Source organism: Oryctolagus cuniculus, chromosome 2 (assembly GCF_964237555.1).
Source record: "Oryctolagus cuniculus chromosome 2, mOryCun1.1, whole genome shotgun sequence".
In the NCBI taxonomy this organism is placed as follows: domain Eukaryota; kingdom Metazoa; phylum Chordata; class Mammalia; order Lagomorpha; family Leporidae; genus Oryctolagus; species Oryctolagus cuniculus.
In genome coordinates this window covers 132,082,096-132,225,251 of record NC_091433.1, presented here as the reverse complement: position 1 = coordinate 132,225,251, position 143,156 = coordinate 132,082,096, and the positions used below count along the sequence as shown (strand labels likewise).

Sequence of the window (143,156 nt, the reverse complement as noted above, 5' to 3'; positions counted from 1 at the left end):
ACCAGAGCAGGCCTGGTACTAGGTATCAAGTTTAAGGTCTTGACTTCCTCTCTGTCCCCAAAGCAGGAGACACAGTGTCTCTCTGTATGATGTACTACCTTGGAGTTGGAGGAAGGGTGTTGAGGGCAACTCTTTCCTTCTTGCCATTTTCAGTACATTTTTTCTTATTGCACTAAAACCAGACACCATGTTCTTATCCAGCTTCCTTAGCTCTTGGGCAGTTAACAGCTACTTAATTTGTTGTCTCAGTGGGGAGATGATTATTGGAGTGTTTTACCCGGCCAAAAACTTTGCCTCCTTTTTGTGCTTTTTAGCCATTACGAACATTCACATGCAAGTTTTTGGGTAGAAATGTTTTCATTACTCTTGTGTATATACCTAGGAGTAGAATTTATAAGTGTATAGTAACTATGGTTAATCATTTGAGGAACTGTTTTACTATTTTCTTTATTGTTATTTCTTTAGATTTCTGTTTATTTGAGAGATAGGGTTATAGACAGAGGGAAAGACAGAAAGGACATCCATCTGCTGGTTCACTCCTCAAATGGCTGCAATGGCCGGAGCTGAGCTGATCTGAAGCCAGGAGCTTCTTCCAGGTCTCTTCCTTGGGTGCAGGGGCCTAAGGACTTGGGCCATCTTCCAGTACCTTCCCAGGCCATTGGCAGGGATCTGGATTGGACAAGCAGCCAGGACATAAACCGGCGCCCATTTAGGATGCCGGTGCTGCAGGCAGAGGCTTAGCCTACTATGCTACAGCACTGGTCCTGTGTTGTACTATTTTCAAAGTATCTGCCACTTACAGAAATGAGTGAGGGTTCCAGTTCCTCCATATCTGACATTCGTTATTACCCAACTTTTTGATTTTAGCCATTCCAGTGGGTATGACATATCATACTGGAGTTTGGATTTGCCTCTCTGACTGCTGATGTTAAGCATCTTTTCATATGCTTGTTGACAGTTGGTTTGTTTTTAGAAAGATGCTTGTTCAAATCCTTTGCCTATTTTAAATTGCATTATCTTTTTATTATGCATTATTTATATTTTAGATGATTATCTCTTATTGCTATGATTTGAAAATATTTGGATTTTCTCACTTTATTAAAAATATACTATATATTTTTATTTGAGAGGGAGAGCGACGTGTGCGTAGAAGTAGAGAGAGTGCGAGTGAATGAATGTAAGTGCTCCCAACCACTGACTCGCTTCCCAGAGGCCCACACAGCTGACGCTGGGAACTGAGCACTCAATCCAGGTTTCCCAAGTGGGTAGCAAATTCCTGGAGCCATCCTCTCTGCCTCTCGGGTCTGCACTGGCAGGAAGCTGGAATCAGGAGACAGAGCTAGGAATCGAACTCAGGTGCTCTGATGTGAGATGTGGGCGTCTTTACCCCTTAGGCTACATGTCCAGCCTCTTTTCTCTTTCTTGGTGGTATTCTTTGGAGCACAAAGTATTTTTGCCCAAATACGATGCATCTTTTTTTTTTTTTGGTGTTGTATTTAAGAACCATTGCCTCATCCAAAGTCACAAAAATTTTTTTTTTATGTTCTAAGAGGTTTATAGCTTCAGCTTTCTAGTGAGGTGTAGATCTATTTTGAGTTATATTTGTTATGAGATAGTGATCCAGCTTCATTCTTTCACATGTGACTATTCAGTGGTCCCAGCACCATTTGTTGAAAAAGATTGTTCTTTCCCCCATTTGATTATCTTGGCACCTTTGTTAAAGATCAGTGAGCTGTAGGTGAATTTCTGGACTTTCGATTTTGAACTTTATTTCTGGACTTTCCATTCATACCATCGATCTATTCTTTAGATACATTTTGTCCATCCTTGTGCCAATGCCACACTGCCTGTATTATCATTGCTTTGTAGTAAGTCAAAATCAGGAACTGTGGATTCTCCTACTTCTTTTTCAAGATTATTTTGCTTATTTTGTCCCTCGTAATTTCAAATTAATTTTAGAATCAGCTTGCTAGTTTCTACAAAGAAATAAAAAAATGAGCTGAGATTCAGATGGGAATTGCTTGAGTCTGAGATGAATTTAGGTTGTATCGCCATGTTAGCAATGCTGTCCTCCAGTACATGAACATGGAATGCCTTTCTATTTATTTAGATCTTCTTTTGGTTATTTCAACATCTTTATTTCTAAATTTTGTATTTTTTTTGTTTGAATTTACTCATAAGCATTTTAATGGTACTATCATGGAATTTAAAATTTTTTCAATTATGCAAATATATAAAAATGCAACTGGATTTTAAAACATTAATCTTGTTTCTGGGAACCTTGTGATTTCATTTATTAGTTTTAATTTATTTTATAGTAGAGTCCTTAGGATTTTCTATGCATGGGACCACATAACCTATGAATAGAAATCCTTCCTAACCTAAATAGCTTTTGATTCTTTTCCTTGCCTAGTTGCCCTGGCTAGGACCTCTGGTTCACTTGGATAGAAGTGGTGAGGGTGGACAGCCTTGTTCCGAAGCACCTGGGCTTTCATCATGAAGTAGGGTGGTGGGTGTGGGTTTTTAATAGATGCTCTTTACCAGGTTGAGGAAGATGCTTTCTGTTCCTAGTTTGTTGATTATTTTGATAGTGAAAAGGTGTTAGACCTTATTTAATGCCTCCTGAGTCATTTTTTAGAATTCTTTTGATGGGATGTTTTACATTAATTGATTTTTGGATGTTAAAACAACTCTGCAGGGCTGGCGCTATGGCATGGCAGGTGAAGCTACTGCCTGCAGAAGCAGCATCCCAAATAGGCGTCGGTTCAAGTCCCAACTGCTCCACTTCCAGGCTGGCCTCCTGCTGGTGTGTCTGGGAAAGCAACTGAGGATACCCGGAGTGCTTGGGCCCTGCACCCACATGGGAGATACAGAGGAGGCTCCTGGCTCCTGGCTTTGAACCAGCCCAGCTCTGACCATTGCAGCCATTTGGGGAGTGGACTGGCAGATGGAAGACCTCTGTCTCTCTCTGTCTCTGTCTCTGTTTCTCTCTCTCTCTGTGTCTCTGTTTCTCCCTCACTGTCTCTGTAACTCCACATTTCAAATAAATAATCATTAAAAAAACCTCTGCACCTATGGGATAAATTTCACTAGATTAAGGTTATGTGCATCTATGTTCATATTTTCTTTCATCGTTTTTCTTCTGAGGGAACATTATTGTACAAATTTATGGTGTACAATGTGATTTTTTTAAAAAGATTTTATTTGAAAGGTAGAGTTACAGACAGTGAGAGAGAGAGAGACAAAGGTCTTCCATCTGCTCATCCACTCCCCCAGATGGCTGCAATGGCCAGAGCTGCGCCCATCTGAAGCCAGGAGCCAGGAGCTTCTTCCAGGTCTCTTACGGCATGTGCAGGGGCTCAAGCACTTAAGCCATCTTCCACTGCTTTCCCAGGGTCATAGCAGAGAGCTGTTGGAAGTGGAGTGCCGGGACTAGAACTGGCACCTATGTGGAATGCCGGCACTGCCGACGGAGGATTAGCCTACTGTGCCACAGTGCCGGCCCCCATGGTGTGATGTTTTGGTACGTGTGTACAATGTGTAATGATCAGGTCCAGGTAACTGGTGTATCCAGTACTTTAAACATTTATTATCTGTTGGTGTGGTGAACGAACATTCAAGATCCTCTCTATCAGCTATTTTGAAATGTGCAATAAATTGTCACCTACGTTAACCCAGCTGTGCTGTAAGACATTAGAATTGCTCCCCTGTCCCCGCTAACCATCCTCTCTCCATCCCCTCTTTCCCATCCTTCCCAGCCTCTGGTATAACCATTATTCTGCTCTCTCTCTCTCTCTGAGATTGATTATTGTAGCCTCTACGAACGAAGAGAGAGACATGTGATATCTGTCTTATTTCACTTAGCAGTGTCCTGGAGGCCATTCCTTGTTGTTGCAAGTGACAGTATGTCATTCTTTCCCATAGCTGAATGATGTTCCATATTGCATAAACACACTACTGCTTTACCCGTTTATCCAGCAGTAGACATCTAGGCTGATTCTATATATTGGCTGTTGAAAACAGTGCTGCAAGAAGCATAGGAATGTAGACACTTTTTCCACATAAAAAGGAAAAAAATCAGTATCCTAGAATTGCTGGATCATATGACAGACCTATTTCTGTGTTTTTTTTGTGTTTTTTTTTTTTTTTTTTTGAGATGCTTCTACACTGTTCTCCATAATGGTTGTATTAATTTATATTTGCACTGAAAATATGAGAATTTCTCCTTTCTCTGTTCTTCACCAACACTAGCTATTTTATCTTTTTGATAATAGCCATTCTAACTGGGGTGAGATGATCTCTCATTATGGTTTTGATTGGTGTTTTTCTAATGATTAGTGATGTTGAGCATTTTTCACATATTGGTTGGCCATCTATACAAATGTCTATTCAGATCCTTTGCCCGTTTTTAAATCAAATTATTATTTTATTATTGAGTTTTTTGAGTTACTTATATATGAAGATATTAGCCATTTAGATGAAGAGCTTGAAAATGTTTTCTCCTATTATGTGGTTGTCTCCTACCTATTTTAATTATTTCTTTTACTGTACAGAAGCATTTTACTTTGATATGGTCCTGTTTGTAACTTTTTTTGTTGCCTGTGCACTTGGGTCATATCCAAGCAATATTTGCCCATACCGATGTCCTGGAGAATTTCATCCATGCTTCTTTTAGTAGTTTTATACACACACACACACACACACACACACATATATATGTATTATTTGAGAGAGTTACAGACAGTGAGAGGGAGAAACAGAGAAAGGTCTTCCTTCTGCTGGTTCACTCCCCAAATGGCAGCAACGACTGTAACTGGGCCAATCCAAAGCCAGGAGCCAGGAGCTTCTTCTGGGTCTCCCATGTGGGTGCAGCAGCCCAAGCACTTGGGCCATCTTCCACTGCTTTCCCAGGCCAGAGCAGAGAGCTGGATCAGAAGAGGAGCAGCTGGATCAGAAGAGGAGAAGCTGGGGTACTCATACGGGATGCTGGCACTGCAGGCGGAGGATTAACCTACTGTGCCACAAGCACTGGCACCTCAGATTTTATATTTAGACCTTTAATCCATCTTAAGTTGATTTTTGAATATGATGAAATATAATATTTTGATTTCCTTCTTCAGCATATGGATGCACAGTTCACCCAGCACCATTTATTGAAGAGATTGTCCTTTCTCCAGTTAAATATTAGTTGGCTGTAGATACAGGAATTTATTTCTGGGCTCTCTATCCTGTTCCATCAGTCTACTCTACTAACGTGTTATTTTGGTTACTCTAGGTTTTTAGTATATTTTGAAGTCAGGTATTGTGTGCCTCTAGCTTTGTTCTTTTTGCTCAGATTGTTTTGGATATTTAGGATCTTTTATGGTTCCAGGTCAATTTTAATTTTTTCTATGAAAAATATCATTGGCATTTTGATAGGTATTGCATTAAGTCTATAGATTACTTTGGGTGCTATGAACATTTTAACAATGTTAATTCTTCCAGTCTATGAACATGGACTGGCTTTACATTTTTTGTGTCCTCTTTATTAGTGTTTCATAGTTTTTATCATAGAATATTTTTATAGCTATTGTAAATGGGATTAATTTCTTGATTTTTTTCACTGTGTATAAAAACATTTCTGATCTTTGTATACTGATATCCCACAAGTTCACTAAATACACTTATTAGTTCTAATGATTTTTAATGGAAAAATCAGGTTCTTCCATATTCATATTCATGTTTTCTGAAAACAGGGCTAATTTGACTTCATCCTTTCTGATTTGGATGCACTTTCTCTCATCCAGTGGCTCTGGCTGAGACTTCCAATGCTAAGCTGAGTAAGAGTGGTGAAAATGAGCATCCTTGTCTTGTTCTGGATCCTAGAGAGAATACTTTGGCTTTCTCCCAAGTGGTATGATATTGGCTATTGGTTTGTCATATATGGCTTTAATTGTGTTGAGTACCTTACTTTTGTACTTAATTTATTGAGAATTTTTATCATGAAGGGATGCTGATAACTTTTATTGGGTGTTTTCCTGCACCTACTGAGGGAATTAAATGATTTTTGCTCTTTTGTTGGTGTGATATATACTGTTTTTTTATTTGTGTATGTCAAACCGTTCTTGCATCCCTGGGATAAATCTCACTTGGTCATGGCGTATGTTTTTTACTTGCTGTTAATTTTTGTTTGCTTAGTATTCTGTTGAGAATTTTGTGTATAAGTTAATCAGGAATATTGGCCTATAATTTTCTTATTCTCGTTGTGTGTCCTGGTCTAGTTTTTGTGTAAGGGTACTAATGGTCTCATAGAAAATGTTTGGAAGAATTCACTCCCTCTCAATTTGTCGGAATAGTTGAAGAGTCACTGGTGTTCTTCTTTCAAAGTTGGTGAAATTCAGTAATGAAGCCATCTGTTCTTAGACTTTCCTTTTGGAGACTTTTTGTTACTGGTTCAATTTTATTGCTCATTATTGGCCTATGTTTTCTATTTCTTCTTGGTTCAATCTTGGTAGATGATGTGTGTAGGAATTTATCCATTTCTTCTAAGTTTTACAATTTGTTATTATATAGTTGTTCATAATTGTCCCTAATTTTTTTTAAAAAATAATTTTTAAGACTTATTTATTTGAAAGAGTTACAGAAAAAGTGGGGTTTGGGGCTGGTGCTGTGGCATAGAGGGTAAAGCTGCTGCCTGCAGTGCTGGCATCCCATATGGGCACTGGTTCGAGTCCTGGCTTCTCCACTTACCATCAAGCTCTCTGCTATGGCCTGGGAAAGCAGTAGAAGATGGCCCAAGTCCTCGGGTCCCTGCACCCATGTGGGAGACCTGGAAGAAGCTCCTGGCTTCAGATAAGCACAGTTCTGGCCGTTGCAGCCAACTGGGGAGTGAGCCAGCAGATGGAGGACCTCTCTCTCTGCCTCTCCTTCTCTTTCTGTGTAAGTCTAACTTTCAAATCTTAAAAAAAAAGATGAGAAGGGGGAGAGACAGAGAGATATATATCTTCCATCTGCTGATTCAATCCCCCAAATAACCAGGAGCTTGGAACTCCATTCAGGTCTCCCATGTGGGTTCAGGGGCCAAAACACTTGGGCCTTCTTCCACCGTTTTCATAGATGCATTAGCAGAGAGCTGGATTGGAAGTTTAGCAGTCGGGAGTCAAACTGGTGCTCTTGAGGGATGCCAGCCATGCAGGCAGAGGATTAACCCACTGTGACCCAACACTAGGCCACTTAATGATCTATTTATGTCATATCAGTTGTTAATGTCTTCTTTTTTTATTTTTATTTATTTGGATGTTCTCTTTTTTAAAAGATTTATTTATTTGAAAGAGTTACACAGAGAGAGGAGAGGCAGAGGCAGAGAGAGAGAGAGAGAGAGAGAGAGAGGGAGGTCGGTCCTCCATCCACTGGTTCATTCCCCAACTGGCTGCAACGGCCTGAGCTACGGCAGTCTGAAGCCAGGAGCCAGGAGCTTCTTCCTGGTCTCCTACACGAGTGCAGGGGCCCAAGGACTTGGGCCATCTTCTACTGCTTTCCCAGGCCATATCAGAGAGCTGGATCGGAAGAGGAGCAGCAGGGACTAGAACTGGTGCCCATAAGGGATTTCAGTGCTTCAGGCCAGGGAGTTAATCCTCTTCACCACAGCGCCGGCCCCTGGATGTTTCTCTTTTTTTTTTCTCAGTATAGCATGCGGTTGTCAGTTTTGTTTACCTTTAAAAAAAAACTTTTTTCTTTATTGTTCTTACATACACAGTTATATAAAAATGGAGACTCTTGTGTCTACATTTGCTCTGATACTTCTTTCATTCAATTAACTTTGGATTTGACTTGTTCTTGCTTTCTAATTCCTTGAGTTGCATTTTTAGTTGTTGATTTGAAATCTTTCTACCTGTTTGATGTAGGCATTTATTGCTCCACGTTTGTCTGTGGGTACCGCTTTTGCTGTAGGCATAGATTTCATTAGACTGTGTCTCCAGTTTTATTTGTTCCAAGAAAGCTTATTAACAGTTTTGACTAGCAGTAATTGCATGTATGTGTGGGGTACATGGTGATATGTTATCACAGGTACACAGTGTGTACTGATGAAATCAGCCATCAGCATTTCTATCTCCTTTTTGGCAGCTTTGAGCTTCTCTCTTCTAGTTCTTCATAAAATACATATTACTGTGAAGTGTAGTTGCCACACTGTGCTATGGAACGCTAGAATGTACTTTTTTTTTCTTTTAAAGATTTGAGAGGCAGTTGTAGAGAGAGAGGTCTTCCATCTGCTGGTTCACTCCCTAATGGCCACAATGGCTGGAGCTGTACTGCTCTGAAGCCAGGAACCTGGAGCTTCTTCCGGGTCTCCCATGTGGTTGCAGGCGCCCAAGGACTTGATCTTCTATTGCTTTCCCAGGCCATAGTAGAGAGCTGGATGGGAAGAGGGGAGCAGCTAGGACACGGACCAGTGCCCACATGGGATGCCAGCGCCACAGGCAGAGGATTAACCTACTATACCACAGTGCCGGCCCCAACGTACTACTTTTATCTAACTCTATTTTGGTACCCATTATCCAACCTCCTTACACCCCCAAAAATTCTCATCCTTCCCAGGCTCTAGCAGCAACAAATCTAACATTCAGACTGATTTTTTTTTTTTTACAGGCAGAGTGGACAGTGAGAGAGAGAGAGAGACAGAGATAAAGGTCTTCCTTTGCTGTTGGTTCACCCTCCAATGGCCGCTGCGGCCGGCGCGCTGTGCTGATCCGATGGCAGGAGCCAGGAGCCAGGTGCTTCTCCTGGTCTCCCATGGGGTGCAGGGCCCAAGCACTTGGGCCATCCTCCACTGCACTCCCTGGCCACAGCAGAGAGCTGGCCTGGAAGAGGGGCAACCGGGACAGAATCCAGCACCCCGACCGGGACTGGAACCTGGTGTGCCAGCGCCGCTAGGTGGAGGATTAGCCTATTGAGCTGTGGCGCCGGCCCAGACGGAATTTTTCATAGGCTTCCACATATGACAGAGAATGTGCTGTATTTGTCTTTCTGTTTCTGACCTATTTTATTGAACACGGTATCTTCCAGTTCCATCCCTTTTCCGGCAAATGACAAGATTTCCTTCTTTTTAGTGGCTGAATGATATCCCATTTTGTATAAGTGCTCTTCAAAAAGTTCATGAAAGTAAGGATTATTAAAATGTGTGGATAGGTTGCAGAACTTTTTGCACCCAAATCCATTTATCTTTTAGTTCCATACTTGCAGAAACTTCTTGGAGTACCCTCATGTGTGTTCCACAGCTTCTTTATACATTCATCCTTCGGTAGGTGCACTGGGCGATTCCATATCTTGGCTATTGTGAAAAATGCGGCAGTAAATGTGAGAACAGGTCTCATTTGTTGTGTTGATTTCACTTCCTTTGGATATCCCCAGAAACACGATTCTAAATATCAGCACCTTATCATAGGAGTAGTTTGTGGACACTTTCTCTCATTCTATAAACTGTCTCTTCATGCTGTTGGCTGTTTACTGTATTGATTGTCCCTGTGTTTCCTGTATGAAAGCCCCATAGATTGAGGTAATTCCATTTGTCTGCTGTTGCCTGTGTTCTGGAGGCCACATGCAAAGAAATCGTGACCTGTCCTGATGTCTTTGTGTGTTGCCTCTGTTTATAGCAGTTCCAGAGTTGCAGGTCTTACGTTTTGGACTTTGATGCACCTTCACACACGAATCTTTCACAGTTGAATATCCAGCATTCTGACATCAGTTACTAATGGGGCTTCCCCTTCTACAGTGCATGTTTTTGGTGCTGTTTGTCGAGAGTTTGTTGGCAGTAGATGTGTGGGATTTTTTTCTGGGATCTTTGTTCTATTGGTCTGCATGTCTGTTTTTATGCTGCTATCCTGTTTTGGTCACTGTAGCTGTACAGTATGGCTTGAAATTGGGTATTGTGATGCCTCTAGCTTTGTTGTTTTGGTGATTTTTGTGTATTTTTTTTGGTTCTATTTCTGTGAAAAGTGTCATTGGTATTTTGATGGAGGTTGCATTGAATCTGTAAAGAACTTTGGGCAGTATGGATATTTTAATCAAATTAATTTTTCCAATCCACGAGAAATGGACATCTTTCTGATTTTTTTTTTGGTGTCATTTTCAATTTCATCAGTGTTGCAGCATTTTCCTGATAGAGGTCTTTGACTTCCTTTGTTACATTTATTCCTAAGTATTTAATTTGTTTAGTAGCTATTGTGAATAGAGTTACTGTCATGATTTTTTTTCTTGGCACATCATTATTGGTGTGTAAAAGTGCTGCTAATTTTTGTGCATTGACTTTGTTTCTTGCAAATTTACTGATTCCATTTTTCAGGTTAAAGGATTTTGGTGGAGTCTTCACATTTTTCTATAGAAGTAGAGTATCTTGTTATCTGAAAATGGATAATTTAACTTTATCCCTTCCTATTTGTATGCTTTTTATTTAATTCTATTTTTAAAATTTTACTTAAGGTATACAAATCTCATGTATTTCCTGTATACAGGAACATAGTGATACTTCCTACCCTACCCTCCCTTCTTCCTCCTCCCTCTGCGATTCCCATGCTTCTTATTATTACTTTTCTTTTTACAAAGATCTATTTTCAGTTAACTTTATGCCCATAAGATTAATGCTATACTAATTAAAGAGTTCAACAAATAGTATGAAGAAAAAAAAACTGTTCCTCAACAGTTGAGACAAGGGCTATAAAGAATCATTGAATCTCAAAGTGTCGATTTCACGCCTATAGATTACCTTTTAGGTTCTCTTAGTTACCATAGATCAGGGAAAACATTTGTCTCTTTGGGACTGTCTTATTGCACTAAATACATTGGTTTCCACTTGTATCCATTTTGTTGCTGTACAGTATTCCATAGGGTATATGTAACTTGATTTCCTTATCCAGTCTTCAGTTGACAGACATCTGGGTGGATTCCATGTCTTAACTATTATGAATTGAGCTGCAGTAAATATGGGGGCACAGATCACTCTTTCATATGCTGATTTCCTTTCGTTTGGGTAAATTCCCAGGAGTGGGATGGCTGGGTCGTATGGTAGGTCTATATTCAGATTTCTGAGGTATCTCCATGCTATCTTCCACAGTGGCTTCACCAGTTTACATTCCCACCAACAGTGGATTAGGGTACCTTTCCCCCCACATCCTCACCAGCATTTGCTGTTTGTTAATTTCTGTATGAAAGCTGTTCTAACTGAAGTGAGGTGAAACCTCACTGTGGTTTTGAATTGCATTTCCCTGATGACTAGTGATCCTGAGCATGTTTTCATGTATCTGTTGGCCACTTAGATTTCCTCTTTTGAAAAATGTCTGTTCAAGTCTTTTGCCCAGTTCTTAACTGGATTGTTTGTTTTATTGTTGTTGTTGAATTTTTTGAGCTTTTATAGATTGTGGATATTAATCCTTTATCAATGTCATAGTTTGGAATTATTTTCTCCCATTCTGTCAGTTGCCTCTTCACTTCGCTTTTTTTTTTTTTTTTTTAGATTTATTTTACTTGAGAGGCAGAGAGAGAGAGACAGAATCTTCCCTCTGCTGGTTTACTCCCCAAATGGTTGGAGCTGTGTTGATCCAAAGCCAGCAGCTTCTTCTGGGTCTCCTATAAGGATGCAGGGCCCCAAGCACTTGGGCCATCTTCCACTGCTTTCCCAGGCCACAGCAGAGAGCTGGATCAGAAGTGGAGCAGCCAGGACTTGAACTGGTGCCCACATGGGATGTTGGCACTGCAGTTGGTGGCTTTGCTTGCTACACCCACAGTGCTGGCCCCGCAGAGTGTTTCCTTTGCTTTGCAGAAGCTTCTCAGCTTGATGTAATCCCATTTGTCAATTTTAGCTTTTTTTTAAAAGGAGGATTTTTTAAAAATTTATTTATTTGATAGAGTTACAGAGAGGCAGAGGCAGAAAAAGGGAGAGAGGTCTTCTATCCACCAGTTTTCTTCGTAAATGGCTGCAACTGCCAGAGCTATTCCAATCCGAAGCCAGGAGCTTCCTCCAGGTCTCCCACATGGGTGCAGGGACCCAAGAGCCTGGGCCATCTTCTACTGCCTTCCCAGGCCATAGCGGAGAACTGGATTGGAAGAGGAGCAGCTGGGACTTGAACCGGTGCCCACATGGAATGCCAGCACTGTAGGCAGCAGCTTTACCCTCTATGCCACAGCACCGGCACTGGCCCCAATTTGGCTTTTTTTTTTTTTTTTTTTTTTTTTTTTGACAGGCAGAGTGGACAGTGAGAGAGAGATACAGAGATAAAGGTCTTCCTTTTGCTGTTGGTGCACCCTCCAATGGCCGCCGCGGCCAGCGCGCTGTGGCTGGCGCACCACACTGATCCGATGGCAGGAGCCAGGTACTTATCCTGGTCTCCCATGGGGTGCAGGGCCCAAGCACTTGGGCCATCCTCCACTGCCTTCCCAGGCCACAGCAGAGAGCTGGCCTGGAAGAGGGGCAACCGGGACAGAATCCGGCGCCCCGACCGGGACTAGAACCCGGTGTGCAGGCGCTGCAAGGCGGAGGATTAGCTTAGTGAGCCGCGGCGCTGGCCCCCAATTTGGTTTTGATTGCCTGTCCTTCTGAGGTCTTTTTTGAGAAGTCTTGGCCTATGCCAATGTCTTGGAGAGTTTCCCCAATGTCTTCTAGTTAATTTGATGGTACTGGGTTGTAGATTTAGGTCTTTGATCTGTGCTGAGTGGATTTTTGTGTAAGGTGTAAGGTAGGGGTCTAGCTTTGTACTTGCTCATGTGGAGTTCCAGCTTTCCCAGCACCATTTGTTGAGGAGACTGTCCTTGATTTTAGCTCTTTTGTCAAAGACAAGTTGGTTGTAGATGCATAGATTGATTTCTGGAGTGTCTACTCTGTTCCGTTGGTCTACATGACTGTTTTTGTTCTATTTGCAGGCTGTTTCGATATTAACTGCCCTGTAGTACATCTTGAAATTTAGTATTGTGATGCCTCTGGCTTTGTTTTTGCTTATATGAGATTCCTTTTGCTATTTGGGGTTTCTTGTGTTTTCATATGAATTTTAGCATCATTTCTTTCTAGATCCATAAAGAATGTTGTTGGGATTTTGGTTGTTATCACATTGAATCTGTAAATTGTGTTTTGGTAGTATGGACATTTTGATGATGTTGATTCTTCCAATCTATGAATGTGGAAGATTTTTCCATTTTCAAGTCTTTTTTTTAATTTAATTTTTTAGTGTCTTATAATTTTCATTGTAGAGATCTTTGACATCCTTGGTTAAATTATTCCAAGGTATTTCATTCTTTTTGGAACTATTGTGAATGGGACTTTCTTGGGGCTGTTGCTGTGGCATAGTGTGCTAAGCCTCTGCCTGTGGCAACAGCATCCCATGTGAGTGCCAGTTTGAGTCCCAGCTGCCCCACCTCCAACTCATCTCTCTGCTAATGGCCTGGGAAAGCAGTGAAGATGGCCCCTGCACCCATGTGGGAGACCTGGAAGAAGCTCCTGGCTTTGGATAGGCCCAGTTCTGGCTGTTGCGGCCATTTGGGGAGTGAATCAGTGGATTCAAGACCTCTTTCTCTGTCTTTCCCTCTCTCTGTAACTCTCTCAAATAAATCATGAAGTTCTTTCTCTTTCTCAGCCATGACATTGTCTGTGTACACAAAGGCTATTGATTTTTGTGTGTTGACTTTATATCCTTCCACTTCATCAAACTCTTCTATGAGTTCCAATAGTCTTAGTGTGGAGTCTTTTGGAACCCCCATATATAGAATCATGTCATCTGCAAATAGGGATAATTTGATTTGGTCCTTTCCAATTTGTATCCATTTGATTTCTTTTTCTTGCCTTATGGCTCTGGCTAGAACTTCGAGGACTGTGTCGAATAGCAATGTGAGAGTGGGCATCTTTGTCTGGTTTTGGATCTCAGTGGGAATACTTCCAGCTTTTCTGCATTCTGTAGGCTGCTGGCTGTGCGTTGGTCATAAATTGTCTTGATTGTGTTGAGGAATGTTCTGTACCCAACTTGCTTAAGGTTTTCATCATGAAAGGATGTTGTATTTTGTCAAATGCTTTTTCTGCATCTGTTGAGATACTGTGTGGTTTTTGTTCTTTAGTTTGTTAATGTGGTCAGAGAATATGCATGGTATGATTTTGATTTTTTTTTTAAATTTTCTGAGGCTTGCTTCATGGCCTAGCACGTGGTCAGTCCTACAGAAAGTTCCATGCATTGTTGAGAAGGATGTGTATTCTGCAACTATGGGATGAAACGTTCTGTAGATAAGTTAGGTCCTTTTGGTCCATATTGTCAATTAGCTCTGTTATTTATTTGTTGATTTTTCTGTCTGGTTGATCTGTCTATTGATGAAAATGGGGTGTTGAAGTCCCCCATTACTATTGTATTGGAGTCTGTGTCTCCCTTCAGATCCATTAACATTTCTTTTAAATAGCCAGGTGTCCTATGATTGGGTGTGTATCCATTTATTGTAGTCACATCTTCCTGTTGAATTCACCCCTTAATCATTATATAGTGTCCTTCTTCAACTCATAACAGTTTTTGTGTTGAAGTCTATTGTCTGACATTAGGGTGGCAACACCTCTCCTTTCTTACATGAAATTAGCATGAAATATCTTTCTCCATCCTTTCACCTTCAATCTGTATCTTTGTTGGTGAGATGTGTTTCTTATAGGCAGCAAATAGATGGGTCTTTTGTTTTTTAAAGATTTGTTTGTTTATTTGACAGACAGAGTTACAGAGAGGCAGAGAGAGAGAGAGAGCGAGAGAGAGGTCTTCTATCTGCTGGTTCACTCCCCAAATGTCCACAATGGCCACAGCTGGGCCGATCAGAAGCCAGGAGCCAGGAGCTTCTTCTGGGTTTCCCATGCAGGTTCATGCAAGTCCTTGGGCCATCTTCTACTGCTTTCTCAGGCCATAACAGAGAGCTGGATTGGAAGCGGAGCGTCCAGGACTCAAACCAGTGCCCATTTGGGATGCCAGCACTGCAGGCTGTGGCTTTACTTGCTATGCCTCAGTGTCGGCCCCAGATGGGTCTTGTTTTTTAATGCATTCAGCCAGTCTGTATCTTTTAACTGGGGAATTTAGGCCATTTACATTCAAGTTGACTATTGATAAGTAATAACTTGGGCCTGTAATTTTTCCATAAATATTCCCATTGTTTACTTTGGATTTTTTTTCATACTTCCACTGGATGATTTTCTGCCTTCACATTCTTTCATATAGATGAATAACTTTTTGTGTTTCTGTGTTTAGCACATCCTTAAGCATCTTTTGAAAGGCTAGCCTGCTTGTTATGGAAGGTCTTTATTTCACTTTCATTCATAAATGAGAGCTTTGCTGGGTTCAGTATTCTAGGTTGACAGTTTTTTCTTCTTTTCTTTAAAAAAAAAGATTTTGTTTATTTGAGAGGTAGAGTTACAGTGAGAGGAAGAGACAGAAGAAAGGCCTTCCTTCTGTTGGTTCATTCCTCAAGTGGCTGCAATGGCTGGAGCTGCTCCGACCTGAAGCCAGGAGCCAGGAGCCTCTCCCTGGTCTCCCATGCAGGTGCAGGGACCCAAGCACTCTGGCCATCCTCGACTGCTTTCCCAGGCTATAGCAGAGAGCCGGCTTGGAAGAGGAGCAGCCGGGACTAGAACCAGTGCCCACATGGGATGCTGGCACCACAGGTGGAGGATTAACCTACTGTGCCACAGCGCCAGCCCCTACAGTTTTTTCCTTTTAAGACTTGGGCTATACCTCTTCATTATCTCCTAGCCTGTAGGATTTCTGATGAAGAAATCAGCTGTCAGTAAGTGGAGATCCTCTGAAAGTAATCTGATGTTTCTCTCATGCACATTTTAGAATCTCTTCTTTATGCCTTACCTTGGAAAGTTTGACTACAGGGTGTTAAGATCTTTCCTGGTCGAGTCTGTTAGGAGTTCTACACACTTCACCTACTTGGGTGTCCTTTTCTTTCTACAGACTGGGGAAGCATTCTGTAATTATTTCACTAAAGAGGTCTTCTGAGGTCTTCTAGCCCATTCACACACCTTTAGGAATTCCTAGGATCCATATTTTGGGTCGTTTGATAGTATCTCATAAATCTCCAACATTGTTTTTAAGTTTTATATTTTCTTTTTTTTTTTTTTTTGGTCTGATTGTAAGGTTTCCAAAGATTTGTCTTCTAGTTCAGATATTCTTTCTTCTGCCTCACCAAATCAGCTGTTAAGAGCTTTCCACTGCATTTTTATTTGATCTATTGAATTCTTCATTTCTAGTATTTCATTTTGATTTCTCTTTAAAATCCCCATTTCATGGGCAAAATTTTCATTCATGTCATGGATGGTTTTCTTTGGTTTGTGGATCTGCTTCTGATTGCTTTTGAGTAATCCTATGATTAATTTTTTTGAATTCTGTTTCCAATATTTCCTCAATCTCTTCATCTTCACATTCAAATACTGAAATGTAATGTTCCTTTGGCAGGGTCATAGTGTCTTCCTTATTCTTTTTTGTTGAATTTTTGCATGTGTTTTTAGACATTTGTGGAGTTGACTTTATTTTTTTTTTCCAATGACTTTTCTCTTTGAGCCATGCCTCTGTGGCTTAGTGGAATGTCTGCACTTTCTGTAACTACCAAGAGGTGTATGGTGGGTGTGGCCAGGGGGCTCTGATCAGTGTTCAGGGGTGGAGTGAATATCCAGGGTAACACCCGAGTTGGGCGTGGTAGGTCTCAATGCCCAGGTGTCAGCCCCCAGTGTGTTTTGCACCACCGTATGAACCACACACATGATCTGGGCAGTTCTCACTGTGAGCACAATTCCTGCTGCAATGCCCTGCTCTGGGCAACCAAGGAGCTCAGAGCATGTGGAGCCACACCCAGTGATTGTCCAGAGACCCAGCTACGCCCTGCATCTCTCATGTAACCACCGAGTCCCCACAGTCTCCGCACACTAGGCTCCCACAGTCACTGGGTGCAGAGGTTTCTGTCTGCCCTGCCAGCTTGCCCAGTCAACAGAGAGACAGATGTTGCCCCAGGCAACTTCACCTAGGCGTCTTGATCCTGGGAGACTGTGGGCACCTCACCAACTTATGTGGTTGTCCAGCCATCTCCTAGCCAGGCTCAAAGTCAGTAGCAGGGACTTCGGATTGTTCCCTCCACTAGAATCTCTGGATCACATGCGTACACGAGAGCCACTGGCCGAATGTTGCTCTCTGCCACCGCCGTCAGAACTGCCGAGGAGATGACGTCCTTTCTCAGCCAGTTGCTGCATGCATGCACAGAGTCTTCCACGGCTCCTGCCCAAATTAAAAATGGCGCCGCCCTTTCTCAGCTAGCAACTGCTAGCCCCCAGGGCTCCCGTGCAGACTCAAGCCATGCTCCTCCTCTGGCTCTACAGCCAGGGGTTGCTGCAGTCTGGTCTTACTTCCGTCTCCACGCCGCCGCCCACTCCGGCTCTTGGCTGCCACAGCTGTGCTTGTGTTGAGTTCATGCTGCACGTTCACCCCCGCCACGTAGGTCCACAGCATTCCTCTCCCTCTTGTAGGGTTTCCAGTGTGGTTTTCTCTCCAGTTCTACCTGGAGAGTGCATTTCCTATACTTTTTTTTATGTTCATCCCTAGTCTAGCACAGTATGTTCCCTAATCTGCCATATTGGTGTCTCCTATTTTTTTTAAATATTTATTTGAAAGGCAGAGTTACAGAGAGGGAGAGACAGAGCGATCTTCCATTCACTGGTCCACTCTCCAAATGGCAGCAACAGTTTAGTTGGGCCAGGCTGAAGCCAGGAGCTTCAACTGGGCCTCCCATGTGGGTGCAGGGGCTCAAGGACTTGGGCCATCTTCTGCTTTCTCAGGTGCATTAAAAGGGAGCTGGATTGGAAGTGGGGCAACTGGAACTTGAACGGGTGCTCATATGGGATGCTGGCATAGCAGGTGGCCACAACACTGGCCCCAGATGTGGGATTTGAACCCCAGATAATGAAGATTTTCTTAGATGTGCACCCAGATAGGCAGTTATGACAAATGCAATCTGGCCTTAGCCATACGGTGTCCAGTGACTGGAACAATCATACTTCAAAGAGCCAGTGATTGTGTATGTTGGAAACTTGGTCCTAGTTTCTATAAGTACAGGAAAGCAAAATATAATCATCACCACTGAAGAAGAGAAACAAATACATATACAAAAATTGTTAGAAAATGTGTCACCTGTAGCTTTCGCCATACACAAAATCAACTCCACATGGATTAAGGACCTAAATTTAAGACCTGAATACTATAAAGTTATTAGAAGAAAATATAAGGGAAGCACTCTAAGACATTGGTGTAGGGGTTGACTTCTTGGATAAGACCCCAAGGTACAGGCAACACAAGCAAAACTAAACAAATGAGACTATGTCAAACTCAGAAGCTTTTGCACAGCAAAGGAAATGATCAACAGAATGGGAAAAAATGGCAGCAAAATGGGAAAAAATATTTGCAAATCACCTGACAAAGGATTAATGTCATGTATCAGCAGCTCAAAAAAACTCAAAACTGAAAACCACCAGTCCAGTTGAGAAGTGGGCAAAAGACTTCAACATACAGTTCTCAAAAGAAATACAGATGGCCTACATGAAAAAACGCTCAACATCACTAGCCATCAGGGAAATGCAAATCGAAACCAAGATGAGATATCACCTCGTGCTTGTCAGAACAGCTAAGATCCAAAACACAGAGAGTAACAGATGCTGGTGAGGATGTGGACAAAGGGGACGCTTATACACTGTTGGTGGGAATGTGAATGATTTCAGTCATGGTGGAAAACAGTGTGGAGATTTCTTTAAGAAATGGAAATAGACTTGCTGTGTGATCCAGCAATCCCACTCCTGGGTGGATACACAAAAGACATGAACGCATGGTATTAAAGAGATACTTGCATCACCATGTCTATAGCAGCACCGTTGACAATAGTCAAAATTTGGAACCAACCGAGGCATCCATCATCAGATGAGTGGATAAAGAAAATATGGTGTACATACACAATGGAATGTTATTCATCTATACAGAAGAATGAAATTCTACCATTTTAGCGAAATGAATGGAACTGGAGGACATCATGTTGAGTGAAATAAGCCAGACCCAGAAAGACAAATACTGCATGTTCTCTTATATGTAAGAGCTAAAAGTAAAAAAAAAAAAGAAAGAAAAAAGAAATGTCTGTATATCAATATTGCTGCAAATATAGGTTGGTAAAACTTTGCTTTATACCTTTGTGGAACCAATGGTTAAGAATGCTGTACTACTATAATTTTTAATGACCTGTGATTACTTTAAAATTTCCCATTTATTGGTGAAGTCATTTTTCCATTCAATTACTCATAGCTGTTGTCTATATTCCCACTAAACTAGGGTCTTTTTACTTTTTACTTGTTAAGCTTCTTATTTGAAGTATTAAGCCTTTTTACTGCAATGTAAATTTAAAATATGCCATCTTAAACTAAAAAAGAGAAGGAAGGAGGGTGGGAGGGAGGACTATCATTACATTCTTAGAACTGTCATCTACAAAGCACAACACATCGATTAAAAGCTAATTAAGAGTTAAAAGGAGAAATACTTGTCAGCCAGAGGCACAGTGATGTTTTCCGTCAGTAGGAGAGCTGTGGCTGATCGTTTGTCAAGTGCCCTCGCCCTCCAACTCGTGGCAGCAGAATCTCTGCGTGGCCTCGGAGAACAAAGTGATCCGGGGAGAGCGCTGAAGAACTTGACAATGGGTGAAGTGAGAATATTGGTTGCTGCTGATTTAGCATCACATGGATTGGATGTCATGGGTCGCACATGTCCATGGTTATGATCTTCCACAGAACACTGAAGCATATGTGCACAGTAGGATGCACAGGACGAGCAGGGAGAACTGGGCTGTCGGTTACCCTCTAGCTAGAGATGACTGGAGGAGTACTGCTGAACCTACTAATATTCTGGAAAGGGCAAACTGGAGTATCTCAGAGGAGCTTGTAGCAGTGGCTGAGAGATACAAGGCAAGCAAACTTGAAAGAGAAGTGGGGAAAAAATGGGAAGACCTCAAGGAAAGCCCAAAAAGTTTTATTAATGGTGTCTTACTGAAAGCTGGCATCAGTGCAACAGAGGTAAAAACCTACCTACAAGGCTTGGTTAGTGTTCATCACAATCAGTATTATCTAAGTACTTAATAATCAAGTGTTAACTCTGACCAATTGCCCAAAGCCTAATGAATGTCTAGAATTGGAAGTATTAATTCAGAGCTGAGAAAATATTAAAAATACCAAGTTGTACAGGAAGGTCATTATAGCACAAAAGTTGGTAGAGGTAAAAATTGGTAAAATGCTTCTGAGAAGCTGGGTAATGTGTCAGTGGTGAATAAATACACCTGACAGAGCAGTTCTTCTAGAAATGTGTGTTATTAATAGGCCTGCTTGTGGGAGATTTAAAGCAATGTTTACACTAGCAGAGGAATGGAAGAAGTGTCTGGCAGGGTGCCAGGTAAATACAGGTATACTGGGTGTGTCATGCATCTGTTGGCCACCATGTAGACTGTCCTTGAAGAGATCTGCTAAAAGCGGAAAAGTGAACTGCATTAGGATGCAGTTAACATAAGCTAACATAAGAAACCCTTCCACTTCAAACTCATTTCTAGAAATGCTAGATGTAATATTTTTTAACATATTCCCAAAGCTGCATGATGAGTTTGTGATTCTATGTTATGAAACATATTCATAATAAAACTAAATTGGCTAACTAAGGAACATAATTCACCAGTCTGTATCTTTCAAATAAGTAGTTTAGTCTGTTTACATTCAAGATTTTTTAATAAAAGACTTGAGAGGCAGAGTTACAGACAGACAGAAGGAGACACAAAGAGATCTTCCATCTGCTGGGTCACTCCTAGAGGGCTGCAACTGCTGGAGCTGCACCAGGCCAAAGTCAGGAGCTTCTTCTGGGTCTCCTACATGGATGAAAGCACTTGGACCATCTTCTGCCAGCTTTCCCAGGCCATCGGCAGGGTGCTGGATTGGAAGTGGAGCATCCAGGACTTGAACTGGCACCCATGTGGGACACTAGTGCCACAGGAAGAGGCTTAATCTATACCAGAGCACCAGCCCCTCAAGATTATTATTGATAGGTAAAAGTTTACTTTTGTCATTTTGTGGATTTGCTTCTTTTTGTGTTGAGAATCTTTTGTTCTGTTCTTCCTCTGTAGCTGTTCAACTTTGTGGCTGTTGTTTTGCCATACTGATAAGTTACTCTTCCTGCTTTTCTGTCTCTTGTTCTAGTGGGTTTTATCCTTGGCATCTTTTCACGATGGCAGTTACCTCTTTCACTCCTGGATAAAGGACTCCCTTGAGCCTCTGTGTGAGGCCAGTCTGGTGGGGGCGAATTCCCTCAGGTTTTGCTTGTCTTGGAAAATATTTTTTCTCTTTCATGCATGAAGGATAGATTTGCTGAGTATGGTGTTCTTGGTTGACAGCATTTTAATTTCAGAATGTCAGATTTGTTTCTTTACCTATTGGTCTGTAAGAAGAGATGTTAGTCAAATGGGGGTTCTCTTAAGTGTGACAGTACTTCTCTCTTGAAATTTTTAGAATTCCATCTCTTTCTTATGATTTTGACAGTTTTAAATCAATATGCCATGGGGGAGGTTCTCTTCTGGTTGTTTTTATTTGGAATCCTTTGGGCCTGTACCTGGATGTTCATATAATTCTCAATATTGGGGAAGTTTTCAGCTATTGTTTAATTGGGTTCTCTTCACCTTTTGGGATTTCCAAAATTTGAATATTTTTTCACTTAATGATGTTCCAAAGGTCTCGAAGGCTAACTTCATTCTCTAACTTTTTTCTTTTTGGTTTGTCTGACTGGATTATTTCATAAGTCCTGTCTTCAGGTTCATATATACTTTCTTCTGCTTGATGTCATCTGCTGAGACTTTCAGTGCTTGTTACAATTTGATTTGTGGAGTTTCTCATTGCCAGCGTTTCTAGTTGATTCCTTTTCTTCATCTCTCTTTGCTCAATTTCCCGTTCATGTCCTGAGTCATTTCCTAATTTAGTTGTCTTTCTGCATTCTCCTGAATTTCATTGTTTCCTTATAATCATTCTTTTGAATTCTTTCAGCAGTTTTGTCAGTATATATTTTTGGAGCCTTTGGCTGGAGAATTACGGGGTCCCTTTGGAACCATGGCATTACCTTGCTTTTTCATACTTACTGTGTCCCCACACTGAGACTTGTGAATCTGGTGGACCACTTGCCTCTACTACTCTATATGGTGGCTTTCTTAGGAGATGGCTTTATCTTGAAGCTGTGTCTTTTTAAAAATTTATTTATTTATTTGAAAGGCAGAGAGAAAGAGAAGTCTTCCATCTGCTGGCTCATTCCCCAAATGGCTGCAATGGCTGGAGCTGGGCCGATCTGGAGCCAGGAACTTCTTCTGGGTCTCCCACATGGGTGCAGGGGCCCAAGGACTGGGCCTTCTGCTTTCCCAGGCCACAGCAGAGAGCTGGATTGGAAGTGGTGCGTCTGGGACTCGAACCGGTGACCATATGGGATACCAGCACTGCAGGCAGTGGCTTTACCTGCTACACTACAGCACCAGTGCTGAAGATGGGTCTTAAGGTGTCAGTTTGGTAGTCTAGACAGGCTTTGGTTCTAGTTTGACACTGTAATATACTCTTATAGCTTCTTTAATCTGTGACTTTGAGTATGGTGTATAGAGCACCAGGGTCAGAAAGCCTGCCTCCACTGGCCATCTGAGGCTGGAGCAGTCTGATGGCCCAGGTGGGTGTGGTTTACACGGTAGTAGGCATGGGATGCTCATTGTGTGGCCAGTTCAGTGGCCTTGGGCCGGTGTGGTGTAGTGTGCATATATGGCAACAGGAAGGTGCCTGTGGGGCTGCATGGGCCAGGCAGGGGTGGGGTCACCCTAATGTCTCTGGCTAGGTGTGCTGCAGTGCCCAGATCAGCAGTAGTACAGTGCTAGTAACTGCCGGTGGGTTGTGCAAGGGCTGGGCTACTCCAGTCAGCCCCACTCCCACTGCAGGGGAGGCGTCGTGTGCCAGTGTGGAGCAGACCTCTCGGCTCTGCTGATTTCCAAGGGGTGCGATCTCTCTAACGTGCTCAGAAGTGTCAAGCACAGCTCCTGTGGAACGTACCTGTCAGTCTCTGGGGACCGGATGGGGCTAGGGTCCTTCCACCGTTGTCAGGCAGGTAAGTTGCAGCTCATGTAGCATATATGAGTCAGACTGCTGGGGCCACATGAGGCTTGGGTCACCCCTGCTCGCTGGGGTGTATGAGGTACAGCTTGTGTGGTGCGCGCCTGTCAGTCCCTGTGGACTGTGTGCAAGCGGGGTCACTCTGGCTTGTCCCCGTGGTGCAGCCCAGCTAGTGCAATGGAGGCCTGTTATTCTGGTGAGCTGGAGCTACTCCACAAGCCTGGGGGGGAGGGGCATGAGTCAAACCTGTCAGCAGGTCTGGCTGGGCATGGTTGGATTTGGTTTCAAAATGGCAGCAGGTTGGTTTGGGGAGGGCATGACTGAGTTAGGTTCCCCCTCTGGAGCAGGGTAATGGTGTGTACTCACTGACAGCTCTGCATGGGGGCTCAGGGCTCCTGAGGGTTGCAAGATCCTTCAGCAGCGAAAACTTGAGGTGTCCTTGGTGCCATGTGTTTGTGGTTGTTGCACATCACCTGTTCACCTTTTCCCCATGGTGGGAGGGTTTGCCCAGTTTCAAGCTGTTCCAAACTGTGGCAATAGGACAGTTCCACAAGTTCCCTGTTTTACCCATACTGTATTCTAGCACGCTCCACCAGATATTCTAGCTAGAGAGTAGCTGTTTGTTTCCGATCCTTCTTTGTGGGAAGAGAGCATGTCTAGTGCCTCTAGTTGGCCATCTTGCTGGAACCAATCAGAAAACTGAAAAATTTCCTTTTTAATGTCTTCAGTGACCCAGTGTTCCCTTGGGAGCATGTCATTTGACTTCCAGGCATTTGTACAAATTGGGCAGTTCTCCTTGTTGATTGCTACTTTAATTCTATTGTGATCAGAAAAGATACATGTTATGATTTCAATTTTTAAAACTTTGTTGCAACTTAATGAAAGATTTGTCCTGGAGAATGTTCCATGTGTTACTGAGAAGAATGTGTACTCTGAAGCTGTTGGATGAAATAGTCTATCCATGTCTGCGAGGTCCATTTGGTCTGTGTGCAGTTTAACTGCATTGTTTCTTTGTTGATCTTGGGTGATACGTGTATTGATTTAAGTACTCAACCGCTACTATAATGGAGTCTGTCTCTCCATTTAGTTCTAATAGTATTGCTTTACATATCTCTGTGGCTCAGTGTTGGGTGCATATGTGTTTGTGATTATTACATCTTTATATAATAACCTTCTTTGTCTCTTTTTATTGTTTTTGACATAAAGTCTCTTTTATCTGATGTGAGCAAAGCTACTCCTGATTGCTTTTGGTTTCCATGTGTGTGGAATTCAAGTCAAGTACTTGGGCTATCATCTGTCGCCTCCCATGTAGATTGACAGGGAGTTAAATTGGAGGAGCCAATTCAAACTAGCACTCCAATATGGGATAAGAGCACCCTAAATGGTGGCTTAACTCACTGCACCACATTGCCTACTCCAAGTCTGTCTTTTAATTGAGGAATTTAATTGATTCACAATCAAGGGTATTAATGATAGGCAATAACCCACTCCTGTAATTTTGTTAATTTTCCATATCCTTTGTTCTTCTCTTCCTCTCGTTGTGGTTTGTTAGGTTTCTGTAGTTCTAAGGTTTGATTCTTTTATCTTTTCATTTGTATATGCCAGTGAATTTTATACATTGTGCTTTTATGTTTCTTGGCCCTTTCACGTCTATGAGGCTTCCTTAAGCAGTTCCTTTATTAAAGATTTACTTGAAAGGGTGACAGAAAGAAGGAGAGATAGAGATTTTCCGTTAACTAGTTCACTCCACCAATGCCTGAAATAGCCAGGCTGAAGCCAGGAGCCTGGAGCCTGAATTCTAACCAGGTCTCTCCTGTGGGTGGCAGGGTCTCAAGTACTTGGGCCATCATCCACTACTTTCCTAGGTGTAGTAGCAGGAAGCTGGATTGGAAGTGAAGTATCCAGGACTCAAACTGGCACTCTGATACAGGATACCAGCATCACCAACAGTGGCTTAACATGCTGTGTCACCGTGCTGGCCCTTGTAAGGCTAGTTTGGTGGTGATGAATTTCTGGTTTTCGCTTCTTAAAAAGGCTTTATTTCACCTTCATTTCAGAAGGAAATCTTTGCTAGATATAGTATTCTTGATTGGCAGATCTTTTTTTTTTTCACTTAGCATTCTGAATATATCACTCCATTCCAAAATAACATGAACAATTTCTGCTGTGAAATCTGCTTAGAATAATAGAGATTTCCTTATGTGTAAGTTGACGTTTTCTCCATATTTCTCTTTGAAATCTTCTTTTGTTTTTGACTTTTGACAGCTTGATCATAATGTATCTTGGAGAATACTTCTTTGGGTTGAATCTAATTGAGATCAGATCTGGGTGTTTCTCTCTCCCAAGACTAAGTTTCCAGCACTTGTTTTGTTAAATATGCTTTCTGTGACTTTCTCCACTGAGAATCCCCACAGTGTATTTATCCACTTTATGGTATCCCATGGGTCTTATATGCTTTCTCTACTCTTTTTCATTGTTTGCTTTTTTTTTTTCTTTGTGACTGGGTTAATTCAATAGACTTGTCTTCAAGTTTAGAAATTCTTCTATTTGACTAGCCTGTTGTGGCTCTCAATTGTATTTAAAAATTTTGTTCATTGAATTCTTCAGCTTCAAGACTTCTGCTAGGTTCCTTTTTTATGTTCTCTATTTCTTTGTTGAATTTCTCATTCAGTCATGAATTGTTTTCCTTATGTCATGGAGTTTCAATGTATCTTTTGTATCTTGCTGAGCTTCCTTAAGATGATTGTTTCATAAATTCCCTTTTCTCTGGGGTCTGTTGGTGGAGAATTACTCCATGCATTTGGAGGTCTCATGTTTCTTTGTCTTTTGTTTGCTGTGTCCCCACATTTATATCTGCACATCCAGTTGCCCTCTCTAATTTTATGGAGTTTTTTCCATAGAGAGGAGCATTTTCCTGTGGGTGGGTGCTAGATTGTCAGTTGCTTTGATTCTGGATGGACTCATTAGTTTGGCCCTGCAAAACTTCTTCAGCTGTAATCTTCATCAGAGATGTCTGTGGGTGCATAGTGTCCGAGGCTGTGGGTTTCTGTGACTGTTGTGGCATGGTTTTTCTGGGGATGGGACTGCTGCCTGGTTGGCTGCTGGACTGAGTGCAGGCACCTGCAGGCATTGTGGTTTGGCCGGCTGCAGGCTGTCTGGTGGGTGGGGCTGCTGCTTGGCTGGCTGTTGGGCTATACTAGGGTGCATGTGGGAGTTGCAGGCTGGCTGGCTGGCTGGCTGTGTAGGGGGCTCACTGCCATCTGGATGTCTACAAGGGCCAAACTTTGGTGTGTGCAGGTGCCATGGGCTTACTGGCTGTGTAGCATGCTCTCTGGGATGGGGGCAGGACTGATACCTGCTGGTTGTGGGCTCAGGTGTAGGAACCCACAGGTGTTTCAGGCTGGCTGACACGCAATTCTACATGTTCGGGATGTTGGGGTGCCACAAGGATATAGAAACTGGTGGCCGGCGCCACGGCTCAATAGGCTAATCCTCCACCTGGCGGCGCCGGCACACCGGGTTCTAGTCCCGGTAAAGGGGGCCGGATTCTGTCCCGGTTGCCCCTCTTCCAGGCCAGCTCTCTGCTATGGCCAGGGAGTGCAGTGGAGGATGGCCCAAGTGCTTGGGCCCTGCACCCCATGGGAGACCAGGAGAAGCACCTGGCTCCTGCCTTCGGATCAGCGCGGTGCACCGGCCGCGGCGGCCATTGGAGGGTGAACCAACAGCAAAGGAAGACCTTTCTCTCGTCTCTCTCTCTCATTGTCCACTCTGCCTGTAAAAAAAAAAAGTGGTGTCTCAGCTGTTCTGGGCCCAGCTGGGGTCCTGGCGTTATAGTCACCTGTATGAGCATGGTGGAATAATGGTGGCACCTCAGGAATGAGGATACAATGGGACTGCTAGTTCCCAGGGTGGACACACACTATCATTGGGTCTGGTTTCATTATGGTGCCAAGTCATGGCAGCTTAGGTCATAGTAAGTGGGGTATGTGCAACATGGGCTCCTACCCTGGGGTAATACAGGGTAATACAGAACTCTGGCAACTTTTCAAGCTATGGGAGGGATATGGGAGTCCTCTGTAAGATTCTGCAACTGCAATGGGGACTTTTGGGTATTTCCAACTTAGCTTTTCTCCATCAGGAGACATCTGTCTTGTCTCTAAGTAGATCCAGGTAGGGGACCGAGTGGAGGTGGCTTGCTCTGCTCTCTCTGGTGCTATCCTGGATCTCAGTGCCATAGTGGAATCTCACTGTGTCCCTACTACTCTTTGGTGTGCTGTGTGTGTCACACCAATTATAATATAGCTGTTTACCCCCCCAAAAAAACCTTTATGAGATGTATGAGGTTTGTATTCCTTAAATAACTACAACTTTAGGAACATGGTGATTCTTCCTACCATACCCGCTGTCCCACCTACTCTTCAACCCCTCTTCCTCCTCCCTCTCCTAGTGCCATTCTTACTTTTTACTAAGATCTATTTTCAGTTAATGTTGTATATTCTTTGCCGTGGAAACTTTTTGTGAGGGGTTTGAGTGAAGGCCACTCTACTTGGCCATCTTGCTCTGGAAACACTCTTACATGGTCATGACTTTTTAAATAAGTGAGTTGGGGAAGGAGAAGAGGAAAGGAAAGAAAAATAAGCAGGGAGCTCATTTGGGCTTGAAGTCTTCCAAGCAAGGCACTGGGGCTACTTTAAATATTACTTTAAAAAATTATTTATTTACTTGAAAGGCAGAATTACAGAAAGGCAGAGTCAGAGAAAGACTTCCATCAGCTGGTTCACTCCACCAGATGACTGCAATGGCCAGAGCTGCACCGATCCAAAGCCAGGCGCTTCTTCTGAGTCTCCCATAAGGGTGCAGGGGCCCAAGGACTTCGGCCATCTTCCACTGCTTTCCCAGGCCATAGCAGAGAACTGGATCAGAAGTGGAGCAGACAGGACTTGAACTAGCACCCACATGGGATGCCGACACTGCGGGCGGTGGCTTTATCTGCTAGGCCACAGTACCGGCCCCTAAATGTATTTTTTAAACTTTTTCCTAGATACAGTGGCTCCCTACTTACCTGAATTTCCTACTTGTTACTGGGTTACTTTGGGTAATTCATTTTTTTTAAGCAATAAATCAGTCATTTCATTGAGATTGAAAAGCTATTAACATAATTGATAAACTAAATGTATGCTTCATAATTTTTAATCTTGATTTTTTGATTCTGCACCTCTTTTTTTGTTTGGATTTGCCTGAAGATTTTTAAATAAAGTATTGTTGAATTTGCTTATTGATCTCAGTGTTCTTCCATTTTTGATTTATTCCTTCTTTAATTTTTATTCTCTACTTTCATTAGACATTTTGTTGATTTGTTTTGTAAATTATTGAATTGATCATTTAATTTTGTTTTCTTTCAGGTTAGTTTTTTTTTTTTAAATTACTCTTTTTTTAAAAAATTTATTTGACAGGCAGAGTTACAGACAGTGAGAGAGAGAGAGACAGAGAGAAAGGTCTTCCTTCCATTGGTTCACTCCCCAAATGGCCACTACAGCCAGCACTGTGCCCATCCGAAGCCAGGAGCCAGGTGCTTCCTCCTGGTCTCCCATATGGGTGCAGGGCCCAAGCACTTGGGCCATCCTCCACTGCCTTCCTGGGCCACAGCAGAGAGCTGGCCTGGAAGAGGAGCAACCGGGACTAGAACCTGGCACCCATATGGAATGCTGGCGCCACAGGCGGAGGATTAACCAAGTGAGCCACGGTGCTGACCCTCTGTCAGGTTAATTTAATTAATAAATTATTTTACTTTTGAGCATCAAATTGGCTAGGGTGTAAATTTTCATATACAGTTTTTTATTTTGTAAATCATTTATATTTATATTTCTTCTTCTTTCTTTTGACCGGGCTGCACGGGCTAGAACCTCTAGTACAATATTGAATAGAACTGGTGAGGGTGGGCTTTCACTGTTTACCTCTTCTGGTCAAAATTATTCATTTCTTAATAAAAACATTAAGTTGTAGCTGATTTAAATTCATATGATTAACTTCTAGTTTTAGAATGCTGTATTTAGAGTATGTGAATTATACATTTTTCAGGGGCCAACTTTCAAGTTTTCTCTGCTTCAGGATGTGGTTTTGTGGGAAAAACAGATTGCATCCAAAATTTGAGATATGCCCTTGATCCTATGTCAATATTTTAAATTGTCATTCAGGGAACTATCTCAGTTACAGATTAAATGCTTTTGAGGTTGTTTATGACTTCTCAAAGCTCAATTCAAAAACCATAGCATTGCAATTGGGTATTAAAATGCTTTCACCAGAGTTACATCAATTACACTTTCTTTCCTAGAATGGAGTAACCTGGTGTACACCTGAACGTACAAAATTGCGGGAGTAAGGCTCATTTGTGGCCATAATTAAGCCCTGAATAGAGCAGCCAGTCATATTCAAGTGAGATTTTTAAGTCCTCAGATCCGTAAGTAGGTAGACACATAAGTAAAGTCACAGAAGGTTTGTATCTTTCTGTTTGGCTGAAGATCACAGTACATCAACGTGTAGAGGATGACGATGAACATAACAGCCTATATTGTGTGCCAGACTGTTTAACCTTACAGAATTTGCAGCTTTAATATCTATAACCACGCATTAATGGCCACACCATTTTACAGTGAAGACTCACCAAAGGTCTCAGAGTTAATAAGTTATAGAGCTGGCATTTGAACCTACGTAGACTTATGTCTGAGTTGTGTTCTCACCGTGAAACCATCCTGCCACTAAATCCGTGGCAGAAGCATGGTGCTGCAGGTGCAGGTTTACCCAGTATGCCACAGTGCTGGCCCCAAGTGTTTTTCTGCTTTCTAAACAGTACCTTATGTGTTGGGAAGGCTTCATACTCTTGTGTGCATTCTTTATCTTTTCGAAAATGGACTATTAGCTACACACAAATGTTTATGTTTACATCTTTATGGTAAATTATTTTTCAATATGAAGTGACTTGAAGTCTATGAGTATAGCTACATGAGCTTTCTTTTGACATTCTTACAGACTTTTTTTTTTTTAAACAACTGTACTTGTTTACTTGAAGGCAGTTAGAGAAAGAAGGGAGGAAGGGGCATCCTTGCATCTGCTGGTTCACTCCCCAATGGCTGTGATGGCTGGGGCTGGGCTATGCCAAGGCCAGGAGCCAGGAGCTTCACTGTGGTCTTCCACGTGGGTGTACTTGGGCTGTCTTCTGCTGCTTTTCCAGGTACCTCCCACCAGAGAGGTAGATTGGAAGTGCAGCAGCTGGGACTTGAATAGGCATCCATATGGGATGTCGGCATCATAGGCAGTGACTTTACCCACTGTGCCACAATACTGAGCCCTAGTCTATTTTTTTCTATTAAAGAAAAAATAGGGATGGAGGAAGGGGGAGAAGAGAGAGGAGGAGGAAGAGGGAGGGAGAAGGAGGGAGGGGGGAGGGGGAGGAGCAGAGAGAAGAGAGGGAGGAGAGAGAGAGAAACTGCCCCCCCCCCCCCATGTCTGGGAGCCCAAAACACAATCCAGATTTCTCACATTGGTGTCAGAAACCTGATTATTTGAGCCAGCACCACTGCCTCCCAGAGTCTGCAGTAGCAGGAAGCTGGAGTCAGGAGCTGGAGCAGGGCATTGAACCCAGGCACTCTGATGTGGGATGCAGGTTAAGCACCTGGCCCTATTTTTTCTTTTTACTTTCAGTTTTCTGTATCCTTACTCTAGGGTGCATTTCTTACAAGCAATACATAGTTACAGGTTCTAAAAAATCCGGTATTTTAATCTTAAGAATTTTTAGTTTATTTACATTTAATTCAGTTACCAGTTGGGGTTTAAATCATCTGCTCCAGTTTTTAGTGTCTTCTCTCTCCTATATTGTTTTATTTTTGGATCAATTATTTTTTAAATTCCCAGCTTATTCACTCTGTTAGCTTATTAGTTACACATTGTTTTACTTTAACAGTTGTCCTAATGATTACCGAATGCATACTTGAGCATGAGCTGTTGAGGTCTAATGTAAATTAATAGTCTGACCACTTTCTGTGTAGTGCAAGAGGACTTTGAACAGCTCACCCCTCCCTTCCCTAGCGCATGTGTTAGTGCTGTTGGATCTTTGAGCTCTTCAGACGTCTTATACCCCTGACTTTGTTTCTGTTGCTTTGTGTAATCGTATGGATGTATCATTTTTCTTTCTGGCACTTCCATTCCTTTCTGCATCTCGCGTGATGTCATGCTCCTGCCAGAAGAGTGCCCTTTAATGTATTCACTGTGTGAAACTGCTGGCGAATTATCTCACCTTTGCTTCCGCAGCAAAATGTCTTTATTTTCTTTTATGGTAGCATATCTTCAGTGGATTTACAATTTGGATGCAAAAGTTCTTAAACTACCGGTGAACACGATCCCATAATACTTCAATGTTTCCAACTAACAATTCATGATTTAGTGGCTTTATCCAAGTGCAGGAGTTTTTCCATCCATCAGCCCACCCAACACATTTGGATACCTCCTACTTACCAGGTAGTGGGTTTGATGCTAAATGTTTAGGGCTGAGAAAAACATATAATGTATGCCTTTGGGGAGCTTATCTAGTGGGGGAGACAAGATATTAACCTAGTAAGCTAATGTGTATACTTACAAATTGTGTTGTTCAGTGTAGAAAGTGTGTGAAGAGTACTTGGACTGTGGCAGGTAGTCGGGAGAGAGTGGATTGTTAAGGGTCTCTTTGTTGAGGGGCCATTTAACTGAGTCCTGAAGGATAAAAAGGAACTAGTCTGGATTAGGAGCAGTAAGAAGTTTCCAAGAAAGCAAGGAGAGTTGCATGTGAAGAGCTACTAATATGATTTGTTGTCTTATAAATAAAATGGAAAAGCCCATGTAGTAGCCCTCGGAGATGCTGGAGAGGCTGGTGTGGGGTTTTTTGGTTTACAGAAATAAAAATGCACTCAAGATGGCTCAAGTGGAAAGAGGATTATTGTCAAAGGTCAGGGGCTCAAGAGGGCAGAAACTGTTGCACAACCGGCTATTGTGGGAGCCAGCACTGGACAGAGCTTGGGAAGGTGGGGGCCTTTCTCTCTTCTGCTAGGCAGGACATGTTCTTTCCTCCAGGAACCTACTCCACGGTTGCTCTTTTTGCAAAAGTGGTTTTCTCTGTTGAATCATCTGTCCAGAATCTATTACAGCTGGTCTCATTCCTCCGTCCCATTTTTTAATTTTATTTTTTTATTTTTGACAGGCAGAATGGACAGTGAGAGAGACAGACAGAGAGAAAGGTCTTCCTTTGCCATTGGTTCACCCTCCAATGGCCGCCGTGGCCGGCGCACCGCGCTGATCCAAAGGCAGGAGCCAGGTGCTTCTCCTGGTCTCCCATGGGGTGCAGGGCCCAAGTACTTGGGCCATCCTCCACTGCACTTCCTGGCCACAGCAGAGAGCTGGCCTGGAAGAGGGGCAACCGGGACAGAATGGTGCTCCGACCAGGACTAGAACCTGGTATGCTGGCACCGCAAGGTGGAGGGTTAGCCTATTGAGCTGCGGCGCTGGCCCTCCATCCCATATTTTAAAAAAGATTTATTTATTTATTTATTTGCAAGTCAGAATTACAGAGAGAGAGGAAAGGCAGAGAGAGAGAGAGAGAGAGAGAGAGAGAGAGGTCTTCTATCCACTGGTTCATTCCCCGATTGGCCCCAATGGCAGGAGCTGGGCTGATCTGAAGCCAGGAACCAGGAGCTTCTTCCATGTGGGTTCAGGGGTCAAAGGACTTGGGCCATCTTCCACTGCTTTCCCAGGCCACAGCACAGAGCTGGGTTGGAAGTGGAGCAGCCGGGACATGAACCGGTGCCCATGTGGGATGTTGGCACTGCAGGTGGCGGCTTTAACTGCTGGCCCCTCCAGTCCCATTTTTTTTCACTCTGACATTGATTTTCTCCTTTAAGAAAAATCTTTGGAGGAATCAGAAAGCTGTGACTTCTGTGACCAGCAAATTGATTCCCAAGGCTCCTATGGGTCCATCACGGTCCATTCACCAAGACAGGCTCTCCTGTAGGAAGGGCAGCTCTTCAGCCAGGCAAAGGGAATGCATTAGAGGGATCTAGGAGCCTCATGGGCAGAATGCTGAGTGGCCATTGCTTGGGTCAGTACTCCAGGGCACCAGAATATCTCCATGTGGAAAAGAATTTCTGCTTTCAAGGGAAACGATATGAATATTATGAAAAAGCTGATTATCACAATTTTACTGAATTATAATCTCATAGTTGGATGCTTTTCTCTTGCAGTATCATCTGTCCTCGGACATCCAATTTCAGTCGTAGCTTTGGAGAACCTTTCTGTGCTATTGCTGTCACCCATGAGGCCTCTTTTTCCTTTTCAAAGACATTTTAAGTTTATTTGAAAGGAAAAGAGACCCAGAGAGCGCTTCCATCCTCTGGTTCACTCATGGGACAGCCAGAACTATTCCAGGTCAAAGCCAGGAGCCTGGGATTCAATCTGGTTTTCCCTGCGGGTGGCAGGGACCCACCTCCTTGAGCTGTCACCTGCTGCCCAGGGTGTGCATTAGCAGGAAGCTGGAATCAGAAGCAGAATAGCTGGGACTCAAACCAGGCACTCTGATACGGGATGTGGGTGTAGCAAGCAGCAGATTAACCACTGTGCTAAACGGCTACCCCATCAGGCCTCGTAAATCAGTATGTGTATGCTGGTGGGGAGTTTATGATTCTGTTGCGACTCCCAGCCACTGAGTGATGGCAGACAGTGGCTAACCCCCAGCCTTCTGATCTTCAGAGGCTCAGTTTGAAGTTGGCATTCTGCACATTTCTTCCGCAGGGAACCAGTAGGCTTGAGCCCCTATTTTGCACAGTGAGGCTCTGTAAGACACCCGTCTTTGGCTTTTCCTCGTTCTCTAATTCTTCTAGACCCCTCATTCCAGCTTCCTATGACCTCTGAAATAAATCATCCAAGTTCTGATCTCAGACCTTACCTTTGGGGGAACCCACATTTTAAAGTAGAAAAATTTCAAAGGCTGGCTTTACGGAGAAGGGACCCGATTTTGTAGCAAAGTCAGCAGCTGGATTGCTCCAACACACATGCACTGTGTATTTCTGACTAATGTTGTGTTTCAATTGATACAGGGTTGTAATTCGCATCATTGACTGTTGTGATCTGAGTGCTTCCGAAAAACAGACGGGAATCTGTAGGAAGCAACCCCAAGAAAGAAATCATGCTAATGGCTCAGGAGAAAACCCCTCCTGTCTCCGTGTACAGTCTTCTCATCTTCAGCCATGAGCAACTCGCGGGGCTCAGAGCCTGGCGCTCTCCTGAAGGAAGGCTGCTGGGTGGGGACCATTAGTCAGCAGATAAACAGAGCCAGGAAAACAATGAACGAAACTCTTGTACTGGACTAACAGAGTCGAATGGTGAAGGGGTTGAAGATGCCCATCAAAGCACCTGTGGCGGAATTCCTGCTAAGCTACTGGCCGGAACATACGGTGTATTATACCCAGAAGCAAAGCTATTCCTGGCAGACAGGGAACTGGGGAGGGTGGAAAAGATCTATTGGACCTCCAAGGTGTCTGACTAGAGTGACCCCCACCAAGTCCCAGTAATGTGGCCCTACAAACCCAGGGGCTCTGTATGACGTTGCTCCTCTGCCTCCAGACACACGTTGGTCCAAACAAAACTCAATATATCTGATGACTTTTTCAATAAATTGTTACTGCATTACCCATCATGCCCCAGGTATTAGGGTAAATGCTCGGGCTGGACTACAAAGGTGCACAGCACAGAGGTTCTTGACCTTGAAGAGCTACCACTTGGGGAATGGGATGGCTTAGGGCACAGACAGCTCCTGGAGGAACAAATGGTTCAGCAGAATGAGTTGGATTCCATCGGAAGTGTGCATACAGTGCTTTGGGTTCCTTGGGGAGTGTAGTAGTTTTGTGCTCTTAAAATATCTGATAGGTGACTATTTTTTTTAAAGACTTATTTTATTTGAAAGGCAGAGTTACACAGAGAGAAGGACACACACACACACACACACACAGAGAGAGAGAGAGAGAGAGAGAGAGAGAGACCTTCTCTGATTCATTCCCCAAATGGCTGCAATAACCAAGGCTGGGCCAGGCCAAAGCCTGGAGTTTCTTCCTGGTCTCCCACGTGGGTGCAGGGGCCGAGCACTTGGGCCATCCTTCACTGCTTTCCCAGGCATGTTAGCAGGGAGCTGGGGCAGAAGTGGAGCAGCTGAGACTTAAACTAGTGCCCACGTGGGGTGTCAACATTGCAGGTGGTGCCTTGACCTGATGCACCACAGCGCCAGCCCCAGGTATGGGTAATTTTATGAAGAAGAGATTTATTGGGGCTCCCAGTTCTGGGGGTCCAAGGTCAAGGGGCTGCAAAAGATGATGGCCTTCTTGCTGGCAGAGTCCTGAGGCAGGGCAGGGCAACACAGGGTGAGAGATGGGGAGTCTACGTATCTCCTTGTCTTTCTCTTCTTCTTCTTTTTTTTTTTTTTTGACAGGCAGAGTGGACAGTGAGAGAGACAGACAGAAAGGTCTTCCTTTTTCCATTGGTTCACCCCCTAAATGGCTGCTACGGCTGGTGCGCTGAGCCGATCTGAAGCCAGGAGCCAGGTGCTTATCCTGGTCTTCCATGCTGGTGCAGGGCCCAGGGACCTGGGCCATCCTCCACTGCACTCCCTGGCCACAGCAGAGAGCTGGACTGGAAGAGGAGTAACCGGGACAGAATCTGGCGCCCCGACTGGGACTAGAACCCGGTGTGCCGGTGCTGCAGGCAGAGGATTAGCCTGGTGATTGTCTTTCTCTTCTTAGAGCTACTAGGATCTCATCACAGCAGCCCTCCCCGATGACCTTAGGTAACCCTAACCCCTCCCAAAGGCCCCATCTCTGAATCCCACAGTTGGATTAAGCCTCTACCCTTTTAATGCCTCAGGATGGAGCTGAAATGGCAACACATGAGTCCCTTGGGGACAACCAACTGATAGCACACCAGCACACAGAGGGAGGGGCTGTCTTCTCATGGAGGCTCTGGAGGGCTTCAGGGAGGAAGCAAGGGGTGAACCCATTGTCAGCCTTTGGTTAAGCATCATTGGAAGATAAAGGGTGAGGAATGGAAGGTTGACAGCCAAGCTGGCAACTGTGGGAAGCCATCGGCACTCCTGAGACTGAGGGGGGCATGTGGTAGGGGCTGGTGCCCTGTGGGCTGATGCCCTGGGAGCTGGTCTCTGGGGTTTTGTGGGGCCACATCACTGGGACTTGGTGTGGTCACTCTAATCTCTGGGGCCTAATTATTGCCAGGGATGCATCTTTGGAGTAGGGAGCTGGCATGACACCTTCCCAGGAACACTAGTAGGAAGCTGGATCAAGAGCAGAGCAGGGGCCAGCGCTGTGGCGCAGTAGGTTAATCTTCTGTCTGTGGCCCTGGCATCCCATATGGGCGCTGGTTCTGGTCCTGGCTGCTCCACTTCTGATCCAGCTCTCTGCTGTGGCCTGGGAAAGCAGTGGAAGATGGCCCAAGTGCTTCGGACCCTGCACCCACATGGAAGACCCGGAGGAAGCTCCTGGCTCCTGGCTTCGGATCAGCTCAGCTTTGGCTGTTGCGCCCATTTGGGGAGTGAACCAGCAGATGGAGGACATTTCTTTTCTCTCTTCCTCTCACTGTCTGTAACTCTACCTCTCAAATAAATGAAATCTTTAAAAAAAGGAGGATGGGGGAACAGAACAGCCAGGACTCCCAACCAGCAGTCCAATGTGGGATGCAGGCTCCCTCAGTGGTGGCTTAGCCCACTGCACCACCGAGTCTGCTCTCCTCGCTTGCCAGGGACTTTGTGGAAGTATTTCTCATGACTCTTTCCCTCCCATGCCTGCCTTGACCTGGACCGGAAGGTCACTGGAGGATATGGGGGGGGGGGGCTCCTGGAGTTAGACAGCAGTTGAATGGCACTTAGGATCATGCCAGCCCTGTTTATTCCAAGAATCTGGCCACATTTGGCTCCTGAAAAGCCTTGTCCACTTGTGTGTGACCTCAAGCACTAGTCACGTGGCGCTCTGCTGCCCACAGCTCTTCTGCTTCTCTGCCTTACATGATTCCACTTGAGAGGAGGCCCAAGCCTCTGAGTTGCCCCAAGCGCTACCACGGACTGATGGACTGGGTGTGGAGGAACATACTCGAGGCTGAGCCAGGGTGTGATGCCCTGGGGATGTAGCAGGTGCTCAGAGTTCTGGGCATCACGCCTCTCCCATGCTCCCTGCCCCCTGGGACTTGGTATATTCCGGAGGGCAGAAGGGATTGGATTAGAGGCACTAGGAGAGGTTTCAAAAGATGCGCAGAGTCCACCTGCATGCATTTGAATCCCTCACTGATCTGGGGTGAGACAGACATCACTAGTCCTCGCTGCTGTGCCCTTGGGCGAGTTGCTCCCTGTGTTGGAGGTGAAAAGCTGTGGCAGAACCTTGGGGCCTGCTGTGTGGAGCAAGTCCTGCAGACAGCAAACCTCACGAAGAGGGTTCAGGAGCCAAGTGCTGGGGCAGGAACTCCAGGCAGCTCCAGGACCAGGAGCTCCGAGCTTGCGTGCGTGGAGGCAAGGCTCAGGTTAGACTCAGACACCCCAGCGCTAGGCCAGGCAGGGATTGGGGCACACAGAAACCAGGAATAATAGGGGTACTAGGTGTGAGGAGAATGACTGCACCCAAATGACCTGGAACGTGAACTTTTTTTTTTTTTTTGGATAGGCAGAGTGGACAGTGAGAGACAGAGAGAGAGGTCTTCCTTTTGCTGTTGGTTCACCCTCCAATGGCCGCTGCGGCCAGTGCATCGCGCTGATCTGAAGCCAGGAGCCAGGTGCTTCTCCTGGTCTCCCATGCGGGCGCAGGGCTCAAGGACTTGGGCCATTCTCCACTGCACTCCCAGGCCATAGCAGAGAGCTGGCGGAAGAGGGGCAACCGGGACAGAATCCGGCGCCCCGACCGGGACTAGAACCCGGTGTGCCAGCGCTGCAAGGTGGAGGCTTAGCCTATTGAGCCGCGGCGCCAGCCTATGGAACACGCCGTGAGGAGGAAAGGCCTGACGCAGTCCAAAGCTTGTAGGTGTTTTTCTCTGGGCTGGGTTGTCCCTGCACCAGAGCAGTGCGCCTGGTCAGTACACCTGATCTCATGGGCCCCGGGGTTCTTGTGGGCAGGCAGTGTCAGCAGCAGGAGGAGGAGAAAACGGGGGAGCCGTGGAAAATTCCCAAGGTTAGGAATCAGACCTTCGGATGTCCCTGCAGATGGACTGGGGTCACGAGCAGGAAGACCAGGATGCATGGCAGGGCTTGTGCTCTATGGAGAGGTGGGTGAAAGCTCTCTCTGGGCGCAGGGGACAGGCCAGGGGACTCGGGAAGACGAGCTGCCTGGGCTCCCAGCTTTCTGCAGGTTAAGCTGATCCTGTGCCCTCTGGAGGTTGGATCACAGGCTCCACTTGCTCGTCCCTTGCTACAAAGAGCTGAACCTTTTCTGGGATCGAGATGTCGGGCCATTCTGCAGCTGGCTCACCCTTAGCTGCTTTGCCATGAGGCATTCATGTGTGGCACAGGTGAGGCCCACGCATAGGCGGGAAGTACAGAGGCTGTACCATGGGCTTACGGAAGGGGGTTGACAGTTTCAGAACATCTCCCTATGGTTAGAGACCAGGCAGTGGGAAGGGGGTAGGCAAGTTGACTGGGGATGGTGGGAAATGGACAGACTGAACTGAGATCTCGATAGATGCAGGCCACAATCCAAGGCCATACTTTGATTAATTAAATGCCAACTCTAGCTGGTAAAATATTGACTTCCTCTGCCAGGTCTCCACAAAGCTTTTCCTAAAAGCTGTTGCCCCATACTGATTGGTTCCTCTGCCAAGTCCTGAAGCACCATGGTGCACAGATTTGAGGGTGCACGACATCCCTAGGTTTAGTGGATCTGGGCCGAGCCTGGGGATTTGCATTCATACAAGCTCCCATATGATACTGCTGCTGCCAACTGGGGCCCACGCTTTGAGAAGCACAGCTCTGGACACATCCTGTCCCCCTTATTGTTTCCCGGTGCCCTTGTGTTTTGTCCACAAATAGTCCTGGATGGCTTCTGTGTGTCCGTCTGCCCTCCAGCCAGACGTCCGTTGATTTGGGGCAAGGACTGTGTGCTGTTTTCTCCTCCACATCAGCCAGCACTGTCGGACACACAGATGAAACACTTGGCCGTGGGAAGAATTTCAGAGGACCTGATTTTGTCAGGCACCACAGGCATCAGCCATGATTAATTTTTTTTTTTTTTGGACAGGCAGAGTGGACAGTGAGAGAGAGAGACAGAGAGAAAGGTCTTCCTTTGCCATTGGTTCACCCTCCAATGGCCGCTGCGGCTGGCGTGCTGCGGCCGGCGCACCACGCTGATCTTAAGGCAGGAGCCAGGTGGTTCTCCTGGTCTCCCATGCTGGTGCAGGGCCCAAGTACTTAGACCATCCTCCACTGCACTCCCGGGCCACAGCAGAGAGCTGGCCTGGAAGAGGAGCAACCGGGACAGAATCCGGTGCCCTGACCGAGACTAGAACCCGGTGTGCCGGTGCCGCAAGGCGGAGGATTAGCCTAGTGAGCCGCGGCGCCGGCCCCATGGTTAATTTTATGATTCCCACGCTTGGCAAACCTCTTTTCTCCTCATCTGCATTTGCAGGGAGAAATCATCATTTACTTTGGCAATACCTCCATCTCACTAAAGAAAAACTCCACTCTTGATTTAGGAAAAAAGTTCATTCCTTCATCCTTCCAAATAAAGTACAGTACAACTGGACAACAACGCACAACACTGACGGACACAACTGCATCTTATACTGCTCGCTACTCTTTAAGTATAATTCAGATATTAAGGAAAAGAACTGCTAATCACATTAACACATTACAGAAGTCAAAATTAACTTACCACACAATAAATTAAAACATTAAATATTAACCTCTTCAGTGCAACATATACAGAAGTCAGAGTAATGAGTTCTAAAAAAAAGCATCATGTTATAACAAAGGTAACGAAAAGTTGAACATTTCAGTAAGATTTCTCTAGCAGGGCTGGCTTGCTGTTTAGTGTCCTCTGTGTGTGCATCACTAGATCTTTCTGGAAGGCTGGTAAAATCCAGGCCTAAAGAGAATAGGTTGTACTTGAGAACACTACAGACAAACACACGTGTTGGGCTTGTTTCTAGGACATCCCGTGGTTCTGGGCTTCTGGATCCTTCTTTGGCTGGGACTGTTTACGTTTGGCTGGGCAGGGGTCTCCCGTGCAGAGCGAGAGGCTTGTTGGTGCGTCCCTGCCAAAGTGTGGAAAAGCAACTTGGTGGGGGAGGGGGCCCATGCCCTGGAAAACCCGACCGGAGAATCCTGGACGGCTTTCTAGAGCCGCACAGAACATCCTCAAGAAGTTCCGGAACCACACGTCCTCCTCCCTCACCAGGGCGGGTGGGAGAGTGTCAACCTCCCCCTTCTCCTTCCTCGGGAGGAAGCCCGATCAGGCGATTCTGCCCAGCTCCTGCGCGGGGACCCGACAGGGAGCTCATCCCTTGCTGGTTCCACTTGTGCTCAGTGGCGGCCCTGCCTGCTGGATTAGGCTTGGCTGTTGTAGAAAACATTTTAGCTGAGAGAGCAGCGAGGAGACCCAGGCTCTAGAAAAGATTTGGAGCCCTACTGTAAAAAGGTTCTTAACGGGGCTTTTCAGGGTCTCCCGAGCCTCTCGAAGCAGCTGTGCTCCCCCTGCCAGGTGTGTGGCTGTGCGCCAGCTCGGGCCCCTGGAAGGCTTGCCTCATCTCCAGCACTGGCTTTCTGAAGGGCAAAGAAACACAGGGAACTTGCAGAGATGGATTAGTGGCGCTATCTTACACCTGCAAAGAGAACACGTATACGGCTCGCCAGAGAACCACCACTGCTGCCTAGTGACAGGCGGCTGATGCTCAGCCGTGACTTGATTTCTGAAGGACAGAGCACCCGGGGGCAAGTGCGCCCTCTCACAGTCCACACAGGCCTGCCTTGACCCAGCAGCTGGTTCCAACCCGTCTCATTCGCTGGCTGACCAAGGACCGGTCTGGGAGGAGTGTTTATGCCGGTCCACTGCCTGGTGGTACAGGTGCCAGGAAGGGGGCGCCAGCAGCTGCCCCCTGCTGGACCCCAAAACCACAGCATCTGAGAGATGCCCCATCTAAAGCCCCTGCAGGGAACCTGAGCTTACACTGCCCACCCGTGCTCAGCTTCTCAGCCTCTGCTGAGTCTCTTGGGTGCCAGCTGTTGACACTGTCTTTAGGCGGGCACTGATGCTTCCAACGGTTGGGTGAAGAAAGCCCTGCAGAACATGTCCACACAAGCTCACCCTCTTCCCAAGCAATCGGATCATCACGGGTCTCCAGCAGACTGAGAAAAGAATTTTTAAAGTAACCCCAAGGGATACTACTCCACTTTCATCAGTCTCTGAGCCGCAATTTCAGACTTCCAGGAAGTTCCGATGAGCAAGCTGGGTGTAAACTGGTGCCTAAAAACCAGTGTCAGCGGCTGCTCTCTGAGCAGGCTGCTACCGTCGTGCCGTGGCCCACACATCTGCTGCTATAGGACCAGCCCAAGCAATGCAAACTTGAATCTAAGTTAAAAAAAAAAAAAAAAAAAAAAAAACCAAGAACCTGGAGCTTGGTCATGACACGGTTAGGGGCTAGCTCTGGTTTTTCTGCAGTTAGCACACCAGATGTGGCATCATGACACAAGAATGCCAAAGCGAAGATCCAGCTCCCGTGTTTGTCTCAGTTACAAAGCAGCAATGAGGACACTCAGGGAAGCAGACTAGGGAAGAAGAACCAGGGAAGGATAAAATTTTCTAATGGAAAGTGTAAGCCAACTTGACACATCCCTCTCGTGGTGGGATGAGTTAGATGCACTGAAGGCTTGACTTGTGGAAATCTTGTACTTTTCCAGTACTGGTACGAAAGTTTCCCCACACAAGGAGTTTCTATATTATTCTGGTTCTAAATTTTCACAAATTCCTAGGCATGAGCTCCCTGCTGTTCACTGGGAGGGGTTCCCTGCTCCCCATGGCGGGCCCAGGGGTCAGAGCATCTCCCCATATTCAGGACAGCCCAGCCCTTCCTCTTCTTGAGGGCAAACTGAGACCCACATGGTGGAGATGGCTTATCCAGCCTTTTTGTTAATAAAACCAGCATCCTGAACGGAAAAGCAAAAGCCACTGGAATATTTCTCCTAATGCTTGAAAATAAATAGGAAAGTTAACGTTTCTCCTTTAAAAATAAAGTAACCAACCAAGCAAGCAACCAAATGGAACATGGATTTGGCCTGTAACGGCTGGGCGGGGCACACAAGGAAGTCCATCTGTGCAGTCACTGCATGGTGGCGTATACGTTGTTTGTCCTGTGCAGAGGCACACAGGCTGGCTCTCGCAGACGGGGTGGGCTCCGCTAACTTTCCTACCTGGGTGCATCTGGAGCGTTTTCCTGCTTTGTGTCCTAAATGGTGGCAGGGCCTCTGAACCCCAGTCCTTGCTTCTGTCAGGAACCCAGCTTCCAGATCCATCTCTACTCCCCCCGCCAACCGGGGGCTTCTCCCCAAACCCTATATGTCCCAGAGAGGCCGGTGTTTCTGATCAGCATAACAATACATACATCATGAATGTAGAAGTCGGGAAGGGTGTACGCTTTTTACGTTGACTTAAGAGATTAAAAACAGAACCATTATCCATCTAATAAATAACAGATGAGCTCTGAGGGCGGTGTCCATGGAGCCCATCAGAATGGTTGAGGGCCTCGGGGTTAGAGGACGTGGCTCTTCTTAAGCTCATGTCTCCTGTAACGACAGGCAGCTTCCCGTTTGCTGCTTCATTCCCCAGTAAGCAGATGGGAGGAAACTGTAGTGACTGTAGGAGCCCCCGGTGCTGGACAGCGTTCTGTGCTGGGGAGCAGGCGCATCGCAAAGAAATCCAGCCTGGATGCCGTGCCTGGCAGCAGGTAACCGCACACACCTGGACTTGGACGCTGATGACACACCTGTCATCGGTAAACAGGAAGTCCACCCTTTGCAGTTCTCGTTGGACCAGTCTCTCCATCCTGGTCCGCTGATTTCTTGGTCACAAAGAACAACCCGAGCAGACAGAGTTCTTGGCAGAGTTTTGAAGGCCCAAACAGGGCAAAAAGGCCGTGCAGGTGACGGCAGGCAAAGTCGGAGAGGTGTGCCGGCACGCCCCAGCATGCCTTGCAGCGCCGTCCCGAGGAAGGCCTTTCTTCTGCAAGCTGCCACAGTCCACCTGGCCAGACTCCGCCCCTGGGCTCTTCAGACCACTAGGAGGGAGGAGACACAGGCTAGGTCACGCGGCCCCGGCACTCAGAGACGGCATCAGCCGCTTCTCTGGTCTTCTCAGGAAGTCAGGCCTGAGTTCAGAGTCTGCTGGTTCAACCTCAAGAAATTGTGCTTTCAGTGCCTAGCTAAATGGGTTGCAGCAGAAGAGGAAGGGGGAGGGTGTGGGTGCACCCTATTCTGAGGACCTCCAGCGGTCTCTGGCCAGTTCCCTGGCAGCGGGTGGCTGGGTGGTAGAATGGGCCCCAGGTATTCTCTGTGGCTGTCGAGGTGCAGCCGCATGGACACTGCCCTCAGCTCTTCAGTCTAGCTCAGCCTCTTCCTCCCCTGGGCCTTCCCATGGTTCCCCTGGCCCAGGAGTGGTCCCTGAGGTGGTGCAGGTGAGCATCCCCCCAGGGAGAGGGGTTTCGGCCTCAGGCCATCTCCAAAAGGCCAGACCCATGCTCAGATTCAAAGCTAACTTATTAAATGCAGCCAAGGAAGAAGTGACGAGAAACCCGCTCTACTGTCACATAGCTCTGCTGAGGTCCAGACAAAAGCTATAAAAAGAGTCAAGTATTTTTCTATTGGTGCTACAAGGAAAAATAAAATTTGCCTTTAGCTCAAGGGATGGTCCCCTCCCCAGGCCGTGGAGGAACGTGTGAGGGGAGCCTCTGCCGCCCCAGATTCTTCCCCGGGTTCCCACACTGACTCGTGGGAGGACTCACGCGGGCCTTTAAAGGGCTCTGTTCACCCACATCTCCGAAGGCCATCACCAGGATAAATGTGTGTGATCCTCAAGAGCTGTGGGCCTCGAAGCCCAAGGTCGTGCTCTTGCCCGGTTACCGTGGTTACTGAGGGAGGGATGCTCTTGGGCTTCCAGCTGCCTCCAGGCCAGAGCCTTGTGAGGCTTCACAGACACGGGTGGGCCCAGCTTCCTGGCCGCCTTTCTTCCTACTCTCTACTAGAGCCGGGCACCAGGGGAAGTCACTTGTCACAGGCCACACAGTCACCGGCAAGGATAAGCTGAGCACACCTTAGAAGAAACTAAGCTTGACCTGCTGAACCTAAGAGCCCCTTCCTGCTTCCAAGAACTTCCCGCCCGGCTTGGAGGTGGTCCCCGAGGCCGGCCCGCCCTGGCACGGCTCCTTACCTGTCTCCGAGTGGCAGCAGGCGCTCCTTCCCTTCAGGAGGGCACTGGGCTTCTCATGCCGGCACACGAGGGCCCGGCACCACTCACAGTGTTTCCGGACCTGGCAGCAGCTGCAGACAGAGAAGGACAGCCTGGGCGGGGGGCCTGGGCGGGGGCCTGGGCGGGGGGCCTGGCGGAGGGCTCTCGAGCAGCCCCCTCCTGGGGGCTGTGGCGCTTGCAGGGCAGCGGTTCTTTGGGGCGGACGCTGGCCAGCACCAAACCACCCATTGCCTGCCCCAGAGGCCGAACTGACTCCAGCTTCCCTGGATGTCGGGGGTACTGGCCGCTCGCCCGGCTGCTTTCTCCATAAAGAACACGTTGAGTAACTACAAAAATGTACCGAAGGCCTAGAAACAGACATCGGGTCTGGGACAGCACAGCTGCCCCGGCTGGCAGGGCTGCGCGGGCTTAGGAGGTCTCATGAGCTATTGCCAGCAGCAAAGCGGGGAACCTGAATGGGCTGAATTGACCCAGGGAAAAGAGGCGAGAATGAGTCATGGAACTCGATGGCTTTCAATCTTCTGAGGACTAACATTCTAGTTTTGGAAAATCCAATTTCTCTGTAAACCTGTGTGACCAGGAGTCCCGAAGCATAAGGGTTTCAAAGACGCCTGCCTCTGCCTGTGGGCAGGAGCGAGCGTGTTCCAGAGCTGGTGTGAAAAAAGAACCAGGGAACTCGGAAGAAGCAGCACAGAAGGAAACTTTGGGTGAGACGTTAGCTACCCATGGGGTATCGGGGGGCTTTGTACACACACGAAGGTTAGAGTGACTGCAAGCTATCCAGGGGCGGGGCGGGGCTGGGCTGGGCGGAGCCTCCCAGCTGACCTGTGTCCACAGGGAGACGGACAACAAGCCTGTCCTGTGCTTCTCTCTTGGTGCCAGGTGGCATCTCACAGTCCCCACCCTGGCCTCTCAAGCTGGGAAGGTTACCAGGCTCTGAATCTTTAGACGACAGAGCTGAGCAGGGGGCCCTGGGACTACCATTTTCTGTCCTGGGTAGAAAAGGGGAGGCCAGGACAGTCTGCCTCGCATGACTTACAGAGTTGGGGCTGGGACCAGGTCATTCCACGCCACACAAATCTAAGGGCCTTGATTCCAGGTGCATCGGTGACTTTCTGGCAGCCAGCTGGCCAGGCAAGCTTGTCTCGGTCCCTTTCCAGGCAAGAGTCCCAGGGCAGTGGGATCAGAGCCTATATATCCCTCTAGCATGAAATACAGCGATCTCAGCCTGGCCCCATGCCCAGGCGGCCAGCAGCCTGGAAGGCACGAGGGCTGAGTCTCTGGGAAGGGACAGGAGAGGTGGGAGTGGGTACTTCTCTGGGAATGAGATGGCCAGGCTTCTGGAGTGTCCAGGAACATTCACTTCAGTTTCTCTGATTATAACCTCCTCCTAGGCCAGCAGGGCTGTGCAGGCTTGAGCCTAGACTTCATGTCTGTTTCAGGGCCTTCAGTTATACAACGTTGTTCTTTAGGGAGAAAGCAGCTGGGCGAGTGGCCAGTCTTCTCCAGAATCCGGGAAGCTGGAGTCCGATTGGCCTGTGGACACAGAGCTGGCACTCTGGGGGCAGCTAATGGGTGTTTTGGTGCTGGCCCCAGTTTTGTTAAGGTTCTGGGCCCCTCCTGGCCACAACACCAGGACTGTGGAAGTGATGGGGGGTGAGCCCAACAGCCCAACAGGCTGCTCTTGCCGCATGGAGAGTGTTCATGAGTGTCAGAGCCCAGGCGATGCCCAAGTCTGAATCGGGGCTGCCTGGCCCCTCCCAGCAAACCTGCTTCCCCAGGACACCTGGCACCGACATGGACACTGCCTGGGGAGGAAGGGAAGGTGAGCCCGGTTCACACCGCATCCCTCACCACCTAATTCTGGCTTGGTCCAGAAGCAGGATGTGTGCAGGCTGTGGCTACTGCCAGAAAGCTGGGGCTCTAAGAGGCATCTTGTTTGTTGCCAGAACGAGGGGGCCTGTGCTTCTGATGCTACAGTAGCAACAAACCAACAGGACCGAGTCTCTGCCTCTCTGTCCCAAACCTAGGCATCCTCGGAGGGCTGACCTCTGGCTTCCTGCATTAACATGTAGATGCTTATTCCGGCCCTTGCCCACAGTGGCCTGTCCACTTACTGCCTTTGCCGTGAGTTATCTGTGCTGAATGGGCCCACAGCCTTTAAACGGTCTGTGAATTCCTTGTCATACCCAATTGTATAACTTAGGCTGCAGCTATTTCCAGGGAATAAATCTAGCACGGTACCAGATTCTGGGAAGAATCTCTGACTTGGCAGGGCAGTGCAGGTGGTGCATGGAGCAAGCAAAAGGGGTTAGGACACTCCCACCGAGGGGTAGGGCTCAGGATGGCTTTCTGCAAGATGCCACAGGGAGCCTGAGTTTGGGAGGAGGAGGCGGCGGGGTGGGAGATGCTGTGCAGGGTGGTGGGCACCAGCTTTAATAACAGCAACCAAGGATGAGCAAAGTGCCTTCTGCAGCGAGGAAGCGCTTCTGCTACCGCGCAGCAGGGGCTGGGAGCTGTTTCCCGTTCTTCCTGGAGCACTTTTCTGTACTTTATAGTGCACAGGGAGGCACCTTCAGTCCTCCAACTGGCCTCCCAAGTGCACAGACCCACCCACCCAGGATCGCAGCTCGGCCACTGTAGCACACCAAGAGTCACTAACGTTCCTCTCCTCTCCACTGACAACACTCTGGCTGGCCGGCAGACAGCAGATACTCACTGTATCAGCACACACGTGATGATGAGGACAGCCAGGGCCACAATGGAGACCACCACCAAGGCAGTGATGGCCTGCTTCTTCTGGCTGGCGGCCACCACGGCCAGGAGGTCCGCGTGCTCACAGCGGGCCCCGACGTAGCCAGAGTGGCAGCTGGGGAAGAGAGAGATGTCAGCATGTCCTCCCTGTGGGGAGTCTTGTTTCCCCAGCTCCCCAGGGCTGGGCTGGGCTGGAGGCACCCTGAGCCTTTAGGAAGAACCCAAAGGGGCCCCTCTCGCCTTTGCTATGGGAGGTGAAGGTGTCAGCAAACGAACTGCTTCCTGGTCATAGGCACCGCCTGTAGGGAGCAGAGGCTGGGATTAATCACCTTCACCCCAACGTGCTGCTGGAGTGCCTCGGGGTCATTGCCGCTGAGCCAGATCTTGGCGGAGTAAAGGCAGCCAATGTGTCCGCAACACGAACTTCATTTTGACAGTTCGTAAAAACCCAGGTGACTTGTAAACCGAATGTGCGTATTCAGGACTTTTCATGATGGACGAAAGAAAATATGCTAAGTCCGTTGGAGACACGGGCTGTGCTTGGCTTTTTAATCTATGTCAGCACGTTTAATTAATCCTGCAAAGATTTACGTGGTGGCCCAGGACACAGGGGGACATCGGGAGGTAGACAAGGGCCTTGGGTGCACTACCCAGTCATGGTGGGGCTGGGGAAGGCACCAGTCTCCTGGGAACCCTGGTGGCCTCACACCCAGTGATGCCTGGCCTGCCTCCACTGCAGGATTAGCAAGGGCACCACAAGGTCATGTGTGAACACGCGTGTCAAGTCCACGGCGCCCCTGGCCATGTTATTCCTGGTGTTGCTACAGTTCACAGCGGCTTTGACATCCACCGCATGGCCAGCAGCCTCCTGCTGGGTACAGATGGGTCTCACTCCCTTGGTGCTCCAGGACACGCCCCAGCTACATTTTCTTTGTCAGGCCTGTCGTTCTAAGCACATGATTGGAAGACTCAAGCTTCCACAATGGTCCTTTGTGCAGGGTGGGATTCTTGGTGTCAGTGAGAACGTTTGATCACCACTTCCTTTCCCCAGGGGACTTCCGGGAGGGGCAGCCCCACATCACAGGCAGGATTTAAAGTCTGGTTTTGTTTTATCCTCTCCCCCCAAGCCTGCCGCCACCCCAAGGCTGTGGTAGCTAAGCTTTTCTTTTTAAGAGTCTATCTTTGGTGCAACTAGCCTGCCGGTAGGCTTTGCTTGTAGACTGAAGTGCCTGTGAGTTGAACTGAACAGAGACTTGATCCTGGCCTGTCACTGTGCCAGGCTGGCCCTGGGGCACTGCCTTTGGGATTGCTCTATGTGCGTGCTCCTGAATCACTGAGTCCCGGATGTCAGAGGGATGCGAGGAGTCACCAGGTAGACCCGATAGTTCCCTGGAGCAGCCACTTTGTCCAAAATCAGCAAAAGTGTAAGCATTTTAGTGCTAAAGGACTAGGTATTGTATGGATTTGAGATGAACAGAAAAATAGGAAATGCTGGAAAAAACTGTCCCAGAACCACTGCATGTGAGACCCCAGGGACACAAGCTCTTGTCTTTAATGCTGCCTCATGAAGAGCTGTTCACGGACTCTTTATTGCAAAGCCCTTTGTAAATGCACCTTATTTAATCCAGAGGCTACTTCAAAATCTTTGTAGAAAAACAATTAAAATGTGAGTTTATTTTGGTGCAAAAAATTCTGAAATCCTTGTACATCAAGGGGTCTTCCAAAAGTTCATGGAAAACGATATTATGAAAAAACTGCATTGATTTCAAAATGTTTTTGCACCAGAATAAGCTTATCTTTTAATTCCATTGCCTACCAACTTTTGGAGGTACCTTTGTGGGTTTTTTGATTTTAGTTTGAATTCAGGCACTTGTTCTACTGTTAAGGGTTATTATACATTTAACATACAATTTTTCACTTAATCCTTATGTGGAAAAGCCAAGACAGTTGTCCTCCTTGTGTTCACCCTGCTAGAGATGAATTTGTCCCCAGGTCTGCTGACCCTGGGGTCTGGGCTCCCCTCATTCTCCCAGATGCTTCTCCTGCACGCTAACTAGGCCCTGGGGTGGGAAGGCCACAGTGAAGCTCTTCAGGAAATCTGGCTTCTGGTTTCACCTCTAATCTCGAAAGGGTGAAAGGGATTTGTGAATCAGATTCAGCAAGGTGCAAAGGGTTTGTAGTCTTTGCTAAGGAAGGAAACTGAGGAGGCCAGTATGTTGGGAGACGCCATCCAGGGTTCCGTGTAGACCCAGGGCAGAGAGAGCAGGTCCTAAATGGGGGAGGCACAACATGGAAACTGGGGGCATCTCCAGCAGGAAGCTGCCTTTTGAAAAAATGATCCAGTCAGAGGTCTGAGTAAGAGCACTGTCAGGGCTGAGGGGCTAGTGGGCCCTGGCAGGCTTTGCCTTTTGTTTGGTTCGCATTTAATGACAAAATTATGCAAAGACAGAAGTCCAGAAACCGCTTATGCTGGAGGCTCACCCTGCAGGGCGCTGGCCCTTGCCCAGTGGCGGGAAGCTGGCCAAGGCCTAGACCCCAGGCAGCGGGGTGCTCAGCACCAGGCTCAGGCAGTGCGTATGTCCACACTGCCAGCACCTACAGGGTCCTCAGCGGGCCCATCCTGAAGGTTTTGCATCCAAATGGCTCCCTGCCTTCCAGGGGGCCACCTGAGATGCTGGCTTCCTCTCGGCAGGACCCTGATCCACCCTTCTACCTGACCTCCCACCACCTTAGATTCTAGCCAACCGGAAGCTGTCACCTCTCCTCCAGCCCCTTTGCACAGCATCCACCACACGGGCACTCGGGGCATGCTGCACAGTCGATGAAGGACCACCCTCATTTGTCCATCTCTACTCCCGCCGTCGTCTCTACCGAGACAGTTATCCCCCACTCTTCCCAGACTCCCCCTCCACGATCACATTCTCCCAAAACACGTGCCTCACCCCCGCCCCATGCACTGGTCTGCCCACCCATCCATTGTCCCTCAGCTCTGCCAGGGGCTCTCCCTAGACTCCTGCTTGGAGCATCCCCGCGACTATGCCTGTCCTGATCGCTTTTCTCTCCCCAGCCACTGTGAACCACCACCAGAACGGGGCTGCAGAGCCGGGACTTTGGAGTGGGTCACTGTATTTCTAACCTTGAGCGGCAGCCAAGGCAATAGGACCTCTTGTAGAAGGGTGCCAGTGCTGACGAGGACTTGGGTGGAGGGCTTGGGTATGAGAAGGTGGCACTCACAACCCTGTCACACGCTGAAATATTCCCACAGGCCCTGGGAGAGAAGGATCCTTACCCCTCCCCCGTCCCTGGGCTCTGAAAACCCTATGAATGAACTCAGGGTTGGGACTCCAACAAAAACAAAAAAAACAAAAAAAAAACCAACCATTTAAATGAAACAGTGCCAGCCAAGTGCTAATTACAACACGTATCGTTTATCGCAGGCATTATGCTAATCCCAACAATCCCAGCTGCATTTGAAGTTGTGCCCATTTCCTCTCAAAGGTGAGGAAACGTTAACCTCAGCTGTGACGGCCATCACGCTGCGTCCACGCAAATTCCTTCGGGAGCTGTGCCAGGCCAGGGATTCAGCGACAGACCCCACCGTGGTCAGGGGAACCACAGACAGGCTGCTGGCAGTCCCCTAGGAGTGCTCCCTGCTGCCACTGTGGCAGTGTGCCACCAAGATGTCCCCAGTGCTGCTGTCCTGAGTCATGGAGGGAGATAACCCCCAGGGCAGGGTCACAGGGGGCTGACCTCCCGTGGTTTTCCCACCAGAGGAACATCTGCCACTTGTGTGTGTGCTGGTGCTGGCCCAACCAGCCCTGCCTCCATGCTGGCCCTAGGCGAGGTTCTTAGGAAGGTCGTCAGGGCGACAAGAATACCTTTCTGTCACCCTGCCACTGTTGCAGACACTCAGAGCCCAACAGGCCTGGGGTGGGGGAGGCATTTGGGCCAGTGCCTAAGGACTGGGAGGCGCGTCAGGGAGCAGGTGAGTGCCACACAGGTCTCCACTGCAGCCCGGGAGCTCCAGGGGCCTGAGCCAGCCCAGCCTCCCTGATCCTCCCTGATCAAAATCCCCCAGGAGAGGGGCCTGCACATATTAAAGAAAGGGTCAATGGTCTGAGCATACTTCAAGAAACTCACAGAAAGCTGGAATGAAAATGTTTGTTTTGGTGCAACAATTTTGAAATCCATATATCTTTTTTTTTTCACAATATATATTTTCATGAACTTTTTGAAGACCCCTTATGATTCTGATGAAGGCAGAGCTGAGAGCCACCATGAAGCTTTTTAAAAATTTGAAAGACAGAAGGGCAGCTTCTATCCACTGGTTCACTCCCCAGTGCCCACAATAGCCGGAGCTGGGCCAGGCTGAAGATTGGAGCCAGGGACTCCCTCCAGGTCGCCCGTGGGGCTGGCAGGAACTGCTTCCTAGGCACGTTAAGAGGAAGCTGCATGGGAAGGGGAGGCAGGACTTGTGGCAGACGCTGATATGGGGTGTGGGCATCTCTAGTAGTGGCTTAACCTGCTGTGCCACAGCCCCTGCCCCTACCAGGAAGCTTTACAAAGTAAAAGCAATGGTTCTTAACCTTGGGCACACATTTCAATGGCTTAGGAAGCTTTCAAAAATCCTGATGTCTAGGCTACCTCCTAGTCCAACTCAATTAGGATCGCTGGGGTAAGTCTTGGGCATGAGTATTTTTAAAGCTGATGATTTCCTTGGCAGTCAGAGCTGACAGCCACAATGCAGCCTTTCTAACCTTGGGGTGGGGCGGGGTCCTTCCTCTTCCCAGTCATTTATAATAATGGGGATGCTTCTCAGTTGCCCTTTCTGAGGGAAGGAAAAAAGATGGTGTTATCTTTTTTTGAAAAATTTCTCAAGCTTCTACTAATATTAGATCTAATTCGATTATTTTAGGCACAAGTCACAGCAGGAGGGAGAGGAGCCGCAGTCACCTCACTCGGCCCCTGTGAGTCACGCTTTGCCTCAGGTAGGCACTGGTTTCCGCCCGGCTGCACAGCAGTCACCTGGGCAGCTCTGGGAAACACCAGGGCCAAGGGCACAGCCCTGGAGACGCTCGTCCAACTCGGCTTGGGCACCCAGTGGGTTTCTACCGTGCAGCCAGGTCCGAGAACCTCTGAAACTGATCTAGCATGTGCGTAAGGGAAGGAACCAAGAAGCCACGAGGTCACAGTCTGCTGGCTCTGCTTCCCCGTCCGTCCGTCCGTCCCTCCCTCCCTCCCTCCCTCCCTCCGGGCTGGGACTGTAGAGTGGCCCCTTCTACCAGCTGCTGGAGAAGCTGGGGAGGTGGTGCCTCCATGTAAGAAAAAAGCAGCGAGAACACAATAGGAGCAAGAACTGTGCAAGACCCCATCTTTCCAGAGTGGATGTGGTGGCTTGGTGAGCACCATTCGTTCTCTGAGGGAGAGGGAGAAGGGAGAGAGAGAGGAGCCCAGGAGGCTGCAGCCGGGCTGGGAAGGAAGGCGAGTGAGTGCCCTGCCTGGTCGGTCCCCCGAGGCCTTTCCATGGCTGTTGCTGCCGAGGCGTGGAGGCTGCTCCGTGCTTTCCTTGCGCCGCGGCCTCTCCCCCTCCAAAGGACAAGTGCACTGTCTGTGGACTGTCCTTCCCTTCTGCAGGGCGTCAGTCTTCCGCAGGCCCCATGGCACCTGACTCCCGGTGCCTTCTCACACCTTTAAGAAAACCGAGGGTGTGTGTACAGCTGTGCTCCTCAAGCTTGTTTGTTTTTGGTACGAAAATTTTTCTCCCACTAGAAAGTGAATGTTTCTAAGTAAATTGGCAAAAGCAGGAGGCCCATCTTGTTTCACACTCCCACACCTGCAGTCTGAGAGGCATGTTTCCTTCCAGACTATTTCTGTGCCGTTTTTAACAGTTAAGCTTTTTGTAAAAACTGATCAGTTTCTCATTTGAACATGGCTTCATTTCACTGCATCATTAGAAAGCTGTGGAAGTCGTTATAAATGGCTGCACAGTGATGTATGTGCCGCTGTTGGCCTCACCAAACCCTCATCACTTACGCTGTGCCCAACCCTGCTATCGGTAGTGCCAGGTGACTGTCCTGGTGCACTCATCTCTGTTTGCATTTGGGCTTATTTCCTCAGGACAAGCTTCCAAAAATAGGCGCAGCATGGCGCAGACCCTGTGGCCCAATTGGCATGAGTTCCAATGCCACTGCCACTTCCTGCCTGTGTCACCTTGAGCAAGTTATTTAACCTGTCTGAACCACGGATTCTGCATCTTTAAAATGAAATAATAAGCCCTCGGTTGAAGAGTTATGGGCATCAGATGAGTTAATATCTCATCAAGTCAATCAGCCAGCCCTGACAAAGGCAAGTCTATGTAAGTGCTAGAGACGTACAGAACAGGAGGGGCACATTCTTAGGGCTCTTGAGATGTGTTAGGGTAGTCCCTGATTTTTAGCCAAGGCTTCTGGCACGGTCTTGACATAAAGTCTTCACCGTGATGTTCAAGGACCGAGTTGAAATAGTTTAGAAACATGTTTTATGCCAACTTGCCTTTAACCTGCAGGGATTCCCCAGGGTTGGGAAGTGCAAACACCAAGTTCAAGGGTATGTATAACTGGGCTTGCCCATTCTGGACCTCTCAAGAACTGGATTCTCTCAGTCCTAGAACCTCTGCACTGCAGGGGCAGGGAAAGGGTGGGCTGGAGTCCAGGCTACCTTTGCAGCTCTGATCCAAGGGATCAGAGGGGATTCCTGAGTTCTGTGGTCGACTCTCCTGCACTCCCATCAGCAGGGCCTCTGAGCGGCCCTAAGCTGTGCTGACGGTTACCGTGGTGTTGACAGAATGGTGAGGGTGCTGACAGCAGCTGCAATAGAAAACACTTGAACTCTTGTGTTGTGCTGGGAACCGGGCTTGAATGTTCTCCAGTGCTGTCCAGTGGGGCTCTCTGGGATGGCAGGAGTGGTCCATTACCTGGGCAGTCCAGTATGATAGCTGCCAGCCACCTCAGGGTACTGAGTGTTTCTTAGTTGCGCTGGGCATTTTCAAACTAAACTAATCAACCAGTTAGCTGGCTGGGTGTCTAGCAGCTCTTGTCCTGGGCAGGAACTGCTCCATGTGCGTCACTGGGTTCTCAATACAATGCCATGAACCATTCATGTTCCCATTTTGTACACAGAGAAATTGAGGCCGCATGGCACCCAGTCACTTGAATGAGAGACTCAACTGGATTTTAATTCAGCTCGGATCTCAAGTTCCTGTCTTGACTGCTGTGTGACCCCTACCACCTGCCTGCGGTACGGGGAGGGTATGCTCTCTCCAGACACATGGACAGGCATCATGCCAAGACCCCAGGTCCACAGAAAGTGGCTCAGGTGCCACGGAGAAAAATCACTCTCCTGCTGTGATCTCTGCAGAGCCACGGCCTTGTCCGTCCCACCGGCAGCAGCAGTCACGTCTCTCTGGGTGCCTGACTCTGCTCAGGTTCCCCTGGAATGTTCTGTGGCCAGGCCCTCCTGGATTGTTTTCCTTGGCTGGCTGCAGACTGTTTTCACGCTTGGCTACGTGCGAACTGTCAGGGAGGGCAGTGGTGGAGGAGCGTCGAGGACAGGTGAGACACTTCCACCTGGCTGCCACTGGGGCCCTTGGAACGTGCCACCTGGGCGCTTCCTCCGGCCACAGACTGCCAGTCTGAGGACTGTGCCTCTGGGGAAAAGGGGGCTGTCCGAACTTCCCGTTTCTGCAGCCTTACTGTCTTGGGAAATTCTCTTCCCGTTTGATTTCTGAGGTAGCTGGGTATTAGCGCAGGGATTTACTAGTGGGAATCAAAGCCAAGCATGGTGCACAAGCATTCAACTCTTCGCTCCCTTTGCTCGTCTGAGTGGTTATTTAACATTGTCTGTCTTGCCCTCGTTTTACAGTGTGCGGTGTCAGCTTGGCTTCTGTGGAAACTAGAGACTGTTGTTCTGCACACGATGAGGGAGAGCTCCTGCTTCCAGGCTATAACGTTGGCTCCCCGGGAGTTCTTTACGAGCCCACAGCGGACAGGGCCTTTCCTCAAGGTACGTCCGATTTATTGGCCAGAATGTGCTGGGGCAGGTCTTAAGAGCAGGGACAGAACATTCTAGCTCTTCCTGCCTGGACTCGGAGTTTCTGCTCTAGTGGGAATTCATTAATTAGCACATTCCTCTAGGATAGGTATAAGGCATGGTCTTGTCTTCTCGGAGCTGGCAGGGAGGCCTTGGAATTCTGTGCCCTGTGCAATGCTGCCCGGCAGAGCGGGAGGGGCCTGCGAGGGACACTGTCCAGGGGCTGGACGCTCAAAGCCCTCTGGGGCTACATGGATGGGTGAAGCAAGCCATGGGGTGCGTGCTAGTAGGTGACTGGGGACCGACCTGCTGCTTCTGTGCTGGGGTCTGGGTGGGGACTGGAGCATGGGTGAAGGCAAGGCCTGTCTGTGGTATGGCCAGCACCACCAGGTCCCAGCCAAGTAGCCTGCTGCTGCCATTTTTCTGTATGGACGCGGAAGCCTGGCTTGCAGATGCTGACCGAGGGTCCAAGCTGTGTAAGGCGAGGCAGGGCCTCACTAGTTCCTTTGCAGAAGTTGAGGTCACAAAGGAGCGATTACTTGCAGGGCGGGGCCTCCCTGCAGAGGAGGGAGCATCTGTTTCCAAATTGTGAGGGTATCTTGGCTGTCTCTGTGGGCCCCATGCTGAGTCCAGAGTCTGTGGTTGGGGGCCACCACTGTGCATTTCCATCACAATGATAATCATGAGAAACGCCAGTTATGCCGCAGCATCAGCATCCTCAGGGGGCTCTGTACTGGGAGGGTGGGCAGCGCTTGGCTCTGCAGACATTCCCGGGGGAAGTGCTCCATTATCTCCTTCCTCTGCAGGAGGACTCACAGCTGCCCTGCAGGGAGAGGCAGGGAGAGGAAGGCCCTTCCCCCCTCACTCACTGCAGCCGGCTGGCCGGTCTCCAGTCTCTCCTGGGTGAGTACACCTGCTACCCTTCAACACCACGGTTAAGTGCTCAGCAGCCCAAGAGCCAGGGATTGAACCTGACCTCCGCTGTGTGACCTGGGCACCACCTCTCTGTGCCTACCCATGGAAATGAATTCACACATGGGTTGTGCTTGAAACAGTGCCTGGCATGAAGCAAAGGCTCAATCAATGACCATCTTAATTAACAGTTAGTATTTATGATGTGAGTAGGTTGCATCACATGCAGTTTCTGACTCGCATTTTTATAGGTCAGAAATGGTCGACAATTTCATATAGACCAGTGACTCTTAACTGGGGCAGGGGTGATGGTGCTACTGGCACCATCAGGGCTGCTGCTCATCCTCCTACATTGCACAGATGGCCCCACAGCAAGAAGTTACTGGGTTCTGAATCTCAGTAGTATAGAGATAGAGTATAGGCCCACCTGGTATAGTGTGCTAGTATGGACAGGTTGTCTTAACATAGTTCTTCCCAGAACTTACACTGCTCCTCTCATCTAGGGGAGAAAGGCTGTCCTCCAGCAGGCTCTGGTCTCCTCTCTGTCTCGGAGTTGTAGCCTTGCAAAGTCTCCCAGGTGCTCCAGGCCTGGAACCCTTCCCAACCTGGCTAACTGTGGCAATCCCTGGTGGCCCTTAACTAATACAGTCCTCAGGTTCCACTCTTGGAGGTTGAAATTCAGTGGTCAGCAATACTAAAGGAGCGATGAGGCGGTGGATGCTCAGAAGCCACATGCTCTGGCCTCGTCTTTATTTCTAAGTTGCTCCTTGTTCTTACTGCGTCCATCTATGGACCCTGTGTGTGCACATCCAGCTTACTATTAGCTGTGAAGATGCTGCAGGCAGAGCCCTCATCTCGGAGACTCTGGCCCTGCAAAGGTATGCAGCCCCCTGCTTTGCCCTCCAGAAATTCCAAGTAGTGAATGCAGCTCTAATCCAGGCGTTTTCAGAGTCCCAGGCTCCAGCCTCCAAGGGGGCTCGGAGGTTCTAGGCTTGGGGTCCTGGAACCTGGATTTTTAACTGATGACTTTGAAGCAGGTGGCCCTCCGCCAGCTGTTCTGATCCTGCAGCAGTAAATGTTCTTCTAATTGGATGCTGGCCCTCCCCCAAGCCCTGGGACACTTACACACATGCTGGCTTGTCCTCCTGCACCAAAAACCTGCAGGTTCCATGGAAGCAGAACTGAGTGTGGGAGTCTGGGCAGTCGTTAAAATGGGACACCACTGCTGCGGCCACAGGCGGGTCTGCTGGGGGAGAGAAGAGACACTGAGGTCAGATCCAGGCACTGCTGAGCACACCCTGGCCCACATCCCACCGGTCAAGGAGACGGAGCCCCTGATGGCTGGGACTTCTGGTCCCCACCTGGGGTACCCCGTGCAGCGCTCCCACGGACTTCCAAAGAACCGTACAGGACAGAGTTCCTGCGTCTTGCAATTTTAAGCAGGACTTTTTTTCTTTTTTGCAGACAATGAAAAATATCCCTCCAGAACTTTCAAAGACACTCAGAGCTACTTCATCATTTCAACCCAAGGACGACCTAATCTCACTTTTGCAAAGTGTCGGCAATCATCTTTTATAAAAAGGTAGCCTTCATAAAAATCCATTTTCAAAGCAAGAAACAAGAAGAAAGGTACCTAAGGGTCTATAGCCATTACATTGTTGCAGGGGCACAAGAGTTAAAGATGTTCATGACGGCTGCGAGTGAAACCATGGGTTTCTAATAAGGTGCATATCCCAGGATTCTCTTTATGCCACAAAGACATTTAGACACGAAGGAGTCTGGGAGCAAATACACTAAAATGGCAGCAGGGCTCTCTCGAGTTGGGGATTAGAGGGTGACAAGGTGAAAGCAGAGAACTCCCTAGGACTGCAGCATGGGCACTGCTGGAAGAGAGGGGGCAGGGCTAGGGGAGGGTCTGTTCTTGCTCATAGCCCTGGCACAGTAAGTCTCATGAGCTCGTGTCCCGGGTTTCTTTCCTTGGCTTTCAGACAGGAATAGAAACAGCTGGCCCATCGTAAGCACTGTCCTGCATAACGCATCGCAGCACAAAAGGCATCAATTTGATTTTTGTTCCATTCCCACAGCCTCATCTAGTTCAAGTAACCCTGGAGGTAGAGCAGGCAGCTGTTCACAATGGCACAGGCACTGCGGTTTGTGCTGCTGTAAGATTTATTTATTCGAGAGGCAGGGGATCTCTCCCTCCCCCTCTATCTGCCAATCCAGTCCACCCCACAAATGGCCAGGCCAAAGCCAGGAGCTTCATCTGGGGGTCCCATGTGGGTGCAGGGGCCCAAGGACTGGGGTCATCTGCTGCTGCTTTTCCAGGCCATTAGCAGACAGCTGAATTACATGAACTGGCGCCCATGTGGGATCCTGGCGGAGGCGTAACCCACTGCGCCACAGTGCCAGCCCTTGTGCTGCTGCTTTTAGCAGCTCCTCCTATGCTGAGGTGTGGGGAGTGAGTCCCATTCCATTTTGCTGAAAAATGTTTTTAGAGGTCTTGCTTGCTAAGAAAGGGCAAAGCATTTAAAGCATTTTTTTTTTTTTTTTTTTGACAGGCAGAGTGGATAGTAAGAGAGACAAAGAGAAAGGTCTTCCTTTGCCGTTGGTTCACCCTCCAATGGCTGCCACGGCTGGCGCACCGCGCTGATCTGAAGCCAGGAGCCAGGTGCTTTTCCTGGTCTCCCATGGGGTGCAGGGCCCAAGGACTTGGGCCATCCTCCACTGCACTCCCGGGCCACAGCAGAGAGCTGGACTGGAAGAGGGGCAACTGGGACAGAATCCGGCGCCCTGACCAGGGCTAGAACCCGGTGTGCCGGCGCCGCTAGGTGTAGGATTAGCCTAGTGAGCCGCAGTGCCGGCCGATGGGCACAGCATTTCTAATCTCAACTGTCTTCCTATTAGTGAATTGCTTCTAGAAGGGGCATAACTTTAGAAGTCCCAAAATCCCAGTGGAAAAAGCAGAGGCTAAAAACAGAACTGGATCCTTGACATGGAAGGTGAGAATGTGTGGTATTGAAAAGCCTGGGGTGCTGGTGCTGTGGTGTAGCATGTTAAAGCCCTGGCCTGAAGCGCAGCATCCCATGTGGGCACCGGTTCTAGTCCCGGCTGTTCCTCTTCCGATCCAGCTCTCTGCTATGGCCTGGGAAAGCAGTAGAAGACGGCTCAAGTCCTTGGGCCCCTGCACTCACATGGGAGACCCGGGAGAAGCCCCTCGCTTTAGATCGGTGCAGCTCTGGCCATTGCGGCTATCTGGGAAGTGAACCATCGGATTTTTGCAAATAAATAAATATTCTTTCAAATAAATAAAAAAAATTTTTTTTTAAGAAAAGCCTGGGCTTTGGGGCCAGGCACCCATCCTTACTCTGTGACCTGGAAGAAGGAATTTGGCCTTGACCTCTCTGAAATGGGGGGTCTACCTGTCCCATGAGTGGCTCTGAGATTCAGTGAGAGACGAGTAAGACCTGTTAGGTGCTGTATTGCACAACACTTGGCTGTTAGCATCAATGACACCCCCAAGATACTGATGAAGCACCTCATGTGACAAGACCTCCATGGCATAGCATGCTCTTTCCTTCTGGAAGTTCACTGAGGTGTAACTACATGTTTGGCATCCCTCATGCCCCATGGCCATAACTTTGACAAGGGAGGATAGGCAGAGGAGGCCAAAGCTGGTGGCAATGTTGACCTGGGGCTCCTGGCTGTGGATTCTCCACCAAGCTGTAGCCTCTATGACTGCCGTGGTTCGAGGGTTCCTAGCTGGGTGGCTGAGGAGCAGCCCCAGCCAGTGGCGTGCAGTGGTAGCCAGCAGGGTCTGCTGTACCTCCCGTCACTGGCTTTTCTGTGCTCCCTAAATTTGTCAAGGATCAAACATGGAGAGATGAAGGGGCTGCAAATTAGTGCATCAAATTCGAGTTAGATGTTCAAAGAGGTTTTTGATGGGCTCCACAAAAGGCCATTTAAACAACTACCTCTAAGCAGCCAGGGGCAGGCCCTGGTCAGGTTTTGGGCTAGACCCCTTCAAGTACGGTCCGTGGACTGACCTGCATCTTCACATCCCTGGGAGCTTGTCTGAAAGCCAAGTTCACGGGCTCCACCCTAGACCTACTGAATTAGGGCCTTTGGGGGCAGGGCCCAGGATTCACGTGACAAGTTCTCTAGGTGATTTATTTAAAACTTACTGATATGTTTTTCAAAGATGAAAAAACTTGTTTGAAAAGCAAAGTAACGGGGGGAGACACAGATCTCCCTCTGCTGGTTCACTCCTCAAACAGCTGGAGCCAGGAGGCTGGAACTCTATCTGGGTCTCCCACTTAGGGGGCAGGGGCAGCTGCTGCCTTCCCGGGAAGCTGGAGTAGAAGCAAAGGAGCTGGGCCTGGAACCGGCACTCCAGACAGTGGCTTAACCTGCTGCAGCTCATGCTCAACCCTCTAGGTGAGTTTTTATAAGTGGAGCTCATTGAGCCAGAATTGTTATGTGGTGACGTCCACCCTGCAGGTGACACTGACGTGTGCCATGGTTGGAGACACACAGGGAAAGTAAAGCAACAACAGTCCTTCTGGGCTCCTTTTGGAGCTGGTCTTTGTCCAGCTCCTCAAACTCCTGGGTGGTTCTGAAATCCTAAGTCTGCTGAGATTCTATGGTGCTGAAGCATCTGGTCAACAGAAATCTCTGGACATGTTTCCGGGCACATCTCTCTGCTGAGGCATGGACTGAACCTCACGTTCTCATTTCCCCTGGGTGATGATGCTGTGCCTCTTCTCATGCGTGTCCTGGGGAGGGCGGGCTGCGTACAAGTAGGGATGCACATGAGGCAGAGGTGCCCACGTGATGGAGAAAGAGGGAAGAGAGTGCATGTACCACGCAGTGAGTGAGGCAAGGAGCGGTCAGGTCAGAGGGAAACAAAGGTGGGAGTAGCAAAGGAGTCAGGTAAGTGGTGAGTGTGCAGAAAGCCATCCACGTGCTAGAGCCATGTAGCAGATTTTTTTTATAGCACTTTTTTTCATTTTTTTTATTTTTTGACAGGCAGAGTGGACAGTGAGAGAGAGAGAGAAAGGTCTTCCTTTTGCCGTTGGTTCACCCTCCAATGGCCAGCGCGCTGTGGCTGGCGCACCGCGCTGATCCGATGGCAGGAGCCAGGTACTTATCCTGGTCTCCCATGGGGTGCAGGGCCCAAGTACTTGGGCCTTCCTCCACTGCACTCCCTGGCCACAGCAGAGCCGCATAGCAGATCTTGCTCCACTCTTCCTGGCAATCTCAGCAAGGACCCACAGGAGACATTCAGTGGGAATACACGCTTCCCCTCCCCCTGCCCGCCACGCAGGATAGACTCAGCAAGAAAGCAAGCTTCACTGTGGCTTCTATTCCCAGAGAGGACTTCATGTGCCTGCTGCTTCACAGCATCCCAGACACAGCAGAGGAGCATCCTGCACTTCACCCAGCTCGGGTGGAAGCCAGCAGGGCCCAGCTAGAAAGCCAGGCTGCACCGCAGTTGCAGGTGAGGGCAGGTAGCTTGGGGTGTGCAGAGACCAGGGCACAAGCGAGGCTGAGGACCACGTTCCACCAAAAAGCACGGGTTCCTGAGGCCAGTCAACCATCACAGTCCTCAAGGGACAGTTCAGTCTACAACGCCCTTCACCTAATTTCACAAGGAATGTATTCTGTAACTTCTTGAAAATAAAAACTCAGATACTAAAACAGCTCTTGAGCCTCCACTAAGGATGACATAAGAGAGCGCTGACCGAAACATGCACACGTAGCCGTCTCTAGCTCATGGCATGCATTCCCCGGATGTTCTCGAGGACACCTTAGAAGCAGCGTTTAGGGCGGGGATCCACCAAGGGTGCTGTCCTCACTCGAGAAACGCGGGGATCCACCAAGGGTGCTGTCCTCACTCGAGTCCGCCACAGGAGGGGCTCTATTGCCACTGGTGTGTTGGGCAGCTTCGGAGCTCGTCACAGTGGGTTGAGCAGGGGACTTGCACCCGAGAAGCAAGTGGACAGGAAGGACAGACCACCTGACAGTCCCCCACAGCGAGTCAGCCCTGGACAGAGGGTGAGGCGCGGGCGTGCATCCGTCCCCAGAGGGGCTGTGCCAGCTGGGGCCAAGCACACTCGCCCAAATCCCTGTGTGTGCCAAGTGTGAAGCAGGAAGCACAGGAAGGGGCCGAGATGGTTCTTGGCTGGGGTCTCCGTCATCACCGGACTCAGCAGGGCACCCCCGGCACCCCACAGACAGACGGTTCCTGGGGAGGCAGGTGTGCAGCCGCCCATGACGCGGGGATGTGCTCAGTAACTCAGAGCACATGAAAATAAGCTTTACAAGGAAGCGCCCCAAATCGCCAGCATCTTCCCCAAGAAAGTCTCAGCCTCTCAGGCCCTGAAGCTCTTTTTTTTTTTTCTCATTTTCAAACCCCCCCCCTTTTATTTTCCTCCTTTTTCTGAAAATTCAGAAAGGTATCAAGTGAGGGAAGTAAAGCCGCAGAGACAAAAAATCACATAGGAAAGGGGAAAAAAATACAAGCCACATAGGCGACAGCATGAGGAATCAGGAGCACCCCAAGGAGGCATCCTTGTGAATGCAAGTGGAGGGTGCGGGCTGGCCCGGGGACCCCGAGCCGTCGCCTCGGAGCTCCGAGTCTGATTAGCCCTGGGGCTGATAGGAAAAGCAAATGTTCCTGTTTTCGGAACAGACCTCAGACGCATACGCACACGCACCGGCAGCGGCGCTATCAAAGCTGCCGGTTCTGGTTGCTATGAAATGGACGGGAGGCCTAGCCAAGACGTGAACAAAACTCACATCCTGCAGACGCGCCATCCTCCCGGGGAAGCTATGGAAGCTCTGCCCAGAGACCACAAACCTCCTAATAGGGCCTGGAGCCCGGCCCCCTCACAGGAAGAGGGTCTGGAATAGCAATTGAGGGGCAAGGAAATCCCGACTTCAGTTCCCCGAGGGAGTGGAGGGGGGGGGGTCGCTGGTTCAGAAGCACAAGGAGACAGCATCTGGACAGCCCCTGCAGGCAGCCGGGCGGGGGTGGGGGGAGCGAGGCAGGGGGCACGCCCCTGAGAACCACTGCCCCCCATAGAAGCAGCCCTAATTGGACTTTGTGCCGGGCTGGCCCGCGGCAGCTGCTAAAACCAGGCTCTCTGCTCTCTTTCCCAGATGTCCAAAAGTTTCGAGCACGTTTGCCCCCTTGCAAAGCTGACGTCATTTATAGGCATTTCACGACTTCCTCAATATCCTGGCTAATGCGCGGACAATTTCCCAATGATGTCTGCCGTCTAGGTATGGAACCTGAGCCAAGGTTTTCACTCAGAACTAAGTATTTTTCTCTGCAGAAACTACAGTGGTGAAAGTCAAACTGATGCCTCTGGAGCGTCCAGGGAGAAAAGGCAGTAGACTGACCTAGAGAGGAGGGGAGTTGCAGGCGGCTCTGGGGGTGGCGGCTGAGCCTGTCAATCAGAGCTGCACACCTGGACGCTCCAGGGGCCCGGCTGGATTCTCCCCACCCCACCCCCCTGGACTGGGTAAGCTCAGCCCAGGTCCCAGGGAGCCTGCGCCAAGCCCAGGAAGGAAGCAAGCAACGTGTGGTCTTGCGCAATCAGCCACGGTGTGGAGGAGAAGCCGCCAACGGAAGCCTGTACCTGGGGTGGCAGAAAAGCTAATCCTGGGCTTAGATAGGTAAATGCTCTGGAGCACAGGCGCCTGTCCCCAGGGACACTGCAATGGCGACCCTGGGCCACGTAGGAGAGGATAAGGATCTAGGATCCTGGAGAGGAAGGCATAGGCAGGATGGCCCTGGAATGCACAGCTCCCAGCCTTCCCCAGAGAAAGGAACGCCTGGCCATGGAGAGCCCAGGGAGGGCGTCTCCCGGGGCGTGGGTGGGCATGGGGATGCCAGGGCAGTTTTCCATCGAGCGGTGAGTCAGCAGAGGACAGAATGGTGACGCCATTGACAGCAGCAGGAGCAAATCCACCTCCCCGTGATGGATCCGGGGAACTCAAGCTCTTTTTGGAGCAGAGATGACGCAGTATCATCACGTAACTTGTTCGCTAAGGAAACCAAGGACAGCGAGTGTCTTTTAAGTAATAGTTACAAAGCAGTGTGCGAACAGTTTAGCTTCTTCGCAGTACCATCCTTTAAGAGCGAAGGGGCTTTGATTTAAGAGAACAATGAAAGGCTTCGGTTCCTCGGCCACCCTGTTTGTGTCGCTGCCACTCTCCTATCCCAAGCCTCTTGATCTCCTGAGGGAACGCCTGCTTTTCCTGTAACCCGACACTTGACCAAAGATTGACTAACTGTCCTTCCCCACCACGGGCTAATTTTGACCCAGTTTGAGGTTTCCCGTACCCTGATCCTAGACTGGCTTTAAAACTGTGCCCTCCTCAACCCCACTACCTTAGTAACCCTCAAACCCACCTGTGCAGTAAGCACTGTCGGTCTGTTTCTCAGAAGAGGGAAAAAGCTTCAGCGACCTGGCCAAAGGGCTTGTGGGTAGAAAGGACTAGCGCTGGAACTTTGTCTGCTCAGACAGAGCTGTAGAAAATGAGGATGCTGTCCCAGGCCAGCGGGACAAAGGCGGAGCGGGCACACGGCCAAGTCTACAAAGCACCGGGCAGTGAGGAAGGGGGCACTCCCTGGTGCCGCAGGCTCTAGTGCTACGGGAGAAACCAGGGGACCCGTGCAGGTGGGACTTAGTATCCCTGCAAGGGAGCACTGGCTGCAGGATACAGAGAGATTCAAGACAGATGTCTGCACGGGCATGTCCACAACGAGGGGTAACAGGAGTGGAAGGGGCAGGGGGCTGGCTCACGAGACACCACTGAGCACCCCTCGCCCCCTACACACACACACATTTTTGAACTCTAATAAGAGGACAAAATGAGATTAGATGGAATAGGAGCCTGGCAAAGCATTTTCATGTGGATTTTTAAAGTATTCAGGTGTTTTTTTTTGTTTGTTTGTTTTTTTTGACAGGCAGAGTGGACAGTGAGAGAGAGAGACAGAGAAAGGTCTTCCTATTTGCCGTTGGTTCATCCTCCAATGGCCGCTGCGGCCAGTGCACCGCGCTGATCTGAAGGCAGGAGCCAGGTGCTTATCCTGGTCTCCCATGGGGTGCAGGGCCCAAGCACTTGGGCCATCCTCCACTGCACTCCCGGGCCATAGCAGAGAGCTGGCCTGGAAGAAGGGCAACCGGGAAAGAATCCGGTGCCCCGACCGGGACTAGAACCTGGTGTGCCGGCGCGCAAGGTGGAGGATTAGCCTATTGAGCCACGGCGCCAGCCTGGTGTGGAGTTTTTAACCCAAGGTGGATTTTCTGATAACAGTGATGGCAACTATTATTAATAGTAGCTATTTTTAATAGATTGTCTGCTAACTGCAGGTATGGTGCTCAGCGTTTATAGAGAATTCTCTTTCATCCTCACAGAAATCCTGTGAGCAAATCCCCACTATCCCGGCCTTACAAAGAAAGTAGGGCTGAGGAAGGTTAAGGTTGTTCAGTGGCAAAGCTGAGATCAGAACTCTTGGTATTCTTTAAGGCTCTTGTTCTTTCTAACACACCACATCATCACTGTGTGTGTGTGTGACAGAGAGAGAAACAGAATGAATGGACATGGGGTTAAGAAATCCTTGATGGACACCTTCTGCAGGGAAGACAACTCTTTGATTTGGAGAATAAACAAATCAAGGCTTACATGAAATTCTCAGGGGGTATTTGAGCATTCAAAGGGCTAGGATTTCCAAGGCAAATGGCTTTAATTAGCAAAGAGGCTTAGGAATCTAGAACAAAACCTCAGTAGGATCGTGTGAAGTGGGGGCTGAAGCCAGTCTGTATCCATGGGAGTATGCAGAGCACATGTATTTCAGCTTGGCCTCTTCCCTGCAACCTGCACCCCACCCCTGCCGGGAGCACCCTTTCCCTCCTCACCCACGGGGCTTGCAGAGATGGGAGGCAGGCATGAGAGTCCCCTTGTTGCCTGCAAGTCTGTGTTTTAGACTCATTGTTGATGAAAATGACATGGAAACAGAAGGGCCACGCCCCGGACAGCTGACTCCTTCTTGCTCCTCACGGCCCCAGCCTCCAGGCAGCTCCTCCTATCCCTACCTTGACCCTTCATAATTTCAAGAAAAAAAAAAAAAAAAAAAGAAAGAAAGAAAGAAAGGAAATTGCAGGTCATGATTCTGCTTTGAAGATGGAAAGCCAAACCTCCCCACTTCTCTTAGCCCTTTAGCAATTTCAAAGAGCTCATTCTTTCTCCTCTATCTGCAAACCAGAAAGTCCCTTACTCTAATTACAACTTCTTGGGTGTCAACCAGCATTTTGAAAAGGCCTGGATTCCCACTGCCATGCACAAAGTAAATATGGACATCTATGTTCCGCTCTGCCCAGCTGGCTTTGCGTCAGAACGTGCACAGCTCTGGGAACCGGGGCCCAGTCCTGCTGGCTGGGGAATTCTGTTCTGGCTTTGTTGGAAGAACAGCCTCGTTGCAGCCCAGGGCTACCTGCCTTCGCCGTTTCTGTGTGTCTATTCTCTTTAGAAATATCAAAATTGTTAGGTAACGCGGTTGGCAGGAAACCCTCAATCTTCCCTTAGGAAAAAAAATGCTTCCTTTTTTTGAGTCTTTGAACCAAGAATCCCTTGGAGCCTCTGTGGGGCGGATGTGTCAACACACGGGGTGGGGGTGATTACTTTTTTGGAACATTGCATGTTTTTCATTTGTGGTTTGCAGATGCAGATCGGGTGGAGGAAGCTTCTCGTTTGAAGCGAGGAAACTGAGGCACACAGAGGTGCATTTAAGGCAGAGCTCAGCAGCCTTCAGGACACAGGAGTGGGCGGGCTTCTGTCCTGTGGCATCAATGTTCACTTCCCTCTTCCATTTGAGGTTTGTGTGGCTAATTGTTTTAGAGGAAAACCCTTTAATCAAGATTTTATTCCAGAGGAAAGACACTGAGATCTTAAGAATGACCAGATTACGGGTAATTATATTCTTTTCTAATTTTTGAAATTTCATAAAGTGAGAACTTTACAGTATGAAAACAAACAATATTTCAAATTAGAACCTCGCCACATAAGCTAGTTATAGCACTAGGCGTTCTTATGCTTACTGTGTCATTCACAGGTAAGGAGTCTAGGTTGGAAGGGAATTGTGAAAAGTCATGTGACTGTCTCCTGTTTTTACTGCTAAAAGGGGATACAGAGGAAGGAGAGAGAAAAGCCAGTCATCCCTCAGGATCCAAGGGGATTGGTTCCAGGACCTCCTGTGGAGACCAAAATCGGCCATGCTCAAGCCCCTTGGACAAGATACTGTAATATCTGCATGCGTGGGGACTTCAGATAGTTCATGCAAAAACAGAATTAAAAGGCAGGCGTATTTTGGTGCAAAACATTGTGAAATCTCTGCATAGTTTTTGTTTCACAAAATGCATTTTCCATGAGTTTATTATGACCCTTTTATATGCATAGATTTCAAATATTTTTGCACCAAAAGAAACTTATTTTTAATTTCCATGACCTTTTTGAAGTACCTTTGATAACTTCTGCACACCTCCTTGTATACTGTAAATCATCTGTAGATTACTTTTAATACCTCATGTAGGGACCAGCATTGTGGTACAGCAGGTTCAACTGCTGCTTGTGATGCTGGCATCCCATGTGAGTGTCACTGTGAGTTCTGGCTACTGCACTTCCAATCTAGCTCCCTGCTGATGAGCCTGGGAAAGCAGAAGAAGATGGCCTGTTTGGGCCCCTGCACCCATATGAGAGACCAGGATGGAGTCCCATCTCCTGGCTTTGGCTTGGCCCAACCCTGGCCATTGTGGACATCTGGGGAGTGAATCAGCAGATAGAAGCTATCTCTCTCTTTCTCCCTCTCCCCGTTCTCCTTCTGTAACTATGACTTCTAAATAAATAAATAAATCTTAAATAAGAGGGAGAGAGGGAAGGAAGATGGAGAAGAAGAGGGAGAAATCTTCCATCCACTGGTTCACTCCTCAAATGGTTGCAATGACCAGGTCTGGGCCAGGCTGAAGCCAGGGACCAGGAGCTTCATCCAGGTCTCCCACATGGGTGGCAGAGGCCCAAACACTTGGACCATATTCCATATTCCACTACCTTCCTAGTCCACTAGTAGGGACCTGGATCGGAAGTAGAACTGGCAGCCATATGGGATGCCAGCATCGCAGGCAGTGGCTTTACCCGCTGTGCCAGAACACCAGCCCCTCCGTTTCTCTATCATGTCTTCTCTCTCTCTACCTCTGCCTTTCTAATAAATCTTTAAAAAAATACCTAATATAAACAGTTGTTGAATTTGTTGTCCAAGGAGTAATGACAGGAGAAAGTCTCTCTGTGTTTAGGACAGACGCATTACTTTTCAAATATTTTCAATTTGTAGTTGGTTGACTCATGGATGCAGAGCCCATGGGTAGGGGTCAACCTTAAAGATGTTAAGAGTTGACCTCAGGCTTGGTCTCTGTGGACAGAAACCTCACATATTCACCCTACAAACATCAAAAACCCAGAGAAAACTCAGCCTATTCCAACCAGGAGACTTGGGTCTTTTTTTTTTTTTTTTTTTTTTTTTAAAGTTGATTAAGCTTAGCTTAGGTATACTGCTCTCTGAAGGGAGCAGGGAAGAAGAGAATGATAAAGTCTGGCCAGGGACACCCTGGCAATTCCCTAACCCAAGTTCCTTTTCCTCCTGGGCACACAGCCTACACTTCCCAGCCTCCTTTGCAGTTGGGTATGACCATGTGACCAACAGAAGTGACAGCTCCACTTCCAGGCTTGGTCCCTACACACCTCCCCTGCGCCATCCCCCTTTCTCTTTCCCCAGCTGCTGGCTGAACAGAAGTCCACCAAAACTGGGGAGAAGGGAGGGTCCTTGGTGGTCCCGGATGGCAGGAGCTTGGTCCTTGATTAAGCACATGAAAGCCTGCAGGCCTAGGGCCACCTGAACATGCTTTGCCACCAGTAGGCAATCAACACAGCCTGGAGCTTATCCTACAGCAGGCAGTGCGGATGTCTGAACAGCGCATTTGTAATTTTGGAGAAATCCTCACTATAAACCATAGCCCTTTCTCCTGTTCTCCATTGTCTCCTCTGGGAACCACACCCAAGCACTAACATGTCCCACACTACAGTCTGGAGTCAGCCTGGCCCTGAATGGAAGCTCCACTGCAAAGCCCTTGCTCCAGGGTACTAATGGTCCACACCTCTACAGGGGCGAGGGGTGAGCTGTCCTAGTGGTGAGTGTTGGAGACCGGCTTTGTAACGGAGCCACGGACGGACGGACGGAGCAAAGGCTTCAGCTCTCAGCGACAGGACAAAACAAAGGACAAAGCAGGCAGGGCGCAGCTGTTTTGATTGAAATGACACAGCCAATGGGAATTTACTGGGTTCTCACAAACCCTGCAGATGGAAATCACCCAGATAGCTTCAGTCTTCCGGACACAAACACAGGAGCCCTATAATGATTTCAGATTGTATTGATCTGGTAGTTCATGAGATGTAAAATGCTCAATTAATACCACCAGGGGAAAAAAAAGATGCAAAAGAGTCGGGCACCTTGAGAAAACCTAATTAGGACTACCACTGCGGGCTTTCATCTTTCAGCGGTTTTACCAGTGATGTGTTACACACAAAGCAACTTTTTATAACCACTTCCTCCAAGGGTTTTATAATTTGTTATTTAAAAAGTAAAATATGCTCATCGTAAGCAAACACAGATTTAAGAAAATTACTTGTCATTTTATCACTGAGAAATAACCACTGTTTTGGGATCAGTGTTGTGGCGTAGCCTGGTACACCAGCATCCCATATGGGCACTGGTTCGAGTCCCTACTGCTCCACTTCTGATCCAGCTCCCTGCTAATGGCCTGGGAAAGCAACCTTCAGATGATGGCCCAAGTGTTTGGGTCCCTGCACCAATGTGGGAGACCCAGAGGAAGCTCCTGGCTTTGTCTTGGCCCAGCCCTGGCCATTGGGCCATTTGGGAAAGTGAATCAGGGTATGAAAGATCTCTGACTCTCATTCTCTCTGTAATTATACCTTTCAGAGAAATAAATCTTTTAAAAAAGGAAATAACCATTGTTTTTTTAAAAAAAATTATAAATTTTTTCTAGTAGTTTTCTTTTTTTTTTGTCTTTTGCTTAAAGGATTTTGTTTGACTTCTTTTTCTTTAGAGTGATTTTGAATATATCTTGTTAATATATTGGTTTAGATTTTTAATAAATTGAACCAGGGCTGGTGCTGTGGCACAGTAGGTAATCCTCTGCCTGTGGCGCTGGCATCCCATATGGGTGCCGGTTTGAGTCCCAGTTGCTCCTCTTCTGGTCCAGTTCTCTGCTGTGGCCTGGGAAAGAAAGAAGATGGTCCATGTGCTTGGGCCCCTGCACCCATGTGGGAGACCCAGAGGAAGCTCCTGGCTCCTGGCTTTGGATTGGTGTAGCTCTGGCCATTGTAGCCATTTGGGCAGTGAAGCAGTACATGGAAGACCTTTCTCTCTGTATCTCTCACTGTCTGTAACCCCACCTCTCAAATAAAATCTTTTTTAAAAAAAAAGAAATTTAACCTATTTTCTCTAATTATACATGTTAAGAATGAAATTGAGTGCTCTACTGGATAACTTTTCACACTTTTACTTCCTCCATCTTCTTGTCCCCAGTTACCAGTTAATCTAATTTCATACCCCTATTGCATTATTTTTATAAGAGTACTTCAAAAAGTTTGTGGAAAATGGAATTAAAAGTTGATTTTGTTGGAAAAAATTGAAATCCCTGCATAGTTTTTTTCAAAGAACACATTTCTATGAACTTTTTGAAGACCCTGCATATATGTGATTTCTATTTTAACAGGTAATTTTTAGAAAGATTTATTTATGTGTTTGAATCCCAGAGTTAAAGAGAGTGAGAGAGATCTCCCATCTGCTGATTCACTCCCCAGATGGCTGCAGTGGCCAGAGCTGCGACAGGCTGAAACCAGGAGCCAGGAGCTTCTTCCAGGTCTCCCACATGGGTAGCAAGGGCCCAAGCACTTGGGCCATTTTCTGCTGCTGTTCCATGTGCATTAGCAGGAGCTGAATCAGGAGTGGAGCAGCAGAGACTTGATCCAGAGCCATATGGGATGCTGGTATTGCAGGAGGCAGCTTTATCTACTATGCCACAGTGCTGGGCCCTAAGAGATGACTTTGATGTCTGTCCTAGTAGAACTAAGGGGACAGAAGCTCCGTAGACACATTCTCACTGGTTTTTCTATACCACATCTTCTCCATGTGGGGGCTTCCTATCTTGATGCAGTTGCTATCGAGCTGAAGAGGAACAGTTTTCCCCCAGCAAAGGCGGGTGAGAGGTGTGTGTACGCTGGGAAATGCCCTGTGCCTGCGCAGATCTTTCTGGGTTCTGGTCTGCATTCCTGGCTTTGCAGATAAAGGACCTCCTGGGTCACACTGTGTGGAGCCCGCGGGCCTCTCAGCACGCACTCCTGTTCGGTAGTTGATGAGACGCCTCAAGCTAGCTTGGTCAGCTATTCCGTTGTCAGTCACCTGCTCTTATTTTCACCTTGAGGCTTCTAAGATTTTTCTTTGTAATGCAAACTAGCTGCACAACATTAACGTTTATGTTTTCAAGCTTAAGGAAAGTATTTCTTCAGCAACTGTGGCTGCTTTCTTCTTTTGGAATGATTATGTTGCATCCCCTACTTCTGTTTTCCAGGTTAACTTTTATTTGCTCAGTGTCTTTATCTTTTGGATTTTTTAGTTCTGGAAGAAATTTCCCAGATTTAAAAAAAAACAGTAAGCTCCGTTTTTTCTGTACTGTCCAATCTGCTGCTCTCTGATGCATGGTGGAGGCCAATGGTGACCATTATTTTTTCATCTTGCAGCTGTTTATTTGTTTCATAGATGCAACCTCAGCTTCAGTTTTGACACAGATTACAGATCGTCCAACAACTTCACCCACTTCTTAGGGAAGGGGCATTCAGAATTCTAGAATGTTCTTCTCAGATCTTTGCATGTGGCCAGCAATGTCTTGTATCACCATCTTTGCAGAAAAAGATGGACTGAGTCTGACTGGGACTTTTGGTAGGTTCTATCAGACTGTGTGGGCCTTCTCAACACTCTGGGCCGAGATAAAGACAGAGAAGGGCAAGTTCAAAAATCTAGTTCTGCTGTTTGGCAGAAGTGGGATACAGCAGCTCCAGCAGAGCCTCCGGCCAGAAGGTGGTCTGTCTCCTTGCCCTGTGGGAAGTCTGGGCCACGCCGGGCGGGGGGTGACCAAGTTCTTCACTCAACGAGGCCCTGACGGTCTGCTTTCTTCAGGTGTGGCCAGGATCCAGATGACCCCTCCTCCAGTCTCACTGCCACATGGGTCACCTCACCCCATACCTTGGCCTGCCAGGGCTGGGCTGCTATGTTTCTGCTCATGACCATCTTGTCTCCCAGGGGAATGGTGGCTAGAACAACTGTCTGCCCCTTCACTGAAATTCTTGAAAGCTTCTAGCACGGCTATGAGAGAGAGAGAGAGAAAGGTCTTCTTTCTGTTGGTTTACCCCACAAATGGCCGCTATGGCCAGTGCTGCACCAATCCGAAGCCAGGAGCCAGGTGCATCTTCCTGGTCTCCCATGTGGGTGCAGGGGCCCAAGCACTTGAGCCATTCTCCACTGCTTTCCCAGACCATCAGCAGGGAGCTGAATCAGAAGTGGAGCAGCCAGGACACGAACCGGCGTCCCCCACAGTATCTTCACGTATCTGTAGTCGGCCATCAAATCTCCTCTGAATGTTCAGGATCCTACAGGCTGGCTGCCAACAATCTGAGTTTCCTGATGTCCTCAGCCCGGGGAAGTCCCCTCCCACACCATCTCAGCGTTTGTCTGTGTGACCGACAGAATCGGGATGCAGGTGACTTCAGAAGGTAGGACATAGAAGGCACTGTCGCTTCTGCCTGCCAGCCCTCACTCCCTCTCTGCCAGTCTCCCCAGCGAGGCTGGTTCTAGGCTGTCAGGATGCTCAGTGGAGAGGCCCATGTGGTAAGACTTAGGCCAGCAGCCAGTAACCATGTGAGTGAGATGCCCCCCGGCTCCAGCTACAAGTGACATCTTGATGGCCTCCGAGCCACAGTGTGACCCAGAACCTCCCAGCAAAGCTACTTCTGAATTCTTCTCAGTACCTACGTAAGATAAAAAATGGTAATTCAAGCTGCTGAACTTTAGGGTAATTTGTTACATGGCAATAAATGATACACACTCTGAGTTCCTTTGAAGGTCCTTGGAAGATGGCACTTGGGCCATCTTGCTTTGATTTCCCAGGTGCATCAGCAGAGAGCTGGATTGGAAGTAGAGCAGGTGGGACACTAACTGGTGCCCAAATGGGATGCACCTTATGACAAATGCTGACTTCCTTTTCTGTGCCCTTCTTGAAACAGCCCACGAGAGAGCAACAGCGATGTCAGCACCTCTAACCAGCTGCTTCTGTGCCGAGTCCCTCATATACCATCTGAGTTAGCTCTTACAGAAGTGCCGTGACCCCAGTCCTATTATGCTACTTGGTGTACAGAGGAGGAGGACAGGTTTCGAGAGCTTTAGGGTCTTGCCCAAGGGCACAGAGCTAGGAGAGGCAGAGAGGAAACCCAGAAAGAGGCAGTGTGATGCCACAGCCCTGGCTGCCACGCTCTTGGCTATGGCCCCCAGCACAGCGGTCCATCTCCTGGGCTCTGGTTCCTTCACTAATAGAATTTAAACCCCCACCGGTTTTGCTAGGAATCCTGGAATGCCACTGGACTAGAACAGCTTGTGATTGACTAAGGTGCCTGGCTTTTTCTCCACCTGAAATGCTGTCAGAGCTAGCCTCATGTCCTTCCTAATTAAATCTGCTCAATTTAACTGGGTTGGCTGGCTTTGCTCCAGCATTCCAGCTCAATATTTATTTCCCCTTTTGAGTCTTTATTCTAGCATCCAACACTTCAGCTGTCACTCTGAGAAGTGTCGCCTCTAAATTTGATAAATTAGCCTTACACAGATTCCTTCAATTTGCTCATAAAATTCAACAGAACAGGAAGATCAATTTCCCCTGGCTCAGCCTGGAGGCCCCCATCCATGAATGCTTTCTTTTCTTTTCTTTTTTAAATTAAGTCTATCTAATCTGCTTTCTCTTTTTAAAAAGATTTATTTATTTATTTGAAAGGCAGAGATAGAAGTGATACAGCAAGAGAGGGAGAGAAGGTGAGAAGGGAAGAGGGAGAGAGAGAGAGGGAGGGAAAGAGAGAGAGAGAGATCTTCTATCCACTAGTTCACTCCCCAGATGGCCGCCATGGCCGGGGCTGGGCCAGGCCAAAGTGAGGAGCCAGAAGATTTTTCCAGGTCTCCCATGTGAGTACAGGGGCCCAAGCACTTGGGCCATCTTCCACTTCTTTCCCAGTTGCATCAGCAGAGAACTGGATTGGAAGTGGAGCAGGTGGGACACTAACTGGTGCCCAAATAGGATGCTGGCGCTGCAGGTGGAGGCTTAACTTTTTGTGCCACAGCACTGTCCTTGTGAATGCTTTCTGAGGATGCCTTGGTTAAAAATGTCCTGCCCTCCACTAAAACTTAAGCAAGGCACACCTGGGGACCCATTCATCTGAGGAGAGCACTGTCCTAGTTCCTGCTCACCAGCTGGTCAATTAGGAATGTTTAAAACTAATTTTTCTCTATTTTTGGCCAACTTAATACTTTCATTTGATTTTGTCAAGTGTCATGCTGAATACAAATTGTATTATCTTGACATCATTTGTATTGTATTGTATTGTATTGTATTGTATTGTATTATCTTGGTAGCATTTCACTTTATGTCCTATAATGCTAAAAAAAAAAACAAAGAGGAACTTTGCTCATTTTTAGTGACTTCATTCAAGGAAGGGCTCAGCTTTTCATTCTTTGTCTGCTACAATAATTTGGGCTAGCCATCTCCTGGGCATATCAAGTTTTATCATCTATTTTAAAGAATCTTCATGCATTTTTATGTATTTAAGGTCAGTCAGGAATATACTGTCTTTCCCCCTCTCTGAGCAATTTTTACACTTGCTACTATTTCTTAAAAACCACCAGCATGAGGGGCATGGCCATTTAGCATAGGGTGAAGATGCCTGGGTTCGGTTCCTGGCTCTAGCTCTCGACACCAGCTTCCTGTGAACACAGACCCTGGGAGGCGGTGATGGCTCAAGGAATTGGGTTCCTGCCACCTTTGGGGGATACCTGGCTGTTGTGAGCATGTGGGACATGGACCAATAGATGGGAGCTCTTTCTTTCTGTGGCTATTTCTCCACTTGTCAAGCATATCAATAAATCACCAGCAGGGCTAAATCAATTTTTGCTGCAAGATTCCTCAGTATCCGAGGTATGATTCATCCACATACTTGAAAAGGAAATGCATTTGTGGCATTAGGTGGTCTTTACTAGGAACCTCTTCCCCAATATAGCTTTAGATGGCCCTTCCTTGGGGCTGGCATTGTGGTACAATGGGTTAGGCCACCACTTGAGATGCTGGCGTCCCAAACTGGAACACCAGTTTGAGTCCCAGCTGCTCTGCTTTGGAACTAGCTTCTTGCTTCTGCTTCCTGCCTGGGAAGACAGGAAGGCGGTGGAAGTTGGCCTAAGTACCCTGGTGCAATACTCTATTTGGAAAGCAGAGCAAGAGAAACAATCCTTAAAAAGATAGAAAGTCCTTTCCTGGTGACCAATAGCTATGTAGGCAAGCCTCAGTCCCTCTGTTCCTCAGTATTGCTGTGTTCTCAAAAACACCTGCCAAAACCCAGAGGCACCAACGTGACTTTCACTAAACAGAGCGCCCTTCCAGGCCATTCCTGGTCACCTTCTGGAACATGTCTTTTGATTTTCCGTGTATAACTTACCAAATGGTATACCAGAGAACTCCCTCTGCAGATGCACCTGGGTTCTCTCTGTCTCTTCCCCTGTTCTCTCAGGCACCTTCTGACTATAAAACTGAAAACCGTGATGAGCCATAGTCCCTTTAGTATCCATAGGGGAAATCACATCTGCTTCTCTCTGAATTTTTGGAGGGAGAGTCTGTTTTCCTGAAGCTGAATATGCCTGGTGTTTCCTCCTTTCACTGCCACCAACATAAGACAGCACCTAGAGACACCAACTTGTCATCCCTTCTGCTCAGGACTGCATTCAAAGAAACAGGTGTCCCTGCCGTCTCCCCTGCCTTATGAGTAACACCACAGCCAGCAAGTGTGTCAAGAATTTTTCAGGTGTTCCATCTGGGGCAAGCGGAGATTTCCAGAAAATATACTGATCAGAAGTTTGCTGTCGAACCACATTCTATGCTATGACTGCTCTGTAATCAGGATCCGGACAGGATGATTTGGATAGAACCATCTGGCGATAGAATTGACCCACGATGATATTGCTTTCGATATTCCATTTTGATCTTGAATCAAATATCCACATCTCTGATGAACACATTTGCTGATGTGGGGCTCCCCAGCAAACGTCTCTCCACTTCCTAATGATACTCAGGTTTTTTTTTTTTTTTTTTTTTTTAAAGGGAATCACCCATTCTGCTATGGATTTCCACTGGCTTATCACCATGATCAATGTCCTGCCCTCCTTTATATCCTGTCTCCCTATGAATCTTGAAACAACACAGATAATGCTGACAGAATTAATAGTAGGTTACAACTGTGACATGCTGAACACAGTTCTCATTCGATTGCTAATTCCTGGCTCCCCAGAGCCACCTGGTTACTGTTCATTTTTAAGTGGGATCCTTCAGCCTTCCTGCCAGTTCTGTGGATCCCAACAGCCTTCCAACAAGTGTGCTTTTGTTCAAGTTACCCAGAATTGATTGCTGATCCTGACTTGGAAGGCTTGGAAAAAATACCCTTGTTGGTATATTCTTCCAATAACAGGCTGTAATACTGTTCCTTTTGGCCAAATCTCCAGTGCCCACAGCATTATGGGATCACCATTCAACTCACTGGAATGATCCACTTTGGTTTTTCAAAACCATTTCTTCAACTAACCCAAAGGCAGAAACTGGGTTAAAATATCAAGGTTAACCGATTCATTGCCCCCAAAGCAAGCTCTACGTCCGTAGTCATCCAAGATCTTCAGCACTGGTTACGGTAAAGCTGTGTTCTGCACCATTACTGCTGCCTCAACCACAGGCACCTACACTGTCACTCAAGATCACCCAAGAGGTGCTGGCACTATGGTACAGTGAATAAAGCCACTGCCTGTGATGCTGGCATCCCATATGGGTGCTGGTTTGAGACCTGGCTGCTCCACTTCCCATCCAGCTCCCTGCTAGTATGCCTGGGAAGACAGCTAAAGATGGCCCAAGTGCATCCACGTGGGAGACCCAAAAGAAGTTCCTGGCTAACTGGCTTCAGCCTGGCCAACCCTTGCCCAGCCCGGATGTTGTAGCCATTTGGAGAGTGCACCAATGGATAGAAGATCGATCAATCTCTATCTCTCCTTCTCTCTATGTAACTCTTTCAAAATAAATAAATAAGTCTTAAAAAAAATTCTAAGTCAATGCTACCCAGATTCTTACAATTTCACTCTCCAGCCTCTATTTCTTATTTTTAGTACTTTGAAATTTTACTCATGAAAGCAACATAGGTTCAAAGCAGAAAACTTGAGAGGACAAAAACACATCAAGAAAAAGCCCAAATACCTGGAAAGCCCATGATTCCCAGATTACCGTGCTAGCACTTGGAATTTACTCCTGGCCTCTATACCGAGTTCTCCTGTGTGCTCCACAGGGAACAGAATGATCTTATCACCACTGTTTCCCACGGAACAAGGATCACACAGCAGACTAACCTTCAACATCTACATCTGTTCTACAGACAGATTTTATGTAATAATTGAGCACTGAGATCGCTTTATTTTATTTATTTATTTTTTTTGGACAGGCAGAATTAGTGAGAGAGAGAGACAGAGAGAAAGGTCTTCCTTTTTCCGTTGGTTCACCCCCCAAGTGGCCGCTATGGCCACCGTATTGCAGCCGGTGCCCTGCGCCGATCCGAAGCCAAGAGCCAGGTGCTTTCTCCTGGTCTCCCATGCAGATGCAGGGCCCAAGGACCTAGGCCATCCTCCACTGCCTTCCCTGGCCACAGCAGAGAGCTGGACTGGAAGAGGAGCAACCGGGACAGAATCTGGCACCCCGAATGGGACTAGAACCTGGTGTGCCAGCGCTGCAGGTGGTGGATTAGCCTAGTGAGCCGCAGCGCCAGCCCTGAGATTGCCCTTTTTTTTTTTTTTTTTTTTTTTGACAGAGTGGACAGTGAGAGAGAGAAAGGTCTTCCTTTGCCGTTGGTTCACCCTCCAATGACCGCCGCAGCCGGCGCGCTGCGGCCGGCGCACCGCGCTGATCCGAAGGCAGGAGCCAGGTGCTTCTCCTGGTCTCCCATGGGGTGCAGGGCCCAAGCACTTGGGCCATCCTCCACTGCACTCCCGGGCCACAGCAGAGAGCTGGCCTGGAAGAGAGGCAACCGGGACAAAATCTGGCGCCCCAACCGGAACTAGAACCCGGTGTGCCGGCGCTGCAAGGTGGAGGATTAGCCTAGTGAGTCGCGGCGCCGGCCAGAGATTGCTTTCTAATAGCCAAGTATGACAAGAGATACATGGAACTGAGCATCCTTCTATAGAGATCTTGGTTCATGATCATTTCCTGGAAAAATTACTGTGCCCAAAGAATTCTCATTTTGAGACTTCTGTGACAAACCATCAACCTGCATTCCAGGACCCACCCTGAGGAGCCATCTCCCAAGACTGAATGTTATCTTTCATTTCCCTGTTTCTAATTTCAAGGAGATGAATGAGGCTGTCCTGCATTAGCACATTTTCTCGATTACCTGTGATTTGGAATGTTTAGCCTTTGTCTTCCAACTGTGTTAATATGCTGTTTAGATCTTTTGCCTATTTCCTACTGATACCATCTTTTCTTATTTATTTGTAAGCACTCTCTCAAGCAAGAGTAACTGTCTCCTGTTCTACCTGTGGTAAATAATCTGTGGCTTGTGTTTTCATGTTGCTTCCACAGAAGTCGCCTCAACGCTGAGTACAGGCCTCCCCGTCCTTAGGTTACAGACACATTTACTTATGTTTCCTCCTGCTATTTTATCCTTTGCAGCTAATTCTAAACATCTATAACTCATTTTAGCACTCAGTGTGGACTTTATTGTTTTCTAAACAGCTGAACGACTGTCACAACACCATTATGGCACAGTCCATAATCTCATTGTTGATCTGAAATGTTACCTTTATCAGACCAAGTACAGCTGTCCCTCAGCACCCACAGGGCAGCAGGTCCAGAACCCCTGTGGATGCCACCACACAAGGATGCTCAAGTCTCCTAACTAAAACAGCATGGTATTACCATAAAGCCGGTGCACACCCCACACCATCCCTAGATGATTATGATACCATAGACACGTTGACACTGTGTAACTAGTTGTTATGCCACATTGTTTAGGGAATAATGACAAGAGCCTGCCTGTGGGAGGCAGATGTATTTTTCCCCCTGAATATTTTCCATCTGCAGTTGGTTGAATCCACAGATACCCAGCCCATGACCATTGGTGGCAGTGGTGGTGGTGGGGCGGGTGGAGTGCACTTACTTTCTGTTCCTTCTGTTTAGTTCCATTGAGATTCTCTGTATTTTTGTACCAGTGCCACTTGTTTCCTCTAACACTGTAGTATGATTTTGTATCTGGCAGCACCAATTTCTCACTGTCCCTTGCTCCCGCCCCTCAGTTTTTGGAAACAGTTTTACTTTCTCCAGATGAACTTTAGAATCATATTCCAATCTTTGGATGACTGGCATTATAATTATGAATTAATTTAGAGAGAACAGGACCATCACCAACATAGCACTTCTTTCTCACCAATGTGCCCCGTATCTCTGTTTCTACACATCTCTGTTGTGTACCTTGCAGTAAAGGCCCATGGACTCGTGCACACAGCAGCCATCACTCGACAGCTTCCGGGTAACCATGGCTGATGGCAGTGAGCATGCCTCCACTGGAGGCCGGGATGGTGCACCAGGGCTGGAAGGGCAGCAATGCGAAAGGCTGAGTTGGCAGCCCAGGCCCTCGTGGTGGCCCTGTCACCCCGACTCCTGACAGCTTTGGCCAAGCCACTCTTTCCTGGTGTGCTCTCTGTGAGACGTGGGGTTTAGCCTCTACCACCGTGCTTCCCTTCAGATGAACACTCTGATTCTGGCAGAAAGGAGGTGGGGGATGGAAGAGTCCCTTGGGCACGGAGCCCCACGCAGTTCAAAGGCCGTGTCTGTTATTCAGGGAGTGCTTGGGTGCTGCGGGAATACAGAATAACGGAGGATTGTTTCACCCGAGACAACCGGGAGACGGCGAGCTTGCAGTGGGATCCCGAGAGGCACAGTGAGAGCTGTGTGCAAAGCCACAGGGGCAGGGCTTGGGGCAGGGGAGGCAGATTGATCTGAGGGGCCCTGAGAGCAGAAACCCAGGTAGACCACAGAGAGGAGCGCTGCAGGACAGCGGGGTATGAGTGAGTTTTCACAGGTCCGTTTCTTTTAGCTCTGTCTTGAGCGGCAGTTCTGCCAAATCACCCCAAACCTACCGCTCAAAGCAGGGGGCCGAGAGGAGAAGGTCCAGCCCAGCCCTAAGATTTCCCTGGTCCGAAGGATGATCAAAGAATTCAGGCACATTAATTCAGGAATCTTGGCCTTGATTTAGATCCATCCAGGAGTCAAGAAGTCCCAGAAGTATGGAGTGAGATGACCTTGCCCAGCCCAGGACACAATACCGGGTCCTCGGCGAAGGGCTGGGCATGGGAGGCGTGGGCCAGAGATGCCCCTTGATCTAGACCCCAGAATGAGGCACAGCACCCAGAGCTTGCCTGGGAGGCACATGTGCTCTGCAGCTCCACGAGGCTCCCTGGGCAGGTGAGCGCCTTCTCCCGTGAGCTGCTCAGGGAGGTGGGCGTTGGAATGCTGCTCTGAGGCACCCTGGCCTCGCTCAGCCTGGCGTTTCACACACCCATCCCTTAACCTCATTCTCTGCCTGGCTCATTCTTCTTCCCACGCCATGTTTACCAAAATCTCTCCTCCCCATCAGACGAAGCACGAGACCAGGGCTCCCTGTGGGGAATGTTCTCACAACCCACGAGCCACTGGGCAGAGAACCACAGCGTGGCCACCCTGTCCCACTGGTCAGGGAGGAGGGATCCCAACCTCCATCCCTGGGGTCACGGATGCTCTTGGGGACAAGAACACTCCTGGGCAGCTTTTCCTTTGGGCCTTGTACATGAAAAAACAAAAGACCTCACAGGAAAAGGAAGATGAAGCTTTGTCATTTGTTTACAAAACGGGACAGCAGTCAGGGACAAGTGAGAACCTGTGTGGCGTGTCTCACTCTCTGTGTCTCCAGTCTGGCGTCTTGCTGTATGTTGTCTTCTACCGTCTAGGACCTTGCTGCTCAAAATGCAGTCCATAGTGCAGGGCTGGGGCTGCCCTGGAGGTTGTGATCGACACAGAAAGTCAGGCCCCACTCCAGTGCCACTGAACTCCAGCCAGCGTTTTAGCCAGCACCCCCAGGAGAGTGCTGTGTACTGTGTGGTCTGAGGCCTGCTGCTCTGGCACATTGCAATCAACGTGGAAAAATACCGGTGCCAGGGTCACCTCCTAGAGATAATGATTTAATTGTCCTGGGGTGCAGCCAGGACAATGGGGATTTTTTTAAAAACTTCCAGCCTATTGTAATATGCAGCAAAGTTGGAGAGCCACTGAGGTAGCAGCCACATCGAGAGATAAAGAAAAGTGAGAAATGCCTTCCCAGACAAAAAGAGGATCACAGAATGCTTTGTCAACAGCCACAGCAAAATTCACTGGCAGTGAGCTGAACCTGTAACCGACCTGGTGTGTCTTTAGCGTAGACTGTCAGTCAGTGATGTACTTAGAAGAGAAACATAAAAATAGCAACGAATCACACCCGCCAGTGAAGCTGAAAGATCACACTTCCTCTCCCACTCTCTTCCTACGTGGTGACTAATAAACCTCCCTCCCCATCTAAGGATTTTCAGACCATGGCAAACGGGAATACTTTGTGCTTCCAGCTTCTTCGCACAATTTCATTTTTGCAGTGCAAAGTTCACTCTGATAATGCGCTTTGCGCTGGGGTCCATGAGCATAGTGGAAGGTCTTGTGTTCACTTGTAGAGTACAGAGTTTCCTTTGACTGCACACTCCTTTAATGTAGTTGGACATCAATCTTTCCCACTTAGAAAGGAGGTTTTATTTCACTGCCAGCGCATAGAACTTCCAAAAAACACAAATGTCTTTCAGCATCATGTTGAGTAAATAATCAAGGGGGTATGAATTGCTCTCTCTCTCTCTAACTTCCTGCTCTATTTTCCTTTCAACTCATAGGTGAGCCACGAAAAGACATCTGCCGTCACGTTCCAGCCACTAGGCAGGACGTCAGCCCCAAAGATGAGCGTCAGCTTACAGTGGTTCCCGTGTTTTGCACACGTATCAGGTCCTAGGGTTGCAACAAAAACTAAAGTGTGGATGACAGGGCTGTGGACCAGTCAGCGCCTTTCAGTTCAAGCCGCCGTCATTCATAAAATCGACTCATGGAAATGCGGACTCCCCAGGCAGATAGGTTTTACCTATGAGATGCCCGTAGCTCAGTGGGAACTGACAGTAGAGACTGTGATCAGCAGTCCGAGCCCCGAGGCATCCTAGGACTCACAGACCCCCCCCCCCCCCCACCAACCGCCCAGTGCTGTCAGTGCCCGAGGCGCCACCCAGAAGCCCAACACACTCACCCAGAATGGGGCTGAGGACAACGCTTAAAATCCTGGATGGGGCTTCGTCCAGGCTACTCGGCAGCCAGGTCTGCAGCACCAGGAATGGGGTTGAATGGAGTCCCCCAGGACAAACCCACGTCAAGGCTGGGCGACCACGAGGCAATGGGAGGTGCTGGGAGGCCCCGTGGCTTCCAGCTCAGTAGAGTGCAGGGGACCAACAATCCTCGTGACCCAAACCACGCTTTCCAGCTGGGCATGATGTGGGGAAAGTCACCGCCACCCATGCATATGCCAAGCAGACCACCCTACTCGGGATGGCGCCACCAAAGTCCCCTGCACTTCCAGGAGTTGCTGTGGATTGGGAACAAGGACAAAAGTGTCACCTTGTCCCAGTCTGCCAGCCCCCTCCTGGGAGATGGTGGCATAACCTGGTTATAACCAGACAAACTTTGGGAACGAACACCACTGGGAGCTGGGGAGGGGGAGAGAGAGCCATCTGTCCCGTGTGATTTGAGTCACTCCACAGCTGCACGATTGCACTCTAACAGGTACTGGAACGTGCAGTCTCCTCCACCCCAAGGGCAAAGGATTCTTCAAGAGGAATTATCGGGCTCCGTCATGGACCATGGTCGGCGGGTGGCATGTGGCCCCGGCATATTCCGGGCCAGACTGTGCCACCCTCCATGTCAAGTGCAGACAAGATGCGTGTATCTTTCCCACTTCCTAGACAAGGAAACAGGAGCTGGCAGCTGACGTGACTCATCTGAGGAAGCCAGAGCCATGTCAGGGACCCAGCATGCTCTGCTCTCTCAATCCCATTCTTTTTCCCTGCTCTTCCTGTTCTAGACTGTCATGTTCACCTGGATGTCCCCTGATATCCCTTCTGATTACTGAACTGGATTTATGTCAACAGGGGTTTCCCATATTCCCACTGATAACTTCAAAACCCAGCTTCCATTTCACAACCTTCCCATACGTTGAAGTAACAAGTTTCAACTCTGCTGGCTCCCCAAGCCTCGCAGTCACTGACTGTGCCTCAAGTGCGTTCTGCAAAACAAAGGTGGCTTTCATGTTATTCCTTCTTCCTTTTGGTGTGAATGTTAACTTCTACAGCAGTGGCTCCTGATGCTTTTAAGTTTACTGCATTTTCATTTTCAGCTGTAACTCTGTTTATCCTGAATATATTCTAACAGTAATGAATATTGTTTTGGGTTCTTTTGTGTGTATGGAGAAGAAACAACATAGCAGGAGTGGGGGAATGTTGCCTGCAGACAGTGGAAGGCCTGTGAAATCATTTGGTCTGGTCCTACCAAAGTAAGCACAGGCACGACTCAAAGTTCAATAAATCGATAGCAGGCTGATTTTTTAAGATGATAATTCTGTGTGGCCCATGAATGATGTTATAAATATCCAAATGGCCCCTGACACACATGACAAAACCTCCTTATGCCCATGGACTAAGCTATTAAACATGCCTCACACTTGGTAGCAGCAAGCGGCAGCTCCAACCAGCAACACTGCCGTCTCCCTCTGCCACACTTCCGGTGGCTTTCTGGTAGACAGCCTGCGAGGACAAAAGGCTCAGGAAGGCCCCTCCCTCCATTCTGGACAACTCATGCATAGTCTTGCTCCTTCTGCAGGTGCAAAACTTTGTGGCAATCTGGAGTAGGTGTGTGAGTAGGAGGGATATTCTAGGAAATCCTTCCAGAATGATCTAGGACCACCAGGGGAGACTGGGAGGCCTGCACACCCCGTGTCAGGTGCACTGTGGCATCCATTTGTTGTGGTTCTGATGGCTTCTCACTTCTGCACACACCTTCATTTGCCTCTACCTCACACACTCAAGTGTTCCAGGATCTTCCACACACCCCAGAAAGGAAAATGCAAACAGTAGTGCAGCCAGCTTCCAAAACAAATAAAGTAAACCTGCTCATGGCCTCACCCATACTTAGGTATCTAACAACGGTAAACAAATGCTGAAGGAGGAACAGGACTGTAGAGCCAGAAAGGAACCCTGGGGATGAAGATGATGAGATGTGGGGGGTGACTTCCTAAGGCTGTGGCTTCGGGTCCAAGTCTGGAACTCCTCACCCAGGATCAGCTAACGTCCAGCTACAGCTCAAGTTCAAATTCGGCTTTTCCTCCTTGCCCAAATAGATTTGTTTTCTATCGCTGCCACACAAATGATTGCAAACTTAAGGCCGCAAAACCACACCCATTTATGAACTGTGCAAGTCAGAAGTCTGAAGTGAGTCTGACGGTGGCTAACATCAAGCTGTCGCCACCATCAAACGCGGTTCTTTCCGGAGCCTCTCGGGAAGAGTCTGCTGCTTTGCCCCGCCTAGCTCCTAGAGTCTGCCTGAATCACCCTGGCCTCTGCTTCCCTCATCACTGATGTTGACCCTCCCACCTCCCTGTGCAGGGCCCGCCCACAGAATCCAGGAGCATCTCCCCATCTGGAGATCTTCAGTTTAATCCTATCTGCAGCATCCCAAAGGCCACGGAGGAGACATCCGCACTATTTCTGGGGATTCAGAGGTGGACATCTTTGGGGGATCACACCGGACACAGAGGTCTTCCTCCTGCGGCCCAGCCCCCAGTGTGTTATCTGCAGAAGATTCTAAAATGGAAATACTGACTGGAGCAGCAGGAAGAGGAAACCTAAGCTTTTGTTTACACAACTGTAATCCACAGACCAATAGGTCTGCTTGAACTGCACAAACCTAAGCAGGTGTGCAACGGCAAAATTGTACACGGGAAACCTGGCCCCCAGTTCAAAGTGACCTGAACCATCCAAACCTAAAAACTTCCATCAGAATGGGAAAAAATAAGCAAACCCCACCCTCAAATAAGAAACCACCAAGTGCATCACCACCATTTATAGAAGCACCTTGTTTAACCCTCAGTCCGTGAGTTGAGACCAAATGCTCCATAACATGCCGCCAGGTCCTGTGCTGTCCATTCCAAAGCAACTCTAAACCCTCCCCAGCGTCTCTTATCATCCCAGTGTTTCGAGTTTCCTGATAAATATCTTGCTGCAATGAACATTATCAGTCAAATCTGGACACAAGTCCACCCATGCTTGTTTCCTTAGGATAAATGCTTAGAAGTGGAATTTCTGGGTCAGCGAGTGAGCAGGGCATACAAGTCTTTTAACAGCGTTGAATGCGGGAGTATTGCCAAATGGCTCTCATAAAAGTTGTAACAATTCAAACAGGCAACAATACAAATCTCCAGTCTCATCTGCGGTGTACACGGATAGCTTTTATCTTTGCTAATTTGGTCAATTAAATGTTATCTGGCATTGATTTGCATTTCTTTGATACTAGCAAGGCTACACTTCCTATGTTTATTGACCACATGTAATTTTATTATTGTGTCTTACTTATTTCAGTAATTTGCTCATTCTCTTATTGGTGTGTTAAAATGTTTGCTAATCCTTCATAGGAGTACTTTGTATATTAAGCATATGAATCCTTTTTAGATTTAAATATTGACAAATACTGCCCATGGTTTTTCTTTCTATAGTGGTTTCCATAGTGTTATTTTGGCAATGTTCAGAAATTTATCACTTTTACAGATCTCTTTTCCCGTACGGTTTCTGTCTTTGAGTTCTGATTTGTCCTGCTTTTTAAGTTATATGAGTATGTAACGTTCTTAGAGAAACTTTATGCTTTCACTTTTTAAATATTTTAGTGAGCTAGAACTTAATTTAGAAAATCACCGAGTTTTTAGACCTAAGTTTCTTTTTAAATGTTTAGCTACCACCTCAGAACCATTTGTGACAGATCCACTCTCTTTCTAACGATGTGAAAGGCTACTTCTTTTTATTTTTTTTTAACTTTTATTTAATAAATATCAATTTCCAAAGTACAACTTATGGATTACAATGGTTTCCCCCCCCCATAACTTCCCTCCCACCCACAACTCTCCCATCTAATGCTCCCTCTCCCATTCCATTCTTCATCACGATTCATTTTCAATTATCTTTATACACAGAAGATCAACTTAGTATATACTAAGTAAAGATTTCAACAGTTTGCACCCACACAGAAACACAAAGTGTAAAATACTGTTTCAGTACTAGTTATAGCATTACTTCACATTGTACAACACATTGACAGAGATCCTACATGGGAAGTAAGTGCACAGTGACTCTTGTTGACTTAACAAATTGACACTCTTGTTTATTGCGTCAGTAATCACCCTAGGCTCTTGTCATGAGTTGCCAAGGCTATGGAAGCATTTTGAGTTCACTGACTCCGATCTTATTTAAACGAGGTCATAGTCAAAGTGGAAGTTCTCTCCTCCCTTCAGAGAAAGGTACCTCCTTCTTTGATGGCCCCCTTCTTTCCACTGGGATCTCACTCGCAGAGATCTTTCATTTAGGTCTTCTTCCCCCCCCCCCACCCCCGCCCAGAGTATCTTGGCTTTCCATGCCTAAAATACTCGCATGGGCTCTTCAGCCAGATCCAAATGCCTTAAGGGCTAATTCTGAGGCCAGAGTGCTGCTTAGGGCATCTGCCATTCTATGAGTCTGCTGTGTATCCCGCTTCCCATGTTGGATAATTCTCTCCTTCTTAATTCTATCAGATAGCATTAGCAGACACTAGTCTTGTTTATGTGATCTCTTTGACTCTTAGACCTATCATTATGATCAATTGTGAACTGAAATTGATCACTTGGACTAGTATGAAAGGCTACTTCTATCACATGTCAGCTTGCATGGTATAAATGAGTCTCTTTGGGGATTTCCCATGCTTCTACATACATGTTCCTTTTCTGAAGCCAGTGTTACAATGTTTGCATTATTTCAGCTTCATTATATTTATTAATATGTGATGGCACTAATGCCTCCACGTTTTTAATCAACATTTTCTTATGTCTTTATTTTTATTTATTTTTTATTTTACTTTATTTTTTTGAAAGGCAGAGTGGACAGTAAGAGAGAGAGACAGAGAGAAAGGTCTTCCTTTGCCATTGGTTCACCCTCCAATGGCCGCTGCGGCCAGCGCGCTGTGGCTGGTGCACCGCTTCTGATCCGAAGGCAGGAGCCAGGTACTTCTCCTGGTCTCCCATGCGGGTGCAGGGCCCAGGGACCTGGGCCATCCTCCACTGCACTCCCTGGCCACAGCAGAGAGCTGGACTGGACTGGAAGAGGAGCAACCGGGGCAGAATCCGGCGCCCCGACTGGGACTAGAACCCGGGTGCCGGCGCCGCAGGTGGAGGATTAGCCTAGTGAGCCGCGGCGCCGGCCACCCTTAGTGTTTCTAATAGGCATTCTGGGAGTTGAGGTGGTTCCTTGGCATGTACCTATGTGACTTATAAATACAATGATCTATTTCCTTTCTAACTGCAGCTTGCTGAGCACTGAGCAGTGAGGCTGCTGCACAGCTGCCACTGCCCCACACCTGTGGCCCCTGAAGTCTCTGCCAGTGGATGGAAAGAGGCGTGGCTACCAGAGCATCACCACTGTTGTCTGGAGCGCGGCACTGCTCTCCAGTTGTTGCTATGATTATTTGTATCATTTTATGAAAGCTAGACTTTAAGGGAGGCATTGCTTCCCAAATAAGCATCACCCATAATTCTCACACTCAAGCAGATCTCTACAGCTCCCTCCAAAATACTCTCCCATAAGAACACAAGGCTTTTTTGCAGAAAACAGCAAGATAGAACCTACTTCCAAGGCCGAGGACATCAAGTCCACATAACATTGCTTCAGTCACGCAGTGGCTATGAAAGGAGGCAGGTGCAGAGGCAGGGAAGATGCTGCCGTCCTGCCCCGGCTTTGTGTGGGGAGGGAGGGAGGGAGGTGCACGTGCACAGATCCAGTGTGTAAGAAGAGCATGCCTGCCGGTGCAGAAGGCCTGGTATCTTCAATACCGCAGGCGGCAAAGCCTTTCCTGGCCACTGGATCTTCTCTGCTACAGACAGGCAGGCGAACCCAGCCTCAGTGTGCATTAGAGTCAGGACTCCAGGGCCTTTGCTCTCCCCATCCCAGCTCCATGCCTATGGTTTCCTACTCTGGCTGCACAGTAGAGTCTCCTAGTATTCACTTATGATCCAGGCTGACTGTGTATCTGTTACTTTGTGCTAAAGAGGCAGAGAGTCTCCCGTTCCCCATCTTCAAGGAGCACACCATGAAGGAGACAGCAGGAAAAAAAAAATTCTAAAACAAAGGAATGGACCAAAGGACAAAATGCTTTTGCCCACATGGGTCGGAGAAGCCTCCTGAGGCAGCAGTTGTGTGACCTGCGTCTGAAAGTCAGCAGCTCTACAAGGGGCAGAAGGAAGCGCTGGATACTTGGGCTGGAGCTCAAGACTGGGATGAGACCAAGCAGTGCGCTCTCAGGGGCTAGCGTTCCCAGAAGGAAGGAAGGGACGGGAGTAGGAACAAATACAAGATTCTAGAACTGTGAAATAAATCCGAGTCACACGAGTTAACTTGACATTTTCTACTAGCCACCATTAGGGAAAAAAATTAATGTGAATATATTTTATTTAACCCAGTTTTGTCAAAATGTGTCATATTAGGAAACAACCGAAACACTATTTAGAATTCATTTTTGAAACATGCTAAGTCTTCATAATTCAGTCTATATGGCATATTTCTGACATCTCAGTTTGCACTAGCCACATGTTGGGCTCCCCAGCCATGTGTGGCTGCCACAGGGGACACCCAGTTCCGGACAGAGCTGCCAGAGGCTGTTAGAGACCAACTATTTTCAAGGAGGGTGTGTATGCAAACGGCCTGGGCATCAGGAACTCTTCATTTAAAAAACATTAATTAAGCATCTTCCCCAGGCCAGATTTCCAATTACGTCAGTTTTTGAACACCCATAAAATATACTATTTCAAAAGGTCAATGCTGCCAAAACCTTCCCTGCCTAAATACCATCCTGGTTATATGCACTCACAAAGCTGTATCACTTCAGCCAAGTTTAAAATAACAAATCAGTGTTCAGTATTAAGAGCAAGACCACCAGTCAGTGCTGTTTTACAAAAGCAAAGCCTTGGGTAGTCCTGTAGGACCCACTCTTCACCAAGGTTGATCATTTGACCTTGAAACCTGACCAGCAGGGAGAGGGCCTGCTCAGCTCAGTGACTGCCCCCCCCCCCCCGCCCCAGCCAGTTGATGCTGCCTCCACTAAACCCAAAGACAAAGGGCGTCCACTGTGGCCCTCCACGCTGTTGGGTTGACTCCTTACGTGGGGACCTCTGGAGGCTCCCATGGGGACCCTTTACAGATGTAGGTTTGCAAACGTTTTCCCCCACTCCACAGTTTGTTTCCTCATTCTGGCGATCGCTTCCTTGGCTGTGCAAGGACCTTTCCGTTATATCTCATCCCACTTGCCTATGTTTGCCTCTGGTGCCAGTGCTTTTGGGCTCATATGCAAAAAACACCATCACCCGGGTCAAGGTTGTGGAACTTTCCCCTTTGTTTTCTCGTGGTTTTACAGTTGCTGGCCTGACACTGGAGTCTTTCACTACCTTGACTTGACCTCTGTATATGAGATGAGGGTCTTTAAGCATGTGAGGCAATGCGTACGTTAGCTAGTTTGATTTAGTCATCCACAAATATAAACATGTGAAAACATCATGCTGTATAACAGATACATAATTTTTATTTGTCAACTTAAAATATTTAAAACAAATTTTTTTAAATGTTTTTAAAAATAATTTTAAGTTTAGTGCTGTTTGCTTGCAAAAAAAAAAAAATCAATTCTCTGGGGAAGGTTGTTCCATCCCCTCTGGCGGAGGCCAGCCTGCGGCTGGTGCTTCCTAACGTCGACTTGCACACCACTCTGCCAGCTACTCCTCACCTCCACCATGGAACAGACCCCGGGGGCAAGGACCGCCCCCGTCCACCTGGATGTCCAGTACAGCCCTCCACAGTACACCCTCCCATCCAGGCATCAAAATACTTTTTAAAAAGGAAGTCAATTGAAATTAGGGCGAGGGACCCTTTGGATTAATAATATCCTGTTTCTCCAAGGTTCTTTTTTTTTTCCCAAAAAATACATGATTTTCCTCCTTGTCCCCAGATGGTTGAGAATTTAATCCCAACAGCTCCAGCTCCTCAATAGGGTACACGCTCCACTTAGTGATCTAATTATTCTCCCGTCTTTATGTGGCTCTAACCTGTACTCCTGCTCCGATTTCACAGCATTGGCATCAAAAAGGAAATTAGCAGTGAGCTTTTCCCACATCAGTGCCTATTAATAGGGCCCACATGATCCGCAGCCTCTCCCTGAACCCTGGGTGTAAAGTGGGAGCGACCCACTTGTACGTTAGACTACTGCAGCGGGAGTGGGACTTCCTCAGCCGGCGGTCCTGCTGCGGCCACCTGTGTGCGTGGGACCTGCAGGAAGCCAGGAACTCCCTCTGTCGTTCTCTCCCACCCTGCTGGGCCTCCGCTTCGCCGGCTGTGGCCCTCCCCAGGGCATCCCCGTGCTCCTCTCCCACGTCTCCAGGTTCCCTCGGGTGTCGCTGCTCAGGATGGCAGCCACTTCTCACATCTCCCGTCACTGCCACCGAAGGGGGCAGACGGTGCTTCCTCTGCGCTGGGTGCCACAATTCCAAAAATAAAGCTCCATTTTTTTGGCATCTACTAGAATAGCTGGTCTCATATGCCACTTCCCAGCAGGCAAAGGGGGGCTTCCCTTCATCTGTTTTTTTTTCCCCAAAATTTTTATGTATGTATGTAAAGATTTATTTATTTGAAAGGCAGAGTAGCAGGGAGGGAAGGAAGTTGGGAGGAAGAGAGAGAGGGAGGGAGGAAAAGATGGAGAAGGAGAGAGGGAAGGAGGGGAGGGGGGAGTGAGGGAAGGAGGGGAGGGGGAATTGAGGGAGTGAGGGAGTGAGGGAGTGAGGGAGTGAGGGAGTGAGGGAGTGAGGGAGTGAGGGAGTGAGGGAGTGAGGGAGTGAGGGAGTGAGGGAGTGAGAGAGTGAGAGAGTGAGAGAGTGAGTGAGAGAGTGAGAGAGTGAGAGAGTGAGAGAGTGAGAGAGTGAGAGAGTGAGAGAGAGAGAATCTTCCTCTGCTAGTTCAGTCCCCAAATGCCTGCCATAGCTGGGGCTGGGCCAGGCTGAAGCCAGGAGCCTGGAACTCCACTGGTGCCCTGGGGACCCAAGCACTTGGGCCATCACTGCTCCCTTCCTAGGTACCTTAGCAGGAAATTGGGTTGGAAATGGAGCAGCCAGGACTAGCACTGGTGCTCTAATACAGACGCTGGTGTTGTGAGCAGTGGTTTAACCTGCAGCACCACAATGCCAGCAACCCATATTTTTTAATTTATTTTCATTTTATTTGAAAGAGAGAGATTTTTATCCACTGATTTGCTCTCTACATGCCAGGGCTGGGCCAGGCTGATGTCAGAAGCCCAGTCCCCCACATGGCTTAGGGCTCCAGCACCTGCTGCTTTCCAGTGTGTGCACTGGCAGGAAGCTGGATCAGAAGCACAGCAGCCAGTACTGGATGCAAGCACCCTGGTATGGGACGCAGGCATCCGAAGTGAAACCCCTGCCCCGGTCTCGTATCAAGTTGCTCACTTACACCATCAAAGCTCTTTATGACTTCATGCTGTAATCTGTCCCCGCCACTGATGAACAACTGGGCGTTTCAGATACTGTCTCTTACACCTCTGTTATTGCTTTCCCACTTTCTATCTTTATAATCTAAGTGAAAGGATTTATATAATACATACATAGGACTGAGTGTGCACCTGGCCCCGTCCTAAGTGCTTTCCGTATATCATCTCATTTAATCCTCACAACTCCTCAAGGCAGGTTCTGTCGTCACCTTCCCTCTACAGGTGGGAAAACTGAGGCACGAGGTGGCTAAAGAATTTACTTGAAGTGGATCCCCACGGGGCACGGTTAAGAGCTGAACCCATGTCAGCCGACCCATGCTCCATTTTTAACTGCTGTGTTATCAAACACTTATGGGTTTTATTTTAGACACCTTTGCAGCAAACCAAAGGTCTCAGCGTCTCACCTGCTGTTGAGAAGCAGACGTCGAGCAGAGCACAAGCCCTCCCCTAGAAATGTCTCACGCGGATGTGCCCCCAAGGCAGGCACACGTGGGCAACTCCACACACAGGAAAGCTGGGGGTAACAGGGCTGGGTTTGGAACCCCACTGACTTTTGACTTCCAAGTCTACAGGTTCAATCCCCTGTATTTCCTAGGTCTCCTAACACAGCCCAGGAGAAGAGTCTTAGACACACCTATCCACAGCCAGACTTGTGCAAAGACACTTTGACAATAAGACCCAGACAACTCAGAACAAAGCTATCAGTCTCTGGAACTGATGCAGTCTTGGAAGAATTGATATGGGATAAAGGAAGATTCTGTTGTTTTGTGCCAAGAAAGACAATAAAATCAAAGCTTACATATACACATACGTGATGCACAGGTACACTCATGGGCACATGCATGTGTAATTACCAACACACACAGATGCACACACTTTGCTTTGAGATCTATGTCTAGGTTCTCATGAAATGAAGATTAAAATGCAGTTTCCCTGTCTTGGAGAAGGGGAAGAAAGAGTGTCATACAGTTACATAATGCAGAGTTGGCCAACCTCCCCTCATGTGGCATCTGTGGTCTGAATGGGATATGCATGTATCTGTGTGTGTATTTTTTAGCATCGTGGTGGGGTGGGCATTGTGGTGCAGCGGGCTAAGCTTCAGCTTGCGATGCTCACATTCAATATCGGAGTGTTGGTTCAAGTCCTGGCTGCTCCACTTCTGATTCACCTTCCTGCTAATGTGCTTGGATTCCTGCCACCCACAGCAAAGACCTAGATGGAGTTCCTGGCTCCTGACTTCAGCCTGGCCCAGCACTGGCTGTTGAAGTCATTTGGGGAATTAACCAGTGTGTGGAAGATGTTTCCTCTCTCTCTCTCTTTCTCTTACTCACTCTGCCTTTCAAATAAAAATAAATAAACCTTTTTTTAAAAAAAGTATATACTGATGAAGTGCTTAGAACTCTTCAGCCACTTATCTGGATTCAAATCCCAGCTCCACTACATTCAATGTGACCTTGAGCAAATTGACTTCTCTGTACCTCAGTTTTGTCAACTGTAAAATGGGACTAATAATGGTACCTTTTCTTACTTCTAGAAATTAAATACATATAGAACAGTATCCAGCATACAGTGAGTGCTCCAGAAATGTGAGCTCATATTATTAATTATGTGAATTCTATTTTGATAAAATAGAAATTCATTTTAAAGTGTTACTGAGTTCTTAAAGAGCGCTTGGCCATTATGTATATTAATGAATAATTCAGGCACACCCACCATCTGTGGGTTCTCACACATGGGTTTCTATTCTGAAGAAGGCTGGATAGTACTGACCAAAAGTTAAATCCTTGCAAAGTTCCCTCAGATGACAACTAAAATCTCGTTATCATTTGGTGGGGTGCGCATTTGGGATCCTGGAGCTTTGTGCCTCTCTGAGTGTGTTTACTTAATGGGACATTAGGTAGGAAGCGGGCTCGAAGTGGAACTGTATGGAGGCCAGGCCTTGTCATACCCCAGACACTGCAAGAGCCATCTGGGGCAGATTTCATAGCAAGATCGCACGCCCTCCACTCTCAAGGTCTCAAACGCCTCCTTGGGCTGACTGTGTGAGGCAGGGATACAGGTTCATTACCTTCCAAGCTCCCACAAGTCCAGTTACAAAAGGGATTCCTCCCCAGGTGGCTCAGTGACCACTAGGAAGGGCAAGCTGGCCTCCTGAGCTCCAGGCTGCACGCCCTGGGAGAAGGATGGAGCCCTCACTCTACCTCCTCTTAGCCACCTGGTGCTGTGTGAGGTAGCTGAGAAACAGAGTCAATGCCACTCAGCAGTCCCAAGGCCAGATGTGTAAAGTCATCTTGCAGTATCCATTCTGATAAACCAATCTGTCCACAATGCTCATGACAAAAACTTAAGAAGGGACACTCAGAGAAAATCTGTAAACCAGTTACGGGGCCTGCTAAGGGGGGATATGTACACCTGGCTGGATTGGAATGGCTGGCGGTCTCTTCATTAACATGTAACCAAGTGCTCCAGGCCCATCTCCAAAGGCACAGGCTGGGGGTCTGGGCTTGGGCTTCCGGCAAACACAGCTGACGCCTTACCAGAAAGCCATGGTCATCATTTCATCACAGCCAGGCCAGCAGAAACAGGATGCATGGAGGTGATGGCCCAAGGCCTGAGGTTTTGACTTCTCTTTACCACGCTCCTGTCTGAATGCTAGAACGCTGGTCCTGGAACACACACATTCCCCCCAGGACGCAGCGCTGCCCAGCCGGGGAGCAGCAAGAGCCCCTGGGGTGGGCAGGCGTTGGGCTGGCCCCTTGAGCTGACAGCACCTCGGAGCTCCAGGCCATTTGCTGCTCATCCTCTTCCTCCCACTGAGCTGTAGCAGAGTGGTTGGGAGCTAGGGGCCCCATGAATCTGCATCAACACGGTCTGCAAGATGAGTGCGACGCACACCGAGGCCATCGAGACACAGGAGTCGCTTCCGGCCTGGGCGTCACCAGGGCCGAGAGCAGACAAAGAACAGGCTTAGTGAGAGCAGTGAAAGCAGCTTCTGTGTGCCTGGATACCCCAGGTGCTTTACAAACGGTGAGCACTCCAGGCTCATGGCGGCCCCACGCGCAGGTACTGTTATCTACAGTTATTCTACAGATGCGGACCCCAAGGCACAGAGAGCTTAAGTAACTCGCTCAAGTCTTGAGGCTAGTAAGTGGCAGAGATGGAAGCGGACCTCGGCCCGGTCTGGACCTGGAGTCTTCACACCCAAGACACTTGCCCTAAGGCTGAGAGGAGCCCAGAAATGCTCCATTTATCTGTTGAAACCCAGAGGTATCAAGTTCTTAAAATTTCTGAGAAGTGGATCGAGGGTTACACACCATAGAGGCACCCTGAAGGTGTGAGTTAACGTCACCAGAACCCTAGGGCAGATTGGCAGTTGTTGGGGCCAACCTACCCAGGCAGCGAGGTCCCTGGGAGGGCTGCAGAGACAGGGCAGCCCTCAGGCAAGGTCGGGGGGCAGGACCACGTCCCAGAAACAGCAGTGCTGCCCGAGTGATGGCTACAATCTCTGTAAGACGCAGAGAGCCAGCACTCAGCACGCACTGGCAGACAGCCCCGTGGGACAGCCAAGCAGCCACTGACTGCGCTTTCGCTATGGAAAAACAGGAAAGTACAAGGGAGACGGGATCACCACCAGAGATAACGAGTGCTGACATTCTGCTGTGCTCGTCCTCAAATTTACACCTGGCATACAGTTCGGTCTATCACTCAGTTCTACATCCTAGTTTAATGTCCATCTACTGTGCATTTCCCCGATTGTTAAACATTCTTCATCAGTGTGATTTGAAGGGTTATATCAGAGCCCGTCTGTGTACCTGCTCCATAACTATTTCTCCCTTGCTGACCTTCAAATTGGTTCTTTTAAAAAAAAAATCCACTTTTAAAACTTATTTCGGAGGGAGGGAGGGAGGGGAGAGAGAGAGAGAGAGAGAGAAAGAGAGAGAAAGAAAGAGAGAGAGAGAGAGAGAGAGAGAGAGAGAATCTTCTGTCTGCTGGTTTACTCCCCAAATACCCACAACAGACAGGATTGGACCAGCCTGAAGCCAGGAGCTGCGACCTCAATCCAGGTCACCTAAATGACAGACAGGGACCCAACTGCTTGAGCCATTGGCAGGAAGCTGGAACGGGGAACCTGAGCCAGGAATTGAACCCAGGTACGCCAGTGTGGGATTGCAGGCGTCTAAATTAACGTCTTGATTACTAGGCTACATGCCTGTCTCTAAACTGGTTCCTTTTCACTGTGATGCACAATAACGTAACAGCTCTGATTATTTTCATAGAACGGGTCTCTGAAAGCACAACTGTTGGATCACAGGTGGTGCACACTTTTAAACATTCTTGCTTTCTGAATGTCTGAGCATCCTTAATCCCCAAATCCAAAATCTTACTCTTTAAAGTTTTAGATTTTCACATCAGGGATGCTCAGCTGGTCAAGTCTGTGAACGTATTATAAAATCTCAAAAACTCTGAAATCTGAAACACTTCTGATTCCAAGCATCACAGATGAAGGCCAGTTAACCTGTCATCAATCCTAAGGAATTAAGTGCACCATAAATACTAAGCCAATATCCACACTCATTAGCAATATGCAAGGATACTTAAAAAGTTGCAGAAAAATGGAATTTAAAGACAAACTTTGGTGCAAAAATTTTTTGAAATCTATGCAGTTTTTTGATGGCACCCATTGTCATGAACTTTTTGAAGTGCCTGCATGTGTACCCATCTCATCACACATGCTAGTACTCAGTATTACCGTTCTCAAATCTCTGCCAGTTTTACAGACTGGAATATAACATTATATCTTTATTTCCTAGAGGAATAAAAAGTTCTTGAGGTCACTGCCTTTGTTATGATCAGGGCCCAACACATAGTAAATGCTCATTAAATATTTGTTGATTGAACAAATGATTCAAAGACTCAGCTTGGACTAGGGACGCTGATCTGGGCGTCCTCCAGGTCCGAGGGAAGCTTCCATGCCTGTGGCTGATGCTTCCCGCTGGCCCCTCATCACTTGCAGCCTTCCCCTTCCAATGCTGCCAGGGCTGTGGGGTGACCTCTCGGCCAAGGAAGAACCCAATCTGATTCTTTCTGGAGGCCCTGAGCCAAGAAGCACAGACATGGAACGAGCTGGGGTTAGAACCATCTTCATGGTGGGTACCGAGTGCTGGCCACAAACCACAGCCATGGAGATTCCCCAGTCGCTCTGGCTGCTCAGGCTCTCCCTGGATTCCCTAGGGCCTGGCCCCTGTCACAGAGGTGGAGGCGTGGTCTTGGCCTGGCCCCTGTCACAGAGGTGGAGGTGTGGTCGAGGCCTGGCCCCTGTCACAGAGGTGGGTGTGTGGTCATGTTCTGCTATTGCGCCTGGCACAGACATCCTTTGTGTCAACTTCCAAGCTGAGAGTCACAGTGCAGAGGAGACAGAAGCAGCCCAGAGCCACAGGGAACGAGATGCTCCTGTAGAGAGATTAGGCAGCATGTAGTTGCGAACTTAGATAAAAAATGGGAATTTGGAATGTGGCAGGAGTGCCATTTGCTTCCAAGAAACCCACATGGTAGGTCATGGCTTGGAGACGTTAAAATCATCAGCATAATATGGCTGGCTCAACGCCCTGATATCAGGGCTCATGGTCCATTCCCATGTGTAGTCCAGAGTTGAGCACAATGCCCGGCATAAGGCAGGAGTTGATAAATACTGGTAAATAAATGTTGAAAACTAAAAAGTGGAAGAACAGCAAGGCTTCTATAGGCCTAGATTTTTTTTAAAATCCCTGAGTTTTGTCATTTGCCTCCCTCTTTCAAAAAAAGCAGCACCTGATTTACCCAATCTCATACTTTGCTTCTTTTGCTAAAATACCTAGTCTGCCGCCCTCAGCATGCGAAAGCCCAGTAAGTTGACTGCTCAAGTTTACCAGCCTATTTCTGTTCATTCCAATTAGGCTGTCTATTTATCGAGAGGCCGTTTGTGTTGGTTCCCAAACCTGTTTATGTCGGTCGCACTCATTATTCCATTTACGTAATTACATATTACGTAAATTAATGAAATGTCTGTGCATAAGGAAAGCGCTGTTGTTCCTCTAGGTTGAGTGTTTTGGAAAGATTGGATGAAGATGGGAGCGTCAAAAGCACTGCTGTCAGATCAGGGGCAGACAAGACAACCATCAAGGCTACCGTGGCGGGGGAAGTGTTCAGTCCCAGAAGACTTATGGCCTTGACTCTGCAAGTGTCTAAGTCCTTAGGAAGAAATCACATCTTGAACTATAGAAAATGCAGTATGGGTGCAATTCACACAAGTACAATGATGTAGAATGCCAACATCTGAATCTACTAAGACCTAAAATAAGAGAATCCTAGCATAGTAACGGCCCTTTCTCTGAGTAACGCCCTTCGAAACTCCCTATTTTTAAAAAACACTCATTTATTTTTAAATTAATTTAAAGGCAGAGAGAGAGAGAGAGAGAGAGAATCTCTCATCTGCTGGTTCACTCCCTAAATGCCCACAATGGCCGAGGCTGGGCCAGGCCAAGGCGGGGAGCCAGGAGCTCCATCTGAGCCTCCACATGGTGTCAGGAGCTCGAGTACCCCCATCATCAAGCTGGATCAGAGAAGGCAGATCAGTGCAGACCCTCCAACCCGGGATGCGGGTGTCCCACGCAGGCGGCAGCTTACCCCACTGTGCCACAGGCCTGCTCCACACATTCTCTATTGTCAGTGATTCAATTTCTTTTTTCTTTAAAAAGCTAGTAGTGCTCAACTACAATGCTGCCGCAGCTCACAAACTGAGAAGGCACCGACTGAATCCTAGCCCTTCATTTTACTGATGGGGAAGGGAGTCCAGGGAGGCACGGTCGCCAGCCTGGATCCCATGTCCCCCATCTGGCAGCTGATCCACACGGTCTGCTCGGAAACAAGCAGGAGATGGCATGAGGCGTAGACAAGGATAAATCCTGGGGAGAGAAGGGCAGATCTTGCATTTTCTCCCCTTGCTCCTTGGAGCATCTGTGAACGCAGGGACACGCAGGTGCATGTGGTTTCAGCCCAAACTAAGACGCACCAAGTCTCTTGTGTGACAGACACACATCACGTACCTGGGCCGAACACGTGAGCCTTCTAATTTTAGACTGACTTCAGCACCATGTGGGAAAACGCAGACAAAGAACAGGGAAGCAGTGTGCAGTTATGAAAATCTTTTGTTAGGTGAGATGAGCAAGAGCCAGGTCCCTTGTTTGCCAGCTGACCCACGCTCTACCTGTTTGCCAAACAAGAAAAGACCTCAAAGACTTCCCTCCCTCTGTGCACTCCGGCCCAAACTCACTGTCTCAGCATATTGAAGCCCAAACTCACTGTCTCAGCATATTGAAGCCCAGAGCCCCCACAAAGCCCTGAGCACCAGCTCCCCACGCAAGCTGATCGTGGGGATAGTCCCCGTGCATAACCCTATGCTATCTCCACATCGTTTCAGCACCAAGCCTGAAAGGTCTCCCAGATGCTAAGCCAAAAAGCCCTCAAACACGCCCCCCTTCTCAGCAGACACAGGCGAGAGGAAGGAGCGGAAGTTCAGCGGCTTAAAGAGCCACGCACAGTACCCAGATCACCCAAGGCACACAGCAGAGGGAAGCCAGGGCCTGGCTCCCAGGTGCCCCAGCCAGGGCCTCACCACACCCCGTGGGTCATTAGAGTCTCACGAAAATAGGAGAACCAGATGGGCAGCCTGGGAACAGTGCAACATTTCTGAGGGTTAAGCAAGCAGCCACCCAACAACTTCTGAGCCGCGGTGCATTCTGTCCCTTTTAAGGGGCATTAAAATGCCTTTGGAAGATGGGTCATACGTGCCGCCTTGGGAGGGTGTGACAGATGTTCTAAGCTCTAGGTGCTGCCACCCTCAGCTGCCTCCAGCTAATGTTTCCTTCGGTGCTTTATAAATGGACAAGCATTCGGATAAAAATGTCCTGGCCCAAACTCCAGACTCTGGATTTCACTCCCAACTCATGCACGGAGCAGGTGCCCATCATGATGATGCTCTCCTTATGGGTGGGCTCCATAAGGGCAAGGAAGAGACAGCCTGAGTTTTTGCACAGTCCCAGCAGCTGGAGGGTTAGAACCTGAATGCACAATGACACCTGACTCCAAGAGAATCCGATATACGACCGCACCCTCCCACTTCCCAACCATGGTCCCTGGAAATTGATCACTGCAGTGCTTCTGGAAAACCCAATGGCAGCTCATAACCTTCTTGATGCAGCTCCCCCATCATCCGTACCGATCCATGAGAGCAGTCTTGTGTGAAAAGCCTAGCAGGCTGCTCCTGACGGACACCAACAGACGAGGAAACGAATCCAAGCAACAACCAGACACGTAACTCACCCTGCGACTCAAACAAGCCAAGACCCACTGGGCCCTACCAAGATCACTGACCTCCAGTCTCCGGCACCAGATCCCACCACTGTCCCACCCAAAGCGGATGTCTGGGAAGCCTGTACTGATGGCAACACCGGCGTCCTGTGATTCTGGTGTCACCTCCATATGTGGGGGTCTATGGAATGGGAGAAAGAAGCCAAGCAAACCTCAGAAAGCAAGGCCAGCTGCAGGTGTCCGATAACAACATGAAACTTCTTTAAAGCTGCAGAGGACGAGCCCCCGTCTCCTTTGAGAGCGAGCACACCTGGGGTGGGCACATGGAGCCGACGGTTCCCTCTCCGCAGGGCTCCATGAACGTGTCGGGCTTCCCCGAGCAGGCCTGTGCCCTGTGGCTCCAGCGCTGTCACTCGGGGATGCATGACCACCTAGCTCATTCATGACTGCTCCCCTTTCTGGCCAAGCCTTAGAGTGGAGACCCCTGCATATTCACATAATGGAAAAGCCCTCATAAGCCTTTGTCCTGTACCTGCTCCTCCTCACACCTAAATCGATGGTTCTGGGATTTAGCAAACGAGCTCACCAAAACCCAGAGCAAAAGGAGCTGGAGGCTGAGAGGTGAATGTTGCCCAAGAGGAAAAACTAATGCATTTAGAAGAAACTGAATGCCTGAAAGAAACGCCTATCAGTAGAGAACACGACACGAAACATCAAAGTATCACAAAATCAAATACAGCACCCTCTACCCTGCATCTTAAAAATGATTTTTTTTTTTTTTGCTTTCGTTGGTGTGGTCATGGAGCCAAGGTTATGTTTTCAAAAGCACTTATCATATACACTTAATGAAGGGTTCATGAGTGAAATAAGCTTTGCTTTCAAATACCCGGATCTGTGGACGATTCTTATAATGCTACGGATAAATAGTTTTACTTCCTACATTAGCCAAGAGTTAAACACACCCTTACTCCAACGCTGGGGTAGTGAGTGTGGCTGGTGGGTACTGGGCCCCAGTTTGAGCTGCACTCACTAAGGATTTCAGCCCTGGGTACTGAGGAGTGGTAAGGCCTACCATGGCCTAGGGAGCCTTCCTGGAGACAGAAAGGCCTCCCTAAAAGGAAAGAACGTGAAGCAAACAAGCCTGGATCAGTCACAAAGCCCTAGCTTTTGGGGAGGGGGGTGTGTGACAATAGTTCGGTCATCGCCGTTTGGACTCATTCCCTAGCCCAGCCCTCCCTGGAATCCTGTCTGAGGCCCATGGGGAAGACCTTTCTCATTAATCACTAAGAACGTTCTTTAGCTTAGTAACCTGTCCAGCAGAGAGCAGCTCAGGGGCCGCAGCAGCCAACACTGGGGGCTGCAGGCTCCCCGGACTTCACACGTTGTGGCCCTGCCTGCTCTCACTCACAGCTCGCTCTACAGAGGGGCATCAGCCAGTCACAGGATGGTGTGCCTCACAGCAGGCTCTCGACAGCCGTTTCTGACCGTAGCTCATAATGAGGGGGACTGAACATCAGGAAGGTGTCAATGTCAATGTTATAGCAGGAACGAGGGACAAGGGGCTGGTCACCACTGTAGCAGGGCAGTCCCCTTCAGGATGAATGCTTCAGGTCTCCTCAGATCTTCCCAGCAGGCCCCTGGGCCCCTCCTAGAGGTCTAGGCAGGGGCTGTGCCAGGCCCCTGGGGGAACAGGTTCATGGACAACATCCTTCAGTTCTTCTTGCCTGTATAGATGGACGGAGGCTTGGAAGGATGGGGTCAAAGAACCAGGAGAGCCTCTCCCCTCATGGAAGGGCGCCATCAGTGTGTGCCCTTGCAGTGTGTGCCCTGAAAGTGACTCAGCAGAGAGCCTGACTCCTGGCCTACCAGGTCTAGGACCTGGAGGAGCTGAGGGGAAGCCCGTGCAAGAGAGCCAGGGAACCAGGCATGGAGGCCCAGGCCTCCTCCCACCCATCTGGCCTAACCTCAAGGCCTTTATGCTTCAGTTCCATCCCACTGGGCCTAGGAGCATGCAAGAAAGGCAAGGGAAACACCAGAACATCTCATCCTGCGGAGATGCCCAGGTAATCCCAATGACAAGTATCTAAACAAGTGGTGACTGCGGATTGGTGCTGGAGCCATTTCTCCCAAACAGTGCCAGAGGGGCTGCTGCAGCAACAGAGGGGAGTGGAAGTCAGAGGAACTGACTCCACGCTAACAAGGGAGCAATGAAGCCAGCAGCCTCCTGCATTGCTGGTGAAAATCAGTATGATCCACATGGAGCTGAGAGCAGGCAGTCTGTACCCAGGATCCTCAATCACTCCTGCTCCCCAGCATCCATCCCAAGGAAAAATCCAAAGCAAGGAAAAAGCCCCTAGGCATGAAGACAGGGCATTGTAACTTTAAAATCCAGAAGCATCACAATGTCCCCTGGGTCAGGGCTTGATGACATCACCCATGCCTTTTTTTTTTTTTTTTTTTTTTGACAGGCAGAGTGGACAGTGAGAGAGAGACAGAGAGAAAGGCCTTCCTTTGCCGTTGGTTTACCCTCCAATGGCCGCCACGGCTGGCGCACTGTGGCTGGCGCACCGCACTGATCTGATGGCAGGAGCCAGGTACTTCTCCTGGTCTCCCATGGGGTGCAGGGCCCAAGTACTTGGGCCATCCTCCACTGCACTCCCAGGCCACAGCAGAGAGCTGGCCTGGAAGAGGAGCAACCGGGACAGAATCCGGTGCCCTGACCGGGACTAGAACCCAGTGTGCTGGCGCCGCAGGCGGAGGATTAGCCTAGTGAGCCGTGGCACCGACGCATGCCTGTTTTAATAGAGTTTCGTGACTTTTTACATGGATACATTTTAGGACATCACAGCAACATGGAAGAATGCTCAACCCAACACATGAGTTTCAAAAGCAAGAATCAAGACCCCTTCCTCACCAGGACTAACTCTGGCTGAAAGCATCTTGTACCTGTAAAGGCAGGTGCTTCCCTATAATGCGCGATCCCGCATGCTTTGCCTCCTGTGCTTCCCAAGCTCCCCAATATATTGACCTAGGATCTTAATGATGGAAACAGAGAAGGAGGCTCGCATACAAATATCCAAAAATAAACCAGAACACAACTGCACAAAGCTCACCAGGCAGATGCAGCCTAGCAAGTTCAGGAATCTGGGGCCTTGAGGGGGAATGAGCATGTGAGCTGGAGAGACGCAACTGGTTCAGAGCTCTGGGGTCCTGCTGGCCCCGCTTCTCAGTGCACCTGCCTACACAAACCGTCTGAAGCGCTGAAGGGAGATGGGAGAAGGCAGGCCCCCTGTGCAAGCCAGGAACTGCCTGCCTTGGGCCTAACAGTTAAGACCTTCCTTCCGGGGAGCAAGCAAAGGGCTCAGGCACAGGTGCGCCCAGTGGGCAGGAAGCCAGCAAGGGAGCGCTCCAGGTGACAGCACAAGCTCCACAAACTAGGCCCTATCTGTTCCCTTCGCTCAGCCCACACACCGCCCACGGCCCCAGGAGAGGCTGGACTCACCGCTGAGGGGCGACGTGCTGTTCTCCAGGGCTTGGCACACAGCCAGCAGGATGCCTGCAAGGGGAAGAAGAGAGAGAGCAGGTAAGAGCCCGCCCAGCAAACAGCCTTCTCGGGGGGTTCCAGGACAGGCCCTTTGAGGGTGGGTGGGTATACCATCTGCGGGCCCAGCACAAAATGAAAACATGGGACGGCCTTGTTCAAAGAGCAGGCACTAAACTCCTTCCATCTTCCCACAGTCTCTCTCGCCACCTGTTGTGGTATTTTTTTAAACACTATATATTAAAATCATTTATTTATTCATGAGGGCGAAGTGGATGGAAAATTTCCATTGGCCAGGCCAAAGTCGGGGGGCAGGAACTCCATCCAGTCTCCCATGTGGGTGGCAGGCACCCAACTATTTGAGTCACCACCTGCTGCCTCCCAGAGTCTGCATTAGCAGGAAGCTTGAGTCAGGGGCCAGAGCCAGAGATGGGACCCAGATACTACAATATGGGACATGAAGGTCTTAACCAGTGTCTTTACGGACAGGACACCTGCCCTGAGTTTGTATTGTGGACAGATGCACAGAACATAACATTTACCACTGTAATCACTTGTAAGTACATTCACACAGTCATTCATGTCAGTGTTCATGTCATTGCTCTGCTTTGGGCACGAGGGTATCTACAGGCAGGACGTCACCCTTCACAGGCCCTCGGGGGCCCAGTGACAACATGTGCAAGGGGCCCCTGACGACTGGGTCCCCACCCCGCCCCACCCCACCCCAGGCAGCAGCTGCACTGATGTGCTGTGACCCATCTGCGGTGGGGAACTATAATCAGGTATTCACTCTTCCCAGGGACCCGTGGTCCCCCCCAAGATGGATGGGCCACCCCAAGGGTACTGCACCTTCTATGCCCGTATGTGCTGGGCACTTGGATGAGGGGAGGTGGAGAGGATGGCTACCACCATGCTCCCCTCCCCCACACACCCCAGCCAAGATGGCAGGGGGTACATACACTTAACCTCGACCTCTGTGTCCAGGTTTCATCAGGAGCAGAGCAGGGCAGAGCAAGGACCCACCGAGGGGAGGCAGGAAGATGGCAGGAGTCAGGACCCTGGGAACCCAGGCTCCAAGCCCGCACTGCATACTCCATTGGCCCATTAGGTTTCGCTTACAAGACACAAATGCAAAGGTAAAACCATACGGTTTCAAGACTGTAGCTGTCGAGCAGTGAACCCAAGCTCATGCCCCTCTGAGCACGGAGCGCCGTGCGACCATACAGCCACCCCTGCCAGCAGATGCCCCCAGCGGCTCTCACGTTACCCCAGCAGAGATTTCTGGAAACACAGCAACAACACTCAGTGAAGAAAGAACCTCTTGGGAGTTACACAATCAAGATGAGCTAAACTAGAATGACTTCCCCAAACTGAACTGTGAAAAGGTGCCCTGGTGTCCATGCGGAGGGCCTGGGACGGGTTGGCCCAGCAGGTGGACAAACCAAGTGAGGTCAGAAAACCAGCCAAGTCCTGTTCTCACTCTTGCACTGCATGGGGCCCAGGCAGCCTACCACTCCGCAGACTGTGAGGGCGCCTCGCCCCTTCTCCCTGAGGGTGTAGATGTGGAAGTCCTGACTCAGGGAAAACAGACACCTGGGACAGAGACAGAGGCGTCAAACAAGAAACATCCTAAGAACCTCAGACAGCTTTCCCTGGAGGCCCGACATGAACTCCCCCGACTTCAGCATCCTGAACCACGTATTTGGGCTGGAGTGGGGGCAGGGTGGAGGGACAGAGAGTGACAGTTAGCAAAGCACACACATCTCCCTGAGCAATTCTTTTCTGGTTGCCAGGTGATGCTAATTTTGGAAGTGTGACTCTTGGGGTCTCCCTGGATACATTTAAAGGGGTAAGTGAGGGGCCAGTGCACAACAGGTAAAGCCCTGGCCTGAAGTGTGGGCATCCCATGTGGGCGCTGGTTCTAGTCCCAGCTGCTCCTCTTCTGATCCAGCTCTCTGCTCTGGCCTGGGAAAGCAGTAGAAGATGGCCCAAGTCCTTGGGCCTCTGCACCTGCATGGGAGACCCGGAAGAAGCTCCTGGCTCCTGATTCTGGATTGGCTTAGCTCTGGCCATTGCGGCCATTTGGGGAGTAAACCAGTGGATGGAAGACCTCTCTCTGTCTCTCCTTCTCTCTATAACTCTTTCAAATAAAAAAAAAATCTTAAAAAAATAAATAAAAATAAAGGGGTAAGCATGTAATCCACACACCTGGCGTTCCTAACCCAGCCAGGAAAAGTCTAAGGAGCTGCACACTTGAAGCGAGGGAAAAGAGGTGACATGTGGCCTAGTGGTTAAGACGCCATGGCCGGCACCGCGGTTCAATAGGCTAATCCTCCGCCTTGCGGCGCCGGCACACTGGGTTCTAGTCCCGGTCAGGGCGCCGGATTCTGTCCCGGTTGCCCCTCTTCCAGGCCAGCTCTCTGCTGTGGCCAGGGAGTGCAGTGGAGGATGACCCAAGTACTTGGGCCCTGCACCCCATGGGAGACCAGGAGAAGCACCTGGCTCCTGCCTTCAGATCAGCGCAATGCGCCGGCTGCAGCGTGCGTCTCTAATAAGTTAAGAAAACAAAAAAACCTCGGGAGCAGTCATGTTCTGCCTCTCCTGGCACTGCCACACAGCAGTCTGGGCTTGGCAGCCAGTGACCCAGAACAGCAGCAGAGGACGACACGACGACGCAGGACATGCTTTGCATGCCTCTGGCGGGAGGCGTGACGGGCCTGTCCCTAGTGCCCGAGTTTCACGCCTCACTCCCTGCCCCACTCCTGTCAGTGAGGGTGAGCGCAGCCCCGCTCCCAGGTTTCCCGCTGGCGTCCACTGAAGCAAAGCCAAGATGAGAGAGCAAATGCATGCAATGGAGTACGGCGGACACCAGCTCTCCAGGAAGATGCCAGTGTGGGACATGGCTGCTGCCCACACCCCAGGACGGGCCGCTTCACCTCCTGATCCTCACCCATGAGCTAGCAGCTGCCAAACTCACTGCAAAGCCACCATGCCCGCAGAGGGAAGAGGCCCTGGGACACAGCGTGAGGCCTCGGCTTCCTCTCACCCCCGTAGGAAGCTCCCTGGGTGGGGGTGGGGGGTCCTGGACCCAGAGGTTAGGGTCAGGCCTCTCTCGTCTCAGGGGGTGGGCATCAGTCCCACTGAGCACACAGCAGTCCCAGGCTTAGCACCAGGGCTGTATGGGTGTTATCTCACCTAGTCCTCGTGATAGCCATGAGCCGGGCACCTCCCAGCCTCACTGCCTTCCATCCAGCGGATAGAACTGATTGTACGGATGAGGAAACCGAGGCTTACACACGCTAAGAAATTTGCTCAAGCTGCAGCAGTCAGGTTCAAGCTCACCTCAGTCCAACTGCCATGCCCAGGGGATGAGCAATCGCCACTCCAACAACAGTCCCTCCAATCATAGCCCTCATGGAATCCTGGCAGGGAGGAGTTCATCAGTCCCCCTCCCCACCCAAGTCCAAACAGCAGGCTCGGCAGACACGAGGGGGTCAAGCCTCTTGGGACTTTCCCATGGCCTCCAGTTTCCCTGAGGGGCTGGGGTGCCGGCTTCTGGGCTGGTAGCTGCCCAATCTGCGCAGACCCAGGGGCCCTGACCCCCGAGCCGTGTGGCTGTGCTTATAAACCAGGCTGCATGAAGACCTTGCAGAACATGGGGCCTTGGCAGCCCCGAGGCGTGTGGGCAACCAGGTCAGGAGTCGGGAAAGTCTGGCTACAGGGCCAGGCGCCACACACAGGTGCTCAAGGAGACACGTGGTGCAGATGCAGCCTCGGTGCCCGCAGCCACAGGGCCCTTCTGCCTGACTTTCAAAACTGGATCTTGGGGCCGGCATTGTGTCACAGTGGGTTAAGCTGCCACCTGTGACACTGGCATCCTATATGAATGCAAGTTCAAGTCCTGGCTGTTCCACTTCCAACCCAGCTCTCCGCTAATGCACCCGGGAAAGCAGCAGGTGATGACCCAAGTGCTTGAGCCCCTGTCAACTACATGGATAACCTGGATGGAGTTCCAGGCTCCTGGCTCCAGCCTGGCTCAGCCTCAGCCACTGTGGCCATTTGGGGAGTGAACCTACATATGGAAGATCTCTTCTCTTTTTCCCTCTGTCTGTAACTCTGTTTCAAATAAATAAATTAAATGTGTTACACAAAAGCTGGACTTGTACGTCACAGGCCCTCTGATGGATGAGATGCAGCCAAGAATCCCAGTTGGGCTGCTCCTGCCAGTATTGCACAAAATAGCTCCAAGAGGGGAATCCCAAGATTGTGAACTTCAAAAAGGAAAATGGAAAAAAAAAAAAAAAAAAAGGCACAGGTGTCATGGGGAAAGCCACACACAGTGGAAGAAAGACCTCAGGAAAAGCCTGACCCCTCGTTCCCAAAACAGTCAGCACCCAGGCCTACCTCCAGGAAGGACAGGGCTGCCGCACTGATAAAGTCAGCTCTGTGGCGCTCAGGCGCACGTTTCCAGCAGAAACAATGTAAGAGGAAGGGCCGGCCTGTTTATCTCCTGAGGTGACAGCAGTGGAGCCATCCTGAAACGCACTCGCCCATGTGCAAACGGGAAATGCTCTGGAGAGATGCTGGACACCCAGCTCCCCTGGGCCCCAAAGCTGGGCTCCCCTGGCTCCTGCCTGGGACTGGCAATCCTGGGAAGAGCCCTAGGCTGTGCCTTCAGCGTGGGAACCTCCATCCTCAACTACCTGCCACCTGGAGACCCCCTCTTCTAAGGACACTGAGCTGTAGTGCCTAGACATGGGGTACCGGGGCCCCAGCCACTGGAGCAGAGGCAACCATGCCCTGGCCTGGCCTCCACCGTGGCCAGCATTTGCTCCCAGGCTCCCACATGCTCCACTGGATGGAGCCGTTGTTCCCTCTAGGATCCAGAGCTCATCCACCCGTGGATCCCCTGAGCCAGGCTTCCCAGGTAAAGGGTGAGGTTTGGGTGTCGGCGGCTGGCGAGAGGCTGCAGCAGGTCCTTTAGGATGAGGGATGCTCTGGATTCAGAGGTGGTGGCGAGGGAAGGCCTGCAGGTGAAGCCCAACGCAGGCAGGAGGCACATGAGTCTGTGCCCAGGGAGCAGCCCGTTGCCCCTTCCTCTCCCACCATGGCTGGGCCCAGGGGTCATGAGGAACCGGCCAGGAGCTCAGGGAGTAGACAGTGGTCCCCGAAGAGGGAGATCTGCCAAGGCAGCCGAGGGAGCAGAGAATCACGTGGACAAATGGGCCGCACAGAGTTCGGAGCCTACAGTACAGGCTCAGGGCATCCTCCCTTATGAATCATATCCCAGCGCTTCAGTGTTACTTGCAAACATTACCGGATTTTAACTGCCTAGTGAAACCTGCCAAATTGTATGATTTTTATCAACGTGTTTATATCTCAGAGTATGATAGCCAGGAAAAGATTCTGGCTTCAGGGTAGGAACTGATTAGGCAGAAGGAACAAAAAGGGAACACACTGCAGACAAGGTCAGCGAGGGGAGCTGGTGGCACCAGGGCAGCACGAGCCTGCCCCTACCCTAACCTTGAGACTCTCCAGTAACTGATTAGGATATCAGGACCAGAAGCATCCATGTGGCATCTCTCATTGGAGGACAGCCCTCAGAGGAGCTGTGCTCTCTGGCCTGGGAACAGGTGACACAGTTCACATGTGCACCTGCTCAGAGGACCACAGAGAAAGCTGCCATGGGATTTGCGGGGGGAGGGAGGGCTGGCCCAACGGCTTCAGAGTGTCCTGGGGATGGCAAGGACTGGAGTTCAGAAACATGGCTCAGGAATGAACCCCATAGGGCAGGCAGGCCAAGGGGATGTAGGGCTCTTTCCACCAACATCTCAGCCTTTGGAACGCTGCTCTCTAAACACACTCTGGAGTCAGCTGCCAAGGGCAGAGTCTTACAGAGAATGAGTGAGAAACGGCTGGTGTTGTGTTCCTGACCCACAGAGCAGGGAAGGGCAACTTTAAACTGCAAAGCCCCAGCAGTGAGGTCCGGACGGTGCACATCTCTGTGCCAGTGGCAGAGCAGGGGACGGAGCCCGAGGGGTGGCTCAGTCATGAGACCATCACTGTGCCAGGCACTGCGATCAGAAGTGACAGCAGCCACACTTGCGTGAGCACTCCCTGTGTGCTCTGCAGCATCCCAGTCAATACTTGGGGTGCAGAGCAGACAGCACAGGTGAACCCCTCACCTGGAGCGCCTGGCACCACAACTGTTCCAGGTTTCCGAGTCTTTTGGATTTGGGGAGAGCTGAATATACATAATGAGATAATTAAACGTGGAGCTCACTTATGTTTCATATGTACCTTATACTCACAGGCTGCAGGTAATTTTATACAGAACGTTCAGTGTTTGTTTTTTGACTGCAATTCGTCACATGAGGCCAGGTTTGGGATTTTCTTCTTGTGGCATCATGCTGGTAGTCAAAAAATGTCTGAATTTTGGAGCATTCCAGATTTCAGTTTTTCAGATTAGGATACTCAACTTGTGTTATGCTCCCATTTTAGAGGTAAGAAGGTAGAGGTACAGGGGTACAGTTAAGCAACTGCCCAAGAGTCCCCAGTTTATCAGTGACAGATACTGCAAGCTCATGCTACAGGACCCGGCTGGCCTCATTACGCTTCAGCTTACTGAAGACAGCCAAAGAACACCCACCTGTTACAAAAGATGGCCCTTCCTCTCCTGGACAGACAGCAATATGGGGAACACAAGCTAACGGGGGGGCCCTGACACCAGGGTCACCTGTGAGTGCTGTCACCTTTAACAAGTCGTTTTACCTCTTTCAATCTCGGGTCCCTGATCTTTAAGCGATACCACTGGGCCAGAAGATTGGCCAGGTTCCGAAATTCCAGGTATCTGTGAAGACACAGAACTGTGCACTTTCCTCAAGCTTCCAGTGGGGGGCACTGGTCCTGTCCCACCCCCTTTCAGGTGGATTCCTTGCTTTGAATGGGATCAGGAAAATGAAGGCCACGTGTGCGCTGTCCCACTGAGAGTATTCCACTTTATGACAATCTCACTTTCCCACTTAGCATGGCATCTATGCCAATGATCAGAATAAAGAGAATCTAAACCAGGGTCCTTTCCATTTCTATATTTTTAACAGAGTCTTAACGTGGGCTTGCTAACGTACTCCAAGACCACAGCCCACAAGGAATGCTCTTGGGTCAGCGAATTGGGACCCTCTGCTGTTCTTCCCAAAGGTCCCTGGGGTTGCCATGAACACAAAGTCCAACCTAGTGAGCCAAAGGCAATACCGCACGACAACGACATCCCAGAAAACAAGCTGGCGTTATCCAGAAGCTCGCAGAGATCTTCCCTACCCACATAAATGCATGTCAGCTGGGAAAAAAGCAAAGTTTTCAGCACAGACCCTCAGGACCAGGAGGCAGGAAACATGGGCAAAGGGCAGTTGTGCACAACCCTCTACCAGTTTCCAACCTGACTCGGGCTCTGTCACAGTGCACAGAGAGGAGCTTTGCTGTCAGGTCTGGGTTGGAATCCTGCCTCTGCAACCCCGTAATTGTGAGCCCTTGGCTCCGTTACTCAACCTTTGTGTCCCACAGAGGGCAACATCTACTCCTGGACTCCTGCTTGGAGTCTGTTAGATGACGTGACACTTGGTTCACCAAGTCCTGGGGACCACTGCCAGTGCCCCCTAAACATGGCAGCTGCCGGGGCTTTTTCCTTGGACTTCTCCTTGGCTTGATTCATCCAGAAATCTCAGGATGAGAGGAAGTGGCGAGGACCCCCTCACCCCTGCCCTCCCTCTGGGACATCACCCACGCGGCTTTACGTAGGGCCCTGGGTTGCTCTGCTGCTGGTCACTCAGGTTCCAGGGCACTGGCTGTGGAATACCATAGCTTTTGAGGGTTAAAAAAGAAATTGTGACTTGCTTAATATTAAGTCACTGAATAATTACTGAGTGCCTCCCAACTGCAAGCAAATGAAAAACAAAAAAGAAATCCGAGACTGTGCCTTGCTATTCAAAATGTCCAAGCCGCCTGGAATAGCAATGATATCCAAGCTATCAAGGAACCATGGAATCTTCCATTCTACAGCAGAGGCAGACGGTGTGGGCCACTGAACTCGCCACTGCTGCCCACCTACACTCCCGTACAGGCTGGGCCTGCTTCCACGCCCCAGACGCCACCTGCAACTCCTGACCCCTCTCTGGAGGCCTGGATCTCCAGTCATGTGTTTAAAAATAAGCTCATCCCCACCAGTGCTGATAGCCACTGTCAATCTGCCCTCTCCTTCCCCACCCCTGACTGCCACATCTTCCATCTGGTCCATCCCCTGCATCCCTACCGCCTTGCGCCAGTTCAGGCCCCATCACCTCCCCGGGCTATCACAACAGCCGCCAAACTGGTTTTGCTGCCAACAACAGCCTCTTTTACCTTTGCTCCTGCTGCCCGAGTGAGCTTGTGAGACCACATCACTGCTTCCCTCTCCACCTTCCACGGGCTCCACGCTGCCCACAGAGCCCAGTCCAGACACAGAGCCAAAGTTTAAAGAGCATAACCTGGGCCCTGGTTCTATTTCCAACTGAACTCCTGCCGGGAGCCACCCCCTTTCTCTGCACCTCAACTGCCCTCACCCAGCTCCTGCCACCCCTGGACCTAAGTCCTTGCCACTGCTGACCTTGGCTTAGTTGAGACTCAGAATCCTTAGCTGTAAACAGAGCTGCAGACACCCACCTCCCATGCTGGGACAGGGAGACACAGGAGAAATGGGTACTGAAGGGCATACAGTAAACACGCAGCAAGTGGTAGCTACTGCTGCTGCTTATCGATAGCATGGGGATTTCAAACGCTGAAATGTGGTGGAGATCTTAATCACCCTAATTTGACCATCACACAATGCACACTGTACAAAACTTCATGTTGCACCCCAATGTGCTATTATGTGTCAATAATTTTTTATTTAAAACACTAATCTCCCATGTTGATACATCCCCAGGGATCAAATCTGCCTCTCAAGGCCTCACTCAAATGTCAGAAATGGTCATTCCTGTCTCAGAGCCGTCCTTACCATATGCCTTGGAGCTGGGAAGTTCGCACAACCCATCTTCCCCGTAGTGTGGCAGGAGCTGTGGCCTATCCGTCTCTGACCTCACACGTGGCACCATGCCTCAATGCCAGTTAGGTTTTCAGTACTTGCATATTGAGGTGCATTTCTCTAAGAGGTCATTGGCTTGAACACAAAGTTGTAGGGGAATAAACTGGGTAGAAAGACTGTGTGGGCCAGGGAAGGGACCTCCTGCCCCCTCGGTGGGAAGTCCTTCCTCACCTCTATCCCAGATTCCCACTGCTGCAGCAATGGTGTGGCTCTTCTGATTCCAGGGGCCATAGAAGACACCTGAATGACAACATGCAGTCTTGCAGCAGGTGCTAGCTGAGCACCTGTTCCGGGCGCTCTAGTGCTGGAGGGCACGTGAGAAAAAGGCCTTCTTCCCATGAAACACAGTCCTCCCAATTTCAAGACCATTACACGGGTCTGGCTACATCGTTCGGCTCAGTGGTGAGTTAAAACATGTGCGTGTGCTTAGATAGTGATGTCACACAGTCTCACTAGGATAAAGGGAAAAAAGCAAACCATGGAGGAGTGCAGGAAGCGCCATCCTTGTCTGCACCCGCAGTCAAGTCTGCTGACCCGGCCTGCCCCGCTGATCCTGAGCTGTGGTCACCAGTGAGGTGACCCCTGAAACGTTGTCTTCCTACCCTAGATGCATCTTGTTGCCTTTTCCAGAAACTTTAATGAGAAAACAAAAGGTCCTGCACCTGAGGCCTGGCCACAGCCCTAGGAGAAGACGACAGGGATGTCGTGCTCAGTGCATGGCCTGGCTGCAGGGGTCGCTCAGGCCAGTGAGCACCGACTGCCCACTAGGTGCTCAGGAGCTCCGTGAGCAAAGGCAGGACCGGTGACAAGGAGCTGACGCTGCAGAGGACAAGACACGACTGAAGCAAACACACCCAACCGTGCTCCTGCGGGCATTTCCCACATACCCTACTCAAGCCCTTTCTCCCACCCCCAGTGCATACTTGGTCCAGGTGTTCTGAATACACTAACTTGATCTCCTCTGCCTGAAACAGTTCCTCACTGCACTACTTCCCTTATGCCCGGCCTCCCAGGCCAGGCCCACTCCCCACATTCTCCAGGATGCCGCCCACTCCCAGAACCCCTCCAATAGGCGAGACTCCGTCCTTGCACCCCCAACGCCTGACTCAGCACCAGGACAGGCCTGGATTCCACTCGGGTCGCCCATGTGGCCCAGTCCCCTCTGGCTCTTCCTCTCTCAGCCCAGACCCCATTTCCCACCATCTCCCATTTGGGGGCACTGGTCATTATCTTCCCTTCCCTACTTCAAAGGACAAACGAGAATATTCACAAACCTCTGGGCGCTCTTTAGACCCTGGTAAACACCCAGGAGTGACTCCACATGCACAAGATCATGCAGGGGGTGCTGCTGCAAAGGCAGACAACGTGTGCTCTCCCTGAATTCTGGAAAAGTGTGCAAAGAATAAACCACCAATGGGGAAGCCACAGAGAGCCTCGCAGAGGCGAGCAGCACCACCCTGTTGAGATGCCTTTTTCCCCAAGGCCTGGCAGGTGTAAGGCAATGCCTCAGGCTGCCGCACGGGGATCTCCCCCTACTGCCCCTGCCCCCCTGCCCCCCTTCCTACAAAGCACAGCCAATAGCACACCTGCGCACAGCTCTACCAACATCAGTGCGTGAACCAGGCAGTGTGGAGCACGTGCAGAGGGCGGGCAGGCCCAGCACGCACTCCCATCTGTGCAGATTCACGCTACCCCTCTTTCACCGGATCTCTGCCAAGTTAAAGCTTCAAGACCTGGACCCTCAGGGGCTGGGCGCTGAGCTGACCATCCTCCTTCCTCTTCCCCAGAGCCTCTCCATCCCTGGCTGGCTGAGGGCCCCTCCCAGGCTCTGGGCACTGCCAGGCAGCAGGGCAAGTATGGCAGTGCACTGTCAGGCAGGCTGGAGCCCCTCGGCTGCTGAATCGCCAACAGGCTCCAGTGGGAGCCAGCTCAGAGGCGCAAAGAAGCCGCACTGAGCCATGGCACTCCACAAACCTGCTCCAGCCACGGGACAGCAGGCTTCGAATCCCGCGGCGACTCTGGTGAGGGTGATGTTTGACTTTCCCAGAGTCCCAGAGGAAGTCAGAAGGGGTAGGAGTGTGTCAGAGACAAGGCTGGGGCTCAAGGGGCAGATACCATGGGTCTGTCCACAGCCCCGGGCCCCTCCGAGCTGTGAGGTGGCTGATGAGACAGCATCAGAAATACAGGAACCCAACACCAGCTCTGCAAGAGTCCTGAGGATGTTCAAGCCCCCACCCCAGCCCTGAAGGCCCATTGGCCTCGCCTCAGCTTCCCCGGCCACCCTGTAGGCCAGCTCAGCAGTGGTTCTGCTCATGTGCACCTTGGACCAGCAGAGTTAGCAGGTGCAGCCCCTCAGCTGTGTCGAGGCCACCCTCAGACACCTGCCTGCTGCAAACCACTTGCAGTAGGAGCAGGGAGCAGGGAGTAGGCAAGGATAAGCCATCCTTGAACTCTGCCCCATTTGCTCCACGTGACTATCATTGGGTTGACAAACTGATTACCGCCCACTGTAACACGACATTCAGGACCCCCTGGAATGGCCCTGCAGGAGTCACTGTGAGGCCCGGGTGTGGCCGACATAAATACCCGTGGGACTTGGCCAACTCTCCGATCAAGGTGGCACGAGCCCAGGAGTGGGGTGGGGACAGGGCTGCGCCAGTGCTGATCACCACGTTTGTTATGGGCACAGCAGTACTTGTCTCCTGGAAGCTCAGGCACACGTTTCAGGTCTGATGTCTTAATGCTAATGATGAATGGAGTAAGGGTGGAGATGAGATCTAATCATGGCATCTGAGAGGTGTGTCTGATGGGAGGTCTTTGGCTCAGAGGAGGGTTCTTGCAAGAGGGCTGACTACTTGAGTTCAAGTTCAGCCTAGCTTCTCTCTCTCTGCTTCCTGGCTTGCCATGGGGTCATTCCTCCATCCAGATTTACCAGTCTCTCACTAGGAGACCCCCAACCTGACCACTCCCGAGCCCAGGGGTTGGCACTGCTGGTGGTGCCTCTGGGAGTGGTAATTTTCTGACTGTCGCAATGATTAGGGGGACACTCCTGGTACCTAACAGATGAGGCCAGGATGCCAGCCCTCTATGGACTTTGCCCTGCTTTTGCAGCTAACAGAACACCTTGTTGAGAAATTCTGGACCCCAACTGGGACAGTCCCTTCAGCGGCAGCTGCACATGGACAGAAGGACCAGAACTCAGGGGAAACAGAAGTAGTTGGCAGATACATGAGCTGACAGGGACACTCACAAGAGCCCTGCAAACTGTCTCACAGTGGGAGGAGGGATGCTCTTCCTTCTGTTCTGATGTTCACCTGTGCATGCCTCCTGTCTGTCTCTTCATAGAAACCCAAAGCATGTGGGTTGCACAACACGAAGCCTCTCTCTAAAGACAAGCTGCAACCAAAACCCACCCCAAGTTTGCTGTAGTCATGAGGTTCCACAGAGACTCAGGAGCCCAGGAGGGAGGGAATACACAGCGAGAAACTCACTGGACTTTCTCTTGGTCCACGGTTCGTTCCACAGCCCCAGATGTATTTCCCTCAGACCAATGCACACTGTCACATTTGTGTGTAGCAAAGCTGCTCAGTGAATGCCCCACGTGCACTGAGTCATAGGAGGAAATGTCATTTGTTGACTCTGGAGTCAAACCAGTAAGAACAAGGCACGCCGGCCCACGGTTTTAGGGCAGAGTGCATGGTGGACGTCTCAGCGGTGGCTGCTTAATGCACCTCAGACGGAAGCCAAATCCTTGGGGAAGACACAGCAGCTCTTCCCCAGAGCCCGAGGGGTGGGATCTCCCTGCCGACCCTGCTCTCTCTCCTTTCCTTACCTACCCCTTGCCTTTCGCTGGGGAAAAGGCAGAGATGAGAAGCAGGAACGAATAGGGGGCAGGAAACGAGGGAGCTCACTGCTCGGAGGGCTCAGCTCTAGCGAGAGCAGGAGCATACAGAGACAACGGAGGGGCAGCGCTCCCCACTGAAGCCCCAGCAGGAGGGCAGAACAGGGCTCGGACGGCACTGGCACTCTGCCTAGAAAAACCAGATTCATCTGATGGGAAGGGGTTTAGCAACCAAAAGCAACTCACGGAGCGGCACAAGGCTCTCAAACACAGTGCGGCAGTTTCTTACAAAACCGAATACACTCCTATCACAGGATCCAGCTACAGTGCTCCTTGTATTTGCCCAAATCAGTGGAAAACTCACGTCCACAGAAAAACCTTCACATGGATGTTTACAGCAGCTCTGTCCATAGTCACCCAAACCTGGATGCTACCAAGATGTGCTTCGGCAGGTGAATGGATAAATTGTGGTCCATCTACCCAGTGAGATATTATTATGCAGTAATAAAAATGTGCCAGGGCATTCAGCCTAGTGCTTCACACTGGAGCATCTGGGTTCAGTCCCCAGCTCCCTGCTAACACAGACCCCAAGAGGCAGAGGTAATGACTCAAATAACTGGGTTCCTACCATGGATGTGGGAGACCTGGACTGAGTTTCTCAGCTCCTGGCTACTGAGAGCATTTGGGGGAAATGAACCAAGGGATGAACACACACACACACACACACACTCTCTCTCTCTCTGCCTCTCAAATAAAGAAACTCAATTAAAAAAAGAAAAACAGAAATAGGCCATCAATCCACACAAAGACATGGGAAATATTAAATGCATATTAGCAAGTGAAAAAAGCCAGTCTGAAGAGGCTTTGCACCATAGGATGACAACTACATGGCATTCTGGAAAAGGCAAACCTGCGGACACAGCGGCAGATCAGCGGTGGCCAGGGGCTTGGGAGGGAAGAGGGCTGGAGCAGGCAGAACATAGGGGATGTTTCCGACAGTGACTCCACTGTGGTATAGGAGGATACGGTCATCACACACCTGTGAAAACCCACAGCACACCAGCACAATGGGACATGAACAAGGGACTGTGGCTTCCATCTAGTTTTAAGTAACGTTAACTCTAGTTAGTGATAGTGTGCCAATACTGGCTCCTCTATTGTGACCCACACACACCCCAGCCCAGCAGTCACCGCAGGAGAGACTGTGGCACAGGGCAAGGAAGTGTGTGGGAACTCCCTGGGCCTTCTGCTGGGTTCTGCTGTAAACCTGAAACTGCTCTAAGAAACAGCCTATGGAGGGCACAGCACTGTGGTGCAGTGGGTTAAGCCACCGCCTGAGGCACTGGCATTCCACAGTAGCACCATCTCCAAGTCCTGGCTGCTCCACTTCTGATCAAGCTCCCTGCCAATGCACTTGGGAAAGCAGCAGCAGACAGCAATGAATCAGCAGATGGAAGATCTGTCTCTCCCTCTAATTCTGCCTTTCAAATAAATAAAATAAACCTTTTTTAAGAAAGTCTGTTGACTCAAGAACAGAAACCAAACAAAACTGGCTAATGACAATTGCCACACCATGAAGCTGAGTTGCTTTATTCTTCAGTCTGAACCACCCAGTCATCCTGTTGCCTGAAGTTCAAACACAATGTCCTCCTCCCAGAAAGGCAGTGGCCAGCAGCTCGGGCTTCTCTGCACACACAGGAGACACTGCTGGGTGCTCCCGGAGCGCCAAGGCTCTCAGTGGTGCCCAAGGCCCTGTCGGCTTGCCTGGGAGGAAAGGAGAAGACAACACCTGCTTCCCAGCCATCGCTCCCCACCTGACTCAGCTCACAATGTAAGCAGGCAAGAGTGTAGTAAGCAATGCTTGTGGAGCACGGCCCTCCAACGTGGCTACTCGCACCCTGTGAGATGGGTGGAGGACCAGGCTCAACAAGCAAGCGCTGGGGCACAGTGGCTCCCAGAGAGCAGCAGCGACCAGCTTCGGCCAGGGATGGATCCCACCGGGCTGGGCCACCCTGAGCCCCGGGCCTCACTCACACTGGGCGCATGGGGATGACGGAAGTGGAGGTCAACCACGATCCCCACGGGAAGAGACCATGGCCAAGGCGGCAGAGGCAGCAGGGAGGCAGGGAAGGCTGGCGCAGCGTGCGAGGGGGCTCCCTGGCAACCTTCCGAGACAGAGGCTGAGAGGCACAGTCGGGAGTCCGAGCCGCCTTGGAAACAACCAAGGGAATCCTGCTCTCAGGGCGGCTGGACCTGCCTGTGTGGTTTCTCACATAAAACAGAGAACCTTGTGTGGGCTGGGGTAAGCTGTCAACACAATTTTCCGTCCGCTGTCGGCGAGCTCCAATGGAGGGAGCGGAACATGGTTACCAGCATGGAGGTTTACCCCGACTTCTTGGCCTCCTAGCTACACCCAAGGCTGGGCTCCCAAGTGGGCATCAGATGCAGCCTTCAGAGCAAAACGAAGCCTCGGCTCCAGAGAACTCTTCTTTTTTTTTTTTTTTTTTTTTAACTGAATTACTTATTTGGTAGAGCAACAAAGAAAGAGAGAGAGAAGGAAAGAGATGGATCTTCCATGCACTGATTTGCTTCTGAAATGGCTGCCTGAAGCCAGGAGCCTGGAACTCTATCAGGGTCTCCCACAGGGTGTGTGGCAGGGGTCCAAGCACTGGAGTCATCATCTGTTGTTTTCCCAGGAGAACCAGCAGGGAGCTGGATTGAAAGCAGAGTGCTCTGATATGGGATGCTGGTGTGGCAGGCAGTGGCTTAACCCACTGCTCCAAACTGCACAGCCCCTCGTCCCGCCCTTTCTCGTGATGCAGGCAGGAAAGGAGCTGAGTGTGTTGCAGGAGGCGGGGAGGCTCTGTCCAGCACGAACCTCCTGTGGACACATGGCACCAGGCCACATGCAGGTGGCGCACTCCCCACTTGCGCTCACTTTGGCTCCTAGCACTGTCACAACCCAACATCTGTTTATCCGAGGCTATGTGCAAGGGGCAGGGGAGTGTCTGTTCACCGTATCCTCAGCACACAGAACAGTGCCCGACACACACACCCAGCTCACCACGGATACTTGCTGAACCCAGTTCCTTCCTGAGCCAAGCCTGCCAGTAAGTTCCACACAGATGTCCCGCCAGCATGAGCCAAATGGGACAACACCTGGACTCCTATTTGAGCAGGAGGGCTTTGTAAAGACCTGTGGGATCAAGAGCCTCTCCTTCTGGAAGAAGACACTGTAGGTACTATTCTGGATGGCGGTTCTCAGCATTTTCTTCATCGTGTATGTATGCATGTGCTGGCATGGATGGGTAGGGATAGACAGAGTCATCAGGGACATCCTTTCTGAAGAGCTGACATCTACAGAGACCTCAATACAATGAGCCCATCAGTCCTGGAAGTCTGTGGGGCAGAGGGATGGCAAGTCCAAGGTCCTGGTGGGCGTGGGGAGTGAACTTGGCCTGTCCAAGAAAGAGCAAGAAGTCTGGTGAGGCTGCGGCAGGACAGTGGCAGGAAGTGAGGCCGGAGAGATGCCAGCCAGGCAGACGCCTCCTGTGGGGAGCCCTAGGAGTCTGGACTCTATTCCAAGCCCCAGGAAGGCTTTGAGCAGAGGAGCAACAGCCTCTGATGTAGGTGCCGGCAGTGTCATTCAGGGGGCTGGGGTCAGAGGAGGCTGTCAGGAGCAGGAGTGGAAACTGGAAAACCGGGTGGGTGCCGTGCAGGATGCAAGAAGTAGACAGGTCAGAACACAGCGGAAATGGGGCCTATGAGACCCCTGATGGACTGAACGTGGCAGGTGTACTTCGCCTCTCTCTGCACCACCGCTGCCTTCTCTTCACCTTTCTGGGCCGTGGGCAGCTTCAAGGACAGCTTCATCAATGTCTTTAAGACCCCTTTGTGACTTCCTGTCTCCCTCCAAAGTGTAAAAAGCAAATCAACAAATAAATAAGAACACAGACGCTGAGACACCCACTAGGAGGCTCAACACCCACAAGGGTCAAATCCACCCAAGTAAATCTCATCTTGGTCCTAATGTTCCATAATTTCTCTAAAGATCTCTCATCAAGTTCCCTTCCAGGGCCTGCCCATTCTCCTCGGGCTGCTCCAGGGTGCTACGACCTGCAATGGAGGTTCTGTCCCTACATCTCCAGGCAAGTCCCAGGAGTGTTGTTCTGTTACTGCGCACTTTCCCACAAGACCCATGTTAAACACCCAGGACGTGTCAGCCTGCAGACAACAGTGGCTGTGCCATGGGAAGCCCATTCTGAGTGACATCCTGCCCAGCTGTGGGCTGGCCTGACAGCACCACGGGCTGAAGGATCTGCAGCCACAAAACGAATAGGTCAGCGCTGACCAGGAAGAGAGCACACGCACGCTGCAAACTGCCCAAGGTGCCCGGGCGCTGAATCACAGTGTCTGCAGTGACCTCCCAGGCCCCAGAAGCACACAACCCAGGACCCCACTCTCCTCCACGTCCCCTCCCCAATGTCTGTTGGTGGGGGTAGGGCGGGGAGGAGAACTTGACAGACAGTTGTCCACACGGATATGGGGAGAACGGTGCTGCGATGGCTGTTGGCACTGGAGGACCCTAGCAGGCCACGTGCCGGCAGGGAAGAGAGTCCCTCCCTCTTAAAAACGTAGGAGCTGTGTTCCTGCTGACAAGGAGGCAGTCAGAACACTCCCGTTAACAGCTCAGTAAGAGCCAAGATCAGCAGACTTAAATGTCCACACAGTTTTACTGCCCGGCATTAGCTGTGATTTCTGCTTCTCACTTGAGAGGAGGGAAACAGCCCACATGTCCCTAAGGGCATCAGGACACACGAGCCCACCCCTCCCAGGGCCCCCACCTTGCCAGGGTGCCCAGCTGGTATAAAAGGGCTTGGTATGCTTCAACATGGCTATGATAACAAGTTCATGGAATGCCTTTACAAAACCCAAGTGGTATATTTAAGTAAAAAGGCATGAAATAGAAGGTTTCTTCAAAAAGTTCACAGAAAGTACACCATAAAAAAGTTATTGTGGATTTCAAATTTTTGGGTGCCAAGATAAACTCATTTTTTCATTCTGTTTTCCAGGATACATTTTGAAGTGCCCTCGTATGAGCAATATAAAAACACCTTTAATTCTTGGAGGCCCATCTTTTTCTCATTCTTTTTAAGGTTTATTTTATTTGAAAGGCAGAGTGATAGACATGGAAAGACAGAAGGAGATATCTTTTATCTGAGGATTCAGTTTCCAAATGCCTGCAATAGCCGGGGCTGGGCCAGGCTGAAGGCAGGACCCAGAAACTGTATCTGGGTCTCCTCTGTGGGGAGGCAGGAACACAAGTACTTGGACCATCATCTGCTGCCTCCCAGGCACAGTAGCAGGAAGCTGGATTAGGAGCATGGAACAGCTAGGACTCAAACCAACACTCTGATATAGGATTTGTGTGCCCCAAGTAGTAGCTTAACCGTCTGTGCCACAGCACCTGCTCCTCTCTCACTCCTGAGAAGGATGACCCATCATCTCCTAGGAATGCAAACACACTGCACACATATCACCACTTGCTCGCTGAACCACTGCAGATATTAACCGATCACAGCACTACTTCCACTGAACTCAAATGCAGCTTCCAAATTCTAAACAGCCACTTCCAAGTGTTCATGGTTGGCCTGGAAGATGAACTGTTTCCTAGTTCTTCCCACAAAATATCCATTGCCATACCAGTGATGCTCTCTGTGAGAGACAGGTGGAGAACGAAGGCAGAGAGAAGTGAAGAGAGCCGTGGGGTCCATTCTTTGTCATCACTAAAGACACTGGCCAACCACGGAAAGTTAGTGCGGACGTTGAGAATGGTGTGAGAAGGTAAAACAAAGTATCCACAACATGGGACACAGAACCACCAGATGAAACCACACATGCTCCCTCACACTCACGCAGAACTGCTGCTGGGGCAAGCAGGTCACCCAGAGACACCAGTGGGCACCCCGGTGCCATCAACGTGAACCCCTTCTCCCTTCTCAGTGCAGGGGAGGCAGCATGGGAGAACACCAGCAGCTATTCAGAGTGTCCACCTCCACAAAGCACAAAGGCCTTCACATGAATAAAGCCTCAGAGTTTTAGTGAAACTCTGTCTGTGAAGCCTCCGAAAATAGCTCATCAGGTGATAAACAGCCCAGGTGAAAAACAACGGCAACCATTTATGGAAGAAACTAAAATGCAGAAAACCAAGAAAAACACATGGCTAGGTAATTTAGCACAATCTAGCTTTCACACACACACACACACACGGCTCCATCACGGGCCCACTTCTCATTTCCGAGGGCTGGGAACTCAGATAAACCACCCACCCGGTGCAGACTGTGAACAGGCACTGGCTGGAGTAACATCTTTTCCCCGCTTCAGCCACCTCCCCTGGCACGGGAACTGGAAACAGCCAGCCAGTGTGGTTCTTCCCCGGTGGGCGAAGCACATTTATGAAGACAGCCAGGTGACTGTCTGCACCGCTAGGGGATGAAGCTTATTTCACCCAAGTCTTTTCCTTGTCACTCACCAGCTCCATGCTATTTGGGTTTCTTGGGTTTTGAGGTACACGCTGGAAAGATGAAGAGATTTGCACCCAAAAGGAACTCTCTGTTCCAAAACAGTAAACCCTCACGCCCCACCTGCTGAACGATGCAATAAAATGCAACCAGAGGGGAAGAAATGAGAGACACTGGGCCGCAAATCGAGTAGGTGACCCAAACATAGATGGAAGACGCCTACCATGCAATGTGGAAACACTCTGTAGAAACGACAAGGAGACCTCTGCTCCGTGTTTAAATCCTGGGAGACAGCGGGGTTTCCTGAGCCCGAAAACACCAGCTCTCCCTTCCCCGGCAGACCAGCGGGAAGCACCTCTCACATACCAGTCAGTTGGTCGCCTCTGTGTGGCTGTGGCCCGGGCTGCAGTCTGCTTTTTGTGAATGATTTGAATTTGCAAGCAAAGGAACAGGGAGATTGTTCTAGAAAAGGATCATCAAATAGTGCTTTAAATGAGATCCAGGCTCTTCAGACCCACACATCTTTTAGAAGCACACTCATTGCGAGGAGATCCTGTTTGGTTTGTAATATCAGTATCAATATTGTAATATAAAGTATCTCAAAAGCTTTTGGAAAAAAAGTGGAATTAAAAGATAATGTACATTGGCCGGCGCTGCGGCTCACTAGGATAATCCTCCGCCTTGCGGCGCCGGCACACTGGGTTCTAGTCCCAGTCAGGGCACCGGATTCTGTCCCAGTTGCTCCTCTTCCAGGCCAGCTCTCTGCTGTGGCCAGGGAGTGCAGTGGAGGATGGCCCAAGTGCTTGGGCCCTGCACCCCATGGGAGACCAGGAGAAGCACCCGGCTCCTGGCTTAGGATCAGCGTGGTGCGCCGGCTGCAGCGGCCATGGGAGGGTGAACCAACGGGAAAAGGAAGACCTTTCTCTCTGTCTCCCTCTCTCTCACTGTCCACTCTGCCTGTCAAAAAAAAAAAAAAAAAAGACAATGTACATTTTCCATGAACCTTTTCAAAAAAAAAATTTATTTGAGAGGCAGAGAGACAGAAAGAGCTCCTACCTTTTGGTTCAGTCCCAACATCACTCCCAGATGCCTGTTACAGCTGGCCCCAGACCAGGTCAAAGACAGAAGCTGGGAATTCAATCCAAGACTCCCCTGTGGGCGGCAGGAACTCAGCCACCTGAGTCACCTCCTACTGCCCCCCAGGGTCTACAGCAGCAGGAAGCTGGAGTCAGGAGTGGAGATTAAAACCCAGGCACTCCAACGTGGGACATCTTACCGGCCAAGCCACCTGCCTGCTCCCTGGAGAACCTTTTAAAGATTCATTGTAAATGGTCTGCCAACGTGCGTAATTCCCTTAGCTTTTACCCAAGAGCAAAAACCCATTTTCAACAGATGCATGGAGAATGCCAGCTCTGTGGCCCGGCTCTAACATTTGAGGGGTGAACAGTGTAGCTATTCAGAGGGACAATGGCCATCAGAGGCTGCCGAGGGAGGAGGGAACTTCCTATAGGCAGGGAAGGAGCAGATGCTAGCTCTGGCGTCGTCTGCTACTGCATGGAGTCCAGGGAACTGCCTGTGCTTCTTGTGGGTACCTGCCACGGCTCAAGTTGGGGGTGCAGAGTGTGAAAGCCGGCCAGCCACCAGCAAATGTGTTAACACAGGCTCTATCTTTAGCTGGACTGAAAGTGTTCAAGTAAACGTGTTGAAGACTTGCTGTCTTCTGCTGTGATTTGGGGAAAATGTTGCCTGGGGAGGCATCCGGGTGGGGCCAGCTCCCCAGCAGAGGGTTTCAGAGTGAGGATCTTGCATCAAGCACGAGCACCCTCTAAAACAAGGGCTTTTAAAACACTTGTGGTAGAAAAGCAAACAGTCTCCCATTATTGAATTTATTTTTTGAAGTTGCTGGATCAAAGCAAATGATGTCAAATAGCATGCCTCGTGTGGTTATCTTCTTTCAAAAGCCTGAACTCCCGACTGAGGGAGGACATAAGCCTTCCACTCTTCTTGTTTCACAGAATTGAGAAGTAGCAGTATTTTTGTTCTTAAGATGTATTTATTTATTTTAAAAGCAGAGTTAGAGAAGTGAGAGGGAGATCGTCCATCCACTGGTTCACTCCCCAAATGGCCACAATGGTCAGGGCTGAGCCTGGCCAAAGCTAGGAGCTTCATCCCAGGCTCTCAGATAGGTGCAGGGGTCCAAGCACTTGGTCCATCTTCTGCTGCTTTCCCAGGTGCATTAGCAGGAAGCTGGATCAGAAGTTGAGCAGCTGAGACTCCAACCACACCCATATGAGATGCCAGTGTTGCAGACGGGGTGGTTTAACCTGCTAGGCCACAACACCAGCCCTAAAGTATTTCTTTTTAAGCTGCATGGCAAGTCGTCTCAATATGGTAACTATACGGGAGTGGCTGACTGGCAGTCTGATGCCATTTGGCCCGGGGTCTGCTACACCATGGTGCTCTCCCACAGGAACGGCTCGGGCAGCCACAGCCTTCCTGGACTGACACAGCCAGGATGCTGGAGTGGCTAGGACACGAGACGCGGGTCCTGGCTTCCAATCCTCATTCCACCACTTGCTGTCTGTGGGTGACTAGGCATCTTACCTAAGATTCTGTGCCTTTAGTTTCCTTGCCTATAAAAATGGGGATACTCACCAAATCTCATAAGATTCCTAGGTGGGTTAAAGGGTTTGTGCAACGCCTAAGGCACTTAAAGAGCTTACCCCAAACCAGGAACCTCCTGAGCATTGGCTGTCATCTTCTCTCAGTGCATTTGCCTCCTCACACCAAGAACCTTCCTTCTGGGCCCAAGGTGCTCACTGGACCTCATGCCACAAGGTAAAAAAGTTTGCCTCTGCTTCTGCCACAATTCACAAGAAATTCAGGGGCTGGGGCCAAGGGCCAGTTCATGGTTCCCTTTCCTTCAATAGCACCAAACCTAGTGGAGATCTGATGCCGTTAAATGTCTCCCAACCTGAAAATTCTGTAACACAAATGAAACAACTACCTAGGTAACACCCTCACTTCAGGCCGACAGATCTTATTTTGTCATTCATCCCATCGACTCTGTGATATGCTACACCTTGGGCGAATCACAAATCAAACATTGCATTAAGCTTGGCTCACAAAAATCACAACTACTGTTTGATCACTTGGATGCAATCTATGTGGGATGACATCTTAGGACCGACCACAGGCCTCCGTTCTCCTATTAAAAGGAAAATATCCCGCCTTTTTTTCTGAAATCCAACAAAAAAATCCAATTTAGTTGAAAGGACTGTTTTGTTTACACCCTCCCCCCCCACACACTTTGTTGCACAGCTTGGGAAAGAGGCCCTTCATAAGAAAATGAGCTCCCATCACATAGAGAGTTGATGTTGCTTTCCCAACAGTAAAACTTTCAAGTGATTTGCTGATGCATAACCAGCTCATTAGCCCAAACCTTCTACCGCCCATAGAAGATTCAGAACAGAATTTATTTGAAATAATGACTTCAATGAAAGAAGGGTACATTACCTTATCCATAAAAGAGCTCTATTCCAGGAAATTGAAATAATGTCTTATTTTTTTCTGCCCAAAGAAAGTTAAAATAGAGCATAGTTCTGAAACTCTCCCACTCTTGGGTAATAACAGAGATTTTGCATCACCACAGGTACCAAGTAGTGGCAAGAAGTTCATTAGGGATGGCCTTCAGGCTCCAAGAGACCCTAAAATAGCTTCGGAATCATACATGACAAACCTTAACGTGCATACGCACCTAACCATGGTGTCAAAGCACACAAAGCAAAAATCAACCGAACTGCAGGGGGACAAAAATGCATCCACTATTGTAGTTGGGGAGTGCAACGCCTCTTCATCAGAAACGGTCAGAGCCAGCGGACAGAAACTGGCAAGAACACAGGACTTGACACCACCACTGTACTTTTGTTGATTCCCTAATTATTCCCTATTCCAGAGAGATGTAGCAAGTTTGGTACAAGTGGTTCCAAGTATGCAACCGATGCCTTCCACAGTGCCTCATTTGAAAGGGGATGTGGAAATAGAGAGGCTCAGGTCACCACAATGTCTAGTGGAGGACTGTACTTCCACCTCAATCCCTGCAGAGCACAAACTTCCAGAAAAAAACAGGAGAGGGCATAAGTGGGCCACCCGTGTCTCAGTGCAGTAAGAATCCAGGCTCATCGGTCTCTAGCCAAACTAGGGAATGGGGCGAGTCATGTGCTCTCTAGGGAGAGAAATATAGTAGGTAACCTCTCCCTCTACAACACCCTAGCAGGAGTGGTGAGAAATGAGGACAGCCCCTGAAATGTACTGTTTACCTTCCCAGCACTCCATCTTTTCTGCCCCAATTTTCTGGGGCAATGACACATTCCAGCTCATGGGGGTGGCACATTACAGCCACAATCCTCAGATCAATGCACAGAAAAGAAACTCCACAAACAGATCCAAGTTCTTAAGAAAGTACTAAGTCACCAAGTAGAACTTGAACTCAGTGAGTAGAGAGTAAATTACTTAACAAATAAGGTTAGGGTTTCTGGGGCACCATTATTTGACCAAAAGACAAATTAGGTCTTTATCTCACACCCTACACTAAAATATATTCCCAAATAATTAAAATTCAGATTGTAGTAGTAACAACAGAAAAATACAAGGGGACATTACTAATCAATTGGTCATAGAAAATCCTTTCCCATCGCAAGATTAAGTATTAACCACAGGGGAGTCATGAGCAGAGTTTACAATACTCAGAAGTGGAGAAAGCAGGGCAGAGGTGTAGCCGAGTGGGGAACCTGCCCACATCCCGCGATGGAGCGCCTGGGTTTGATTCTTGGGTGGAGTTTCTGTTGATGCAGACCTGGGAGGCAGTGGTGAGGGCTCAAGGGATTGGGTTCTGGCCGCCTGTGTGGGAGACCTGGATCGCACTCCCGGCTCCTGGCTTTGGCCCTGGCAGTTTCAGGCATTTGGGGAACAAACCAAGGATGGGAGCAATCTATTTATCTCCCACCCCCAAAAAAGGTAATAAAAATAAAATCACACTTTTAAAACTCAAACACAACTCACATAATTGCAAAAGGAAAGTCACAGATGTTTTCAATGTGTAACAACATACTTTTAAAATTTGCTTACAAAACAATTACTAACTTACCCAAAACACAGTTTAAGGACATGAATAGATAACCCACAGGAAAATAAACTCAAATACTTAAACATGAAAAAGCATTTAATTCCATTAAAAGCCAAGGCAACACAAATTAAAATAATATCATTTTGTCAACATAATAGAAAATGATAGATTTTTCTAATAAATGGGCCTTAACACATAGATGATGAGAGTGAATTTTTTTTTTTTGGACAGGTAGAGTTAGACAGTGAGAGAGAGAGAGAGACAAAGGTCTTCCTTCTGTTGGTTCACCCCCCAAATGGCCGCTATGGCTGGCACACCGCGCTGATCCGAAGGCAGGAGCCAGGTGCTTCTCCTGGTCTCCCATACGGGTGCAGGGCCCAAGCACCTGGGCCATCCTCCACTGCACTCCCTGGCCACAGCAGAGAGCTGGCCTGGAAGAGCAGCAACCAGGATAGAATCTGGTGCCCCGACCGGGACTAGAACCCGGGGTGCCGGCACTGCAGGTGGAGGATTAGCCTAGTGAGCCTTGGCGCTGGCTGATGAGAGTGAATTTGTACAGCTTTTCAGGAGGGCAGGTTGAAGGGTGAAAAAAGTGAACTATCATCCAGTTCTGGGGACGAATTCATAGAAATCATAGGAGATGCTGCTAATGATTGGGAGAACTTCCCTTTTAGTTTTAAATGTTTAAGTTTGCAACAATCTTTGTCATCATTGAGATGGAAAATACAACATTACTGTATAAAAGAATACATAACTACTAAAATAAGTTTATATATTTATGTTGGCCACATAAATATTGTCCCTAGACACTCAAGTAAAAAGCAGATTTTAAAACAGAATCTAGGGCCGGCACCGCAGCTCAATAGGCTAATCCTCTGCCTTGCGGCGCCAGCACACCAGGTTCTAGTCCCGGTCGGGGCGCCGGATTCTGTCCCGGTTGCCCCTCTTCCAGGCCAGCTCTCTGCTGTGGCCCAGGAGTGCAGTGGAGGATGGCCCAAGTGCTTGGGTCCTGCACCGCATGGGAGACCAGGAGAAGCACCTGGCTCCTGGCTTCGGATCAGCACGATGCGCCGGCTCCTTTTGCACCGGCCATTGGAGGGTGAACCAACGGCAAAGGAAGACCTTTCTCTCTGTCTCTCTCTCACTGTCCACTCTGCCTGTTAAAAACACACACACACACACACACACCAAAAAAAAAACAGAATATACCGAATACAATTTTTGAAGGAGGGGGGAAAAATACAAAGTATCTGTATCCAGGGCCAGAAAGGGCCGTTAGACCCCGGGCAGGTAAAGCTGGTAAGAGGATATCTCTGGGGAGTGGGACGTGTTGTGTTTTTAGGTTCTTTTGCTTGTCAAGATTCTGACTTCTTTTGGGAAAAGAATGGGGCTAACAGGGCTGGAGGAGAAGGGGGCGTGTCACGCACGACCCACTTGGGGAGCGGGAAGAGGAGGAGCACAGGGGGTAAGCAAGTTCTAGGACAGGAGCTGGCCTGCACTGTTCTTGGGGCTTTCCTTGGGGGCCGGCAGAGAGGCTGGTGAGCTTCCGGGAGAATCAGCTGACCTCACATTCCTCAAAAATGCGCAGCCCCCAGACTTGCTTTCCTTCCAACCCAGTTAGTTGACAGAGTCATCCCCTGAAGCCCTGTGTGTAACGCCCAAGGTGTGCCACGCGCAAGAAGCATCTGCCGCGGTTTCAAGCTGCCGGCAAGGAGCGTGCGCAGCACACCAGCGTCCTGACGCCGCCTCCCGCAGGTGCACAGCTCAGAGCCTGGGCACCGTCCTAGGGAGGAGCGCTCTGTGTCCAGCTGAGCCCAGGGGCAGTGAGGGATGCGGTTAGGTCCCACCACCGCTCATGTGCCAGTGCCCTGGGCCACTGCCACGGGAAAGTTACAGGTCTTCAACTCTTGTTTCCCGTTTTAAAAAATATTATTCACTTGAAAATGAGTTGCAGCAAAAGAGGGAGAGACACAGAGATAGAGAGAGATCTTCCATCCACTGGTTTACTCCCCAGATGGCTGCAATGGCCAGAATGGAGCCAGATGGAAGCCAGGAGCTTCTCCAAGGTCTCCCAAGTGGGTGCAGGGGTCTAAACACTTGCTACTTTCCCAGGCACATTAGCAGGTAGCTGGATGGGAAGTGGAACAGCCTGGACTTGAACTTGTATCCCATATCCTTGCGGGCAGCGGCTTAAGGAGCTACACCACAGCACCAGCCCCTTGACTCCCCCCACCCCCACCCCCACCCCAAGAATCCTGAATGTGTGTTTTCCTTGTTGCTTGCCCTGGCCTGTTGGAGGGAAGGGGGCAGAGTGTGTAATTGCAAGCCTCTCTGTTGCAGCCTGGGCTGCTCATGGGTGCCCTTTAGCCAGGTAATCTCCCGCAGCCCAGGGAGCACAGCCATCACTCAGAAGCCACCCAGCCAGCAGGAGAGTGGGCAGGCAGCAGAGGCACACCTGCCTTCTACACTCTGTCCTGACCTCATCTGGACACAGACTCATGCCCCGAAGGAACAGGAGCGGAAGACAGGGTCTCCCTGAGAGGACTGAGTATTTTTACCAAGACGTAGTACTGATCTTAAAAAGCAAAGAACAAAAAATGGACAAAGTAGTTCTCGGCAAGCTGTCACTGTGCTGTAGTAACACCTAAGGGACACCAGAGGAAATTTGGAGGACTTTCAGCTTTTTAAAGAAGCATCAGAATAGAAATTCCAAGGCCACACATGCCCCAAATCAGAGCCGCCTTACTCTTACAGCTCTGCTGAGAGGGACTGTGGAAGCCAACTGTGTACCTGGGCTTGTGGGAGGGAGCTCCATTCATGGTAAAACTCCCCTTGAGTTCTGTGATGCTTTAAAAGGGGTCGTCAAAAATAAATCTCAAAAGCAGCAAACTTTAAAACAATTAGGGCACTTCAAAAAAGTTCATGGAAAATGGAATTAAACAATGATTATTTGGGTGTCAAAAAAATTTTAAATCCAGGACCGGCGCTGTGGCTCAGGGGGTTAACACCCTGGCCTGAAGTGCAGGCATCCCATATGGGTGCTGGTTCTAGACCCAGCTGCTCCTCTTCCAGTCCTGGGATAGCAATAGAGGATGGCCCAAGTCCTTGGGCCCCTGCACCCATGTGGGAGACCCGGAAGAAGCTCCTGGCTCCCGGCTTCTGATCGGCGCAGTTCTGGCTGTTGCGGCCAACTGGGGAGTGAACCATGGGATGGAAGACCTCTCTCTCGCTCGCTCTCTGCCTCTCCTCTCTGTGTACTCTTTCAAATAAATAAATAAATCTTTCAAAAAATTTTTTTTGACTCCATATTTTTTTAAAGGTTTATTTATTTGAAAGTCAAGTTACACAGAGAGAGAGGAGAGGCAGAGAGAGAGAGAGAGAGAGAGGTCTTCCATCCCCTGGTTCACTCTCCAATTGGCCTAAACGGTCGGAGCTGCACCGATCCAAAGCCAGGAGCCAGGAGCTTCTTCCGGGTCTCCCACGTGGGTGCAGGGGCCCAAGGACTTGGGCCATCTTCTACTGCTTTCCCAGGCCATAGCAGAGAGCTGGATTGGAAGTGGAGCAGCAGGGTTTCAAACCGGCGTCCATATGGGTTACTGGCGCTTCAGGCCAGGGCGTTAACCCGCTGTGCCACAGTGCCGGACCCTGTATTTTTTCATAATGTGCATTTCCATGAACTTTTTGAATACCCAATGTACTATGATTTCTGAAATTTTTTGCATCAAAATAAACTAGCTTTTAATTCTATATTCTATAAGTTTTGTGTCTATTTGGGGGACTTTGGTGTTTACTTTGCTTGACATTTGTTAAAGTCATGGTAACTGGGGCCAGACACACACACACGCACACACACACACACGTTCAATTAAAAGGAGATCACTGGGTCAGGCAGGACACCTGCAGCCCACATCAGGGGGTATCTGGGTTCAACATCCGACTCTGGCTCCAGCTCCTTGCTCATGCAGACCCAGGGAGGCAGCAGTGGTAGCTCAGTGTTTGGGTCCCTGCCATCCACGTGGGTGGCCTGGGTTGCATTCCTGGCTGCTGGCTTTGCCCTGGCTGAGCCCTGGCTGTTGCAGGCATTTGGGGAGTAAACCAGCAGACAGGAACTCACCCTGTCTCTTCTGTCTGTGTCAAATAATTTTTTTTTGACAGGCAGAGTGGACAGTGGGAGAGAGAGACCGAGAGAAAGGTCTTCCTTTGCCATTGGTTCACCCTCCAATGGCCGCCACGGCCAGCGTGCTGCAGCCGGTGCACCGCGCTGATCCGAAGGCAGGAGCTTCTCCTGGTCTCCCATGAGGTGCAGGGCCCAAGCACTTGGGCCATCCTCCACTGCACTCCCTGGCCACAGCAGAGAGCTGGCCTGGAAGAGGGGCAACCGGGACAGAATCCGGTGCACTGACCGGGACTAGAACCTGGTGTGCCAGCGCCGCAGGTGGAGGATTAGCCTATTAAGCCACAGTGCTGGCAAAATAATTATTTTTAAAGGTGTTTTTAAAGTTCTAGTTTGCACTTAAAGAAACAGTTACAAGATAAAAATATTAAAAGGAGGCAAAGTCAACATATTCAATATTACATGATCATCTACCCAAAAGAAACCCAGGAGAATCAAAGAACTATTAAGATGAACAAAACCTATTAAAACATAAATATGAAAAAAAATCACTTATATACTAGTCATAGCCAACTGAAATAAATAGGAAAAATGTCCCATCCACTAGGACTTAGCTCCATGAGATCATGGGCTCCATCTCCTTCTGGGCTGCTGCCTCAGCATCAGCAGTGCTGCCAGCACACAACAGGTGCTCAGTGAACAGAATGAGTACCCGAACAATTTCACAGTAAGAGGGGGTGGTTTCTTTTTTTTAAAAAGATTTATTTGAATTTCAGAGTTTCAGAGTTTCAGAGAGAGAGAGAGAAAGAAAAAGAGGGAATCTTCCATCTGCTGGTTCAATTCCCAAGTGGCCACATCAGCCAGGGCTAAGCCAGGAGCTTCATTTGGATCTCCCATGGGGATAGCAGGGGGCCAAATGCTGGGCCATTTTCTGCTGTTTTTTCCCAGGCCATTAGCAGGGAGCAAGATTGGAAGTGGTGCAGTCAGGATAAAAACCGGTACCCTAAAGGGATGCCAGCGTCAGAGGTGGCGGCTTTACCAGCTGTGCCACAGGGCTGGCCCCAGGATGGGTGCTTGATGCAGCACGCTGGTCGTGGTTTGGGATGTTGGGGCTTCTCCACTTCCAATCTAGCTTCCTGCTGATGCACGGTTCAAGTACTGGGGCCCCTATCACCCATGTGGAGACCAAAATTGAGTTCTGGGCTCCTGGCTTTGGTCTGGCCCAGTCCCAGCCATTGCAAGCATTTGGGGAGTGAACCAGTAGATGAAGATTGCTTTCTGTCTCTCTGCCTTACAAATTGAAAATGAAAATAAAAATAAATTTTTAAAAATTCATAGTAAAGGAAAAAATACAAAATAATGGAACCAAACAAACTGTACAAATGGATCCAAGTGCTTTTGAGAATTTAGCATATAATAAAAATGAAATTTCAAACCATGGTGAAAAGATGGATTATTCCATAAATGGTAAGTAGAACTATTCACTGCTTGCTTTCAAGAACATGAAATATTAGTTGTGCCTCATACCACACCCTAACTAAATTATAGATAGGATTTTCAACACAACCTGTGAGACCACTGAAGAAAGAAGGAAAAAAGTAAGAAAACAGACAAAGGAGGACTTGCTAAGTATACAAGCAAAGCAGAAAACTTAAGGGGAAAGGCAGTTTCTGCTACATAAAAATAAAAACCTTAGGAATATCAAAAGACCACAAAGAAAAGAAATGGGAGGAAATACTTATAATCTATGACTGACAAAGGATTAAAATTTTTACATAAAATGTTAGTATAAACTCCTAAGAAAAGAATGATCAAACACTAATAAAACAAAAAACAGGCTAAGATACAAATAACAAAATGACAGTCATCAAATGCACTCACTCTCAAAAATACTAATATGAAAACTGAGTTGAGATCCTTTTCTCTGATCTACTTGGCAAACAGCAAGTGTAACTTATAGTAATATGGAAGACTCAAGAAAATGGGCACTTGTAAACTGCTGATGGGAGAAAGGACCAATTCCTATGTATTCATCCTAAATATACATAAATGTTTGACACATTTTTTATTAAGAATGTCTTCTGTATCATTTATCTTGACTTTAGGCATTACACATTTAATATACGTTTCTTGCAAAACAAAAAATTAACCAAACCCAGGTGTGTGTGTGTGTGTGTGTGTATATACTTTGTGTGTACACACACACACACACACTTATACATATAAGCCTGGATCTGTTCTTTCAAGCTTTTAAGAAGACCCTCACTCTTTTAAACAGCTACATAGTAAATCATTTCATTAACAGTGTAACTGGCAACTTGCTGCTCTGGCAAACTGTTCAGCCACAACATCTTTTACACTTTGCACATTTCAACAAGTGTTTATATAGACTATACTACACAGTAAAACTGATGACTCAGAAGTTATATGCATTTAAAACTGAGAGCTGTTGCCTCATTGACTTCTAAAAAATATTGATTTAATTTCTCAAAACAATGAATGGATTATCTGTAACAGTGAAAAACCTACATGGCCAAAGTGCTTCCAAATTAGTTGTGGTACATACAACCAAGCAAAGTATTCCCTTGATTGTTATAAGTGAATACTGAATTTCATAAAAAATGTTTGTTGTGAAAGACTGTTTTGACACAACAGCAGTGAGTCCAGTGGAATACATGCAAGCTTTTAAAGACTATCTACCTGTACATTCATCCATCAGGTTCAACAAAAGGTTAATCGTCATAATCTTTCAGTAGCAAGTTACAGGTCATTACAACTCTTATATTCTCCTTAATTTTCTACGTATTCTATAGAAAAATGTTTTTGCCATCATAAAGCATTAAACTGAGTTAGGTGCTGTGGTGCTTTGTGTGATACCTGTACCACATATGGGAGCACTCGTTTATGTCCTGGCTCTTCTGTTCTGGTCTAGCTTCCTGCAAATGTGGCCTGGGGAGGCAGTAGATGATGGCTCAAATGCTTAAGCCCCTGCCCCCAACATGGGAGACCCAGACTGAGTGTTCTGGGCTCTTGGCTTTGGACCAACCCAGCCCTGGCCAATGTTGGCATTTGATGAGTGAACCAACGGATGGAACGCCAGTCAGTTTTTCTTTCTCTGCCTTTCAAGTAGATAAAGATAAATAAAAACTAAAGATAAATCATAATCTACTTTTAAGATAACAATAAGGGGCCGGCACTGTGACACAGCAGGTTAACGCCCTGGCCTGAAGTGCCAGTATCCCATATGGATGCCGGTTCAAGACCCTGCTGCTTCACTTTCAATCCAGCTCTATCTACGGCATGGGAAAGCAGTAGAAGATGGCCCAAGCGCTTGGGCCCCTGCACCCACATAGGAGACCCGGAGGAAGTTCCTGGCTCTTGGCTTCAGATCGGCGCAGCTCTGGCTGTTGCAGCCAATTGGGGAGTAAACCAGTGGATGGAAGACTCCCTCTCTCTCTCCCTTCCCCACTCTTCCCCCCTCTCTCGGATGGAAGACTCTCTCTCTCTGCCTCTCAAATAAATAAATAAATATTAAAAAAAACTAAAATGACATTCTACAGACTAGTTGCATTGGTAATGACCATAATAAAGAGTTTTCCAGGATTCATGTTAACACAGCCAAATGCTTTGTGTTTGCCAGCATAGCCTGTCCTTGGAGGAACCCTGCACTGGACAACCCAGGAGGTCATTAAATCCTTAAGGTCCCTTCTGAGATTTCGCCCGTGCTTAGAAGTGCCAAAGGCAGAGACAAAAATGAAGGAATCCCCAACCCAGCAGAGAAGAGAGGCAAGACCCAGCCATGGCTACTCCTCAGCAGAACACGCAGGGGCCACGGCTCTGCTACTTGGGTTCTCAGCCAGAAACGTTAACACCTTTGAAAAGTAAAACCCAAAAGGAGAAGCAATAGAAGGCCGGTTGTTACACAAAGGAATTCTGTGTCCCAGCCCTTCCTGGGACAACTCCAGCCACCTACAAGCACTTGCTGAGTGCCACCCGGAGATGAGGGAAGCATGAAGCCTCTCAGGTAAGGCCAATGAGAACTTCTGACTTAGGGCAAACAGGGCCCCAGCAAAATGCATCAAATGCCATTTCAATCAACTCTTTTCTAAGTCCAATTAACAACTTACTTTCTTTCTCTTCTTTCTTTCCATTTGATTTATTTATTTGAAAGACAGTTACTCCAGTTGCCCCTCTTCCAGGCCAGCTCTCTGCTGTGGCCAGGGAGTGCAGTGGAGGATGGCCCAAGTGCTTGGGCCCTGCACCCCATGGGAGACCAGGAGAAGTACCTGGCTCCTGCCATCGGATCAGCGCGGTGCGCCGGCCGCAGCACGCCAGCCATGGCGGCCATTGGAGGGTGAACCAATGGCAAAGGAAGACCTTTCTCTCTGTCTCTCTCTCTCTCACTGTCCACTCTGCCTGTCAAAAAAAAAAAAAAAAAAAAAAAAAAAAAAGACAGTTACAGAGAGAGAGGGAGATTAATATATAGAGAGAGCGCTTCTATCCATTGGCTCACTCCCTAAATAGCTGCAATGGCCACGGTTGGGCCCGGCCAAAGCCAGGAACTTGGCACTCCAACTGGGTCTCCCACGTGGGTGGCAGGGGCCCAAGTACCCAGACCATCATCTGCGGCTTCCCCAGGTGCATGAGCAGGGTGCTGGATCACAGCAGAGCAGCCAGGACTTGAACTGGCACGCATATGGGATGCAGACGCTACAGGAGGTAACTTCACCTGTTGTGTCAAATGCTGGCCCCTATTTATTTCTTAAGTTACAGTCAGTACAGAACAATTTATAATTCTTTAAAAGAATTTACTCAGATTTTTTAGATTAGGCTTAAAGGGAAGGGGCCTTGCTCTTAAGAGATGGATCAAGTGGCCTCGATTTGTGGCTTTCTTGATTCTATGAAAGATTTTTATATTTGACATCATATGGCAGGTGTGGGAGGAAGCCAAACAAACCCAAAAGCCCTGGTAAAATGCCCCAATCCTCCTCTATCTAGATACTGCCTTAAACTCCCAGCCCTTTAGCACAGGATGAAGTTCATCCTTAAAAATTGGCAATTAAAATTTTGGAATGGCAGAAAAACCATGGTCAGTCTTTGGCAATCAAAAACAAACAAACAAACAAAACAGGAAAGCGTGAGGTGCTGAGCATTGGAAGGGTAGGTTTAATAACAGGGAGTGCTACATTTTCCGTGAGTAAAGTGTATGAACTCTCACAACAATGAACAGATCTCAGCAAGAGTCCTAACTCCGCCCTGCTCAGCAAGGCAGCCTCAGAAGCGCCTTATGATGGTTCATAAATCCACGGTGGCATTCAAGACATCAGAACATACCTTAGATAAAAATCAGTAGGTAAGCTCGAAGTCACCCTACCCGTGACTGTGGTTCAGTCAGTGTCCCTCCTGCCCCAGCTCCAGCAGAAGCCACACCTGGGGACCTAGGGGACAGGGACACTCTTTCACCGACGGAGCCACCTCCAGCCACCTGTGCTAATCAGCTCTGTGGTGACTCCTGAGAGAAGGGGATTCTACAGACGTTCTGAGTAGGAAACCAAGCACAAGATGCCCAAGGCGGCGTGCACAAGCTGTTCTCAGCTTGGCTGACCCCAGCTCTACTCCCACTGCCAGTCCTGTTAGTGCGGAGCACAGAGAGTGGGGCCTTAATCAGAGACACTGTGAAAAGGTCCTTAGAGACAGGTCTAATGGAAAAGCCATCTACTTTTTGTATGTCACCATAGTAACGGGCACAGGAAACATCATTTACTCCTCTAAGAAAGGTCCCCTGCGCAGGGGACACTGAGTATTCACAGGTCACTTTATTCTGAGGAAACTGAATTTTGGAAAAGCAAATACAGTGGGGCCAGCCTCAAAGGCTTCCGTATCCACCTTGATGGCCCACATTTCTCCGTGAACACTCTAAGTAGGACTGCCCAACCCGGAAAGCGTGTGCCCCGGGCAAACCTCCGCCGTTGGCTCCCAAGACCTCACTGCCAGGTAATGGAGCAGATGAGGAGCTGTCTGCAGCTCCGGCTGTCCCCCAGTCCTGGCTCCCACCGCCTGCCTTGTTCCTATGACATCCTGCTTCAGGGCTATGTCTAGTCCTCACTTACAGGAGCTGACATCAAAACACAACCCTCTTCATCCCCGAACTACAGAACCCAATCTGTATCATAAACTCAGCTCATTTTGTAAGCGACCCTTATTGTTCTGATTTATAAGTAGTTGCATAGTCACCATCGTGTTTGAGTCTCAGAACGCCCCGGGAGGGCAGGTGGGTATGGTCTTATTATCCCCTCTTCAGGGACTGGCTCCATAGACAACTGACCACTGAGATACCAATGTTTTGCATCAAAAATTAAAGAATTCATGGCATCTAAAAGCACCACTGCACTTGCTGGACTTTGACATCTGCCCAGTGATATTCACCAGGAATCCCCTAAAGATGGTTTTAGCGTGGGCGGTATTTTTCTGGTTTAGGGAGGGTTAGGAGTAGGGAGATCAGTTTAAAATGGACCAACTCTCAGGTACAGAACTCCCATAACCTGTCACGATGTCTGGAATTCTAGGGGGTGTAAAGGAACAACAACGACGATGATGATGCCAAAACTTAGCTCTTACTATGAGCCAGGAACACTCATCAGATGTTAGATATTTTCAACAACACTATTCATACCCCCATTTCGCAAGTGAGAAAAGGCACAGAAAAGCTAGGTCACTGGTGCGACAACATGCACGCTCCCTGGACACACAGGAGGACGTGCATTTGGATGGGCCAGGCCCCTGTGAGGTCTGCTTGCCAGCCATGGAAACCAGGCCTGAGGTGGCAGCCGCCGCCGCCACCACCACAGGAGCCAGGATTGCATTTCCCATGTTGCCATGCGGGCAACAGGGCCCACAAGCTCCACACACAACAAGAACCAAGGCTCGGGTCCCAGGTCCTCAAGCATCAGGTCAGCTTTCCAGCAGCCAGGCCCTCCTTAGCAGATCCTGGGAAGGTCTTCCAGATCCCGTTGGCGAGGACAGAATGGCTGATTTGCTTGCAACTGCCTTCAACTAATTGAAGAAAAATTAGAGAGGAAAGCAGTTCAGGAGGAAACGTGCAAATTAAAGTAGCATGTGGGAGGCGGCAGCTCCAGTAAAGGCACAGAACTAACGGCTCTGGTTTCTCCTTTAATAAAAAGGTGTCCTCAGTGGTGTGCATGACTCCTGCCTTTGCCCCCTCTCTACTTGTTTCAGCTGATCTGCTGAAATTCTGCGAGCCGGTCTTTAATACCGATCAACCTTTTTAAGTTGATGCATCTTTTTCTTAAAGGCGGAAACAAAAGTCAAGTTGAAGAGAACCTTCTCCAGCAGAAGAGAAAAATTATATGATGCGAGATCGGTGAGCAATCTAGGGTGGGGGGAGGGTAACTTGCAGAGACTTCCTCAAATGTGCTGACCAGCAAGGTTTCCTGCCTCTAATTTCCACTGAATAACCACCTTGCGATTCTCGGAGTTCAACAGAAAACCCAGCTGAACAAGGATTCTAGGGCATCCACGCCTTTCGGCAAAGCCCCAGACCTGGGGGAGGAGAGGAGACTGTCCGAGCCACGGGCAGGTGCTTCTGCGTATTCACATTTCTTCCACTTCTTTCATGGCGCGGGTCCCACTGCTCACCAACCCCGGCTCTGGTGCGGCACTCCCCCCGCCCCCGGAATGGGGGGAGGGGGAGGAATACTAAGACCACCATGAAAACGAATACTGAATAAAGGCAAAGCCCCTGAACCGCATTAACAAATCGTAGGAGTACTATTATTCCCCCAAAGCCGTGCAATCATACCCAGAAGGCTTCCACTGCATCCGTAATGTTGTACTGCTTTCACAATTCTGAAATCCATACAACTGTCCACACGCACACAGAGGCGCACTCAAGATAGTTCTCAGGAAAAGAAAACCACCGAGCCGCCCATCACCCTGTCACCTGTTGGTGCGTTTCAGGCAAGGCGGCCGCCAGGAGCGCCCGGCTCCGAGACCTCCGTGCTAGCGAGTGCCTCCTGCCTCAAGGACAGGACCGCCGGCGCGTCCCCGAGTCTCTGCAAGCCCACACGGCGCTGGGTGAGGCCAGGTCTCTGGGCATCTGGGCGCGACGTTTCCGCAGCTTTCCTCGGACTCCGCTGACCTCGCGGCGAGCACCTTACTTTTACAGGGTTAAACTCAGGGGCCACTGGCCGAAAATTCACTTCACGGAAGGCCGCAGCAACAGCCGGGACGCCTGGGCTACTGATCGGCTGTCCCAACAGCGGAGAGACCCGGCGCCGGCCCCGCGCCCCCTTGACGCAGAGCCCCGAGAGCTTCGCGGTGGAAAGACTCACGCACCCCGCGGACCCGAACCCGGCGTGCGGGGCGTGACGTCCCCTCCCCCACCCTTCGTTTCCAAGAACAAACTCAAAGGCAGCGCTCCGTCTAGGGTTTCACGCCTGGCCTCGGCTGACACCGAAACCACTTCTCCCGGGGAAGTTAATTAAAAGAACAATTAATCCGCACAAAAATCCAACACCTACCCTGAAGCCCAAGAGCTCCTAAAGTGGGAGGACTGAGGGCGCCTCTGCCGATCGTGAACATTTGCAAGCCTAGGGTTAGGGGCTCGGCGGGCCTAGGGGCTCCGGGAAGAAGGACCCGGCGGCCAAAGGGGCGCACGCTCGGCACCCGCCCGGCTCGCCACAGCCCGGCTAGCAGGCGGCCAGGTAAGCAGGCAGGTGTGGGCGTGTGTGAGAACAGACTCAGCCGCGGCGGATTAAAGTTCAAACCCGGCCACAGGGCGCTCCCCTTCCCCGGCGCTCTCACGCACCGCCCAGACGGCCACTTCCCGGGGAAAGCCTGGGCGCTCCACAGCCCCCCACTCCGAAATATAGGGAGGACTCCCCTTGCCTCCCAGGCTCGAAGCCATCAAAAGCACCGGCCTCCCTCCACGCGGCGAGGCGGGCGCAGGACTCCCCCACTCCGCCCCAGAAAGCAGAAACCGGGGGCCGGGGGGCGCAGGGCGCGCAGCAGGCGGCGTACGTACCGAGCGCGAACAGGGCGAGCTGTCCAGCCGAGGTGACCATTTTACGGGCGGGCGGACGGGCAGCAGGCGCTCCAGCCTCCTGCCCTCCCTGCGGTGCCCGAGTGGCGGAGCGGCGCCGCGGTGCGGGGGAAAAAGGCTCTGGCGAGGCAGGGCCGGCCCCCGGCGCGGGCGGGCGGAGCGAGGACCCAGCGCCTCTCGCTGGCTCGCACCCCGCAGCGCGGCCGGCCGGGCGGAAATAGGAAGGCGGTTACCGCCACCTCTCTGCCACTGGGCGACCGGGGCACGGCTGACCACCCTCCCGCCCCAATGGGGGGTGTCCCCCTGAGGGCACAGGGGGTGGGGGTTTGGGTTGGGGGCGGGGACGCTGCGCACTCGGAGCAGGGCGGGGCGGCCCGGGTGTCCCTGAGCCCCGCGGCGCGGGCCGGGCACCCGCACCCAGGAAAAGGCAGGAAGCGCCTGACTTGAGACACCACCCCCAGACTGCCCTTGCGATGCGGCCGCGCGCCCCTGCGTGCGGGGTCGCCGCCCGCCGAGAAGCCGGAGCGTCCCGGGGCGCAGTGCGGCTTCTCGGCTCTAGGCGGCGGGGCGGAGCCACCTGGGCGCCGGTCACCTGCGCTCAGGGCTGTTCTATGGGGCCTCTCCAGGACTGGAGACTGGGGACGCGGCCAGGAAAAGGACTTGTTCACCAGCCACCTGCTGAGTTGGTCTAAGGAGAGTGACA

At 49.2% G+C, this 143,156-nt stretch overlaps 1 protein-coding gene and 1 long non-coding RNA gene across 3 annotated transcripts; one reads left to right on the top strand and one right to left on the bottom strand.

Moving 5' to 3' along the window:
- Positions 1-39,904: 39,904 nt before the first annotated feature.
- On the bottom strand, positions 39,905-142,727 carry TGFA (transforming growth factor alpha). Of its 2 annotated transcripts, none has more exons than XM_008254281.4 (6): positions 142,436-142,727; positions 104,638-104,691; positions 57,535-57,655; positions 47,396-47,545; positions 44,638-44,747; positions 39,905-43,489 (listed from the first exon to the last, which is right to left on the bottom strand). In XM_008254281.4, exons 1-6 carry the CDS (start codon positions 142,473-142,475, stop codon positions 43,482-43,484), a joined length of 483 nt encoding a protein of 160 aa, XP_008252503.1. In that variant the 5' UTR covers positions 142,476-142,727; the 3' UTR covers positions 39,905-43,481. The 2 variants fall into 2 exon arrangements, with proteins under 2 accessions (XP_008252503.1, XP_008252499.1); XM_008254277.4 differs by having other exon boundaries at positions 57,535-57,652; positions 142,436-142,721.
- On the top strand, positions 60,506-83,117 carry LOC127488411 (uncharacterized). Its single transcript, XR_007916115.2, has 4 exons — positions 60,506-60,843; positions 63,571-63,693; positions 67,142-67,294; positions 82,817-83,117. It is a non-coding gene; the product is annotated as an uncharacterized lncRNA (long non-coding RNA).
- Positions 142,728-143,156: the final 429 nt, after the last annotated feature.

Excerpts from the sequence above, each read along its gene's own strand:
- TGFA (XM_008254281.4), bottom strand. The coding sequence starts at position 142,475 with ATGGTCACCTCGGCTGGACAGCTCGCCCTGTTCGCGCTCG. Across the intron at positions 47,546-57,534 it reads GAGGACAAGCCAGCATGTGT|CTGCCACTCTGGCTACGTCG; the intron begins GTAAGTGTCCCA and ends TCTCTTCCCCAG. Across the intron at positions 44,748-47,395 it reads ATCACGTGTGTGCTGATACA|CTGCTGCCAGGTCCGGAAAC; the intron begins GTGAGTATCTGC and ends CTCTGTCTGCAG.